Source organism: Dermacentor albipictus, chromosome 5 (genome assembly GCF_038994185.2).
Source record: "Dermacentor albipictus isolate Rhodes 1998 colony chromosome 5, USDA_Dalb.pri_finalv2, whole genome shotgun sequence".
Lineage (NCBI taxonomy): Eukaryota > Metazoa > Arthropoda > Arachnida > Ixodida > Ixodidae > Dermacentor > Dermacentor albipictus.
The window spans coordinates 33,929,132-34,067,521 of NC_091825.1; the positions used below are offsets into that span (position 1 = coordinate 33,929,132).

A 138,390-nucleotide genomic window follows, 5' to 3' on the forward strand; every position below is an offset into this window, starting at 1 on the left:
GTTGTATCTCAAACATCGGTCGTGGCGTGCGCCGCATTTAATCTGGCGTCCCTCTAGTTGCGTCCTTGTTTATCGACACACGTGAGGCGGCCAAGGCTGACTTTACTCGCATTTTTCTAATACTTATGCCGGCTTTTTCTCTCTGTTTATGTTTCTAACATGAAGGACGAGGAAACCGAAGCAATGCGCGACGTATTTGTGGCTCTGACAAGCCCTCTGTTACAGAATTACGTGATTATCCACTCAAGGCTACTCTACTCGTTCCACATCGTGTGCTATCGCGTTTTCATTTAATATTCGGCTAACGGAGTGGTCACCTCGTTTCAATCAGTAGCATTCGTCGGTGTACTGAAGTTAGCAAGTAAATCTTATTTCCTCCGCTCAATGTAAACATCCTGCCTCAAGCAATTTGTTGCGTCAAACGTTTAGGGTAAACATTTCTTCGGATGCTACGATGCTAAACACCAGAACGTCAGCTTCTTTGACAAAACACTCCTTATACTTATTATTATAAAACGGGGTATAGAAGTTTATAAAAACCGGGGGAGAACAAATATTAATAATAAACAGAAGAAGGTTTTCTTGAGCACCACTGCACCACCCGTCATTATATTACTTCACTTATGCTCAAGGGAGGCCCACGTCTTGCAAATGACAGATCCGGCCACTCAGTAGATTGACTTTATTATCCTTGCTGAACTTACCAGAAGCCGTACACACTTATTTACACACTAGCGCAGAAGCACTACTAGAAATAGGCAAGAATCAGATGTACGTGTTAAGCGCCGGCAATATCATTACTAATATGGATGAGATAGTTCAAGTGGCTGTTTGCTTGATTTCAACTAAGATGTCATTAGCTCGTGTTTGTTACCGCACCCAATCTGATCTTTTCTTATCCCTTAACGTTATATCCATCATTCTTCTTTCCATAGCTCGTTGCGTTGTCCTCAATTTATTAGAACTCTTTTCGTAAGCCCCTTACGGTCACCTAAGGGGTTTCTGCCCCGTAGGTGAGTACTGGTAAGACACAGCTGTTATACGCTTTTCTCTTGAGGAATAATGGCGACCTGCTGTTCATGATCTGAGAATGCCTGTGAAATGCTCCCCAGCCCATTCTTATTCTTCTGATTATTTTAGTCGCATGATCCGTATCCGCGGTCACTACCTGCCCTAAGTAGATGTATTCCTTTACCCCTTCCAGCACCTCGCTACCTGTCGTAAAGTGCTGTTCTTTTCCGAGACTGTTGAACATTGCTTTAGTTTTCTGCAGAATAATATTTAAACCATCTCTTCTGTTATGCCTCTCGAGGTCAGTCAGCATGAATTTGGTGTCCTGAGTTATGAAGCAAGACAATATCATCGGCGAATCGCAAGTTACTAAGGTATTCTCCATTAACTCTTATCCCCAATTCTTCCCAATCCAGGTGTCTAAATACCTCCTGTAAACACGCGGTGAATAGCATTGGAGAGATCGTATCTCCCTGCCTGACGCCTTTCTTTATTGGGATTTTGTTGCGTTCTTTATGGAGGATTACGGTGGCTGTCGAGCCGCTATAGATATCTTCCAGTATCTTTACATACGGCTCGTCAATACCCTGATCCCTTAATGCCTCTATGACTGCTGAGGTTGCGACTGAATCAAACGCTTTCTCGTAATCAGTGAAAGCTATTATAAGGGTCGGTTATATCCTGCACATTTCTCTATCACCTGACTGATAGTGTGAATATGGTCTATTGTTGAGTAGCCTTTACCGAATCCTGCCTGGTCCTTTGCTTGACAGAAATCTAAGGTGTTCCTGATTCTATTTGCGATTACCTTAGTAAATAGTTTGTAGGTAAGGGACAGTAAGCTGATCGGTCTGTAATTTTTGAAGTCTTTGGTGTCCCCTTTTTTATGGATTAGAATTATGTTTGCGTTCTTCCAAGATTCCGGTACGCTCGAGGTCATGAGGCATTGCGTATACAGGGTGGCCAGTTTTTCTAGAACAATCTGCTCACCATCCTTCAACAAATCTGCTGATAGCTGATCCTCCCCAGCTGCCTTCCTCCTTTGCATAGCTCCAAAGGCTTTATTTACTTCTTCCGGCGTTACTTGTGGGATTTGAACTTCCTCTAGACTATTCTCGCTTCCATTATCGTCGTGAGTGCCACTGGTACTGTATGTATCTCTTTGGAACTGTTTAGCCACTGGAACTATCTCATGCATATTAGTAATGATATTGCCGGCTTTGTCTCTTACCGCATACGTATTATTCTTGCCAATTCCTAATTTCTTCTTCACTGCTTTTAGCCTTCCACCGGTTTAGGCTTCCTCCGACATCTTGGTTTGTTCTATGCCAAGTTTTCTTCTCGCTGATTTCAGGCTGCGTCCATATTTTACGGCTTCCCCAGTCTTTCTCATGGTATAATTTCAAATATGACCTATTTTCGCCTTGTTTATCAGTTCTCACAGTTCGGCGAATTCTATCTGATCTCTTGAGGAAAAGAAGGGGGATGGGAGTCACAAACAAATTAACCCAGCAAAATCTTCTGACACAGGCGGCTAACGCAACAAAAAGAGCAGTCGTTTCTCCTGTGAGGAGCCTGACGGCCAGCTAACACAGCCACTATTCCTAATCTCTGGAGCTTCTACTATTTCTGTCGTTTAAATGGTCACGATGTCTGGCCATCAACTGAGTGCGATAAAGCAGAAGCTTCCAACCCCAGCGTGCGCAAAGTGCGGCAAAGTGGCCAGAGATGGCTAGTTTTTCGACGTTGTTCCTGTGCTTACATAATCGCTCGTTGATGCAAATTCCTGTCTGTCCCACATACGTTTTGCCCCAGTATAACGGGATGTTGTAAACCACCCCTTCTATACACGAAACGAACGGTTTTCGGTTGGTCTAGTCGCATCCACGTGGCTTGCGCGTATCCGCGTTACCCTCGTGCACTAACTAGACGGCTTCAAAGGAGCAGATAATGCGATATCTGCACCGACACGTTTCCCCATCTTTTTCTGATTCTGAGTAATCTTATGCAGGTATGGCAAGAGGAGAACTTCCTTTCTTTACTTCGTCACCTGGTCAGTGGCATTGCGAATTTCGTTCTTGCTTTTCATTAGAATGCTGCGTGCCCCGGTAGAAAGTATTTGCAGCATCTAACCGGCGTCCAACAGATGTGAGACTGGGTGCTCAAAACTTCTGTGAACCATTTGTAGGCGGTGCGTTTATGAAGCGTAAATTGGCATTTATGAAGCACAAATTGACAATACATCGCTCCACTAGCTTTCAATGAGCTGATGAGCATGCAAGGATGGGTTCTTTTGCGTATCGCCTTCTAAAACCAACTCAACTGTTTGCTAACAAATACGAGGGTGAGGTCCACGAGCTCGAAAATTTCGCTAACGGGTGCTCGAGTGGTTAAAAAGGTGGCCTTAGGCGTTGATTAAAAGTAGCGCAAACAGCGGACATTGAGGCGGAAGTTAAACTTGTGTTACAGTCTAATAACACTAAGTGGTCGTCAAGATACTGGGATATTCTTCCTACTCCTTATCCTTCCAAACGAGAGCACACTTTCCTGACCTAAAGCAGAGAAACACGCACTCAAACAAGCCACAATGCAGAAATCTATGAAAAAACCTGTCTGTTCTATGAAGGTTGAACCGCGGTAACAGGTGAAAGTCACGGAAAGAGAAAAGTCAACAAGTTTTAAAAATTTTCCGGAGGCAAACCTTGGACACTTAGCTTGTTTCCAGCTTAATAACGAATACTTCTAGCATGCGTCTGCGAGGACCATGCCAGTGTGACCTCAGAAGCTGCTCTCCCAATTTACTACGTGAAGTCGGACTCGCGCACAAGCCAATAATGTGCCCAAATATTCCAAAAAGCAGGAGTAACGACGAAGCGACTGGTGTCCTCTGCAGCGGAGCAGTTCATATCACTTGGCTGACTTTCTCTTCATGGCGTTTCCCCAGTCAACCACAAGTGGAACCCAACGTGCGAGTTTCCCCTTCATCACAATGCTTCACTGACAACATACGTGTACTGAGCTAAAATTACACGCGTTATTTTTGAAATCATCGAGCCTAAACCTGGGGAAGCACTTTCATTCGCACACGAGATCTTTCCTGTCAGACAGAGAAGCCACCCTTAAGATCGGGTGAAATGAAGATTGTACAGGTCTACGCCCCTACATCCAGTCATGATGACCAGGAAGTCGAAAGCTTCTATGAAGACGTGGAATCGGCGATGGGTAGAGTTAAAACTAAATACACTATACTAATGGGTGACTTTAATGCCAAGGTAGGCAAAAAGCAGGCTGGAGACAAGGCAGTGGGGGAATATGGCATAGGCACTAGGAATATCAGGGGCGAGTTATTAGTAGAGTTTGCGGAACAGAATAATATGAGGATAATCAATACCTTCTTCCGCAAGCGGGATACCCGAAAGTGGACGTGGAGGGGCCCGAACGGCGAGACTAGAAATGAAATAGACTTCATACTCTGCGCTAACCCTGGCATCATACAAGATGTGGACGTGCTCGGCAAGGTGCGCTGCAGTGACCACAGGATGGTAAGAACTCGAATTAGCCTAGACCTGAGAAGGGAACGGAAGAAACTGGTACATAAGAAGCCGATCAATGAGTTAGCGGTAAGAGGGAAAATAGAGGAATTCCAGATCAAGCTTCAGAACAGGTATTCGGCTTTAACTCAGGAAGAGGACCTTAGTGTTGAAGCAATGAACGACAATCTTGTGGACATCATTAAGGAGTGTGCAATGGAAGTCGGTGGTAACTCCGTTAGGCAGGATACCAGTAAACTATCGCAGGAGACGAAAGATCTCATCAAGAAACGCCAATGTATGAAAGCCTTTAACCCTACAGCTAGAATAGAACTGGCAGAACTTTCGAAGTTAATCAACAAGCGTAGGACAGCTGACATAAGGAAGTATAATATGGATAGAATTGAACATCCTCTCAGGAACGGAGGAAGCCTAAAAACAGTGAAGAAGAAACTAGGAATTGGCAAGAATCAGATGTATGCGTTAAGAGACAAAGCCGGCAATATCATTACTAATATGGATGAGATAGTACAAGTGGCTGAGGAGTTCTATAGAGATTTATACAGTACCAGTGCCACCCACGACAATAATGAAAGAGAAAATAGTCTAGAGGAATTCGAAATCCCACAGGTAACGCCGGAAGAAGTAAAGAAAGCCTTGGGAGATATGCAAAGGGGGAAGGCAGCTGGGGAGGATCAGATAACAGCAAATTTACTGAAGGGTGGTGGGCAGATTGTTCTAGAGAAACTGGCCACCCTGTATACGCAATGCCTCATAACGTCGAGCGTACCGGAATCTTGGAAAAACGCTAACATAATCCTAATCCATAAGAAAGGGGACGCCAAAGACTTGAAAAATTATAGACCGATCAGCTTACTGTCCGTTGCCTACAAACTATTCACTAAGGTAATCGCAAATAAAATCAGGAACACCTTAGACTTCTGTCAAGCTAAGGACCAGGCAGGATTCCGTAAAGGCTACTCAACAATAGATCATATTCACACTATCAATCAGGTGATAGAGAAATGTGCGGAATACAACCAACCGTTATATATAGCTTTCATTGATTACGAGAAAGCATTTGATTCTGTCGAAACCTCAGCAGTCATGGAGGCATTACGGAATCAGGGTGTAGACGAGCCATATGTAAAAATACTGAAAAATATCTATAGTGGCTCCACAGCCACCGTAGTCCTCCATAAAGAAAGCAACAAAATCCCAATAAAGAAAGGCGTCAGGCAGGGAGATACGATCTCTCCAATGCTATTCACAGCGTGTTTACAGGAGGTATTCAGAGACCTGGATTGGGAAGAAATGGGGATAAAAGTTAATGGAGAATACCTTAGTAACTTGCGATTCGCTGATGTTATTGCCTTGCTTAGTAACTCAGGGGACCAACTGCAATGCATGCTCACTGACCTGGAGAGACAAAGCAGAAGAGTGGGTCTAAAAATTAATCTGCAGAAAACTAAAGTAATGTTTAACACTCTCGGAAGAGAACAGCAGTTTACAATAGGCAGTGAGGCACTGGAAGTCGTAAGGGAATACATCTACTTAGGGCAGGTAGTGACTGCGGATCCGGATCATGAGACAGAAATAATCAGAAGAATAAGAATGGGCTGGGGTGCGTTTGGCAGGCATTCTCAGATCATGAACATCAGGTTGCCATTATCCCTCAAAAGAAAAGTGTATACTAGCTGTGTCTTACCAGTACTCACCTACGGGGCAGAAACCTGGAGGCTTACGAAAAGGGTTCTACTCAAATTGAGGACGACGCAACGAGCTATGGAAAGAAGAATGATAGGTGTAACGTTAAGGGATAAGTAAAGAGCAGATTGGGTGAGGGAAGAAACGCGAGTTAATGACATCTTAGTTGAAATCAAGAAAAAGAAATGGGCATGGGCAGGACATGTAATGAGGAGGGAAGATAACCGATGGTCATTAAGGGTTACGGACTGGAACCCAAGGGAAGGTAAGCGTAGCAGGGGACGGCAGAAAGTTAGGTGGGCGGATGAGATTAAGAAATTTGCAGGGACGGCATGGCCACAATTAGTACATGACTGGGGTTGTTGGATGAATATGGGAGAGGCCTTTGCCCTGCAGTGGGTGTAACCAGGCTCATGATGATGATGATGATGATAAGATCGGGGACCTGACTTCAGACGTGATCAAGCTGGGGTCTAAGGGGACGCCACAAGGGGCAATCATATCCCCAACCCTCTTTAACCTCGTCAGGATTGGTCTATCCAGGACACTCTCTGCTATTGACGGTATCGGTCATACCATATACGCAGACGACGTTACCATCTTGTGTACGGGAGGTAGTGACGGACAGGTAGAAATGGCCCTGCAAGAGGCGATTGATGCTACCGAGAGATACCTTTAGTCCACGGGCCTTCGGTGCTCACCGCACAAGTCGGAACTGCTACTTTATCGACCCAAGCGCCGAGGCCCGAAACCAAATTGATGGAAGCCTCTCGTCGAACGCGACATAAAATTGCGCACAAAAGACGGAGGCTATATTCCGAGGGTGGATGCTATCCGGATTCTCGGCATGATGGTAGAGTCGAGTGGTTCAAACAACCAGACAGTGCTGCGATTCACTAAGAAGACGGACAATGCCATCAGACTAAACAGAAGAGTGGCCAACCGGCAGCAAGGCCTCAAAGAATATAACCCCTTGAGATTGGTGCATGCGTTCGTAATGTGTTATTTCACTTACGTCGCGGCCATGCACAACTGGCAAAGATCGGAGAGGCATGAGCTCAATGCATTAATCAGGAAGGCAATCAAAAGAGCTCTCGGCCTCCCCATATACACTCCCACGGAACGCTTACTTCAACTTGGCATGCATAACACGCTACAGGAAATAGAGGAAGCACAGGAGAGGGCCCAGTTCATCAGGCTGTCTACCACACAAGCTGGAAGACACATCTTGCAGGAGCTGGGCGTTCCCCCCAGAGTAATCAAAACAACGTTCTGCAGCATCCCTCGAGAGCAGCGGGACCGCATCACCCCGATACCCCGAAACGTTCATCCAGAACACAACGTGGGAAGACGTCGGGCGCGCGCGAAGGCTCTCCTCGAAAAGGCTCGTGAACGGGCTTCGGAGAACAGTTTCGTAGACGCAGCGCGCTACGCCGACGGACAGGCCTTTGCTCTAGTTAGCGTAAATCATGAAAGGCAAATAACGAACGCAATCTCGATTCGGACGACGTCCTCTGAAATCGCAGAGCAGGCTGCAATAGCGATGGCCTTATTGGACGACAAGAGGAAATCAATCTACAGTGACTCGCTATCAGCTGTTAGGGCATTTGGCAAAGGAACCATATCCGAGCTGGCTCTAGGGATATTAGGAAGCAAAGAGTTCAAGCCACACACATTTATCTGGTTTCCAGTCCACATGGGACAGATCGAGGGTGCCCCGCCCAACCTCAATGAGCTGGCACACGGAGCTGTGCGAGGGATCATCAGCCGCGTAGCTACCGGGCAGCGTGACGCCGGGTTTCCAGACATTCGGGATTCTCCTTCCTCGTACACCGAAATTACTAAGTACTTTTACTTGGCTCGGAGGATCTACCCCCTCCCACACTGCAAACTAAGTAGACCTCAGGCTTTGACACTAAGGCCTCTACAGACGGGGGCCTACCCAAACCCCCGACTTCTTCACAAGATGTATCCCGAAATTCAGACGATAAATGCATGTGGACTATGCAATCACTTAGCGAACTTACCTCACATGCTCTGGAGATGCCCAGCTTTACGCAGTGATGAAAGTAACACTTCTTCACGCTGGGATGCTGTCCTACACAGCCCCAACCTTGAAGAACAGTTATGGGCTGTCCAACGGGCCCGCGACGCAGCGGAGAGGCTCGGCCTCTCTCTCCCGACGTGGGAGTGGCCCGCTGCGCTCGGGCAAGCCCTAAAGGACCCTAATGAAGTTTTTCATCCATCCATCCATCCATCGCTTCAGCCATGCAGAAGCATATTATGCTGCTCCGCAAAATGCCGTAGTTCGCATGCGTGAGAGTCTCGCCTGCTGACCAAGGCTACATATTTCGGAATGCCAACTTGGTTTGGCCTACGAACGATGTTTAAGGGGATATGTCAAGAACGTTAGTGGGTTTGGTTGCTTCAAGTTGTTGCGAAACACCTAATGGCCGTCTATGGCAGTTTTTACAATGTAGTGGAAATATATTTTCTGGCCTAAATCGTGGTCAGTTTGCCCGAATGCCCCTAGGCAGCAGTCAGCATTAGCATTTACTTCATAAACTTCGACTGCACCGCACCGGCGCTAGGAGACAAAACCAGCGCATCTGACTGGAAAGAAAAATTAATAAAGGCAACTCTACAATGCAGCCTTTGGTCATCAGAAATAGCTGAAGAGAACAAACTGGAGGATGCCTAAGCTTGGACTTTAAGAGTGGAACGCGATAGATTTCAAAGATCCCCGACTGCTTGTCACGCTTCCCGGCAACCGCAGCTTACTTCCAGTTGTGCGCAGGCGACTGCTATGACGTTGCAAGGAACTGAGCGAGCCACGCCGCCCAGAAAAGGGGCTTGTGTTTGAGTTTGTGCGTAACGGAATTCTGTTTTCTGGTATGCTCGGATTAAACTCTGACGATATCATGTCTGTAGGTTGTGTTTAGGTAGTGTTTAACACTTTTTCTGAGGTATTTTACTTTGACGAGTTAAATAATTTCAGTAATTTACCTGCGCCACGTGGGGGGCCTGCGCGGTTGTGGTTCGGAATGATTTTAAACCAATTGACATTCGACTTCAGCATAGAATTTTTTTGCGACACGGCGTCCTTACCACTATCGAGTTTATACCGTGGCCCTAGCAGAGTACTTTAGACAAGCTAGCTGGGTCCAGTTTTCACAACATTGCAACTCCGGCATCCGATCCGGCAAGAACCTCAGTACCTTGAGCACTGCACTAAACGCTGTTGAACCCCACAGCGCTGCAGGTAGCGCTGTTTGGACGACCCCCCTTCCCCCCCCCCCCCCACTGCAACCAGCATCGACAAAGTAAGCTTATAGTTCAAATGTAAATAGAACACAAAGATAGAAAGTGATGAGGACGTCTGAAAGTCGCATAACATAAGTAGCAGGTAGCAGGTACATAAGAACATGTAAGTAAACTATTGCCGCAATGTTACTACAGGGCTTAAATACTTCTGTTGGTTGACGGTTACTAGAATGTTTACAGACCGTCTATGAACATGCTTCAACTGAAGTGCGGTGGCCAATTCTTGACAGGATGTTATCAGGGTCTATAAAGGCAAGTTTTAATAGGTGATTGGTAATGGACTGTTCGTAGGTTGTAGTAACGAAAGTCTGAAAACATAATAAAAAATGTTCCTTGAAATTTTTATAGGGGAAGACTGTAAGAATGTGACATCACTGTAGCCTACAAGTCCGAGCGAAAACACTCTGATGCCGATTGCTTATCACGCGCCCTCATTGACCCGCCACCGCAAGATAACGAGGCTGACGTCTTTCTTGAAATAATAAGCGCGGAAGACTTATTTGGAATGCAACGAGCAGACCCAGAGCAGAAAAGCCTCGTCGAGTATTTGGAAGGGCACACTGACGTTGTCCCTAGGGCATTCAGGCAAATATTGTCTCCGTTTTCACTTGAAAACAACCTATGGACTCGTAAAGAAGAACTTCACATCAGTCCGCGCCAACTACCGTCTTGATGTTCCCTCAATACTGCATCCTGAGGTACTGCACGCCTTACATGGCGATTCGACCGCTGAGCACGTCGGATTCTTCCGAACGCTATTCAGGATACAGTAAAAGCAATATGGCCGCGCCTAACCACCGGCGTCATCCGTTACGTAATTCAAGACATGCCGAAACGGCCAGCGACGCAAGACACCACCGACAAGGCCAGCGGGATTACTACGGCTGATCCAGCCTCCTTGCCGACCATTTGAGCAGATTGGGATGGACGTTAAGAACCGGAAATAAGTGGATCGTCGTGGCGACGGACTACCTCAGTCGCTTCGCTGAAGCGAAAGCTCTGCCGAAAGGTGGCGCAGCCGAAGTGGTGAAACTATTCTTCGAGAACATCCTGCTGCGACATGGCGCCCCAGAAGTCCCCATCACCGACAGAGGAACGGTCTTTACAGCGAAGCTCACCCAAACCATTCTGCAGAACAATCAGACAAGCCACAGGAGGGCAACGGCCTACCACCCGCAGACGAAGGGTCTTGCGGAGGGACTGAATAATACCCTCGCCGACCTGCTAGCAATCTACGTCGACGTCGAACACAAGACCTCCGATGCCGTCCTACCGTACGTAACCTTCGCTTACAACACGGTGGTGCAAGAAACAACACAGGTAACGCCGTTCAAGCTGGCTTGCGGAAGGAACCCGACGACGACTCTCGACGCCATGCTGCCCCATGTCACCGACCAAGAGAATCTTGATGTCGCCACCTATCTCATATTTCTTTCCTTGTTTCTCGAGTCTAGTCCGGAGTTCAAGTTCTCCCTACCAGCCCTTGTATGTTTTTGAACTGCTGTGTGGTAATAGATAGCGACTAAATTATACTTTTCAATCCTTTTTGCCTTCGAATGCCTAACGGTGTTGAAACCAGCGGCTTCTTCTCTGACATTTACAAACGAAAGTTGCAAAACACCTGTGGCACATTGTCAGACACTTGGCAGCGTTCACAGTTCACGCAGCCCTTACGGCCGAAATGATGGGCATACCGTCGTGTGAAGTCTAGGCGAATTATACTTGCTTGGCTTCGATTGGTGCGATACGGCAGGGGCAAAGTCCTGCTGTAGTGTACTTTCCGCAGGCGCTTGAATCGATGATCTGTTAGAGCCCAGAAACTTACTGTGCAGTCTGGAATGAGCGCACCAATCAAAGAGTTTATATGGATTTGTAATCACGGTATCTGTGCATCAACAACTTCGGAAACCGCAGCTAAGGTTGCCACATCAGCTAGCTGGTTGCCTAGAAGTCCCCATGTCCAGGTAGCTTTTAGAAGGCAATTTTCTGACCAGTCCTCTGCGCTATATTAATTACACGTGGAACGTCTAAAGGCCAAACTATACGTACGCTTGTCGGCACGCGAGAGCCCACGTGCCTCACGCATGCGCAGACGGTGCCGGACAGATCGTACGCGTCGAAGCTCGGCACGAGCCCAGATATCCTTTCCGGACAAATATACACTGCATCCCACAAGCACCTTACAGCAATGTCAAATGTATGAGACGTACATACGCAATGTATTCGCGCAGTGCTATATCATTCCGGGCGTAAATGGCTTACTGGCTGCACTAGAGCGCTTTATTTTTGCTCGCTGCAAGATACGGTACAGTGGTGGGTATTGCTTTCGGGCTTGCACGTCGCATACTGAAAATTCCTGTGGCGATTACTGCCGGTTACTGTATTAGCCACCCTATCTGTGATCACCTACAGCAACATGGCAGCGCCCATGCAGCGCCGACCACCCACTTTGATCCGGATTCGAGCTTGTTTCTAGCTCTCTGTCAGCAAGAAACAAGTGGCAAAATCCGTCATCCCTAAGCTTGGTCTCAAGCTGAGGTGAAAGCATTGTGTATGTTTTGCCGTAATCATTCAGGTCGGCTGTTTGATTTCACGCTGCCAGGGCAAGAGACACGGCGCCGAGCCATAAAACAGGTTTGATTTCTAGTTACCAAATGGCGCTAGAGTATTAAGCGCTGGTGATGCGTTGACAATGCAGAACGCTATAAATGCCTAATTGCTCACTGCGTAAATAATTTACTAGCCCGCTTAAGCAAGGGACGTAGTGAGGGTGGCGAGCATTCGCCAAGTAGGCGCCGAACAGGCATCATTGAAGAAGGAATTAGTTAAGATGGAACATTTCGTCACGCAGCCACCCTACGCAAGCGGGCACTCCATGGCGCCACTTGTTTTCCTCACTGACAGCAAAACGCTTGACGTTTTGCCTCTTAATCATTGAACAAGAATCCAAATTTTATCGAGACGTTTGGTGCCCCACGATGTTTTTATAAATGCGCGCATGATCGAGGGCTTGCTGCAGCGCTTCTTGCGGAGCGGGAGTCATAAAATTTACGACTCCCACTATGCGCCGAGCCACGCGCTTTATTTCATCTGGCGCCCGTCCAACCGCGTCCTTGTTTATCGGCACACATGAGGCGGCCAAGGCTGGCTTTTACTCGTTTCCTTTTGAATACATCTGCTGTTATTTTTCTTTCTCTTTTTATGTTTCTACCACGCCGAACGAGGAAACCGAACCCATGTGGGACGTATTTGTGGTGACGCATATCATTTTCATCTAGATTTATGATATCCGCTAAAGGCAGCACGACTCGTTGAACCTCACGTGCTCTGTCGTTTGATTTTAATCTTTAACTAACGAACTGATCACTTGGGTTTGATGAGTAGCAGTCGTCGTTGTTGCCCAGTTAATAAGCAATTGTCATTTTTGCCGCGCAAAGTAAAGAGGCTGCTTCAAGCAATCGGTTGCATCAAACGATTCAGTCAAATATTTTTTATCTTTGAATGGTACGATGCTAATAACCAGATAGTAACTTCTTTGACAAAAGATTCTTTATATTTATTATTAAAAAATTTGATAATGAAGTTTAACAAATCCCGTGGACAAAAGGACTTGTATATAGTAATTTATGAATTTATTCAGTTGCCTATTGTTATTGTGGACTTAGTATCAGTACGCATGCAGGAGTGAGCATACAGGACTTCTTTTGAGGAAAAGAATCACAGTATTTGGCGCGAATACAATTGTTTGTTTCCTTGTCTCTGTACTTTTTTTTCGTGAATGCGGTCACCCTTTTATCGCTACCTTTATAGTTCTGTGTGCCTTTGGACCAGTGCTATTATAATTTTAGTTCTCTAGGAGATGCCAGAGAACGTTTATCTTGTGTGTCGGAACATAGGTTCATTTAATTAGGATGAGAATTAGGGCGCGCATATCGGCCGGCGTAACAAGCGCGCTCAACCGTCACCGTGCAGCCAGCGTCGCCAGGGGCGCTCGGCGCGCGTTGGCGTGGCCAGCGCTGGGAAGAGAGCGCGCCCTGTTTCACGCCAGACCGGCTTGACCAGTCAGTGTTGGCTCGCCGGCAGCATGCACACCGGGTTCGCTGAAGAGAATGCGCTGTTTGCGCCTTTGCGACTTTGGCGATGACAGACACTAACGTCCCGGCATCTACTATAACTATAGTGATGTTTACTTTTCTCAGAATTCAACAACGGTCCCTTTAGCAATACTTTCAACTTCAACGGAAGCGCTGCTTCTGTTCAATATTGTTTTGTTTGCAAAAGCTTCTGTAAAAAAAGGCAAGCGTTCATAGGCTATCGTGGTATTTAGGATGCCTAACAAGCTTGGAGGAAAAGTGCAAACCATTCGTGCACTTCATTTATAGTACATGAAACACGCTAGTAAACAGGATATTTCCTGTCATCATTTAAGCAGATATGACCGGATTGAGTTATACAGTACGGAAACATATGACAAGATTACCGGGCTACTTACTCTGCATTAGCATAATTTATTGTCGGAAACATAATTGGTGTTAAACGTCGATAGGAAATACCTTACGTGCTTTGTATTCGCCCTGTCGCTTCAATGAGGATAAAACAACAACAAAAAAAACTTGTCAGCGCTTTTCCCCGAGCCATGCGTCCTCCGAGAGAGAGAAAAAGAAAGTTTTCTGTACATTATTTTGCTTTGCGGAATTCAAAGCACATGCACATCAATTTGGGCACCTTATTTGAACCTTTATTATTTTGGAATTGCCTACTTCGTCAATATCCTTCTTAACAAGCTTGGATTGGCCGCGTTGAAACGACAATGGGGTTTTCTTTGTCTTCAGATTGTAAGATCGACAGATGTGTTTAGCGGCGAAATCAAGTTTTACGTCCAAGAACTGTAGGCAGTTATCACTGGCCAACTGATGGGTGAAGGTGAGACCTCCAGAGGCGTATTCAACCATTTGTAGAATGGAATTAGTGGCATCATCAAGGTTATTCTGTGCGGACAAGAGAAGTATGACTAGGTGATTGTCTACATATCGGAAAATGCGCGATGCTTGTTTACCAAAAATTCGTTGTTCGACCTGCTTATCGAACACCGATAAAGATATGTCGCAGAGAATACCTACAACTGAAGAACCAATACAAATTCCAGCCTTCTACACGTAATATTTTTCATTAAATTCGATGGCAGTGGAGTTCAGACAGAAGTTTACCTGTTGAAGGAAGTTCTATTTGCTCACTCCTGCCATGCTCTGAAAGCCGACGTCACCAATTTCTTGTATTTGCTGCCTTACTGCGGCAAACAAACCCTCATGTGGTATCAAAGAGCTTCGATGTCGATGGAAAACCCTGAAGTGGCCGTTGGAAGGCCTATATTCAAGTACTTAAAAACTTTATTTGAACTGCGTAGGAGAAACAGGTCATTTTGCCAACTAATTTTAGCATATTCCTCTGTGTGTTGCTCCCAATTTTTCGCCGCCATGTTTCTTTCTCTGGGGGCAGTGCGGTTTATGGGTTTTTCCCCTGAAGAAGATTTACAGGTTACTAGTCACTTTTTTCTCGACTACCTTGCTTAAGCGCTCAAGGTGCGTGCTCTTCTGTAACTTGTCTGCAAAACGTTTCTTTCCTTTTTTTCAAGGAAGTGAGTCTGCTTGAAATTCTTATTTACAGCTTCGGTGGCCTTTCTGCCGAAGGCGGCGACAGTTATGATGACACAGCCAGAATGTTTGTCTGCCTGTTATATGAGAGAATTTCCCTTGAAGTATTTCGCCACTTTTCTTAAAGGTTGTTTTACTGGCGGACCACTTACGCTGCGTTGCACACAGTCCACTCCGTCCCCGATGGCCTAGACTGCCAATTGTTTCAAATAAAAACATTTGGCAGTCTGCGTTCTTGGTGTGTTGTGTGTTTCTTTCGCTTGTCCTCGTTTTTTCACATCGTTTTAACCTCCGTTCAAGGCCGAAACAACTCGCGCTGAAGAACGTCCTACTAATGTATGTTTCTTTTCATCTGGGCTCTATTTTGTGTTCGCAATCAAAGTAAGATGCAATGATTTTAAGCGTGAACCTCATCGCAGTGGCCACCATGGGCGTAGCCAGTAGGGCGAGGGGGGGGGGGGCTTAAGGGGCTTCAGCCCCCCCCTACGAAATATTTTCGCGCTGTCCATGCACCGCCGACCAAAGCAACCCTCGGCGTCGGAAATCATTCTGATTTTTGTCTAGTTTTGTGTAGAATGTCTTTTCTACGTTCGAAAAGACATTTCACCGCGAGAATAGCGAACTCAGGCTGGATTTTGTGGCAACACCCATGTACTGGGAGTCACATAACGCAAGCAGCCGCATCCGTACACAAAGTTTCAAAGGCATTTTGATGGCGAACGAGCTCGCCGCGGTATTAAGCTGAGGAAATTGAATCTAGGGAGCGCATGGATTTCAATTCTGAAACTTTATGGGTATAAATCTAATAAATATTTGATGTGAAAGGTCCATTGACATTTCCTGTGTTGGGCTTTAGATTTTCAATTACGGTATTTTGTGGGTTTAATGCTGTTATAAGCATTTGACACCAAATGTGCACTGATTCTCTAAAGTCTAACATCAGAACATACAAGGAGAAAAGCCAAATCAACACACTATCAGACAAGTTGACAAAGCACGCAGCGAGGTCCGATAAGACGAAGCGTTGTGATGGTTCGTTTATGCCGTCATGACACAAAAAATATCAACCTATTTTTTTTTCACGCACGCCAAAACATCCATGCCAAGGTACTAAAGCCATCCAAGGTAACTACGTTCTCATTTCTTTCTACTTTGAATTTTATTCGCGAGGACACATTGATCCTCTTTAATTTTTTTGTTCTTGCTGCCCTACCCGCGGGCTTCCAGAGGCAGCCAGAACACAAACGTTTTTCTCGTGTGGCCTCGACCCCGACGCGGCGCGCTTCGGTGCGTGTTTCGTTTGCTCTGGCGTGTGTATTTTCACCTGGCAGAGTTTTGGACGCTTTCTGGCTAGCAGACGAGAAAAAGAAACAATGGTCGCTTGCCGCCATCACTGCGGGGACTCAACGGGTTGCACCGCGTTCGCTTGAGCGCAGCCTCTCCGGAAATCTGGTCTCGCCGTTGTAGGATACCGAGCACTATGTGTATGGTTCTCGGTGGACCGAGTGTATGGCGTTTTCTTCGATATACCTTCGGTAGCCATATTACGTGCCGAAAGTAGGCATTCGGCTACAGCCAACATAATTTCCTTTGCGTTTTTTTTTTCATTTTGGTGCCCCCGCCCACAAAAGGGGAAAAAAATAAATTGTCGTGGGGCAGTGAATTGTCGGATAGTGAAGGTTCGATTTCGTTACTTCTTTTGCGGAAAGTCATGGGCCACTGGACGCATCAGTCACCACTATTATTATATACTCTCATTACACAATACAGCGTCTGTGTTGTGTTCTTCCTTTAGCCCTCGTCTTTTGCGCTGTGCAAACATGTCGATATTGAAATTCACGCCCAAAGACAGCAAAGGCCGTCATTTCCGCCGTAAAGGTGTTGTTGACGTTTTTTTTTTCGGTTGTCAGGCGCCATTACTGATAGAATTTGCTAAATCTTGAGTGTCTGTCAATTGTTTCCGATATAGTGAAACGCCGGAATGGCTACGTGTCGCAATCAAGAACAAACGACGTGGAAAATTGAGTAATCGGGTCATCGTGCTCCACGACAATGCCCGTCCCGACGTCGCTGCTGTGGTTAACACAAAATTGGCAAAGTTCAAGTGGGAAACGCTGCAACATCCTTCATACAGCTCAGACCTGTCACCTTGCGACTATCACATTTTGGGGCAACTGAAGAAACAGCTCAAAGGAACCAAATTCGTGTCGGACGGTGACGTGAAAGAGTCACTTCCAGACTTTTTGAAGCAGCAACCCAAGGAGTTTTATGAATCAAGCGACTCATTAGTCAATGGGACAAATGTCCAAATGCTCATGGAGACTACATTTAAATACAGTACCCCGTTTGTCATATTGTAACGTAGATTGAAGACGGAGTCTTACAAAATAGATGTTTCTCCTTATTGACGGGCCAGAAGAAGAGCGCGCAGCTTACGCGCTTCGTCGTCTTTCATGGCGCCGGCGTTTGCGCGCGCTGTCCCGCGGCGCGGGAGGCCCACATCATTGCGTCAATATATTCGCATTGGCTCACTTTCATTTGACTCACACTCGTATATTTTGTAGAACTCGTGCTTTTTATACGTGCTCGCTGTTGCGACTACAATTTTGGTGCAATTAATCACGATACACGACCGGTGACAGCTGCCCCTGCGTAATACATTGGAGCATATGACAGCGTCATTGAGATTTTTCATTGGCCATTGATGTGTACAAAAATGTAAACACGTTTCATGATTGACAAAGTTTCATTAATATATTTCCCCTCAACTTGTTCATTTCATGGCCATTACATTTTTCATATCAGCGGCATGAACTGCTTTGCTGGTTTCGAACTGATATCGTTCTAAACTTCTTGTGATATCGTCTTTGCTTATTAAATAGGAGAAAAAAAAGCATGCAATAATTGATATAGGTTATTTTGGGCGCAATTATTGGCACATACGAGTATATTCTTTTATGAAAAAATGCACATTTTACTTGTTCTGAGAGTGCGTAGAGTTCAAGAATTTGTTTGCAGGATCTTTGGCAATGGCAATGCAATTATTATTCGTGAATTTGATCGCTCGATAAATTGTTGAAGAGGAAGCTTAAGCTCGGGCCCAACTCTGACGCGGCCTATTCAAGTACATGCAAAACGCAGAAACGCTTTTCTGAGATATATACTGGATCGCTTTTAATTAAATTTGCTGCATTTGAGAGAGAAAGTGAAATTGTAGTGTCTGTTCAAAGCGGAATTTTGATTTAGGGCCTCAATTTCGTTTAAATAATTTCAAAAACCTAAAATTCGTAAAGAATACAAGCACGACGTTTACAATCTGATAGCTCTGCATTAAGAACAGATATCGTGGTTCTGTAAACGGCATGTATTATAGCAGTCAATGTGGACAAATTTGGTGAAAAAGGAACCAGAAACGCTTTACAGACAAGTTACAGAAGAGCATGCGCCTTGTGGCCTTAAGCCAGGTAGTCGAGAAAAAATTTACAAGTCACTTGGAAATCTTCTTCAGGGAAACAACCCATGAACCAGACTGCCCCCTGAGAAAGAAACTTCTTGGTGGACAGTTGGGGGCTACTTACAGTAGAACATGCAAAAATTAGTTGGCAAGGACCCGCTCTTCTGCACAGTTCAAATAAAGTTAATTACTTAAATGAAGGCCTTCCGACAGCCACCACAGGGTTTTCCTTCGACATCGAAGTTCTCTTATACCGCATGAGAATTTGTTTGGCGCAGTAAGGCAACAAATACAAGAAATTGGTGACGTCGGCTTTCAGAGCATGGCAGGGGTGAGCACATAGAACTTCCTTCAACAGGTAAACTTCTGTCTGAACTCCACTGCCATCGAATTTAATGAAAAATATTACGTGTAGAAGGCTGGAATCTGTATTGGTTCTTCGGTTGTACCTAGTCTCTGCGACATATCTTTATCGGTGTTCGATAAGCGGGTCGAATAACAAATTTTTGGTAAACAACCGTCGCGCATTTTTCGATATGTAGAAAATCACCTAGTCATACTTCTCCTGTCCGCACAGAATAACCTTGATGATGCCACTAATTCATTCTAGAAATGTTTTGAATCCGCCTCTGGAGGTCTCACCTTCACCCATCAGTTGGCCAGTGATAACTGCCTACAGTTCTTGGACGTAAAACTTCATTTCGCCGCTAAACACATCGGTTGATCTTACAATCTGAAGACAAAGAAAACCCCGTTTTCGTTTGAACACAGCCAATCCAAGCTTGTTAAGCAGGCTATGATGACCTAGCCTGTATGACTGCCCTGAAAAAATCCTGCGAACATAACATAGAAGCTAGTTTCAATCAGCAATAGCAGCGCTTGCTTTCGGCGGGCTACCCGGATAGTTTATTCACGAGCACATGTGAAAGTCTCTTGCAGAAACTGAACGGCTGCAGAAAAATAAAGAGACGTACAACAAAGATAAACTGCAGGCTATGCCCTACACTCATCGCGTTTTTCAGATTAAAAAAGTGGCGAGCCGTTACGGGGTCAAAGTGTTCTCGGCTGCATGTACACTCGGCAGAGTGTGCCCGCTCGTGATGCAAGAAAATAAGCGTAGGCCTCAGCGCACAACGAAGCGCGATAAGCAGTTCACTGAGTGTATTCGTTGGGTTGCTCATGTAAGCCCCCAGTAGAACCTGTGACAGGTTCTACATCAGACAAACGGGTTGGTGTTTCAACGAAGGGCACGTGAACATAACTGTAACTGTTCTAAACAGGTATTGTTATGTTGTAAACATTTCCATTACTGTAACTGCATGTAAAGATAAATGTTAGGGTACGCAAGAGACTACATGCATGCCAGTCTTGGAAAACGCGACCTTATTGCTCAGATCAAGAAACCCGACAGAAAAGGACATTGTGGAAGCATTTCACCTTATCAAATCTAGCTACAAGTGAGTCAGCAGGCCATCTGTTTCTCTTTTACACGAAGAAATTGCTTTTTTGGGAAGCTACTTGTGAACAAAAAAAAAAGGAAAAGTAGCCTTTACGCGTCGTTTGTTTGGTTTTTTCCATGCGTGTATTTACTCTGGAGTTCAGGCTGAGCTTCATCAAATATTACCGTGTTTTATAGCTCTTGCCTCAGGCCATTTTCACGAGTGTTCAGGTTTTTAAAAGTGTCACCTTCGCCTTTACTTCGGTTGGTTGTTCTCTTTTCATTCTTTTGTCTTCATATGATTTCATCCCTCTTAACCTCACTAGTGTTGACCTTGCTTTAATCACGATTTATAGGTATCATCACTGCTTTTTTATTCCCTCACTTGTCGCCTACACTTCGGTTACTGCTACGTGTTCCGTCTTCGTTTTTTGACAGATAAATATTTGCACGTAGAACAGTTTGGTTCGGTTTTTTTGTTCATGTTTATTCGATACGGGCAGTGTTACAGTTTGGGTCCAAAATTCTCCTACGTTAGCTGCACAAGTGTGAGTGACGATGTGGTATTGGGGTGGGGATCCTGCTTGAAATAGGCTATGCTTTGATAAACAGATGGCCGTCTGGGCTCGAGGCTTTTTGTGTGTATCTTTCACTTCTCCTGGTCTTTTTAGCGCATTTTTAACATCCCGTCACAAAGACATCGATCGGAAAATCTAGCCCGCAAGAATGAAACGATGAGCTCCGCAGTGGGAGGACGTGATCATAGCAGGACACAAAAGTGTGGTGAGTGCAACGTGAACCATCACATTCAGTTTGTTTCTTGGAAGTGCGCACTACTGTATATTCTGCTGATTTCTTCAGACAAGTGGATGTTGGCGGATTGGCAGCAATGCTGTACTTTCGACTGGCAAATTGGAAATCCACATTTCAAATCCCGTGGGAGCCAGTGATCACTTCGTTTCTTTTTTCGTTTTATAAACGCCTCAGCAAGTATATTGGGATCACTTTGGTACACACGGAGAAGACTGTGCTAATAATTGAATTAGATATATCGCTATAAAGAGAGAGCTTAGTGCACATGTCACCAAAGCACTCCCAGCAAAAACATCTCATAAAACGTATATAAAACAGATGAAAAAATTTTGGATAATTATATGAGACCACACCCGCCGTGGCTGCTTAGTGGGTAGGTTGTTGGGCTGCTAAGCACAAGGTTGTGGAATTGAATCCCGACCACTAGGGCGGATTTCGATGGGCGCGACATGCGAAAACACCCGTGAATTTACATTTAGGTGCACGTTAAAGCGCCGCATGTTGTCCGAATTTCTAGACACCCGCTAGAGTGACTCTGGAAATTGCCTCATAATGCCTCATAATCAGATTGTGGTTTTGGTGCGTAAAACCCCATTACTAAATTTTCAAGCGCAGCTTCTATTGCTTCGCAAATAGCGTTGTATTGGTCGTGTAAAAATCTAGTTGCCATCTGAGCACACCAGCTGCGGGAAAGGGCGGTCTGATGAGTTTACAGCTGCGCTGACGCATCAGGGTGAGCCATTAGCAAAGATTCAGCAATCATGGAGAGCCGTTTGACTTCCACCGGGGTGCGGAAGGGCAAGAAAAGGTCTCGCGCGCCCTCCTCTGGCATCGTTTCCGCTCTGTTCATTCTCGGAAAATGGTTGGGATGGCCACGAGTGTTGCGTTCCCTCGAGTAAAAGGCAGGTTTCGACGAGTGGCAGCGACAACTCCCCCGTGAATGGGCTCGACGCCGGCTTGCCGATCCAGTCGTTAAGGCTTAAATATATAGCCCAACTTAGCGTAAACGCGGGCATATGTTTGTCACGTTGGTGTGAATACCAGCGTCTATAGTTCAACTATAGATGGTTAGATGGTTTGAGGCACTGGCGCTGCCAACATAACCAGACGCGGCCAACGCACTTCCACGCGCCTAGCGTCTACAAGGCTCACCCATGCTCCGATATCATCGTACTATAAACGCGCATTTAGAGCCGCGCGACCCAGGCAATCGGACAGCAACGAGAAGATCCCGAGATTAAGGAGAGAGAGGCCGAAGCAATCCGGCACATTTACCTGTGGGTTATATAACGGTGACGAAGGTCAAATGCACGCCGGACAAGCTTCGCTTACCCCCATTATTCAGTAGGCGAAGCGTTAGTCATTTCATTATGAGAACAAAATGTTTCACATTTTTCTCATACGCACATGCGGGATTACTGCATATGTTCCAGTGCGTTATAGGAAACTGTTTGATTGAGACTAATTGGGGAAAGCCATGCGAGTGCAACAAATTATGTATTCGTAGAGATTTATTCACTCAGACGCCCTTTAAAAAACTTCATGGAAGTGCATTATAGGCACAAAAAAACACCTTCAAAAGTGCAATCTTTCCCTGTCTGTAGCTCGTAGATTCGTGCTGCACACTTCCACATATTTCTATACTGCAGAAACTAGTCACGTACTTATCCTAAGTAATTGCTTCCATGCTTTTCCAACACGAGCATGAGCTAATATGGTAACTGCTTAAGCGTGCAATTCTTAAATATAAAAAAGTGTGTACATGTAATAGCAAGACTTGAGTGTCTCTATGAAAAGCAACTTCACTTAATAGGGGCTTGGCATAGGCTAGTTTTGTTTGGGCCCACATTCACTGTTGTTTGGCATCGCCCGTAATCACAAACAGCAGTTTCAGTTCTTAATTCTCTGTTTTTGGCCTTCGCATAGTATAACGATAACTAGTTCAGCTCACAAGCAATGCAGTTTTATCTGAACAAATGCCGGTGTCTTGCCAGTCATGACATTCATGAGCCTGGTTTTTGCTTTTCAATGAATTCTGGGCTGAGTAGCCAGCGCTACTAGCATCAATTACACTCTTTTGAAGAGAAACGCTGGCGTAAAATGTGCGGATAGTGAAGATCTACCCTTCCAAGAAAAAAGGTAAGCTGACCTAAAACTATGTTGGAGTACCGCTCACGTTTTCTGTTGCCGGTTTCAGTTTTCGCTCGTGTTCATCAACGTCCTTCAACACAACCGGCTTTCTACTCGGCTACAATTACAGAAACACGCATGTGCTTGGGCATTGGTCGATTTGTCATGCACGTATTTTGTCAATGATTCAAGCCAAGTACAGTGACAATATCCGTACTGAAGATATGCACAAAATCAATGGCATCTCTGCTTTCCTTTCTGACAATGTCAGGCACGGCCGTTATCGAAATATTGCGTTTCATGAACAGTTAACAACGTCCGTGAAAATAAGCCAGGCTAGCTCCGGCAATGCCTTAATTTCCTTATTGCTCTTGAGGCTCAAGGACGGCAGGTGAGAGAAGGTCAGATATATACCTTAATCACTGCTGACGAGCAAGTATTTATTGCGCCACTGTATGCGTTGCAACCACTGAGCCGCCGGGACCACCGATGAGCGCACGCCGCATCCTTATCACTCGAACGACATCTTCGGAAAGGTAAGCAAATCCTGCCTTCATTTGTGCGTCATTTTGATGTTAACCAATACAAACAATTATGCACAAAACGAGACATGTGCACAAAACGAGACACAAAACCCATTTCTTTGTTGTGCCTTCAACGCGTCAGTCACCTCTCCCGTACGGACTCAGGCTGAGACAACCTGAGAGTCTAAGTGCGGTATGAGTTAAGCTGAATAGAACGTAAACTGGCTGTCTGGGTCGCTATTTTGTAGCGATGCCTTATGCCTTATTCTATGCTATTCTTATCATCCACCACACACGGCCGCCTGATCCCGTTGATAATGTGGGTAGACTGTCGCTCAGACCACTAGCCAAGCGCGAAAAGCCTGAAAAAGCATAGAATCGGAAAAGGCATCGCTACAATATACCGGCCCAGATCAGCTGTTGCACTCGGACTAGCAAGACCCGCCAGATTGACAAGCCTGAATATGACCGCGCCTCAGTGGGTGAGTAGTTGAGTCACTGAGGCTGAGTTAGTTTTCGTGAACTTGACTTCGGTCGAGTTACTCTGAGTCACGTGTCGAGCATTAATTTCCCGGTTTTAGTCCTCGGGCAAGCAAGCCAGTATTCAAAAACGATATTTCGATTGCAGTGCGGTAAGTTATATTGACATCAGTTCGAATTTCGAAGCTGTTCACGTAAGCGTTTTGCTGTTTTAGGATGTGTTAAAGCCTCAAAAGTCTGTTAAATTGTCTTTTTTGGTGAAGCCGACGCAGGCATCCTTTAATGAGAGTGTCAATCTCCGCTGCTGCAGACAAGGTGTACCTCGGCACACTAATACAGCACATCATTTGCAGCCACATAGCACCGGCCGTGAGTGGATGTTTGTCCGGCGTAATGAAGAAAGAAATCATTATTATTAAATATATTGGCTTAGCCGACAGTGAAATTCTTGCCATTATGCTCGCATATGATATTTATCGCCGGGAGTGCTCCGATAGAAGAGGTGGTGGCACCCTTCTGGGTAATAAAAAACCATCACATGATATGTTATTGACACATCTTCAGGTGTGGAGACTCTCTGGGCCTTATGCCACTGCCATTTTGCAGAAGTTCTGATATGCGTTTGTTACCCCCTCCGAGATTATAGTCATTGCTTGGTTGATGAACTGCACAGCAGCATTGCTAAAGCCACCAGCTTTGTCCAGCCGAGTCCACACACAATATTGGCGACCTTATTCTCCCTCTCTTTGCTTACTAGTAGTCATCTGATGATGACTCATCTACTAGTCATCTTGATGACTAGTAGTCATCCTGCAATTTTTCTTGAAGTAACATACTACAAACCTGTGCTTGCGCACAAAAAGTTTTAAGATCCTCTACAACATAACGAAAAGCACTTAGCCCTAAAGTGAAAATTAACAATTTTGCATAATTCATCTTAGCTGATGATCTAATATAGCAGAACATAACGAAATTCCCTAAGGAGCGCCTCATAGTGACGAAGCATAAGCCGTTGGTTTCATTCAGCTGGCGCTAAGCACCTCTATTATATCCTTCGCATAAGTTACATGAAACACCCTGTATATAGAATGTAAAACGCCTTGTCAAATCTTTCCGCTATGTTTTCAAATGTCTACGCTCCTTCTCTTGTTATTGCTGTAACCAGTTGCGTTCTTTTGGCCACCGTTCAGGTGTCAGCTGCTGCTGCCAGAAAGTTCTGTGAGCAGCAATGTCCTTCCCCATTTTGATACCACGTGTTTCACGCCATTAGAAAAAGAACTTCATCGTCATCATCATCAGCCTGGTTACGCCCACTGCAGGGCAAAATCCTCTCCCATACTTCTCACACTACCCCGGTCATGTACTAATTGTGGCCATGTTGTCCCTGCAAGCGTTTTAATCTCATCTGCCTACATAACATTCTCCCGTCCCCTCCTACGCTTCCCTTCCCTTGCAATCCAGTTCGGAACCCTTAATGACCATCGGTTACCTTCCCTCCTCATTACATGCCCTGCCCATGCCCATTTCTTTTTCTTGATTTCAACAAAGATGTCATTAACTCGCCTTTGTTCCCTCACTCAATCTGCTCTTTTCTTATCACTTAACATTACACCTATCATTCTTCTTTTCATAACGCGTTGCGTAGTCCTCAATTTAAGTAGAACCCTTTCGTAAGCCTCCAGGTTTCTGCCCCGTACGTGAGTACTGGCAACACACAGCAGTTATACACTCTTCCTATGAGGGATAATGGCAACCTGCTGTTCATGATCTGAGAATGCCTGCCAAACGCTCCCCAGCCCATTCTTATTCTTCTGATTAATTCAGTCTCATGATCCGGATCTGCGATCACTACCTGTCCTAAGTAGATGTATTCCCTTACCACTTCCAGTGCCTCGCTACTTATCGTAAACCGCTGTTCTCTTCCGAGATTATTAAACATTACTTTAGATTTCTGCAGATTAATTTTTAGACTCACCCTTTTGCTTTGCCTCTCCAGGTCTGTGAGCATGCATTGCAATTGGTCACCTGAGTTACTAAGCAAGGCAATATCATCAGCGAATCGCAAGTAACTAAGGTATTCTGCATTAAGTTTTATCCCAAATTCCTCCCAATCTAGGTCTCTGAATACCTCCTGTAAACACGCTGTGAATAGCATTGGAGAGATCGTATCTCCCTACCTGACACATTTCTTTATTGTGATTTTGTTGCTTTATTTATGGAGGACTACGGTGGCTGTGGAGTCGCTATAGAAATGTTTCAGTATTTTGCATACGGCTCGTCTACACCCTGATTCCGTAATGCCTCGACTGCTGAGGTTTCGACTCAATCAAATGCTTTCTCATAATCGATCGAAGCTATATATAAGTGTTGGTTATATTCCGCACATTTCTCTATCACCTGATTGATAGTGTCAATGTGGTCTAATGGTGAGTAGCCTTTACGGAATCCTGCCTGGTCCTTTTGTTGACAGAAGTCTAAGGTGTTTCTGGTTCTATTTGCGATTACCATAGTAAATACTTTGTAAGCAACGGACGGTAAGCTGATCGGTCTATAATTTTTCAGGTCCTTGGCGTCCCCTTTCCTATGGATTAGGATTATGTTAGGGTTCTTCCAGTATTCCGGCACGCTCGAGGTCATGAGGCATTGCGTATATAGGGTGGCCAGTTTTTCTAGAACAATCTGCCCACCATCCTTCAACAAATCTGCTGTCACCTGATCCTCCCCAGTTGCCTTCCCCCTTTACATAGCTCCAAAGGTTTTCTTTACTTCATCCGGTGTTATTTGTGTGATTTCGAATTCCTCCAGAATATTTTCTCTTCCATTATCGTCGTGGGTGTCAGTAGTAATGTACAGATCTCTATAGAACTCCTCAGCCACTTGGACTATCTCATCAATATTAGTAATGATATTGGCGGCTTTGTCTCTTAACACATACATCTGATTCTGGCCTATCCCTAGTTCCTTCTTCACAGCTTTCAGGCTTCCTCCGTTCCTGAGAGCAAGTTTAATTCTATCTGTAATATACGTCCTTATGTCAGCTGTCTTAAGCTTGTTGATTACCCGCCGCGGTTGCTCAATGGCTATGGTGCTGGGCTGCTAGGCACAAAGTCGCGGGATCGAATCCCGGCCACGGCGGCCGCATTTCGATGGGGGCGCAATGCGAAAACGCCCGTGTACTTAGATTTAGGTGCACGTTAAAGAACCCCAGGTGGTAGAAATTTCCGGAGTCCTGCACTACGGCGTGCCTCATAATCAGAAAGTGGTTTTGGCACGTAAAACCACACAATTAAATTAATTAGGCTTGTTGATTAACTTGGAAAGTTCTGCCAGTTCTATTCTAGCTGTAGGGTTAGGGGCTTTGACACATTGGCTTACTGGCATCCTGTCTAACGGAGTTACCACCGACTTCTATTGCACATTCCCTAATGATGCCCATAAGATTGTTGTTCATATCTTCAACACTAAGGTCCTCTTCCTGAGTTAAAGCCCAATACCTATCCTGTAGCTTGATCCAGAATTTCTCTATTTTACCTCTTACCGCTAACTCATTTATCCGCTTTTTATGTACCTGTTTCTTCCGTCCCCTCCTCAAGTCTAGCCTAATTCGAGTTCTTACCATCCTATGGTCTCTGCAGAGCATTTTGCCGAGCACGTCCACATCTTGTATGATGCCAGGGTCAGCACAGAGTATGAAGTCTATTTCATGTCTAGTCTCGCCGTTTGGGACTCTCCACGTCCAGTTTCGGCTATCCCGCTTGCGGAAGAAGGTATTCATTATCAGCATATTATTCTGTTCCGCAAACTCTACTATCTCTCTCCTGCTATTCCTAGTGCCTATGCCATATTCCCCCACTGCCTTGTCTCCAGCCTGCTTCTTGCCTACTTTGGCATTGAAGTCGCCCATGAGTATAGTGTATTTTGTTTTCACTCTACCATCGCCGACTCCACGTCTTCATACAAGCTTTCGACTTCCTGGTCATCATGACTGGATGTAGGGGCGTAGACCTCTACAACCTTCATTCTGTACTCCTTATTAAGTTTCACAACAAGACCTGCCGCCCTCTCGGTAATGCTATAGAATTCCTGTATGTTAGCAACTATATTCTAATTAATCAGGAATCCGACTCCTAGTTCTCGTCTCTCCGCTAAGCCCCAGTAGCTCAGGACGTGCCCGCTTTTCAGCACTGCATATGCTTCTTTTGTCATCCTAACCTCACTGAGCCCTATTATATCCTTTTTACTCCCCTCTAATTCCTCAAATAGCGCTGGTAGACTCGCCTCAGTATATAACGTTCTAGCGTTAAACGTTGCCAGGTTCAGATTGCAATGGCGGCCTGTCCGGAACGAGGGATTCTTAGCATCCTCTGCTACGTCGCAAGTCTGACCACCATCGTGGTCAGTTGCTTCGCAGCTGCTGGGGACTGAGGGCCGCGGTTTGATTGTTGTATTCATATAGGAGGTTACTTTAAGCATATTTTGAAGTGCAATTAGCGAATTAGGTATGTTTATTTATCATAAGTTTTAAATAAGTGCTTTAGGGGTTGGTCAGTGGAAATATTGTAGAGTATGCGATGGAAGATCCAATAAAGTTGCTTCAATGTTAGGTTTCAGAAGCTACCTTATACACATCTTGGAAACCTATTCGGGAAACCTAATATGTGAATAGATGTTGGCCCTACACAGTCGATAACACAACAAATGTTCAAGAACTTATCCACAGCAACTTACTAGGCGCGCTGCCAAAAGGGGCTTTCTTGAGGATGCAACATTTTCACAAAAGAGGTACTGAGAAAAATGACAGCAAGGTTTTTGTTTACAGGATTGCCGCAAAAAATAAACGAAAGCAAATCGCAACAACAACTAGCTGTAAAGTTTACACACAGATTTTAAGCACGGCAGAACGATCGTATATTATGTGTTCATTCTTTTCGTCTCCATCTGCAGTTATTCCTTCTTGATTATTTCCGTTTCCGGTGAGGGCAAAGCCTGGAACAGGGTTAATAGTATCAGAAGGCGAACAACATATTCACTCCCTTTGGTAAACAAACAGGGCGACACCCTGCAAGATAATGCAGACTCACTTGGGATCACTTTGAGGGAGTGTCAAGTTCAGCCCATTATTCACAATCCTTTCTCAAATATAAACGAATAGAATAATGTAAGCCATTCATAAGAAAATGTCGACAGAATGAACCGTACAACCGTTCTTTTGGTATTGCCGTGTTGAGAGCTGCCTTGAACGCATGCAAGAGCTCTGCACCGGCATCTGACAGAATTATGTATGAAATTATCAAAAACTTGCACAATGACACGCAAGTTACACTACTCACACTTCACAACACTATTTGGGCTCTAGAATACCTTCCAACCACATGAAAAGAAGCCATTGTGGTCCCTGTTTTGAAACAAGGCAAAGACCCTTTCTCTGCAGCAAGATACCGCCCAATAGCCCTCACAAGTTGCCTTTGTTAGGTATTTAAAAAAGTGAATGATCGGCGACTCATCCATTTCCTTGAACTCAGCAAAATGCTTGATCCCTATCACTGTTGCTTCAGACAAGGGTGGTCCACAACCGATCATCTTGTACGTACTGCTATCATGGATCATCTTGTACGCACTAATATCTGTGACGCATTTCTACACAAACAGTTTTTTCTTATCCATATTCTTCGATATGGAGAAAGCGTACGACACAACGTAACGCTGCGGAATCTTGAGAGACTTGTCAGAAATGGGCATTCATGGTAATGTGCTAAACCTAATAGAAAGCTATCTGTCCAATAGAACCTTCCAGGTAAAAGCCGGCTATCTGCTGTCACGTCCACTTATGCAGGAAACTGGTTTAACCCAGGGAAGCGTGCTCAGCTGCACACTCCTTATTGTTAAAATGACAACACTTCGTGCTTAATAACCACCGGCCATCTTTATTCCGTCTATGTGGACGACATGCAAATAGATTTCAAATCCTGTAACCTCGCAGTGTGCGAGAGACAGGTAGAGCATGGCTTAAACAAAGTGTCAAAGTGGGCAGAGAAAAACGGCTTCAAAATCAATCCTCACCGAAGTTCTTGTGTTCTTTTTACAAGAAAGAGAGGCCTGGTTCTGGATCCTTGCTTAGGACTGCGTGGACCACAAGTGCCTATCAACAAAGAACACATATTTCTAGGTGTTATACTTGACTATAGGCTAACTTTCATTGCACACATTAAATACCTTAAAGAAAAGTGTCTAAAAACAGTGAACTCATTGAAACTTCTATACCAGACTACATGGGGTAGTGACAGAAAGTGTTTAATGAATCTTACAAGAGCGTAATTTGGTCACGATTGGATTATGGTGCCGTAGTATACAACTCTGCCGCCCCGAGCACGCTAACGATGTTACATCCTGTTCCCCATCTAGGTATCCGCTTAACCACTGGCGCTATCAGAACAACCCCGATTGAAAGCTTATATGCCGAATCAAATGAATGGTCTTTCCACATATAGAGAACATACATCAGCTTGACATATTTTTTCAGAATACATTCTAATCATGAGCATCCATGCTTCAATACCGTTAACGACATGACATATGCTACACTCTTTCGTAATCGTCCCTCTGTAAGACAGCCCTTTTCACTGCGCGTGAGGGAGCTCAGCATTGAAATGGATGTCCCACTCCTCGAGCATCGCTTAACGCATCCAACCAAGCTGTTACCCCTTGGGACTGTCAGGTGGTAGAATGTGACGTATACTTTCCAAAAGTTACCAAGCACGCTCCAGAGGTTGAAATCCGAATGCATTTCCTAGAACTCAGTATAACCACTCCTGCACAGAGTTGTGCACAGACGCTTCCACGTCACATGCTGGAGTGTCCTACGCAGACGTCAGTCCATCCTTCTCGGAATCCGATGTTCTGAATCCGGAAACAAGTATCTTGCAATACGCAATACTGTCGGCTGTGATGTATATAAGGAAATCAAAACTCCAAGAAGCAGTTACATATACAGACTCCCTAAGTGTCGTGAAGGCGTTGATGTGACTCTATAAGCACAAAAATCCAGTCCTTACTGAAATTTATTCCTACCAGTGTAAAGCTTATCTATCTAATCAGCATATCATTATATGCTGGGTGCGTCGCCATAGGGGCATCGAGGGCAGCGTTCTGGCGGATTACATGGACACGTCAATTGAATCGCACGCTGTTAATCTTACCGCTCCTGTTCCTGTCACAGATCTGAAGCTTCTGTTACGAAAGAAACCTCGAAACCACTGGCAACGTATGTGGGACGCAGAAACAAATAATAAGCTGCGCGTGATAAAGCCACAATTAGGTTTTTGGCCCTCCGCAACGAAATCACGGCGAATAGATGTACTATTCTGCCATCTGAGAATAGGACACATATTTGGCACTCATAATTTTCTACTGACTGGAAATGAACCTCCAACCTGCGATAGATGTGGTGAAAGGCTGACCGGCCTTTACATCATCCTGGAGTGTCGGCAGGCCGAAGCTGAGAGAAAGAAACATTTTCTTCTAGCATACCGCTGCTCTGTCCCTCTTTATCCGGCTATGTTTCTTGGCCAAGAACCGCTTTTTACCACTGAAGCGTTCCTCGGTTTTTTTAATGATGTTATCCTACATGTTTTAAGTCCTTTACATTCGTAGCGCATCCTCTTTTCAGAAGATGCCACTGTGATAATTTTTATTACATAGCGCATGCCTCCAGGCCCTTGTGTTTCAAGGGCCCTTAAGAGGCAGTAGTGCTCTAGCCAATTCAAGCATCTGATATGTTTTGTGCATTGTATCGTTCTTTCGAAATGGATTTTAATGTGCATAGTACACGTCATTTGCCATCAACATAATCTTATTTTCAGATAGGTTTACTCACTTTAGAGCGGCTATTTTTTAGGCCCCTCTACGGTCACGTTACGTCAACGTCATAGAACTCATAAGTACACTGCGAACTCATCACCATGGACGTGGCGCTCTTTGGCCATACCTGCCCCTTGCGCCAATAAACACCACACATTCATTCATTCATTCATTCATTCATTCATTCATTCATTCATTCATTCATTCATTCATTCATTCATTCATTCATTCATTCATTCATTCATTATTTTCGTTTGTATTCTAGCCGTAAATTTCTTAGAAGCGCGAAATGTTCAAACCATGTCTGACTGATTGAAAAAGGCAGCACTGTATGCTAAATGAGGAACACAATTCCCATTTCCCTAGCGCCTCGGCCCGCCGCGTTCCGAGAAATACTACGGGATCAGTTACCCTCCCCCCATTTCCTCCTTCTCAGTAGCTCTAGTATAACCGCTGTCTAAAGCTGTAGAAAGGATGAAGACACCACTGGAAGCTGTGAAGATCGCCTGCTTTGTGCGAGACTCAGAGCTGTATTGAGACAGCAGCGCGACTGACCATGCTGAATAGCTACCCGGGAGCGCTAGTTTTCGGGCACCAAGGGACAAGCAGCCGCTGCGAGCGGATCATACGCGAATCGGGGCATCTCGGCAAGCGCTGGAAACTTTTCCCTTTTTATGTTTACGCACAAGTGTTAAGTGCTGTTCAAGTACGGCGAAAATATATCATGTACCAAGGCGCTCTCAAGACCGCCTGCATGCGTGAGATTCGGGAAACAAGAGGTTAGGGCCACCGAAAATTGACACTATATCGGGCAACATGAAATCTCTAAGAAAAGGGCTTCGCAAACACTACCCACATACCTTGCGCATGCTTTCTCGTGACAACAAAAGAAAATATAACGCAGACAAATTCCGAACATCTGCAGCTGCCACGATTCGCACTTCATAAGCCTACAATAAATAGAAGCTACCTTATACAGATCATGGAAATGTATTCGGGGACCCTAATACGGGAATAGATGTTGGCACTAGACACTCGATAACACTAGAAATGTTCAAGAACTTGTGCACAGCCACTTACGAGGCGCATTGCCAAAACGCGCTTCCTTTGAGGATCCCTTAACCCGCAAAGGATGGACAAATTAGCGAATATCTTACGCATCTAGGGCGCTCTGGGCCGTACTTATCCGCCACAAGGTAGTCTTGCTGCCTGCGAGATTATCTTACTGAGCTATGCCGAATTCTTGGTTGCAGTAGCAGGAAGTTCAAATCCCCCCCCTCGTTTTTTTTATGTGTTAAATTTGACGTTCTCCAGTGCACTAAATCTGCAGGGTTGGAGTGACGTCTGACACCAGTGAAACATGCCGAGAGTGAGTGGGCCTATACAAATCCAGGTACAACGGAATTAGAAAGGCCCAATAAGCTTGAACAAAGACATTCCCTCACAAGAACAGGAATTGGCCTGCCTGATGCAGTATTCGGCCACAACCTTCCTGATGATATGCACATTTAGCCAATGCCCATCAGTCACCAGCAGCTACGAATCACCTGACCAAGGTGGCGGTCAGAGCTGTAACGCAGCAGAGGGGGCTAAGAATCTCTGGGTCCGGACAGGCCGCCAATGGTAACTGACCCTTGCAATGTTCAACACCCGAACCCTCTCGGGTGAGGCTAGCTTAGCAGGAGTCTTTGAGGAATTATCAGACATTGTTTGGGACATTATCGACCTCAGTGAGATTAGAAGAACTGGTCAGGCTTATACATTGCTAAATAACGTCCATGACGTCTCCTATAGAGGTCTCCCTGATAAGGAGCAATACGGAGTAGGATTTCTGATACATAAGGATACGGCTGGCAACATTGATGAATTCTACAGCGTGAGTGACAGGGTAGCAGTAGTCGTAATCAAACTTAATAAGAGGTATGCAATAAAGGTAGTACAAGACTACGCTCCAACATCGAGCGATGACAATGAGGAATCAGATCAGCTTTATGAAGATGTTTAATTACAGATGAGTAAAGTGAACACTCGGCATACAGTAGTAACGGGTGACTTCAATGCAGAAGGGGGGGAAAAGCAGGCGGGTGAAAAAGTAATTGGCAACTACGGCGTCGATTCAAGAAATGCGAGAAGAGGCATGCTGGTAGAATTCGCTGAAAGGAATAAGCTGAGAATAATGAACACCTTTTCAGCAAACGCAGCAACAGAAAGTGGTCCAGGAAAATCCCTAATGGTGAAACAAGAAATGAAATTGATTTCACACTTTCTACCGATTCCAGCATAGTGCAGGATGTAAAAGTGATAGGTAGCGTAAAGTGCAGTGATCAAAGGTTAGTGAGGGCTAGGATTCACCTCTATTTGAACAGCGGGAGAGTAAAATTGCTTAAGAAAAGACAGGTCAACTTGGAAGCAGTAAGGGTAGAAGCATACAAATTTAGGCTGGTACTTTCATACAAATATGCAGCCTTAGAACAGAGAGATGATGATGATGACATAGAGGTAATGAATGAAGCCGTAATGAGGTGGGCTTCAGAGGCAGCAATTGAAGTGGGAGGCAAGGCACCAAGTCGAACAGTAGGCAAGCTCTCCCAAGTAACAAAGGACCCAATAAAGAAACGACAAAGAATGAAAGTGTCCAATTCAAGAGATAAGGTCGAATTCTCAGAACTGCCAAAACTGGCCAACAAAGCGAAAATAAGTAATATTAGAAATTATAACGTGAGAAAGACTGAAGAAGACGTAAAAAACGGACGCAGCCTGAAATCAGTGAGAAGAAAACTTGTCATTGGACAAACCAAGATTTATGCACTGAAAGACAAGCAGGGATTATCATCAGCAATCTCGAAGGCATAATAAAAACAGTGGAATAATTCTATGCTTACCTGTACAATAGCCAGAGGAGTCATGAGTACTCTATTCGAAACAATAATGAACAGTATACAGAAACTCCTCCTATAACTACAGATGAGGTCAGAAGGGCCTTGCAAGGCATTAAACGGGGAACAGTGGCAGGAGAGAATGAAATACCAGTCGATCTAATCAAAGATGGAGGAGACATAATGTTAGGAAAGCTGGCGGCTCTCTTTGCGAAGTGTCCTATCGACCTGCTAGGGTCCCAGAGAACTGGATAAATGCAAACATTAAACTAATCCTCAAAAAGGGTGATGTTAAGGAACTTAAATATTTGAAGCCCATTACCTTGCTCCCAGTATTATATTAAATATGCACCAATATATATATATATATATATATATATATATATATATATATATATATATATATATATATATATATATATATGTATATATATATGTAGGCTCACTCCAGAGTCTCCATCTAGCTATGGTAAGAAATTGTATGAACACAGTGACATAATTGCTTTTACTTTTTTTCATATGGCACGAACTTTCTTCGGCGCTAGGAAAAAAGCGCCTAACGCCTAATATCACAATCATCATCCTGTTTATGTCCACTGCAGGACAAAGGCTTCTCCCTGCGATCTCTAATTACCCCTGTACTGCGCCAACCGATTCCAACTATAGCACCCGAAATTTCTTTGCACCACCTAGTCTTCTGCCGTCCTCTACAGCACTTCCCTTCTATTTGTACCCATTCTGTCACCCTAATGGTCCAACGGTTACCTAATCTGCGCATTACATTACCTGCCCAGCGCCATTTTTTTCACTTAATGTCTATTAGAATATCGTCTATACCCATTTGCTCTCTGATCCAAACCGCTATCTTTCTGTCTCTTATAGTTACTCCTAGCATTCTTCGTTCCATCGCTCATTGCGTGGTCTTTAACTTGTTCTCAAGCTTCTTTGTCAGTCAATATATATATATATATATATATATATATATATATATATATATATATATATATATATATATATATGTATAGTGGTGGTGCAAGCTGGGTGGGTACACCTAGCATGGGAATTAGAGGTAGTACATATATTCACCTACACTTCGTCGTTATGGCTTCAAACGGCTTCGTCATGCTGCAAATTGCTCTTTTCAATAAATTACGGTGTTGATAATGATGGATGAACAATATTAGGATTTTTCGATGGCAGGATACATGACTTCTAGCGCAGAAGCCCGATAATAAAACCATGAATTTAATTGCGTAGTTTTTAATCCGTAAAGTAATCTATTACGCTACAGACGCATGGACAAGCGTAATCGCTGTATTTTGTAAGTATTATGGGAGCTCACAAGATCTGTCTTCTGAATTTTAAGACAGCATACATTACTTTGATATTTGCTCCAATGAAGGCTGATAAATCATAATAAGCGATTCAGAAGAACGCCTGAAGCCGGAATCGCGAAGAGCAGGCGAATCTACGCACTAATCATCATTGCCACGATGGCTAAACGATCGCGGTGCCACCGTTCCCTTTAGTAACTGTTCTGGGAAACTATATTGCTGCGCTCCTGTGGGCTTGTGGATGGAAGCGCTCTCAGCAGTGTCTCGAAAAAAGTAAAGCTCGCGGGCTCACTGCGAAAAAGAAGAAAATAATCAGTCTAGGCGTCTAGCGTACGCCGGCACCTAATCTGTGAATGAGTTCGGATATAGACTCAACGTGCCTGCGCGAAAGCCTCCAAGTGTGCCTCGCCTGCGCACATCTGACTATCATCCGTGCCCCTTGCAGCTCAACGTCGACGCGTGTTGTCATCCTATTCCTGGCCGAGCGCTTAAAATGTCCGGCCACACCCCGGCCGTGACCACATTCGAGTGAATGATGTGACGTTGTGGGCCTTTCGGACTGCCTCCTTATCTGTGTATTTTCCTGCTACAGGTAATTCATAAAATTTATGCCATCTTCGACTGGCCGTTTCTGAGCGCTCTGGAGCGCTTTCGCGAGCGGCGTTGTCTTCGGCTGGTTGAAAGAGGGTGCCCGCCCTGCGTTCGGCTGGTTCTTCTCGATTGCTCTCCTCCACCTTCGAGCGCTCTGAGGCGCTCCGAGCCCTGTCGTCAGAGCAGTCGTCGAAATTGAAACGTCATCGCAAAGCCGCGCTGCTGCTGTTGGCGACGGCCCACCGTAACCTAGGCAACCTAGGCCACTGCGACGAACGCTCGTTCCGCAGGCGCGTCCGCCGGTTTTCCCGGCAGCGCCGAGAGCTTTCGATAAGCGAAACATCGGACGTTGCTAGTAGTCACGTGGTTTAGCATCTGCCATTGCCTCCTCCGAGAGCGAGTCGCACGTTTGGCTTGCGCGCTCGTCCTCTACCTCTGATCTCGGGGAACGCCGGATCTGCCCGACTCTGCTTCGGGGGATGGAAGCGACCAGCCGAAGATAGCATTACTCTTCGTGTTCCTTAACCCTACTGGGCCGTCACACTCAGATCGCTCGTTCATGGCTCCCACGGTTGCTGCGCTATCCTGGGAGTTCGACGAGTTTAACTTCTGTGTTAAAAATATATTGCTCGAGCATTCGAAGAAGCTTGATTCGGTTACATGTGCTTCGACTATCGGCAGCCGTTGTGAAGCCAAAAAGCTACAGCAAGAACTGGCTGATATTAGGAATTCCATGAATTTCATGTGTAGTCAACTAGAGGCTGTTTAAGCTGAAAACACTGCCCTGGCTACTAGGAACAAAACCCCTGCTGAGTGCAATGATCGACTCTCACCTAACGTGTCTCAACTTCAGCAATACTCAAGCTTGAATAATGTTGAGATCAGGGGTGTTCCCGTGACCTAGGGTGAGGTCTGCTACAATATTATCGAGCTCCTGGGTAAGAAAACCGGTAGTCCTGTGTCTGTAAACGATTTTGACACTGTTCATAGAGTTCCTACTCCGGTAGCAAGTCAAAAGAACATCATTGTTCGATTTTATTCAAGGCAAAAGCGAGATGCTTTTGTTTCTAAGGCTCGCAAGGCTCTCCCTATAACCTCTTCTCTTGGGTTCTCTGGCTGTGGTGAAAATGCTATTTTTATTAATGACCACCTAACACCTGAGAACAAAAAGCTGCTTTCTAAGGCGCACGCAGTAAAGAATCAGCAGGAATGGATGTTTGTATGAATTGACAATCGTGTCATAAAGGCTAAAAAACAATGACGAGCCGCGTCTTTTGGAATAATTGCGAACCTGATAGGAAAATATTTGACATGTTAGGGCTAATATAAGGTTGACATAACAATTCCTATATTGACCGTTGACGTTCTTTCCCCGAGTGAATTTGATGATTCCTTACCTAATCATGAATATTTTTCCGTCATTCCTTTTAATTCGCGCAGCCTTAAAATGAATTTTTATGATATTCACTCCCTTCTTCATCGCCTTAAGCATCACGTTTCCGTTCCATATTTTTTTGAGGCGTCACTTTCCTCGGACGATAAGAATTTACGCAATTTCGATGATTACCATTGTAAATTCGCTCACCATACCAGCGACGCCCATGGAGGCCCTACAATCTTCATTTTGGAACAACCGTCATACACCAGGTGCACAAACTATAACATCAATGTTGTGAAATGCGTATCCGTTCTGATTGAACTTGAGCCGGTCAGCAGTATTATTAACAAAAAATCCATATTTGCCTCCATTTACCTTTCCCCGTCTTCTAACGCCACTGATTTTTGTAACTGCTTTGCTGAGCTACTTGATAAATTAAGCTTCGAAAAGAAGAACATATTTGTAATGGGCGATATTATAATTATTAACCTACTTGACGCTTTGAACCACGTCTGTATTGATTATATCAGCTGTATCTCTAAGTTTTATTTACAATCATTTATATATGTGCCTACTGGTTGCGTTAACTATTCGATTTCCTTACCTGATCACTTACTCTCAAATGTCGATGAACATGTTTATTCTGGTGCACTCGATTGCAATATCAGCGATCACTTAGCAGTGTTTTTTATCTGCCTAATCTGCAGTTCCCGTCCATCTGCCTCACCTTCCTATATGCTTTTATGGCAATGAAGTTGTCCGTACTATTTCGAACGCTGACTGGTCCCATTTCCTTAACTTCACTGATCTTGGCGCTGCTCTGCGTGGACTTTATTCTGTCATTACTGAGGTGATATAGAGCTGTACAGGAACTATGTCTTCCAATAAACGATATCGGTCTCCATGCGCCCCTTGGATTACAATATCTCTTCTTTCTTCTTTACGGAAGAAGAATAATTTATACAAGAAAACAAAACGACATGTCCATTCAACGGCAAACTAAAATCAAGTTATGAAAAGTATTCGACTGTATTAGTCCCTCTTCGCAAAGCAGCCAAGCGGCAATATTACAGCTTCAGGATTGTGGAAGTGACTCAAGAAAAAAATGGAAACTGCTTGTTCAATTTTTTATTAACAAAGTAAAACCACATAAGCAAATGGCTTTGGTTTTTGAGGATGGCCTATATATTGATGACGCTTCAGGGATTGCAAGCGCTTTTTCTGAGCACTTCTCCTTTGCTTGCTTTGATACCTCTACCTCTCCTTACTCCTGTACTATTGCCCGTTATCCTCTTTCCTTTCTTTTTATACACTACTCACCTTGAAGAAGTGCAATCGGTTATTACCAGCTGCTCACCACAGGCCGGGGCTTAGATAATTGGTTTAACGGTGCTGCCAGGAAATTAGATTTCTAATCGCTCCTGTGCATTCTGATATCTTTAACTTGGTATTTATGACTGGGCTGTTTCCGCAACAGCTCAATGAGGCAAAGATACTGTCTGTCTTTAAAAAAGCTCACTGTATGCTTTCCGAAAATTTCGGGCCAATTTCTGTGCTTCCTTCCCTACAAACGTTTAGAAAAAACTAATTGAAATCCGCCTTATTAAATATCTTGCAATTTCAAATTTTCTCCAATTGTGAGTTTGATTTTCTAGAGGGGCTTTCTATGAATATAGCTATTGGAAACTTCACTGACATAATTAAAACATACATTGATAGCGAAACTGATGCTGCAACTGTTTTAGTTCACTTTGCAAGGGCTTTTACTCTATTGACCAAAACATACTTATAAAACTCCAGCGTTATGGCTTGACTGGACCACCTTCAAACCTATTATGGAGTTTTCATAAAAGGAAACAACGTATTTCTAATAATGGTGTTAACTCGGACCGAATTACTATAAAATGTGGTGTTCCTGAAGGCTCTACATTGCACCCGATTCTCTTCTTCACCCTTAATAAGGACATTCCCCAGTGTTTACAGATTTAAACTCGCTTCAGAACTGCTCCACTATAAGTAAACTAAATTAACGTAAACAAAACGCATTTTATCATTTTTATGTCCCCTCTGAAAAAACTTCAATTGCTCGTTCTTTATGTATTCAATCCCAAGATATCAAAATTAACCGTAGCACTAAGTTTGTATGTGTTGTTGTCGACTCTAATGTAAAATTTTGTGACTGTATTATGTCGGTTATTAGGAAAATTGCACTGCGACTTCGGGCACTCATTTGCACTCGAGGCCTTTTTTTTGGTATATCGCAACTCTTGTCACTTTACGCTTTTATTCGCAGTCATATCAACTATCGCATGGAATCCTGGGGCGGCACCTCCTCCTGAGACCCCGCTATGGGGATTTGTCCAATATATTGGACATTCAGATATGAGACAGTGCTCCTGTGACAAGGCTTTCATCCTCATAAAACCGCACTGAACAGCTTATTGGACATCTGCTTGCGCCATCTATGCAGCATTGATGAAAATACATCGTTCAAATTACCGCCGAAACAGTTCCACAATGGCGGAATTAAGCGGCGCGGCGTTTTACGGCAACTGCCAGAGAAGTAAGCACTGTTCCTCGTATTTCTACCTGCTTTTAGGGCATATCTTTGATATTGTATTAAAGTTAACACAACAGCGTACGCGCAGAAAAAAAATTTTAACTGTTCGCGCGCTTACTTTTTTTTCACTCCTCCTTTGATTTCGCGTGTCCATTACGTTGGACGCTGGGACTCAACCTGGTTATTTTGACCACGCTTTTGCGATGGCCTTGTTATGAACAGCAGGCGAGTACTGTTGGCGTTTAGCGGCTTGTGGACGAAATCGCGTCTCTTTTTTTCTTCGGGGGACCGGCCTCGCGTGTCTCATGAATTAAGCCGATAACGTTTCTTTATTCAATCCATGGCTTGGACAAGCAACACACCTACTGTCGCAGGTGGTCTCGTAAGGGAAAAACATATTAATATCCCTCTACCAGATATTGTTCGCTAGTACAACGTCAACATGGCACACCGAATAAGTTACTACAAGATAAAAGCAGGCGTCAACAAGTAGACAATCAGGGCCATCTTTCACCTCTTCGACATTGCCCTCAACAACTCCTGGGTGAGAACACGCGGGACATACGCTCCCTAAACAAACAGCGGAAAGAAATACTGAAATATATGCAGTTCCGCCAATCTGTTGCTGAGACTCTCGTGGCTCAAGGGAAGAAACAGGATGAAACGGAGAGTGATAACGAAGCCGAGTGGCATCCGCCATCAAAGCAGGTTCGGCTGTCTCCTCGAGAACCCCAAGAAAAGAGCACTACCCACTACTCAATACTGGCAGACACTGCAAACACTGCCCGTTGCAGACTACAGGGCTGCGACATGAAAACAAAGTTCTTTTGCACCAAATGTCGGGTCTTCTTCTGCATTACCAAGGACAAACAGGTGTTTTGAAATTGCCCACGAGAAGTGAACACAAGAGCAAAAATTTTTTTGGAGCAGAGGAATGCTCTTCTTATGTACTTTATTGACTACTTTGCCTTTTGAGTTATTAAAATATTTTAGCACACGAGTTTTGCGTAATGTCTGCGGTACGTCATTACGTGCGCACTGGGTGAAGAAAGACCGGGTAGCATCCCAGTGTCCAATATATTGGACATCGCGCTGAGCTGAAATTATCACGGCTATTGAAAAAACATTTAACACTTTTCACCTTCATAACCATACTGATTTATTCTGAAAGTTTGGGGAAAATCTGTGCACCCAAATGCATCTCGGGTCTCAGGAGGATAATATCCATATATCACCTCTCCTAAACCTTCCAAAACAGGCTATTCGCATTATTTCTGTTGCACCTCGACAATCCCGTTCACTGGCATTCTTTATTGCGTCGTCTTCTGTCACGTCCGTGTCGTTTTTTAGTGTCGCGCAATATCATTTAAGTAATGGATTACCAACTTGGCCGGAATGCTGCTCTCATTTAGGCCATACTACCTTTATCCCTATTTTATTACTATAATCTTGCTCTCTCATTTTTCAAGGTTTTTCATCGCTATCTCTACATCGATATAATCCCATAATGCAGGTTGGTTAACGCTAATTGCACCCGCTTTTCTTTTAAGGGCAATCTTCTTTTTCCTCACGTACACACTAATCATGGAAAACAAGCCATTGTTTTTTCTGCTATATCACTATGTAACTCCCTGCCTAGTGCCTTAAAACAATGTAACTACCTTTCCATCTTTAAATCTCAAATAAAGACTACCTATTTGAATAAAGAAATGACTGTACTAATTAAGTTAGCATTGTGTTTCGATGTCTGCACCTACTTTAAATTTATCGCGAAGACATGTTTTGCCAGGGCACTAACTTTTGTTATTTTGTGTTGGCTTCTTGTATTTTTTCATTTTATTTTGTAAGTTCTTTTTAATATAGTATCATGCACGAGATCCGTGAAATTATTTCGCCTTTCATCTCCTTATTAGTTTTTCACGTATGCATTGTTAGGTTCGCTTTTTTTGTTCAATTTATGATTCATTGTAAGGGGTTGCACCTGAGTACAACGAGAGTGTAGTATCTTCTAACAACATATGCATCAAGGAACTATATCAAATGATTAGTGCTGCGTTAAAGGAAGTCAAGGATAGGCGGTGAAGCCCCACGACAGGACGAAATCGTTTTTCATCCGCCCGGCAGAGAGCACATTTACTTAATGTAGCGCCCAATCCAGACCGTATAGCGGTTTATTACGGTCGGCATTGGCACTGTAATGGCACAGGGAGCGTTATACAATCTTTTTGCACGCGGAAGTTTGTGAGAGACAGCCGGGACAGAGAGAGAGGGATTATGCGTGTGCACGTCTTGAGTGCGTGCGTGTATAATTGTATGCACGTGTATGTGCGCGTATGTGTGTGCCTGCTTGTGCCTCCGTATTTGCATTTGTATGCGCACGAGTGAGTGTATGCGTGTGTGAGCGTCCTCGGCGTGTATGTATGCATGAATTTGCATGTGCGTGGGCGAGCACGTGTACGCGCGTGTTAGTGCATGTGTGCGTGCTCGCGGTGCATTGGGTTTGCACGTCTGCGAATGAGGTTGTTCGTGTTTCAGCATGCATACTTGCGAACAAATGTGTGCATGCGCATGAAGATCTGTGCGTGTGTATTGTGTGCATGCAAGAGAGAGTTAGAGTGTGTGCGTTCGCGATCGAGAGAGAGAGAAAGAGAGAGAGAGAGTGCGTGTGTGTGTGTGTGTGTGTGTGTGCGCGCGCGCGTGTGCGTGTGCGTAATGGCAGTGTAATGCCACTATAATGCTTTAATGCCACTGTAATGGCAGAAGTGTATGGTTGGGCAAGGGAGTTTATGCCCATGAATTTGAATTGCGCCAAGAAACCCGGACCCAAGCTTTCACACTTGCTTTATAATACGCGTACTACACCATCAATATGCCGGCTGTTAATAACTGCACTAAATAACAAATTAAATCGTTATAAATTTTGCCGACATCATTTTATCATTTGAGTGTTAAAATTGGTAACCTCTAGATAAGGAGTAAGTTGAGCAGTTGTTTGCACAATAAAGGAAACAATGGTAGTGAACTTGTCAGTAATTGATCTGCTGGCAAAAGGAAATGCGTAGTTTAGAGCTAGTTCTAGAGATTAGCGAGCTGAGCGCATAAATGTTTGTTAAACCTGCTTCTGTAAGAGTCACGTGAAGAAGTACTTTGCAAATAAGCTCTTTTAAAGCAGAACTGACGCAGAAAAAGAACATCTGAAACAGCGAACACGCCACGCCGTGAAATTTGTGATAAGATATGGCTACGTGAGCATGTTCCTTGCGGTCAGCCCGCTTTTGACATACGAGGTGTCCCTACTATCATGTGCCGAGATTTTAATACATCCAAACGCCCCGTAGCGACAGCACCAAGGTAATGTCGTTTGCCGTTACTTGGAGACACTCACGCGCATGTTTTTATATTCCAGCTAAAAACAAATTAGTCGTTAATTCATCAACTTATCACATATTATAGTTAGGTGTAAAGTGCCAATGAGAAAATTGTAGTGTAACAAGAAAAACTCCCGAAACAGCTTTTTGATGCTCAATGCGTGCTACGTAAACGCGCTTTTTTTCTGAGCGTGAAATTTTTTCTTAGCCTGAATTGCCGCGCGACTGGCCACTCGAGGCACTTTACGTGGGTTCGCGGCCTTCACAGCAAACGGGTTTTCTGTGAAGTTGTTGAACATCGATGCTGCAACGGAAGCACATGTGGTCGTGCATGTGCGTCCGTTCACAACGACGGCAATGAGAACAAGACGCAAAATAATACAGGGAAGCAACAAGGCATTTAACACTACGAGCTAAAGCGTGTCTGGAGTACGTGCTTTGTAAAGGACATACACAACTGACTCCGTTAGCATATTCGAGAATATGAGCAGCAAAAAGGAACACGCGAAGCTGAGGCTGAGAAACAGGATGCGCATGTCGAAGCGGGATGCGATCATCCCTTGGCGCCTGCCGTTCGCTCGGCAGGCAGACACCCATGTTTGACGGTGGCATCTACTTTTGATGCGAAAGCATTTCATGTCCAATCAGGGAGAAAAGACATGCGCGTCCGTCACGAGTGGTAACGAAAATATTCATCGGTTACGTCATCAGCGTATTGTCTGACGTCACTGGTAACAAAGAAATAAAGTTGGATTAAGTTCACTTAAGGTGGAGTAAAGTTAATTAAAGTGAATTATACTGAATGCATGTGACTGAAAGTGGAAAAAGGTGAATAAAGTGGACTGGGGTTGTTACAAATTCTAGCAAAGTGGATTGAGGTTGGTAGAAATTACAGCAAGGAGGATAAAGGTTAGTACAAATTAGAGTTAAGTGGGTGAAGGTGGATTACGGTAGACTTGTGAAGGACACGTGACAATGTGTGACCTCACGTATCCTGGACGTTACCAATTATTAGAGAAGTCATCTTGCTTTCGCATTTAAATCACGTAAGAATACTTGAGTGACTGTCAATTTATTCCACCTAGGGAAGCTAAGTGAAGGCCTTCCTGAGCATGCTCCGAGTTTCGCCATGCGATTATCAGTGTCATATAATTGTCACTTCATACATGGCCCTTGCACCATTAAGCACCAAACCTTAATTCATTCACCATTGTCATTTATGTAAAGATGTATATAAGATACATGTGTCCCTTTGGCACTCGCCGTAATATTTCTGATGTAGTTTTGGGCCGACGTTAAGCCACATCCTCCCTATTTATTTTCTCAATGGGATATCCACGATAGTCACACGGTGACATCACACACTCGCTGCCTGAACCGTTGGCTAAAGCCCCCGCTACAAAAGCATGAACGTTAAAAGACACTCAGGCGTTAACTTCTTCTAGACCTTGACACGACGCCAGCAGTTAGCGCAGCTTCTGCTGCCAACGCTGAGCTCGACTCTCTGGCGTAACATCGCGAATAAATTTCAACACCAACAGCCCCTCAAGAACGACACAGAAGCGGTCTAGGTAGTCTGCGACAAACTTTCTTGAGTATTTTTTTTTTAGGAAACTACGTGGGCAAAAACATCATGTCCTTTTCATGGCATATAACGACGAATTCGTATTCCCGAGAGCGATAGCGGAAAGTGAGAGAGAAAGCTTAATTGGCCGTCATGGAGCGAGAGGAAGCGGCGTGCATTTTTGGCGTGCATTTCTGGCACGCGGGCATCTTCGATAATAGGTCGTCCACAGGACCACGGACTGACAGACGATAGGATCAACGCTACGCCACAAAGGCCTCCTTCCTCTTGAAAGACCACACGTGCGCAACAAAATCTCGCCTTTCAGTCTTTCCTCGCCGCTCCTCCGCAGCCTTCGCGGAGGGGACACAAGGGCGGAGCTTTGCTTTGAAATCGAAGACCAGACAGGATCGTGCGGTGCTTCAGGTAACTCTGCAAGATCGTCTCAATTATTATTTCTTGATTTCCTTCGCGAACACTGTCTGCGTTTTATGCTGAGTATTTCTTTCACTGCACACAGTTATTCAAGTGAAACTGAACGATGGAACTGTAAACAAAACGAGCAGAAACGACGGGGCCCTGTTTTGCTCAACAACAGTAGCCATGAGGGTTTCTTGCCGTATCATGAACGAAGTGTGTGCGTTGTATTTTGACATGTGCCTTCCTTTATGTGCCTTCTTGTGTCCGAATTACGTTTCGCGCTGCATCAACATTATTTCGCTGTTCACGTTGGATTTCGCAATGCCACATGCAGTTACTGGACCGATACATTTTCTTTATTGCTGCATATTTTGTAATTGCAAGGATGTATATGTTTTGTTGGTCGTTTTCTTCTTAGGCATGTAATAAGCATGAGATAAGCAGTATCGTGCCATTATTAAGTGCATATTTATCAAATCACCCTACACGTTCAGCCATTGCACGCTGAAAAACTAATTCTCGCTTACAGTTAAAAACATTGTCATCTAGCTTCAGTGCGACATCTGTGCGGAAGTAATATTACTGTTCATCCGCAATGTCAAAAGTTCTACCTGATTTTAGAGTCGCACACTTGTCGAAAGCTTATCTAGTTTTTACTGGATCTCGAACGTAAAGCTTGTTTCTGTATGCTGCACTTTATTTATCATATACTCACGAATGTGTGCTAAATATATTAGTATCAACCAACACTGACACGTTAGAACGATGCAGCGCTGAAAACTATAGTAACCGACAAAAAAGCATAAAACTGAGCAGTTAGTTTAGGAAAAGGACAAAAACAAGACATGCTACCCACTTAACGTACACATCAAGAAAACAACTTTTTAAGGAAGGTTTGTCTAACGTCGAAATAGGGGGATTTTCTCATTCATGGACCCTTCAATGAATGTTCTGCTTGACAAGTGTTCCGGGAAATGACGAACTTCTCCCGGTTCTGGTCATGAGCTGTGACAAAGTATGCAGCCTAAGTTTCTCGCACATATTTCACTTTCATTCTCCATATATGGATGTGCTTGTATACGCGCTCGCATGTGGGTTTGTGTGTGTGTGTGCTTGCATGTGTGTGCGCTGGCGTGCATACAGGGTGTTCTTTTAGCTGTATTAAATTTTTAAAATTATAAAAATATACAAAACGGTAAAATTATGTTTACCATTTGAGTGTACAGATGGTCAGCCTCTAGATACAGTGCAGATTCCGCACTTACGTACGTAATTAGAGAAGTTACGGTAATAAACTTTCTGATTATCAACCGTAGGTGGCTACAGCGAATGAGCACTTTGGGGCCCGTCCTTGACATTATACCCCTCCTACCGATCAAATTTTAAATAGCGGACTTCATGTGGGAGCTACGCGAACAATTCGTTCCTCTTGGCAGGCTCCCTGAATCCGAAACTGGCTGGAAAAATAGCGTGTGTGCTGTCGATGTCGCCGCCCCCAGTCTTTCGTCACATCTCCGAGGTCACCGCCAGTCTGGCCCCGCGAGGAGCTTGCGTTATCTCCTTGCTGTCTGCGGCGTAGGCCCAGCGTTTCAATGCTGGCGGGCCGCCACATTTTCTGTTAATCTGTTGGGCGCCGCATAGGCGTTGTAGCTCCAACTCCTCACTTTAGGCCTTTGTTTACTGCAGGTACAGCGTCATATCAGTCTGTATCGTCGACTACGAACGACACAGCTCAGAAAGGCATCACTGGTCGACACTAGGCTGTCAGTCCAAGAAAAAAATATTGACATAGCGATCGTTTATTTGGCTATGAACGGAAACGCTTGTGTGGCGTTCCGGACGGGCCCCAAAATAACCATTTGTTGTAGCTACCTATTGTTGATAATTAAAAGGTAATTACCGCAAGGTCGCAAATTACGCACGTAAAAGCGGAAATTGCACTGTGTCTAGAGGCTGCCCATCCGTACGCTTGAATGGTAAACATAACGTTACCGTGATGTATATGTTTTTAAATTTAAAATTTGTTGCGCCCTAACAAACTCATTGTATATTTGGGTTTAGTCGTAGGCAATACGACAGAGAACAATTTTCTTTATTTGTGGTGTCTGTATTTGAGCAGAATGTGTTTGTGTTACAAGTGGCTTTTCTATCGAATATATAGTCGCATGAAGAACTTTAGTGCGAGAATTTCGTGTTAGCCATTACGGTATTCTGAAAGCAATTAAGGTGTTCTATGTTATACGGCATCTTGGGATATGTATGTATGTATGTATGTATGTATGTATGTATGTATGTATGTATGTATGTATGTATGTATGTATGTATGTATGTATGTATGTATGTATGTATGTATGTATGTATGTATGTGCTCCTTGAAATCTTGCGCTGCTGCTTTATATAGGCTCGTAATCCACGGTGAAACAGGTATCTTTGTAAGCGTTTGTTGGTTTTATTAAAATATAATTTGTCTTTCTCTCATTACTCCTACGCTAACCTTTATCGCTAAGTCAGCTTTTGTAAAAAATAATAATGTTCAATATTGCGCTGTCCCAGCGCTCATTTCCCAGTTTAACGCTAACAGGACCAATAATTACGCATAGTGCATGTCTTTGAGCTTGAAAGCATATGCTGATTGTAGTAGCAAGTGCGAATGTAGTATGCAAGGTGATCAATTCTAGGTGTTATAGAATTTTAAAAAATCACCTGTGGCAAATAGCATACCTCCTTTCGTTGAGCTCAATTATACAAAGAGGTGGACAATCGAAAAACATACTCAACAAACTACAAAAAATCCCTAATTAACTTATCAATCGTAAACTTACTGCACATATTGCGCTTACGAGATGTAGCCGGAGATCTTGCAAGACGCATCCATTCGAAATAAATTTCCAAAATGACACCACGTTATAAATATGATTTTCCAAAGCAGGGTACGAAATGCATGGGCGTTCCTGACACGTTTGTGCTTCTATGAAAAAAAAAATGGTGCATTCAGGGTGCGTTTGATGGCGCATACCTCCAAACTGGCGTGATCCTGGAAATTCATTTGCAATAGATACGTCTTGCAAACTCACCGGCTACAATTCGTAAATTGCGGGTGCTTTAACGCAAGCAAAGGCCAATCTTTGCTCAAAATATTGTAGCTTAGCTACAAATAGATACTCAGAGAATTCAATCAGGCACAGGTAACGCAGGTAGCACAAGGCTTGACATTCAAGCAAATATGACCTGTTCGTTTTGTGCATTGGATGATCTTATAGGTGCGATTGATGTTTAGTGCAGCTATGCAGTTGCATGATGTAGCACATAAATTGTTTTAGCGCTTTTCAAAAGCATGTTCTGGTGAAACCTGATTCTCTTGGTGGTTAACTGCTGCATACAAAACAGCGACAGTCGCTCAACCTCATTGTTTAAAGGCGATAAGTTGTTCTGGCACGTGACTAGCACGCGTGAATAATGTTTTCTACAATGGTGCTTTCTAAACAAAAGTTTTAACATTCTTTGAAGAAAATGAGGGTTTCTTCAACGTACTGCTACTGCCACGCACAAACAAAAGGGAAGCGCTAAATGATTGAAGAGTAAGTGAAAAATGTAATACATTATTGGGCGGGTATGCAGGAGTCTTTACATAATCCTTGAGCCTTATTTTATTCAATGGCGCACTGACGTGTCTAAGATTTTCATTCTTCCAACTTTAGCTATACAGGGTGTCCTAACGATCACGCACCCAGGTTTAAATATATTCAAATGCCACGTGGCTGGACAGAACCAACGTAATGTTGTTTGCCCTCGCTTTGAGATACTCAGGTTACTTTTTTTTTGCATTCCGGCTGATTAGATAATTTGTCTTCATTATACTTATTCAACTGCTGAAATATTGTAATTTGATGAAAACTGAATCGGAAAATTGTAGAGCAATATGAAAAACTACTGACACAGTTTTCTTTTGCTCGGTACTTGTTATTTAAGGGTGTTTTTTGGAGCGTGAAAGATTACAAATACACGAAAAACTGCCGCGCGACTGGACTCTCCAGGCACATTGCGATTACCCGCGGGTTTTTTTCAGGCTCAGAAAAACACTTTTATGTAGCACGTATTGAGCAACACAAACCAAAATGGGGAGTTATTCATGTTGCTCCAAAATTTTCATCCCATTGTTTCTCATCTATCTAGAACATTTCGCCTCTGTCGCAAAAAAGCATGCAAGTAGAGCTCTTCATCGACATATTTAAAGCTTAGAGATTCTCGTGGTCACCTGTAATTGCAAAATACGGCATCCATTAAACACTCATGTAGAGTTACTTTGGTAAAGGACTTGTAGTGGTTTACAAGGATTTTTTCTTCTTTCTTTCCTGTTTCAGGGGCGCCTACGTTGTCGTCACTGCTCAAGGCCTTCACTTCTGTTCTTAAAATTTTTTCATGAAGTGCTCATTCGAGCTTTTAAGCGATACTGCACGATGCGCATGTGACTCCCTAATAATGTAACCTCTGCCATTACGAGCTTGAGGAAACAACAATTATGAACGGCAAGAAGGGTGTCCAATTGGCCAAGCAGCGGCAACATCTGTGCCCAGGTATCGCAGTTAAGTATGCCATTGATAAATGGCTATACGCATTTTTGGGGCACGCTTTCATCATCTTAGGAGGCCTTGTCGGTCTTTTGCTCCTGCCTGCGCTGCTGGTCAGCCACCACTTGCATCAGGCCTTCTTCGCCTCAATCTACAGAATGGGTCAGTGGATCTGGGGGCACAGCTTTGCTGAAGTTCGACGCACTCTACTGACGCAGCTTGACGGCTTAGTGTCGCACAGCGAGTCGCTCAAGGCTCGAGGAGCTGTTCGTGTGCTTGAGGTAGGCGCAGCCTTCGGACCCAACCTAGAATTCATGTGTCGACCTGTCGAGTACTGGAAGATGGAGCCAAATACTCAGTTCGACGCAGCGTTCCAGAATAACCTCCAGGCGAATCCAAAGGTATTTACTTTTTATTCTAGTTCCAAAGTGTTGACGCAGGCCACAATGTGCGGCGTTTACGGACGGCGATTTCACCCCATGTGCGCTTTATTCAGCTAGAAATTGTATGGAGACTCCAGGTGCATTTTTGCCATCGCCGCGATGTTCCGTACAAAATCCGAGCGCGATAGCGCCGTAGGCTCATCAAATGCAGTATGTGCGAGTGAAGGCACGCGAGGGAAGCCTGCAATCGCGTCCCAATATGGCGCGCACGAGGGAGGAAAGCGTTGAGGAAACGCGCCGTCTTCCGTCACGCGAAAGGCTGGGACGGAGAGAATTGGCGCTATGCTCCCGGAGCAACTGCGTTTTAACGCGATAGCATTAAGGAGCTCGTGTCGCAGAAAATCCGGTGTCGTCGGCGTCGGGTGTCGGCGTCGGCGTCCGCGGCGTTGACCATGAGCGATAAATAACTGCAGGCACTTCATAAATAAAAAGCAACTTCCAAGATGGGCTGGGTGGGAATCGAACCAGGGTCTCCGGAGTGTGAGACGGAGACGCTACCACTCAGCCACCAGTTTGATGCTTCCAAGCGGTACAAACGCGCCTCTAGTGAATGCGGTGTTGCCTTCGAAACGAGCCGTGGAAAGTTATACTGCAGTGTATATAGGTAATTATGAACATGTAACACTCAGAAGTCGCAATTACACGAGTAGCGAAGTGCGTTTCCGCACACGCAGAGCCATCTTGCGGCAAACACAGAAGACCCCCTCCTCTCCATGTAGGGCGCTGCCTCGACAGATGGCGCGCCACGCGCGCATTGGAGCTGTGGAAGGACCGGTGCGAGGGGGGCCGTTGCCCGGACTCTCTCTCCCCCGACAATGCTTCGCCTTGCTCCTTTTGCAAAATCAAGCGTCTTTCCTTTCTTTAGATCACTATCTGTCTATCTCTCTGCCCGTGCCGATCACGACGTTTGGCTGGCGTGCATCATTTCCCCCTCCGAGATACCGAGTTCTTTGGTTCGTTCCGCTTGCTCAGGCGCACGTTTCGTTGCTGCGCCGAACGCCGCGTTGCTCGACCATATGGCTCGGCGCTCACCGCGTCCGATGCGGGGCGCCTCGTAAGTGATGGCTGCCCTGTAGCCCACTGTCTTACACCCCTTGGCGGGTCGACGGGAACGCTGTCGCGTTCCACTCTTGAAGGCGAAGCTTAAGCGTCCTCCAATTTTTCGTCACCGGCCAAAAGAGTAACTGACGATCGCGGCACAACCTCGCGCACGACAGCGAAGGCGGAGGGAGAGGGGGGTGGGGGGTTCTTCTACCCCACCAGCAACCGCGTACTTTGCGTGGCCGCGCGCCGGCAGGCGCGCCATATCTTAAAAGCGATCTGCAGAAGAATCATGCTTTTGTGCGTGCTGTGTTCTCGCCGCTCAGTTTGCCTTGAAGCGATAGAAAGCACGAAGGTCGCTCCAAACGTAGATATTGCCGCGGTTGCTCACGCCAGCCACTTCACAACGAGCGTCCGCGGTCTTTGAGTGTGATGTGTTATGTTTTCCTTTGTGCACTGGCACCAGGGTTGGTAATTCAGTTAGTAAGCGTGTGTTTTCAAGTTTACACAGCCGATAAAACCACTTTTCTTAGTTTATTCTTAATAAATTGCTATCGCAATCGATGCTTCATCTTTCGGTCGAAGCCGCCACCTGCCACAATGGCTTAGCTGCTATGGTGCTGTGCTGCTGAGCACAAAGACCAGGGATTGAATTCTGGCCGTGGCGCCCACATTTAGATGGGGTCGAAATGCAAGAACTCTCGTGTTCCGTGCATTGGGGGTCCGTTCAAGATCCCCTGCTGGTCAAAATTAACTCGGAGTCCCGCCCCCCCCCCCCCCCCCCCGTATATGGCGTGTCTCATGATCCAATCGTGGTTTTGGAACGGAACAACGCAGAATTCATTCATTAATTCCTTGGAAACTGCGACATCATTTCATAAATTGCACCTACTTTTAGTTCACTACAAGCATTCAATTTCTACAATGTGGTTATCTGCACAAACGCAATTTCGCGCACTGCTAATCGTAGACCTTGACTATTATTTTGCTACCAGCTGTACTCACACTAAACTTCCAAATTTTGTCTCGCACATTGTAACAGCATATAGTCTAAGAGAATTTATTGTGGATTGATGTGCGTTAAACGTCTTTATAGGGGAACATTAGGCGACTATTTGTTTCGGTTCTGGTATAAAATTTTCCAATGAGTTCAACGCCAAAGTCAACACAACAATTGTTTTTGTTTATATCTAGCTTCGTTTTATAAATAACATTGTTTTACAACTAAGTGCTTGTTAAACCACACACCATCATTTTTCTAGTTAAAGGAAGAGACAAAAGCATATATGCTGATGCCATACACTGTGGGAATCGGATGTAAAATAAAAAGATGCTGCGATACACTAATTAGGGGGTTTACAACGTTATACCCATGTGCCCCACCACTTGTCAAGTAAATCCTGTGATTTCACTGGTTACTGCACTATTTCTCACACTGATCGGAGTATTGTCATGCCTTCCTCGGTATTTATTCTGATGAGATGTTTTTTTCTATATGTAACTTGGGTTTTGTGTGCATTTTTATTTTGCCACTCTACTAATTTGTTGCTCCGCAATTTTTATTGTGCGTTTATGCTTGTGTGTATATCTGCGTGGTTCCGCTGCCTGTCGGGCACTGCCACTCAAGCTCAATGAGACTTTGGCAAGCCGGATTTTTTTACATTTCTTTATTACTTGGCGCAATAAAGTATTGTTATTATTATTATTATTATTATTATTATTATTATTATTATTATTATTATTATTATTATTATGTAGGCGAACCTTGCTATGCAGTTTGCTTTGATTGACCATAATTAGCGCGGATGTTGGCGGCTAATGTGTAACTTCTAGAGCGTTTAGACTAAAACAAGTGCGGCTAGTTGATGGTAAAGGTAACCTTGTGTGCACCACTGCTGTTTGACTGCCTAATCCAGAGGACACACGGTGAGCGTGTTTGCTTGAGGGGTCGTTTTGCATTATTGCTCACAATCTCTGAAAGGGTTGAGCATTACTATTGCCGCACATGCAACATCGCACTGTGGCCGCAATATCAAATTTTGATTGAATTAATTGAGTGGCTGTATATAATTCAATTAGTTCTTATAATTGTACATATACATTGTATACATACAACCGAAGACGCCCCTTGCCTGCGCGATCCCGCTTTCGGTACTGGGTGTCGTGGACGCTGAGTACACCCTTTGGAGCGATTTTTCGGCACGTCTTTACGAGCTCCTTCTGTATGTGTGGCCAGCGCGCTGTTGACACGCCAGCTGAAACATTTCAGGCGCCAAGGATAGTCCGAATAACGTGACATTGAACTCAGTGGCCGTCTGGCGTGACAAAGGCGATGCTTTCGCGATCTCTCTTGTCAACTTCTATTAGCCAGTAGCCAGACTTGAGATCCATCTAGAAATATTTAGCGTTGCAGAGCCGATCCAATGCTTTTGCTATCCATGGAAGGGGTCCACGTCCTTGTTCGCCATCTTGTTCAGTCGTTCATCTTGTTCATCTTGTTCAGAAGCGTTGGGTGCCGTCATTTTTCTTCACTAAGACTACAGGAGATGCCCAGAGGCTTTTCGACGGCTGGATGATGTTGTGGCGCAGCATTTCGTCCACTCTGCCGTATAGCGTCCCGTTCTCGCGTCAAACCTCGGTAAGGGCTCTAGGGGAGTGGTAGAGCGCACTCTTCGGTTATTATGCGGTGTTTTAAAACTGGTGTCTGGCATCCTAGATGACGTTAAAAACAAGTCATTCTTTAGCCGGAGAAGACTTCTGAGCTCTTCCTGCTTACTCATGGGAAGACTTGGATTTTTGTCGAAGTCTAGTTCGGGAACTGTCGTCGTCGGGGTAGATACGGCAGACACCGAGAGGTCGAACGCATTGCTGGTTTCTTCAATTGCCTCCATGTATGAGATCGTCGTGCACTTGCTGGCACGACGATCTCACAAACTCCTGACAAACTCCTGAAAAACTCCTGGCTGAAGTTTGTCAGCATCATTTGCGCTTTCCCTCCGGGCAGTCGAGCAATTACTCTTGCGACGCAAATTTCTCGGTCAAGCTGTACAATTTGGTTGCCCTCGGTGACGCCTTCTATGTTTCGCTGTCGACGGAAACGATAATGCCGGAGCGAGGCGCGACGCTGACTTGGTCCTCAGTTACACTCAAGGAACACTTACTGAAAGGCCTCACTTGGTCAGTGGACAGTGTTATCCACTTCGTCCTCAGGTCGACGATGGGGCCATGTTGGTTCAGCAAATCCATGCCGAGAATCACGTCTCGCGAGCACTGTTGGAGGATAACGAGCGTTGCAGCATAGGTCCGGTCATGAACTGTGATTCTTGCCGCACAGATTCTCGTCGGCGTTATGAGGTGTCCTCCAGCTTTACGAATTTGAGGGCCGAACCATGCAGTTCTGACTTTCCTCACATCGCTGCGAACACTCCACAATTGATGGAGTAGTCGGCTCCTGTGTCAACTAAGATTGTGATGGCGTGGCCGTCACCAAGCACGTCGACGTTGGTCATTCCTTGTCTTGCATTGAAGTTAGCTCTTAGCGTCGGACCACGGCTGCATCGCGTTGAGGTGTGGCTGGTACGTAGCGTCGTCAGGTCTATGGTCGGTGCACTGTTTCCTTGCAGGTTTCGTCGGGATGGCGACGTTTCGTTGTTATGTCGTCGAAAGAGTCTCTTCGGCGTCTTCGTCGGCGGCGAGGGATCTTCGTTAGTTCGACGAACAGCAACCACACTTCAATCGGTTGCTGCTTTTATTTTTCCGAATATGGGCTGACGCACCGGTTCCGGGCTGGGCCAGTGTATAGACGGCGCTGCCGTGACAGGGAGAACGCATGGTCACGGCGAATGAAATGGTCATCAAGGGCTCCACTGAGTAGAGGCAAGGTAGTCGGAGATATCACGAGGGCATCGCTTTCCTGAGTCTCGCGCAGGTCGGCGGTGGCCAGTGATTGAACTCCGGTATAGTTCCTAGAGTTGGTGCGGCGGTTGAATTGTCGGCTCCGCATTTACAGTGCCTTCTCGATGCGGCCTCGCGAAGAGACTCGTCGATGGTCTTCGGTGCATTTCGTATAATTCCGGCGAAAAGTGCCTCTTTTGCACCACGTATGAGTGGGCGGACTTTCTTTTCCTCCAAATTTCCGGCTTGGTCTGGCGGAAACCACGGGCCATATTGTCCGTGAAAATTGTGATGCTCACATTGAGCAGCTGCCCTAGGGTTTCTAGTAGAGCTTGGGCTCGCTTTTTTCGCACAACGCTTATAAATCTCTGCAGGAAGACATCATCCGGCCACCGGCAAGCGCGTGGGAATCTCCTATAGTCTTGGTGAACAGAAAGATGGGACTCTACTGCGCCAATTATCGTCGATTGAACAAGATCACGACAAGTACGTATAACACCTCCCACGGAAAGACGACGCAGTGGACCGGCTCTCCAACTCTAAATACTTCTAATCGATGGATCTCAAGACTTGCTTCTGGCAAGTAATTTTGCCAACCAACACAAGGCATGGTAGTAGCTTACGTTTGGAAGGGACTGCCTTATAGGTAAGGGCGGATCTATGCGGCAGTACAAATGAAAGCAAAGTACTCGTTCTCTTACTTCGAATAATTAGCTTTTGCATTCAATAGCGACCATCTAGAGAAAGCAATGACCTTTTAAAATCTAAGTTTTTCTCACTAGGATGGCGCCGACGCCTGAACTGCTTGTGTTGGCGTGGATTTCGGTCTCGGTGTCTTGGCCCAAATGCGCAAGCACCGCTGGTGATTGCATGCGTCGTTGGAGTCTTTGAAATGCATCCGCGTGCGGCGTTTTCTACTCGAACTAGCTATCACATTTAGTTAGATGGGTCAACGGCTCAGCGATGTGTGAATAAGTGAATAAGAACATGATCAAATAAGTAACGATGAAATTATTCCCCCTGGCTATCATGTTTTTAGAAGGGATTGTGGTTCAACGGGTGGGTGTGTCGCAGTTATTGTGAAGTCGGTTGTTCAGGTCACTGTTCTTGACGAAATTCCAGAGCACGAAAGCCTGTTTCTAAATGTGTCATGTTGGGGCTTGACCTTCCTATTATGCGCGGTATATCGTGCTCCTGATTCTCCATTAACATTCCTTGAAAGCTTATATGACCACTTCTTAACCAAGCGTGAAAACAATCTGGTTATGACGGGGGATTTCAATCTACCAGGCTTCGACGGGAGGAGTTTAGCTTACGGTAGCTGTGCCTCTGGTGATGTAATTATGGACATCATATTAGCTTTAAACCTTAACCAAATTGTGCGTGACTGTACCCGCAAAAATGCTGTTAGTTTTGTTCTTTGTCAGTGAATTGTTCTCTAATGGTGAACTCAGAGTTGAGCGTGGTATTTCTGATCATCATTTGCTTTCTTTGTCTTGTCGTACTAATTGCGTTGATAATACTCGAAATTTGTCTATTGCCTACGTCCATGATTTTGACCGCACTGACGACGCTTCTATCACTGATTATTCGGATGATGTACTGCTGCGTACTAATGAGGGTTATGTACACAGCCTATGGGAACGCCCCAAGGAAGGCAGATTATTTTCTATCAGAATTTTTGTACCTCAACGAAGAGCGAAAAATAAGTGTCGAAACCCTTGGGTGAGTCGTGATCTTATTCATTTGAAGCGGAGACTTCAACGTCTTAGGCGACATCATTCTACATCTCCTCAGTATTTACAGAACCTAAAACATGAATTAGCACAGAAACTGTCCACTTCAAGACCACATTATTTTAAGGTTACTCTTCCTTCATTCATAAAAACAGAACCCTGCAAGTTTTGGAATTACCTTGGCCATCAAAAAGAGGTCACAAAATAAATGAAAAGTGTTGATGGGAACCTCGTTACCAAGGAGAAAGAAATAGCTCAGCTCTTTAACGGATACTTTCAAACTGATTTGGGGGGCCTTTCAGATATGGTTTTTGATGCAACGAAACGATCCATCGATCCTAGCGAGGTTCCTGTCATTACCACAGAGGGGGTTTTGTCGTTGCTTCGTAAAATAAATATTCGGAAAAGTCGTGGTCTTGACGGCATTCCAAATGCTTTTTTAAAGCGTTAGGCTGACCAGATCTCGGAGCATCTTGCTAAAATTTTCACTTTATCTCTGCAAACCAGTGAGTTGCCTAAGAATTGGAGGAAGGCTCGTGTTGTACCGATCTATAAAAAAGAGGATAATTTACTCGTGTCTAATTACCGACCGGTATTAATGATTTCTACATCCTGCAAACTCCTACAGCGCAACGTGGCCCGCTTTATAAATGACTTTTTAAAAGAGAAGGACGTCGTATCACCTTTTCAGCATGGTTTCAGGAAGGGCATGTTAACCACTACTCAACTAATTACGACGGTTCATCACTTTGGAGAACTTGGGACAGATCGATGTTTTTTTCTGGATATGGCGAAAGCTTTTGACAAGGTACCGCATTCAAAGCTTCTTTATAAATTGCAGTTGGTCTTCCACTGTATTTTGTAGAACGGGTCAGAGCTTACTTAAGTGGTAGAACGCAGTCTGTTGATGTGAATGGCACCCTTTCTGAATCACTTGCTCTTACTTCCGGTGTTCCTCAAGGTAGTTTGTTTGGACCTTTGCTGTCTTTAATATATATAAATAATTTAGTAAATGTAGTTCCACGGTCAGTGTCAGTAAAATTGTTCGCAGATGACTGCGTTGCATATAAAAAAGTACCATCAATAGAAGACCATAAATTGCACCAAGAATATTTGCTTAAAGTATGTCACTGGTGTGAAGAATGGAATATGGATTTAAACATTGATAAAAGTGTACTTCTCCGAGTTACGCGAAAAAGAAATATTAGCTGTTACCAATATTGCCTCCACGACAGTCACATTAGCGAGGTCTCACAATATAAATACCAAGAAATAACTCTTAACAACCGATTAACCTGGGGCACTCATATTTCTGAGATCTGTTCAATTGCAGTCTCGAAGCTCTGTTTCTTGAGAAGAAAATTAAAACATACTCCTAGTCATATTAAGCTCTTGGCTTATAAAACTTTCATCATTTCCAAACTTGAATACTCGTTCGTAATTTGGGACCCCACAGTAAGAAAGACATCTATCAATTAGAGCGCGTTCAGAGAAAGGCAGTACGTTTCGTTTTTCATAAATACAGAAGGTCAGACTCCCCAACAGAACTTATGAAGGACAATAATATCCCGTTGCTTTGTACAAATAGAAAACTGAACCGCATTTCCTTTCCTTCATAAAAATTTTGGGAGAAAAGCTTAGCAATGCTCCCCGGTCATTCCTCAGGCACTTCACTACTCGAAGGACCCGACATTATAGCGAACACTCATTACAGCCTACATTTGCTAAAACAAACACATTTAAGCTCAGTTTTTCACCTCAAACAATAGCTGATTGGAACGCGCTTTCTGAATCGATTTTTCGCTCTCCTAACGTGGAGCAGGCCCTTCACACTTTGTTTCTTCAGTAGAAACTAAGCAATTTCAATGTTCATTGTTTTCGTTTCTGCTCTGTCATATCTTAATTTTTGATTCGCTTGTATGTCACTTGCAATGTAATGTATTTTTTTTATGTGCTTGCTGTTATGATTTGTGATTTCATGCCCATCCTGCTTGGGCGAATTTATGCCTGCAGTATTGTGAAATAAATAAAATAAAACAAACTGCTTGATAAATCGTCGGTAGTAGGGAGACGTGCCAAGGAATCTACGCACTGCCTTCTTTTCGATGGACTGCTGGAACATTGCGACGGGAGCTGTCTTCTGCGGATCGGGGCGCACTCCAGATTTGTGATCGCGCAGCCGGCAACAGATGCTCATCGTAAGCAAAGCGTCACTTTTCCGGCTTTAGAGTGAGCACCGCTGACTTGATGTCCTCTAGTACAGTCGCAAGTCGCGTAAGCTCTTTGTCGAAATTTTGGGAGAAGACGACGACGTCATCTAAGTAAACAAGACAGGTCCTCCACTTCAGTCCTGCTAACACCATGTCTATCACATGCTGGAACGATGCATGCGACGAGCACCGTCCGAATGACATGACCCTTGAAATCAGAGGATGTCTGGCGTGATGAGGGTGGTATATTTGGAGACCTTGGTCGAAAAGTGAGGCTTCTGATAACTTCCGAAATGCGGAATTTAAGATAGGTCAGTTTCTGACGGCCAGCTCTAGTTTTGCAAAGTGGCACGTGCCTGGCACTCCCGCTATCGGCAGGTTCGGGAACAGTGCCACGTGTCGCAATTTTGCCGCTGCCGCCACCAGTCACTTGTGCTAATCTTTCTCCGCTGGGACTGTACACGATGTACAACACACAAGTTATTTGTTTAAAATTTCAATAGTGTTCCCAGTGTCGTGCTGCACTCGTGTTTCTGATGCGTCGGATTCTTATAGTTTAACACTTGGACTAAGACTTCCCCTTCGTGTCGGGGCATGCGAATGAAACCGAGTTTTGGGAGTTTTGTGGTTATCAGGCAAGTTTGTAGGGAGTATCCTAGAGGTGTGAGAAAGATGCGTGCCGTGTTCAAACTTGCAGGTGTCGAAACGACCGTGGTCGAAAACACTCCAAGCCGGCACATGCGTATATACATCCAAGGCTCGGTCACCGCGAGCCCACTTTCGAAAGTGGGAGACAGGTTGGCATGGCGTCGCGGCGATGCCCTCGCCCCTCAAGCAACACCTGGCGAGCTATCGACGCAGACGGTGTTTCCTTTCGCCGAATCTGCTCCATCGAGGGGCACTTATGACATGGCGTCGCAGCCCATGGGACTTTAGGTGCCATTTCACTGCTGCAGGCTACAGAGGCCGGCTTCCTCATTCAGTGTGTCATTTGCCGCTGTCGCATCGAAAGTGTCTCGAGCTCAGCAAGAAAGATTTGCTTTTAAAAAAAGTTGAATATCCTGCCCACCTTAAGAATCGGCGCACATGAAGTTTTCAGGAATCAGCAAGCTAAACTGTAACGTATTGGCTGCAGTAGTGCAGTATGACTGCTTAGCTGTGGCCCCAGAAAAAGGATTTGTACTTTTCAGCGGTCACGCCCTGGACGTCTGGGCTATGATAATTGCACGTGAATTCCTGCGCAAGAGCACTGCAGACACTTTCTCTCCTCGTCCGTGTCCAAATGTGCGCTGGAACTATGTTTCATAATGAGAGTCAAAAGACGTGATTATTGCTCTCCCTGACGAAAGCATCTGTACGTTGCGTGTGGTGTGTGCAGCGTTAGATGTACGGGGTGATCAAGTTTTCCCGAAATTTCTAGAAATCGCTTCTCGCATATCGCATAATTCTAGTCCTTAAGCTGTATTATACAGAGAGCTGGAGACTACATTCAAGCGAAATAAAAACACATATTCAGCTAATTATAAACATGAACTAATCATCTGTTTTAATATATTACTTTAAGGCACATTTTATAATTTACAAATCGCACCCAGTGAGATTGTAAGGCGTATCCACTTGAAATGAATCGTTTCAATCGTTGCCTCAGTAATACTTGGCCGGTTTCGTCTTGACATGAATGTCGCCCAGATGAACGGGCTGGTGAAGTTTTCTCGGCGGAAATTTTGTAGCGATGTCTTTACGGGTAATATTACTATCGAAGCTTTTCGCCAATTGTTAGGGATAAGAGCGACCACCTGCCCGCGGTAGCTACGAAAACCGCTGGATGTGAACGGTGGAGAAAAAGAGTTGCATATAATCAAGCGGAAGGTATCGCTACAAAATTGTGCGGCACAGACGGTCCTCCAGCGTCGAACCATAGAGAAAGAAATGCAGCGAGAGCGGACACTCCTGTAGAGCGCAGCGGCCGAATTGACTAGCGCACCAAGCGGCTGGCATTAATACGTGAACCAAACTTGCAGTTTCGGGCGCACGCCTTTTGAGATCTCGCTGGCACGCGTTAGGCCTGCTGCGCGGAATGTCTTTATTACTTTGTAAAAAATTGTTGCCAACAACTATAACGAGTGTCCATTGAATCTGCGCCACGTAAAACTTAATCAGTTATACGCAAGACACCTTGTGCAATGACGAAATGTTCATTTCACGTCATAATAATGCTTGTTCCGGCCTGTTTGTGCATTCATCGAACGTTGTGGAACCAGGTAGGCAGCAGCAGTTCCCGTACGAAGGTCCACCGGGGAGCATCAGCCGAAAAAAAAAGTCAATTACAAGCGTGTGTAGTTTTGATATATACACTTTACATGAATACTGCGTGTGGAGGCGAAACGTGCGAAAGTGGTGAATGGGCGGCGTTACAAACAAAAGGAATTCGCTCTTGCATGCAAGGCGCGCAGGAAATACCGAACTAATCGCAAACAATACTACAAAATATGAAGAAAACACTATTTCCTAGCATTCCCCCATTTTCGCACAATATTTCTTGCACTAAAGAGCACAAATACTCCTGCGACTGCGCGTTTCAAAACAACTTGGCCTTAGCCGACGCGATAGTACGCTACGTACACAGGGCTGGCCACAACAAAGACTCTCAGCCAGATCATGCTAGACGTTCTAAGAATGCCTTCTACTCGAAGTCAAGGCAACTGCGTAGGGGCAAAGCCTGTTTTCAGTTGTTCAGAATATGGTATTTTCAAGTGCTTGGTTTTTCAGCTCCTCGGCGTTATCTTTTGCGCATTCTGCTGGCGTATGCAACATACTCTCGTGTTATCACTCTTGGCAATCGCTCGTCGCATTTTCGACCAGCGTAAGTACGGAAAGCAGGTATCTGTTGATGCGGGGCCATAAAAGGCATTAACAAAGTGGTCGCACTAAGATTCACTACACGCCAAACTTTGTCACCAAGGCCGAGCTGCTTTTGGCTAACTGCGCCAGAACGTCAGACGCGGTAAGCGTGCGTCGCAAGTATCCCAAAAACTAAGGGAGTTAATTTCAAAATAAAAACTCAGTGCTCTACCACTCTGTGAAGAGGAAGAAGAAGAAGAAGCCGAGGTGCGGACGTCCCTCACACCGGCTCTGTCGTTTTTGAATGTTTGTGCAGCCGTCTTTGCCACCATCACGGATTCAAGCGCATCACTGGATTTGTGAAGTGACCGGGAATTCGGGGACACCTTTCTTTAAGGTGGGACTTCCATTTTTGGACTTTTACTGGCCTTTCTTGGCGCAAGACCTAAGTAGGCCTACTGGCCCCGCCGGGCCGCGATGGCGGGCACGCGCATGGAAGATGAAGACGCTACCGGATTAGAAGAGAATGAAGAAGATCTAGGGTGGCAAATTGTGACAAGCCGAAAATTTCGCTCCACCACAAGGATTGCTGGAGATGGGAAAACATCGCCGCAGAGCCAGCAAGAGCAAGGCAACAGCAGCAAGAACAAGGGACCTACAACCACTATGTTCAGAAATCGGATTGTCAAGGCATCAAGGATGCCCCAATTGCCCGAGGAGCACAGCAAGATCGTCATCCGTCCACGAGGAGGTCTCAACTTGAGCAAAGTGAGCACCACAGCGATAGGCATGGCGATTATTGAAGCATCGGGCTTCACTCCGCAACAAGCCCGAGAGGATGTCGTTTGCCCTAACTTCACGCAAAACATCGTGGTGGTTAGTACACCAGACCCCAGTCATGCTGCCAGGTATGTGCGAATCAGGTCAATAGTTATAGTGGAAACCGAATATGAAGTGAACGCCTACGAGACAGCTCCGCATACCACGTGTAAAGGGGTGATTCGGAGAGTTGACCTCAGAGACAATCAGGCCACGATAACGCAGAACATTGTGCATGACTTTAACCCACTGGCATTGGCAGCCAAACGTATTAAATCCACGGGCTCGGTCATTGTTCTGTTTGATGGGCTCAAGGTGCCCAATTATGTCAGATACGGGTCGACCCTTGTAAGGTGCTACCTGTATAGGAAGCAGTTTGATGTCTGCAATGCTCGCGGAAAGATTGGACATCGATCAGATGTATGTCCAACACCGGACATGGTACAGTGCAGAGGATGTGGAACTCAAAACCCGGAGGACAATCACATGTGTGTGCCTAACTGCAAATTCTGTGGAGGGGACCACCCAACTGGGGACAAGACTTGCCGACAGCGGTATCAAATTCCATACGTGGTGCGAATTCGACGACGAGAACGCAACAGATCTGCATCGGGGGCGACACCACCTCAGCTGCAATGGGATGCCCAAACGGGCACCAGGGGGCGCACGCGCTCAAGGAGCCCCACAAGGTCAAGACGCCGCTCGCCGTCGAAGGGCAGAAGCCGCTCCAGATCACGTGAAGTGCAGGTGCGCTTCGAAGGAGGAGGGCAGACGCCTGGCGACAAGACGACATCTGGAACAACCTGGGCCGACAAAGTGAAAGGTACTGTGAGGACCGCGGAGAGCGGTGCGGGGCGGCCGGTCGGAGATAATGATGCCAGGGTAGAACAGCTAATTAAAGAAGTAACGTATCTGAGAAAGGCAAATGAAGAACTTACTAAGCAGGTTGTAGAACTTCGCAAGAACTCGCAGACTAGCTCCACAGAAGTAGCAATAGCCAAACCGGTGAATAATGACAACAGTCAGGATGAAGAAAACACACCAGCTCCAAAGAAGCGGGCGATAAGTCCAGTAGAAACGACAGTGTGCTCTGCTTTGGAAGAGATCAAGGAGGCGATTAAACAACTTAGAGATGCCATAGACAAAACTACCTTCAAAGTTGATAAGTTATGGAAATGGAGACTGACGGCTGAAAAGAGGCTTACCAAAGTAGAAGCGCTAGGTGAGGACGACGAATACTTACCCTCAGAAGCAGAAAGCGTCAGATCACTCCCTGGCGCGTCGGGGGGTTCTACGAAGCGTACTCTAGCGGGTAGCAGTAAGGCGGGTTCTATAAGCAATGGCTAGCAGGGGGAGCTTTACCGTGTGGCAATGGAATTGCCGAGGATTTTATCACAAAAAAGCACCTCTCATGCAGTTTATAAAAAACTCTGCAGACAAACCGAAAATAATTATGCTGCAGGAAACCTTGGCGGATGACATTAGCCTCTCCGGATACAAAGCGACATGCAGGGGCAAAGAGCCGGGTAGGGGGCTAGCCACGCTCGTAGATAAGAAAATACCTTACATAGAACATGATTTGCACCTTGGACTAAACAAATTAGAATACTTACTTGTGGAAATAATTTTGAAAAGGTATAGAAGCAAACCGCAAAGCCTCTTTTGTCTTAATGTTTATAGCAGCCCCAGCGACATGAAACAGAGTTTCAGGGCACTTCTTAATAAGACTATGGCTATTACTAAGCACGCTCCACTCATTATTGGAGGAGATTTCAACGCCCCACATCAAACATGGGGATATCGCTGGAATACTAAGAAAGGGGATGGACTCTGGCACCTAGCTACAGATCTTAATCTCTCCCTCATCACAAACCCAGCTTATCCCACTAGGTGTGGTACATCTACATGCAGGGACTCCACCCCAGACCTTACTTTTGTATCAAATTTAGCGAACGCTGGCTGGAATAACTCCAATATTGACCTGGGTAGCGATCATTACATATTGCAAATACTATTGGAAACACCAAGTAATGAGATAAAGCATTTTACCTACATTGACTGGGATCTTTTCCGGAAAGCAAGGAAAAGCAGAGCTGAGACAGAGACAGGAGAAAAGAAAACACTCCAAACTTGGACCACTCAGCTCAGGGAAGATGTAAAGGCGGCAACGAAGAATATTACCACAGATGAGGATATCGAAATCATGGACAGTAGGATGGCGCACTTGATTGAAGCCAAACAATCTATGTTAAAAAGATGGAAAACACAACGTCTGAACAGGAGACTCAGGAAGCGCATATCATTGTTGAATAGGGAGATTGAAGAACACTCCAGAAATTTACAGAAACAACAATGGGATGAGCTTTGCAATTCCATAGATGGTCGAATCAGACGTGGTGGAAATTGGAATTTACTTAGACATTTGCTTCATGAGAATGACACGAAATCTAATAGGAGAACCGCAGTAGCACGACTCGTCCATCGTGAGAGTCAGGACACAGCGGAGGAGGCCATTCTGGATCGGCTTGCAGCTAAGTACTTACCGCTTAAGGATAGCAATGAGAGTACAGACCCGCCTGAATATACAGGGGAAGACTGTAAGCCTATGGATCAAGACTTCACAGAAAGCGAAGTTCGCGCAGCCCTGTACGACCTCAACAGTAGATCTGCTGCCGGTCCAGATGGCATTTCCAATAGGCTGTTGAAAAATGTGGACGATGAATCTGTAACATATTTAACAGAGTATTTCAACGAACTCTGGAAAAATGGTGATTATCCAAAGGAATGGAGAATTGCTAACACAATTCTTATTCCCAAACCAGGCAAGCAACTAAATCTAGATAACCTAAGACCCATATCGTTAACATCATGTCTGGGCAAAACCATGGAGCATGTCATACTCAATAGACTTACTAAGTATGTAGAAAACAGAAATCTTCTTCCGCATAACCTGATCGGTTTCCGTCCTGGACTTTCGACTCAAGATGCAATGCTTTTAATCAAACATCATCTTATTCTTGCTAGCCCGCTGCATACTAGAGCTCTTCTAGGCCTCGATGTAGAAAAGGCCTTTGATCGCATCAAGCACAGGGCCATATTGGACATCCTCTCGGAGATGGGATTGGGTAAACGATTGCACAATATAGTTAAAGCCTTTCTCGGTGGCCGTTCTGCTTGTCTCAGGTTAGGCGAACTCCAATCGACAACTCTGGAACTTGGGAATCGTGGGACACCACAAGGGTCCGTCCTATCTCCCATGTTATTTAATTTGGCAATGTCAAAAGTGGCTCGAGGTCTCGCGCAGATTGAGGGTATTCACTTTGCTATATATGCAGATGATGTAACAATCTGGAGTGCCGAAGGTAATATGGGACAAACAGAGACCAAACTACAGGAAAGCATTTATGTGGTAGAAACAACACTTGAGGGTATGGGACTGAACTGCTCTGCTAAGAAATCAGAACTATTGGTACTACGGAGCAGTAAGCGTGGGCGCAAACCGAACGGATATATCCCAGAGGAAGAACCCCGCATTGACATATATGCCAAGAATGGAGAACCAATCAGGCAGGTGGAGACTATTAGAATGCTAGGCCTTCTCCTGCAAGCGAATGGATCTAATTGCAGGATGATACAACACATCTCTAACAAGTCAGAAGAAGTCATTAGGCTTCTTCGTAGAGTTACCAACAAGCATAAGGGGCTAGGAGAACACAGTGCCATAAGATTGGTACATGCATTCGCCTTTTGCCACTTCTCGTACGTGGCTGGCATGCTACAGTGGACACAGGCTGACAAGAACAAGCTAAACGCTTTAATCAGACCACTTATAAAGACTGCACTAGGACTTCCCATCAGCACGGCTAACGATAGCTTATTGCGCCTAGGGCTGCATAACACACTAGAAGAGATAGCTGAGGCTCAGCAGGTGGCCCACCAGGAGAGACTAATGGGGACACGACCTGGGAGGGCGCTACTTGAAGAAATTGGCGTAGAAATTAACAATCACACCAACGAAGGAGAATTATTAACACAATTGCAAGCGGGACTACGAGAAACAATAAAAACGACCCCGTTCCCTAGGAACATGCACCCGACACATAACCTTGAGAGACGGAAGGCAAGGGCGAAGGCACTCCTTCAAGATATAGATCAAAATAAGCAGCAGGCGGTGTTCGTTGACGCTGCCTGGGTTAAAAATAAGTATGAGTATACCTCCGTTGTTGTAGACACTCAAGGTAACATACGGGATGCCATCACCGTCTATACCAAGGACCCAACAGTAGCAGAACAAGTAGCAATCGCCTTAGCCATTCGGGCTAATCGGTGGACACATATTTACAGCGACTCTAGAACAGCCATACGCAACTTTACCAACGGATATGTGACACGGATAGCAACAAAATTTCTAGAGAAGGTCAACAGTGAGAGGATTGAAATCCGCTGGTTTCCTGCACATCTGGCGGTTGTGGACGGAGCTCGGAGAAACCTCAATGAGGTGGCAAATGAAGCAGCACGAGGACTTTCTAGCCGTGCTCTTCAAGACCGAGCAACTTACACTTCACCCGGGGAACACAGGGATCGATTATTAACATACAACGAAATCACGAAGCATTATTATTTAAGCAGAAGGGAGTACCCATTGCCACACGGTAAGCTTTGCAGAGCCCAAGCTGTCACACTACGTTTGCTACAGACTAGAACATACCCAAGTCCAGATTTTATTAACAGGAGCTATCCTGAGAGGGAAATTCAAATCAACTGTAATAAGTGCAATGGCATCATTACTCTTGACCACATGCTTTGGCAGTGCCCCGCGGTCTTCACAGACTGTGACAAGGAAGAAGAATGGTGGCGGCAAATGCTGCACAGCGAATCACTCTCTGACCAATTACGGGCAGTCCAGAAGGCCCGCGATGTGGCTGAAGGGCTCGGCCTGACAGTCCCAACGTGGGAGCGGCCCGCGTCAACCTATGGTTGACCTTCAGGACCAAATAAAGTTCTTCATACCATACCACTCTGTGAAGAAGGATGACCAGCGAAGCTGTGTATGTGGGCTCCTTAATGGCGAACTGCACCTCCGCCGCGGGCCGGGCCGGTATTGCACTATCTTAAATATCGGGCCCCGTATGTGGAGTGTTTAACGCCTGCTTTACAACTCCGGCGCGCGTCGGCCCGGCATTGCACTATCTTCGGGATCAGCCCACGTATGGGGAGTACTTAATGCCCGCTTCACGTGAACTCCGCTGAGGGTCGGCCTATCATTACACTATCTCTGGAAACGGCCCACGTATTGGGAGCGCTTAACGCCTGCTTCACCTTCGCCAGGGGTCGGGCCGGCATTAGACTATCTTCGGGATTGGCCCACGTATGGGGAGTACTTAATGCTTGCTTCACGTGAACTCCGCTGAGGGTCGGCCGGTCGTGTTGGAACCACCGCTGCTGGAACCGGTGGCGGCGCACCTTTGGGTGGTCGCGCTGCTCCGCGGACGGCTTTGGTGCTCTCTATGGTTGTATGCCTTGGCCTCTTTTGCGTCAAGGCAATCCGAGGGTCAGTCAGGTCTGTGTGCTGTAACACCGACATGGCTGTTTGTGTGCTGAGTGCAGTAACTCATTGTTGCTGCACAACAACAGCCCCCTTTTCCGAGAAGGACCATTGGCCCGAGGAAAAGCCCCACGCCTCGTCAACCCTGTTTGAGGGGGGGGGGGGGGGGGGGGAAACCGGGGACAATGTATCGAGTGATGCTGGGTTGATGAGTACATGTAAGCTTATGGACGCGGCGCCTTCAAAGGTGCCAAGTCCTCTTCCCACCTGACAACGGTTCCGTTCACGCGCCCATCGGAAAAAAAAAGTATGAAACGGTTTATTTATTTTTATTCTTACCCGCTAAAGTTAAATAGTTTTGCGTATAAATGAACATATACTTCGCGAACAATTTTATTGCGTAACCTAGCAACAAGCTAGCGGCACGCCGGACGCGCCATATGCATGCGTCATTCGCCAGAGATGCCACCGAAGCGAGCGAGGCCGGCTGCGCATGTGAAGCTCGCCTGTTCGGTCTGCGACGCACTTCAAGCACACTTACTGCACAAAACTGAACCTATATAGCGACGCAGTTATCGAAAACAGCTTCGCCGTCCAGGCCTAGTTAATTTGAGTTAGTTACTCGTACTGGGAGGTGTGTTCGACGCTTTCTATGAGCCGAACCATTATTATAACTTATTTCCGTATTTTTTTGGCACGCTCGCCGCACCTGGCCTTGTGATGAAAAGCACTTCGGCCGCGTGACGCAGTTTGGCATTTACTGAATCTTGCCGGGAGAGGTTCTGGCGTGTTCTGACCTCGGACATTATTGTAACTAATTTCGTTATTTTATGGGGTACTTTTCAAGCGCAGTGGCGGCTCTCGGTGTAGTGGCGCAATTAGCGAAAAGCTGCTCGGCTGTGTGCCGCAGTTAGTTTCGTGTGTACTCAATCTTACTGGGAGAAGTTCGTGACGCGTTCTATGACCCCAGAAATTATTGTAATTCGTTTTGTAACTTTTTCGGATACTTTTGAGGCATGCTCGCAGCGTCTGGGGCTGTGCAGCTGTTATCAAAAAAGCAAGCCGGCCGTGCTGAGTTAGTTTTGCGTGTACTGAATTTTAGTGGGACAAGTCTGTGGCGCTTTTTTTTTTTGCCCTGCAACAACGTATACCTTATTTCGGTACTCACACTTGTCGAAAACGCGGCGAGCGTTTTCGACAACACTGATAACACGGGAGTGTGTTGCTTGCGCCGGCAGGACGCGTAAAAGATAACGCCGAAGGGCTCAAGAACTTGACATTTCTGCCTTCTGAACGACTGAAAACAGGCTTTGCACCCACGAATTTGTCTTGAGTGCGACGAGAAGGCAGTCTGCGAGCGTGTAACATGGTCTGGCTGAGAGCTTGTGTTGTAGTCAGATTTGTGTACTTGGCGCACCATCGCGTAGACTGAGGCCAAGTTGTTTGGAAACGCGCAGTCACCCGTGTATTTTTGCTCTTAAAGTGCAGGAAATAATGCCCGGTGAGGGAGGGATGCTAGAAAATTGGATGTTTTCGTCAAAGTTTATGGCATTGTTTGGGAGGTGTCTATTTGCTACGAAATGTATGTAAAAGTGAATTTATCTGTAATGACGCTCATTCACCACTTACTCACGTTTCGCCTCTACACGCAGTATTCCTGTTTGGTCAATATACCAAAATGATACATGCTTGTAATTTACTTTTCTTCAGCTGACGGCATCGAGTGGAGCTTCGTACGCAACGACTGCTGCTGACCTGGTGCCACAACTTTAGACACATGCACAAGAAGCGCGGAACGAGCATTTATATAGAGCAAAATAAACATTTCATCATGAAATGTTTACTTATGAAATGTTTACTTTATGAAATTTCACGTGACACAGATTCGGTAGAGGCTTGTAAAGACCGTTCACAATCATTTTTATTAAATAATAAAACGATTCGGCGCCGAGGTCGCGAGTGGTTCAGCAGTAAGAGCGAAAGAAAAAATGCCACGCCGATCAGCGGAGCCGGCGTGGCGTGTGCCAACTGGCGTAGAAAACGCGCGCGCCCATAACCGAAACCGGAAGTTGTTAATCCCATCCGCGTGGTGCGCTGCAGCCAATTCGGTCACTGGGCTCTACGGCAGTGTCCGCTCGTGTTGACTTTTTTTATATGGTCTGACGCTGAACGGCGACGCAAGATTTTCTGCGACAGGGGGCCCTTACCGTGATCGCGTTAATATTATCGAGGCTCAGAGAAAGCGTCCCTAACTTGTCCCCCGAAGATACAGTTCACACGAAACTAATGGCTTCACACGGCAGAGCTGCTTTTCACTTACTACGTCACAAAGTAAGGTGCGGTGAGCGTGCCCAAAAACTACCGAAAGCAGTTTCAGTAATGTTGGAGCCTATGCAAAGCGTCGCGAAGATCTCCCCGTACGAGTCATTAACTCAAAAGTTGCGCCAGGACGGCTGAGCTGTGTTTCACTAACTGCATCTTAAGTCTCGCTACGTGCCGTAAGCCTAATTTCCATGAAATGCATCGCAGAGTATCAAACAAAATTTTCCAGCTTCCCATAGTTCAATAGTAAATTTGTGCCACGTGAAATTGCTGAGGGGCCGCAAGGATACGCCTGGAGCTCAGCAAACCGGGCTATATCCAACAATGAGATGGGACGCTGAACAGGCGAACCTCATATACGCAGCCGGTCTCGTTAGCTACGGTGGCGTGTCTGGAGCATGACGCACCCATTAGGTGCATCTGGTGCGCCTATAGCTTGTTGCTAGTTGCCACAATAAAAATAATTTCGAGAGTATAACTTCCGTTATACGCAATAATTTTTAATTTAGCAAGAAAGAATAAAATAGATTACTGTACGAAGTACGGATGGCAGTTTTGTTGGTCGTATAAACTTGTATTTGCTTGCTAACTAAATTAACAATGATAATATGTATAAGCGCGACTCAGCGAGGCCGCAGAAAGAAACAGACACACTGAGACAACGCTTTCTTTGTGTGTCTGCTTCTTCCTACGTCCTTCTTCAGTCGTACTTACACATCCTAGCATAGTTCGAAACCAACTAGCCCGCCAACGAGTTTTACCTAAATTACCCACCGCGATGTCACGAGCGCACACTTAAAGATGCTCGATGATATCGCTCGATGACCGCGATAACTCGCTCTCAAAATTCTGGAGTGAGGAATTGCTGCCTCAGTAGCGAGCCAATTGACTTACGTGCATCTGTCGCTTCAAGGCGAACGAAACTTCGAAAAAAACTGGCTGTGGCTTAGCTAAGGTTAAGCCCAGGATGCGAAGCATACTAGCCTTTATTTTAACGCGACAGCGTTAAGGAGCTCGTGTCGCAGAAAAGCCGGTGTCGTCGGCGTCGGCTCAGGCGTGCGTGGCTTGCTCAGGCGCACATTTCGTTGTCGCGCCGAACGCTGCGTTGCTCGACGCTCACCGCGTCCGATGCGGGGCGCGTAGTCGCTGCGCCGTAGCAAAACCACCTAGAAACAGTCTCTGTAGCACGCCGCAACCTTCGCTTCTCATTCCAACGAGCAGCTCTGTCTCCAGGAGGCATCTCACCTCGTGAGTGTCTAGCAGAGGCAAGCGCAGCTGCTTATATTGGCCTCGAGCTCCACCACTGGAAAAGCTGGCGCCACCGTCGGCGTGACGTGCTAGGAGGGATCACGTGGACATAGCGGCCGGGTCGGCTGCTTCGGGCGCGCCGAAGCGAGCTGAAAACGAGCTTAAATTCCCTCGTACGCTGCGGTTTTCATTTAGTGGCGAAATTTTCACGCTTCGAGTGTCTCCTTTAGAACGCTTGAAAGCACTACGATAGGTACTGGCTGCCTTTGAAGGCGCGCGACATGGTAGGCTACTGCTCGGTGCCGCATGGCCGGACGCACGTAACGGAGGCCGGTGTCAGCCTTATTCGCACGTAGCCGCAGGACAATAAGCTGTGTGAAGCTTGGCTCGCGAAACATAAAACCGGCAAACAGTCATCGGCTACAACTCGGGTATGCAGCAAGCACAGACGCAAGGAAGATTTCTGCTACGGCGCCCGGTCTGCGATGTTCTGAAAACGCGCACTGAGACGCTCGCCCGAGACCGCTGCCCGACTAATGTCATGACGGTTTAGTCTATGAACTTGTCGATACTATAGATACTGGCAAGTTCAGTGGAGTGGAAAGGCAGCGGTAAGAAGCACATTTAAAGAAAGCATGGCATATGGCCATGTTTGTGTTATGAATTAATGCACTGGATTACAAAAAAGGAGCAGCGGGAAATTGCACGCTGAGAACGCCGATAAACATACAGTGCGACGCAACTCGAGAAATAGTATTGAAAGGTCAAAGAATTTAGAAGAAAAAAAGATTTAATCGTCGCGACGGCACATCACAGTCCCGTAGGCGTCGAAGTCTCTACAATGAAATTATTTTGGAACAGCTCTGATAGCGCCCACGCAACAATGGTTGCTTGTATACTGTCAAATGCTCATATTCTGCGGCCTTAAGCTCACGGCACGTCGCGAAAACGCGCCCGCGCGGAAAGCGAAACAGTGCGCGGACAAGCATGCAGACGCGCAGTCGGTCGCTGCGAATCTGCGCGATCGCTGCATTGAGGCTTCATTCTATTACGCTCCATTTAGTTATACAAACACTATAAGAACATATTTCACATAGTTTGCTCTCAGCGTTTACCTACCTTTCACGCAACAAGCCGGTTCAGGAGACTCCTTCGCGGCGACCGAGCGCAGTGGCGTTCACTGTACGTATTCGGTAAAGAGATAGCGACTGTAAACGATTGTGTGCTTTCAGTTTGCCCACGATTATTATTTAGACAGTACGAAACTTCTCTCGTTTCGAAAGTACTTACAGAAATGTCCGGGAGAGCTCGCGCGTGGTGTTTTCAGTGAGCGCTGACAGCAAAACCTATGAGGAGCGCGCCACGTGATCCCTCATACTACGCCAGCGAGGCGCTTCCGATAGAGGGCGACTCCGTAACTCCTCGCCGCCAATACCGCCGCGACGCCGCGAGCGACGGCGCGAGTTGGAGCCCCGTTTCTCGTCTGTCGTGACGTCACGGTGTCACGTGGTATTGAAGGGGACACCGCCGCGCCTGAGGAGCTGGGTTGAGCTCTAGTAATATGCTTCGCATAAAACACAGCGCATACGAAGATACCGACACTACGCGCACTCTGCAAACATCGCAGATCTCTTTCAAGATACATACACGAGCGCCGGCAACGCATCCCCATGGCGTCCGCCAAAGGCGTCTACTACATCGCCCACGATTTCCGTGACCAACACCCTAGAAGACGCCGCGGTTGTCTCCATTATGCACGGAGTGGCGGGCGAGGAGGACATCGACGTAGCCCAGGAGCCACCGGAGAAGCACGCCCCTCCTGCCCCGCCTGACCACCTTGCCTCGTGTGCGACAGGGGAGGGCACGCATCCGGGCCGCGTTTATCGCTCGCGCACGCGAGATTGAACCGCGTTCGCCGGCTCACCCTCGAACACTTTTACTCATACGCAAGATCACGGCAATGCCGATGTCACATAATTGCTGGCATACAACTATGATCGCTAACATTATTTCGCATTCTTTTTTTCCGATGCTCCCGGCAGCTAACGGTCGGCATCAATACTATAACGTTACGTATTTCATGTTGCAATTTTTCGCCAAGTGTCCCCTCCTGTAGTCCAACTGGTAAAACTGGACCATTCTCTTTATGGTCCAACTGACGAGGGATGCTGATATAGCTGCACGAACGCTTGAGCGCCGTCTCACGCTTCACTCGAAAAACATCATATTTTCACATTATAGTGCCGATGAAGAACTCAGCTATAAAACTTGTGGGGTCTTTGGGTCTCAAAGGAGTACCGACCACCGCGGGTTCGAGCTTAGCGAACCACCGGGCCGCGTCAGCCGTCAGCCTCCAGCGCCGCTGCGCGCGAGCTCAGGCCACAAGGGGCTACCGAGCGACGCACGCAAAACACAGTATTGCCCTAAAATGAAGGAAGCCGTTTATTGTTTCCAACGGCACCCAACACTGCACAAACGCCCGGTCCCGGGACGGCGGGGAACCAAAGGGGTCCCGCACCAAGGGCGAAAAATACAGCTAGGGGCGCCTGTAGCACGTCGCTGCGAGAGCACAGGCTCAAGCTGGGACGCGCCGCTAGGAAAAGTCCCGGCGGCTATGCTACTTGCTCTGGCGATAACCAATGGGCCAACTCGCGAGAGCTCGGGCAATCTCCTTCGGCTTGGGCCTTCGATGAGTGCGGCTCGGCGTAGTACGACCTCGCGCGAGCACTAGGCACCCGTTCTTCGGCTTAGCGTCGGGATAGGAAACAACACGAGGTACGCGCTCCCCGCACGGGCAAAGGCGCCGTGCGTGAGCTCAATCCTAGTCACAAAGGTGTCGGCGGACGAGAGAGAGCATCGTACGTACCGGGTGCTGTCCCAAGGAGAAGAGAGAGCCCGTACCGTCACGGCAGTAGCCACCAGGGACCGCTGCGTGACGTCACTAGCTCCGCCCCCACTACGAACCATGGCGAGTGGAACGCCACCGCTAAAAACCGGTTCGGAGCAAGGGCGACGTGGCTGGGATTACAGACATGGGTGAAATGCGCCCGCACAATGGCGCGTCGCATTCCCCAAATCCCCACAAACTGTGAATCCGGAAAGTAAATTTTATTGAACCAACCTGTGCCCACAACAGCAACTCCAGACCTGAGGCACAGCGATACCGGTGAGCACAGTGCGCAGTCATTGAAATCTGATGTGCGCGACAAATGCGCCGGCTTTTATACGTCACTCGTTGAAGGTTCCGGAATAATTGCTGCTGTCCGTGTGCCTTCCAGAAATTACTGAACAATTCGCGTCATGAATATAATTAGATAACACAAATTTTGATGACAACACCCAGCTGATAGAATCAGCTATAACACACGAGAAATTTCATGTAAAGAAAGGTGCGCCTTGCGCTGAGCGATCACTTTGAACATTTGTTAGCCGGTGAAAGGTCACCTTAAAAGGTAATAGGTACACGTGCCAATATTCTTAGATGTCTTCGTGAACGCCGATCAATGGTATAGTGACTATAGACATGCGAGTTCCAATGCAACAGATTGTTCGCCTCTTTGCGGAACATTGCAGTAGGTTTCTGTGTCGCCTTGTATGGGGCCTCTTATACATTAGTAGTATTAGAACTTTATACAGTAGTAGTAGTAGTATTAGAACTAGCATATGTTAGCTCATATCCGGACGCTCTACCAATAGGGTTACATGCGCGGTCATATAATGGGCCAATGACTGTCAATGCTTTGCACAGCACTGATTCTTGTTGTTAGTGGATTCTGCTTAATTTTCTTTCTCTATTTAATGGTAACGCCTAATATTCACTTTATAGCGATTATAATACAATGATGGGCTCCTTATACACTGCCCGCAAGCACCCATGTAATTCTCACGCCAATATTGTTTCAGTCGCTACAAGTACTAATGTCGTCGCTTTGCTGCTGCAAAATTATTGACGGCGTCATGATGTGGCAGCGGAAGGTTTCTACGCAAGGGCCGCAATAATAAACCTACGACTGAGACCTTCTCTATGACAGGTGAACCGAAGATAATCAGCGCAGAAGTACAGTCTAGCGGTCGCACTCACTTCTATGTTTAAGTCTTCCTTTCCCTTTGCACTTTCAATATAGGTATGCAGTACTGCGCGTTTGTTCAGAACTGCTAACTTATACAACTCAGTTCGTGGTGAGAAACTCTTCTATTTGGACGAACATTCCTTTTTGTTTATTCATCATGTATCGACAATTAGCAAAAGGCTGAGCAGCATAATTAGTACGTTGCCAAGAATACTCAGTATACTCAGGATACAGGGTGCTCGCCTTATTTTGTTTTGCGTTGGGTCCTGCATATTGTGCTATTTTCTCGGGGATAATGTTTGCTTTTCAAGAGTCTCCAGAAAAGATGACTCGTCTGTGATGGAATACTGGCTTATTTGAATAGCGAAATTTCATGATTTATGCAATCGAATGCCTTACTGATATCAATGAATAGTTCCAATGTGAAGAGATTTTTTTCTATGATTTTAGTACATGTTCCTTGAGAGTGGGCAAAGCAGTGTCTGTTGACCTGCCTTTATGAAAGCCGAACAGAGCATTAGATAGAATGTTTTGTCTGTCGAAAAAGTTTGATAAGCGAGAAAAAATAATCTTCTCTAATCCTTTCAAAAATACTGGAATGATTGAGATGCGTCTGTAATTTGACGCTTTGTTTCTGTTGCCTTCTTTAAAAAGCACAATTACCCCACTCATTTTCATCATTTCTGGAAACACCCCAGACTGCAAAGCTAGATTAAATATATGCGTTAAAGGGCGGATGGCGTATTCTAAAACATACTTAATAGGTTTTGTTTGGATATCTTCATTGTCACGAGTTTTACTATTTTTAAGGTTCATGATAGTGCTAAATACTTCAAATTCACTAGTGGTATTAAAAAATAGGCTGTTCGAAATGGAAAGAAACGATGAGGTGTCAAGCCGAGTTTGCTGTGGCATGATTATACTTGCAAAGTACTTATTGAAATGGTTTGCGAGTGCTAAACCTAAAATTTAATTGTTATTATATAGATTATCTTGTCTGGTGAGGTAGAATGCTTTTCGCGGCCAAGAACCTCATTGATAATTCTCCACAAGGTTTCAGGATGTTTATCAGGGGCGATTGAAAACAGATGCTCATGATAAGCATTCTTAGCGCGTCTAAGTTTCGTATTTAGTTTCTTTCTCTGCTTTTTAAACAGTGTCAGCATTTCAGACGAGTGTGTGGTAAGAAATCTATGGTACAGTTTAACTTTGTGTGTTATCATTTTAAAAAGTTCCTGTGTAATCCAGGGTTTTCTTACCTTTTTGGTTTGTTTACTCTTTTTGAAAGGAAAATGTGTGCTGTAGATTTGTATAAACGCTGAAATAAACTTGCAATACGCGACATTTACATCACTTATTTCATATAGGAAAGAGCAGTCATAATTGCAAACTGTGCGATTAAAAAAATCCACACTTCTTTCAGTTATATCTTGTATAGTAAACACATTTTACTCTGAACAACTTTTTCTCACATTTACACGGCATGTCATAAACACGGGACAATGATCACTGACGTCCGGCGTTTCCAGTATGCTTTACGACAGTGTCAATATTCGTAATAAGAATGTCAAGACATGTTGACGACGACAACGTAACATGAGTTGGTGTGGCAATTAGGTTTACAAATCCCTCACAGCTAAGTCTGTTAGCAAAATCCAGTGTAGCAGCAGTATTTTCCAGAAAATATATGTTAGTGTCTCCCCCGCAGACAAGTCGAAATTCGTTAGCAGATACATATTCTAGTAAATTTTCAAAGAAACCTAGAAAGCCAAAAATATTTCCACTTGGCGGGCGATAGGCGACAGAAATTATATCGGATTTAATGTTTAAGCGTTAAAATTTCATAGTCGTTTGTTGTTTTACAAAATTCTGATACTTATTCACAGTTCCATCCCGACGAGACAGATTGCTTCACCCCCTCCTCGCCGATCAGTTCGATTTAAAACGCAATCATCATAGCCATCAAGGTACGGCCGAGCACTACTGTGATGATACCATGTTTCGGTTAGCATAATGATATCGAACTTGAAAGAAAATAAATTTTAAAAACACTAATAATTTCTTGTTTGTTAACTGCAGATCGAGCATTCAAGTGTGGAACGGAAATGCTAGAATTAGATTGCAATTGTAAACGATGCGGTAAGATGAAATCCTGATATTCCATGGCAATTTTTATTGAGCGTTCGCAGTCACGTCAGAAACAGCTGACGTAATTCTAGGAAGATCACGTTCTTCCGATATTTGCACAGCATCAGAGGTATCACTTTCTCTTGCATAGATTTTCACCTTGCTGGTCCAAACCGATTTCCATTTATGCTCATATTTCCTTGTCACTGCCATGCCAAGCAGGCTCTTTAGCGCCGGGCAGAAATGTTCGTTAGCGTAAACGGGGCATGTAGATTCCAATCGTAGGTCTCTGTGCGGTATTCTTGTCTTCGTTACTTTTTTCAAGGTGGCGTCACCTTTAGCTCTAGATTTAAACTGAACGACAATGTTTGTTTTATTCAGGTTGCGTGTTGGAACACGGTGACAACACTCAGCATCAGATGAACTGATTGGCTCTTGGATTACAGTGCCTATACCAGAGAAAATAGTAGCAAGGCCCTCATTTTCTTTCGTTAAAACTCTCTGTATTTCTAGCCTTTCGTGAGCACTGCTACGAATGCGTGAGTCGCCTTTCAAGTTCACCTGCTTTTTTTTTTTCCAGAGCAGCGCATTTAGCGCGCAGTTCGTCATATTCCTTTGCCTGACTTGCATTCTTTGACAGCTCAGAATCAAGCTTTTTTCTCATTTCCTCGTTCGACTCATGCAAAGAGTCAATACTCTTACTCATTTGGCGTTGCTCATCGCGCACCTCTTGCATCTTTGAAAGCTTTGAATTCTTGTTTAATTTCTTTGAGCAATTCAGCTCTTATCTCTTCCTTCAGCATTGTGAGTTCCTTAGCCATATCGGCAATCGTAACATACAGCAATTGATGCGCGAAACAAGCAAATACACACTCAAACTTGGCAGTGGCGACAACACTGTATGAATATAAATGCCAATGTAAATGTACAATGGGCGCCAACCTGTAGTAAGAAAAAGCAGTAACTTTAGCTTAGCGCCAAGCAGCGGGGTCACCACTGCCAAGTGAAAGGACGGGTGGCTGGCATTGTGCTTTTTTAGCAAGGGAGGTGTAGCAAGATGCCGAGATATTCCCTTGAGCTGATCATAGGCACCGCGCCTCCTGGTGGTAGCCAGTCCAAAAGCTACGTCATCCGGGCTTTCGCTGTCCACGGCGATGCACGTGACGAAGACTGCTTCGTTGCAAAACGTCGGAATGCAGCCCCAGCAGAAACGGCGATCTGTAGTAAGAACAAGGAGTAACCTTTAGCTGAGCGCCAAGCAGCGTGGTCACCACTGCCATGTCCGATTAAAGGTCCAATTAAAGGCCTTCTAGAGTGTGAATTAGTGCCGTCCGGATTTTACTCGTGAGGCTTTCTAAGGCTGTATCTGTAGTTTAGGGACCCCTGCTTTAGAACATAACATCTTTAAAATAGGGGAAAACTTACAATTGGGAAAGCCGTGCATTTTTGTTCTCCTTTGTCACGTTCATTGTACAGCGGTCGACACTGGGCTCCTCGCTTTGCCATCTCGGCCTGCCTGCTGCCTCTTGCGTGAAGTTGCGTTTCGCAAAGCGTCGCCGTAGCATTGGGCACAGGCCTACGCTAGAGTACCAGGAGGCAACCGGGCTGTTGCGATCACTCTGGGGGCCCGCCATATCACTACAGTACGTCTCTTTCCTCGCTTTCTCATCGCCTTATAGGAGCATAATTACTCTACGTACATGTAAACTGAAATATCGCCTCCTTTTTCCACGTAACTTATATCTCTCTCCTATACGTTAGGAGAGTTTTACAGTCGAGGAGGGGCTGAACAACACCGTTGTCGGGCAGATGCGTCCAAGTCTCGCGCTATTGCTCATAGATCCCGACCAAAGCGTGGCACGCTTGACAATGATTCCTGAATGTTTTCCGCAGATTTCCGGAAAGTGAACTGATTGCGAACTGGACCAGTTGGCAGGGTATCGCAGTTGAAAAAGGTGCTTCACTGGACGCAAAGATAAGACCAGCAGTAGGGTAGGATTAAGAACGCGATGCGCTCGTTCCGGCGTCTTTTTTCTTGTGCGCCCGTTCCGCTAGCGCACATTTTCCGTTATAAAGGCTACACGTGTCTTCTCAGTGCTGAAAAAGCAGGAAGATCCGTGCTGCCGAAGTGCCCCTGGCATAGTCTCTGCGAAAAAAGAACAGCTGGAAATGATGCGAACATAGACACATTTACTGTGATAGTAAAGCTGGGAGGTCGGCCTCAATTAATTTGCAGACCTGCTACTCGTCATTGGAGAAATGAAATGGCGCTAAAGAGAGATATAGAAGCAGGCGTTCATAATGCATATGAAAAGCGCTGTGATTGAACTTGAACACTGAGGATGGTTTCGCAGTCTTAAATCCAGACGTTTCTATAGCAAGATTTTGATCAGACCTTTTGGAACATCACGCCGTTAAATACAGCCAGGCCAATGCACTAATAGTACCATTTCAGAATAAGGTCCATCGATCAGCTTGAACAAATGCTGTGCCAATTATTGTCAGCCCAGAGCATATCTCATGCAGATGCCCTTCACCCGTTCCGTAGACTGGAGTGTATTCCACTTTTACTTACACGCATGGTAAACTGTAGGTAGCGCCGAGCGAGCGCTACGTCTACTTGTGACTTGCGCAACAAGTTTGTGTTGCGTCTGGTTATGGTGGGCGGTAACTTCACTTGAATATCTGCAGAGAGTCCATGAATCTGGTGAGGATGTCAAAATGAAGACGGTATGTCATTGCACTCTAGGAACGGAGATGAAGCCGTGACGAACGGAGCTTCCATTCGAGCATTTACATATCGTTTGACTGCTCACCGTCACTAATACCGATAGCAGATTTTTATTTATTTATTTATTTATTTATTTATTTATTTATTTATTTATTTATTTATTTATTTATTGACATACCTACATCGCCCATTGGGCAAGACAGTAGGGAGGACAGATAGTCAATATATGATACAAGATTGCACACTCTTAAAAAGGTTAAACACTTCAGACCATGGGTACAATACTAATCATACATGTGTTACATTCTAACGGAGCGCATGAGACAGCACTAAGAACAGGTTTCGCCCAGGTAGCAAGATACACTCATTAACACAGCACGCTGGCTAACATTGCAAAACATAAACATCAAAGACAGTTTCAAATGGAGGATGCATTTTTATCTACAAACATATGCTTGGAGAGCAGTGGGAAATGTGACATCAGAAGCAACTTGAATTAGTTCAGGAGGCAGCAGGTTCCATTCGTGTATTGTACGGGGAAAAAGGAGTTTTGGTATGTTGTTGTGCGCGCGCATATTTCTTTTATCTTAAGTGGTCACGGCGCCTGGATAAGTATGTTGGTGGTTGTAGATAAGTCTTTTTCTTTAGTGGTGTGCGATTGAAGACGGTACCTCGAAGAGAGGCGGGAAACAACACGGCGTATTGAAAGATCTTCCAAACATATGTGCCGTTTTATTTCTGTGATGCTGCTTGGAAATGAGTAAATGCCAGTTGTGAAACGGGCCGCCCGTTTCTGTATCGCTTCTAAGCTATTGACAAGAATTTGTGTATGCGGGTCCCACACAACAGACGCGTATTCGAGAATCGGGCGAGCGTTGCTTAGGTAAAGTGCTCTCTTGATATCGAGTGGTGGGTGCCTAAAGTTCCGTTTAATAAGATAAAGTACTCGCCCTGCTTTTAAAGTGATGTTTTGAATGTGACGATTCCATGTCAGATCGGCGGAAAATGTGACACCTAAGTATTTAGCTTCACTTGTTTCTGATAAAGCGGAGCCGTTCAAGTAATACTGTGTACGGATTGGTTGCCGCTTGTGGGTGAAACAAATATGCTTACATTTTGAGATGTTTAGGGACATAAGGCACTTGTCACACCATGAAGAAATTTTATTTTGGTCTGTCTGTAATAGTACTCGGTCCGAATCATTCATTTCTCTGTAAAGGACGCAATCATCTGCGTACAGCCGGATTTTCGAGGTGACTCATGTGCCAATGCCATTTATATATATAAGAAATAAAAGAGGACCTAAGACGGAACCCTGCGGAACGCCAGAAGATATGCATGCGTATTCTGATTGTGTGCCATTAATTACCGCTCTTCGTAAACAATCTGTCAAGTAGTTTTTGAGCCAATAAAGGATTTTTTCTAGTAAACCAAGAAGTGAAAGCTTATGAAGTAAGAGAACATGGGACACTTTGTCAAACGCTTTCTGGAACTCTAATAGTATGCAGTCTGTTTGTAAACCTTTGTCAAATGATGTGAATATGTCATGGGTAAATTCCACTGACTGAGTTACGCATGAGTGACCAGCTCTAAACCCAGGTTGCTAAGGAACAAAGAAACTCTTGTTTTGAAGGTAGGCAAAGATCAGCCGTGGACTAGAGGCATAACACGAGAGGTGACAGAGGAAAACCACTTCCAAGTTAAAATAAAGGAAAATTATGCGACAGATCATAAAAAACAGAACACATAAAACGACAAGAACTGTTCTCTAAAGGCGAGGGGTGAGGAAGCAGCAATATAGCACGATGCCCACAAGAACGCCCACCAAGTGAGGATTTACGAGATACGAAATGCGAAAAAGGTACACCAGCCATATATATACATATATATATATATATATATATATATATATATATATATATATATATATATATATATATATATATATATATATATATATATATATATGTTGGCTGAAATAATGCTGGCCGTAAGTACATACGACTACGGCGACTATGCAGTCGGTACGATTTATCTAGAACTCTTGGGTATTTTTTAAGTATTGATCCAAGTTCACTTCGACACCATGTATATATTGTTACTGTCTCCGCGGAGGGTTCACGCGCCGCTTTATTGCTCACCAAAGCACAAATAACCGTCCAAATCGTAGGAGCGCCGTAGTCCTCCTCTTTCTCCACTCTCGCTTTCCCCGTATTTTACTTGCAGAGACTCTTTGAAACATTCCTCCTCTCCCAGACGAAGCCCTCCGGGTGAGTCACTTGTGCTTCCTGCATGTGAACGGCTTCAGGCGGGCAACATGCGTCACCTCAGTCTTGCGTGAACAGCGGCCATTGGAAGTGTGGAGTCCAATCGTTTATTTTACCTCGATTAGACGATCGCTTTTGCAGCTTTTGGCACTTTTTGGCTCAAGCCACATCTGCGTATTGGAGTCCACAGCCACACGAGGTCAACAGGAACATAGGTAACATGTTGGTGGTGACTGTCGTAGGTTGTTTTAAAGTGGTCTTGCGTGGCCAATGTTCGTAAGCCAGCAAGTCTACGAGCCTCTTCTGCACGACACAAAGACTCTGCCATAGACAAATTCTGATGAATGACAAAAAGACAAAAGATGTCCAGCGTATGACGAGTTGGTCGTGCGTAAGGAAAGAAGGGGCAGAAACCGGTCGTTTCGTGTTTCGCGGAATGGAAAGCATACGTTACGAACGGTAATGCTTCATCGCAGTTCTAGTGGTCCGAAGCGACGTACATTGATAGCACGTTTATCAATGTTCAATTAAGGCGCTCGGTGAGCCCATTAGTTTGTGGATAACAAGCTGTTGAGTGTCAAAACGTGGAGGCACACGAAGCCAGTAATTCTTCCACAACGTCGACCATAAATTGGCGACCACGGTCACTTATTATCGCGCGAGGCAGCCCTTGTCGGAGTATGGTTGAATGTAGCAAAAACTGGAAAACCTGGGCTGTAGTGACGGAGAATAGAGCTGCCGTCTCATAATACCGCCTCAGGTAGTCCGCGCACACAATAATCCACCGTTTGCCTCTTGAAGAACGTAGAAATGGTCCGATCAAGTCTGTGCCGCATTTTTATGAAAGGGAACTGGGGGGCTTTACAGGCTGCAGGGAACTGACTGGAGCTGAGGTAGGTCGCTTGTGGCTCTGGCACTGTGAACAACTGTTGACATTGGTGTCAATTCTTTTGTGCATTTGAGGCCAGTAGAATCTTTCTTTTGTACGAGTAAGTGTTGACGCGGTCCCTAAGTAACCTGAGGTCGGGTGATCGTGCGTAACGTGCAGAACAGATGTGTACTGAGACTCCGGAACGACGAGCAGAAAGCGGGCGCGTGTCCATAAGAAATTTCTCCTGTTAAGAAGACCAGTTCGGGCACAAAATCCACCTGAAGTGACCTGAAGTGGCCTTTGTGTGAGAGAGAAAAGAGCCTCCAAGCTTGGGTCTTCGCCCTGCTCTGTGGCGAATGTCAAGGCATCGGGAAAATCAGCGAAAGGGAAGCGATAAGATGATCAAAGTTCTCGGCTTCACAATCCGTTGTATGTTGTGGCCTCCTAGAAAAGCAATCAGCGTCAGCGTGTCGACGGCCACGCCTGTACGAAATAGTTAACACATATGCCTGTAGACGAAGGGCCCATCGCGGGAGGCGACCGGACGGGTCACAGAGGGTGACCAGCCAGCACAGAGAACGGTGATCTGTGATGATGGTGAACGGGCGACCATAGACGTACGAGCGAAGCCACAATACGGCTAATACTACTGCTAGGCATTCTTGTTCCGTCACAGTGTAGTTACGTTCACCCTTGCTTAAAGAACGGCGTGCGCATGCGACGGCATGTTCGTTGTTCCTAGAGCGCTGAACGAGGACGGTACCGATGCCGACGCCACTTGCGTCTGTATGAATCTCTGTTGGCGACGAAGGATCGAAGTGCCGCACGATTGGCTGTAAAGTTACCAGAAATTTCAGTTGGCGAAAAGCGGCTTCACCCTCACGGCTCCAATCAAACGGAGTGTTCTTACGCACAAGATTCGTCAATAGGTGAACATCCGCGAAACCGAGTATGAACCAACGGAAATACGAGCACAGCCCGCGAAGCTGTTTGACAGATTTAGGTTGCTCGAATGATTTAACGGCTGCCGTCTTCTGTGGGTCGGGTCTAATGCCATCCTTATCGGCGAGATGTCCTACCACCATAGTTTGGCGCTCGCCAAAATGGCATTTTTTGGAATCCAGCTCAAGACCAGCCTTTTCGATACAGTCGAGTACAATAGCGAGACGAGCGTTGTGCTGCTGAAGTATGCGTCTAAAGATTACGACATCATCAAGGTTACACATACAAATCTACCATTTCGAACCACGCAGAACAGTATCCCTGGATCTTTTAAATGTCACCGGTGCATTGCACAAACCGAACTGCATGATGTTGAATTCGTACAACCCGTCAGGCATAACGAATGCCATTTTTTTTCTCAGCTGGGTGCATCGGAATGTGTCAACAACCTACTCTCAGGTCGATGGAAGAAAAGTAGGAAGCGGAATGCGGACAGTCGATGAGGTCATCAATACGGGACATCGAACAGGCCTTTTTCTTTCAAACGAAATTAACTCGGCGGTAATCAACGCAGAATCTCCATGCAGTGTCTTTCTTCTTCACAAGAATGACGGGAGCGGCCCAGGGACTTGCTGATTCTTGAATTACTCCCTTTCCTAGCATTTCTTGCACTTGTTCATTGATGATGCTATGCTCTGTGCTCTGACGGTGCCACTCTGTAAGGTTTCGGCTGTATGGGATGCGCCGAAGTAGTGTTTATCCGATGACGTATTTGAGACGCTGGAATTAAAGGCATTTTGGTGTTTTTCGAAAAGTCGAACACTTTCGAGTTCTTGAGAACGCCCAGGAGTCTATGACGTTCGCTTTGACTAAGTGACTTGCTGATCATTTGTAGAAGTTGCGAATCTTCTGAACCTTCAGGATCTAGATGTTCATTGTCGCCTGTAGCAGCAGCAAGTGCAACCAGCGTAGTAGAGGATTCGGGTTCGAATACAGCGAGTTTCATGCCACGAGGCAACACTGCAGGCTCCATTGAACTGTTAATGATCCACACACTTGCGCGTGCGTCCTTCGACTACGGACACCAGGCAATGGGGAGCTAAAACATTTTTTTCACATAAGTCAATTGAATCGGTTCCAGCGCGGCATCAAACATGGCAAGGTCGTTACTAGAATAGGATCCTCGAACGCACACAGCAGAAAATGCAGGAACGGCCGTGTTGTCGGAGGCGACAAAGACGCATTCATCCCGTGATGAATTATCCAAGAGCGCAGCTGGGAAACTACCCCGCATTGAAAGGTGCCCACTTCTACCGTCAACAGTTGCCCCACACTCCCACAAGAAATTGATTCCCAAAATAACGTCATGTGTGGATCGTGTAATAACCACGTATTCTGTGGTAAACACCTTCCCACACAAAGACATGTCCGCAGTACAGAATCCCACAGGACGCAACGCATCACCGTTCACACCGCGGAATATCGCACCACGGCTTAAGGAAAACATTACTTTCAGTTCAAGAAGCTTCTTAAACTTGACACTCATGACAGATATTGTCGCGCCTGCATCCGCAAGGTAGGTCATCAACAGGTACATGAACTTTGTTCTTGAGCTGACTATGCGTGTGCTGCTATGTGCTCTTTCTCCTCTCCATCGTTCATCCCCCCATCACGCTCCCATGTGTAGGGTAGCAAAGCGGTTAAGCTAAACTGATTAACCTCCCTGCCTTTCCTTCTTCGCTTTTTTCTTCTTTCCATGTTCTTGAGCTAAGCACTGATAGGGGTATATCTGTTGATAGTGCGTGGTATTTGGCGGCCTCACCCCCATTGGCCACGCCGACTAGTTTTCCGACCGAGGTGACTGCGTGAGTCGCCGCGGCGACGGGAATCGTGGAGCACGGGGAGCTCGTGGTGGCGTTGAGCTTCAATCAGAGGGTGGCGAGGCGTAGCGTAAACCGGGAGGTGTGCGTGGTAGCCATGGCGTACAGAACGGGCAGTCGGAAGATTGGGAGGACATGTGCTGGTAGGGGCTCTCACTGGTATGAAGGGTGGTAGTTGCAAAAACGCGAGATGTGACCCGCCACGCCACAGCTGTAAAACACCGGAAGGGGTCGAGACACCTGCGGCAGCTCGGAGTAAGCAGTCCTCTCAGAAGGAATTGAATGGTAGCATCGCTCTTCATTGGGTTGGTAGCCAGCCGATGTTCGTTGAGAGAAACGCGACGAGCGATAACGGCGTTCCTAATTGGAAGGTGGTCAATATGACTGCCCAGATTTCAGTGTTCCTGGGCATTCATCGACGTCATCTGCTGCATTAATTGATGGCTGCCATGGCGCCGGAGCGCCGGCGTTCGCGTGTGTTCTCTTCCAGTTGCATAGCCGTCCTGAAAGCCACCGGGGCAATGAGAGATTTATTGACATCGAAGCAATTCTTCTCTTACAATCTGCCGTATTGTCGACGAGAGGTCAGTAGGCGGCATTGTATTGACACTGACCGTTGTTAGACGTTCGAGAGGCTGCTAAATTTCGGAGCTATCTGTTGCATCTTCAGTGTTTCGAATGTGCGACAGTGCAGCATTACCTCCAACACTGAGTTCAGGTTCTCTTTGCAAATCAGGAAATTGTACACGTCTTCGGTTATCCCCTTAAGAACGTGTCCAAGCTTGTCCTCGTCAGGCACCCTAGGATTCAATATCTTGCACAACTTCAAAACTTCTTCTATATATCTGGTACATGTCTCCCCTGGAAGCTGTGCCCTCTGAGCCAATGTCTGCTCCACTCATTTTCCTTCGCGTTAGAATCGCCGAAGCACTTCTGCACTTCCTCAATAAAACGATACTAAGTTGTGAACATGCCCTCGTGGTTTTCATACCTCATGAGAGCAATACCACCGAAAACAAACGATTGAGCTGCACGGCCGAGTCCCAGCCCTTGCTTCTGCTTACCCAATTGTAGTTCTCGAGCCACTCATCGACGCCTTCTCCTGAGGTCCCACCGAAGTACGGCGGCACTCTATAGTATGGCAAGGAACCGCTAGGAGTTGCCCCCACCGCATCAGTGGTCTGGCCTTTGGACATCACTTCGATCAGCGAAGGCGGAATCCCGGCAAGGCGGCGGCTGGGGCGAAGTCTAGGGAGTAGAGCTTCCGTCGTTGGGTTCGTCTTCCTGTTACCCTGCACCTCCACCAATCTGTTACGGTTTCCGAAGAGGATTGGGGCCGCTTTATTGATCTCCAAGACACAAATAACCATCAAAATCGTAGGAGGAACTTCGTCCTCCTCTTTCTCCACTCACGCTTTCCGCGTATTTACTTGCAGAGACCCTTTGTAACAATGTATATATACCTGAACCACCCCTATATGCAGCGCACATTGTCATCACAGAATGTGAAACAAAATACTAGGCGATAATTCCCTAAAATGAGCGATTAAAACAATAAATTAAAGTCCCGATGGAAGTTCTGAAAGCCATTGGACACATGGGCTCGTCTGCGGAGTGTCGATTCGAACATCTAAGTCTCAGAAATACTGAGCTTCCGTGTCGTGGTTGCGTGAGGCAGACGCGCGCAGGCTTGGGCCTTGTGTACGCGGTCCGCAGCTCTGAGCGCTTAGCCTGCCGGCCACGACTTCACCTCAGAGGCAGGTGCTCTTCTCTTGCATGGTTCAAGAAACTGTGCCCGCACACCGCGGCACATCCGGTACGCTCTCTCTCTCTCGCCGCGCGTTGTCTTTCACGTGATGAACCAGACGGGCAAATGGCGGCATTAAAGGAGACTTCGCTCCCTACAAGTGGGCAGGTAGTGGTGGGCCTCTGGGTGTACAGGAGGTCACGCCGAGTGGCACATAGCCATAAACTGCATGGGCACGTCTGTGGCATCATTGTAATCTATCTTTGCCTACTCGTCGGCGACTTCATTTTTGTGTAAGCAAGAAATAAAGGCGTAGAAAAGAAACTACTAAAAAACGTGCGACGCATTAGTGCGTGCACAAATCAGCAAATCAAACAATGGGTAAAGATCACAAAGCTGCCTCTGTGGGTACCAGAGCGTGACTATGCAGCACTCAAGTGCGCGGCAAGCACAATCTATTGTATTTTGTTAATGTGATGCTATGTAATAATCTACCAGGACAAGTCATAAGATGCCAAATTACCAGGAAAAATAACACAGTATTACACGAAGGAGTCACAGCTATAGAGTTCACAAGAAGGACACATATATTCTCTATTATCGGCCAGAGAAGGTTCGTATGAGAAGCCGCCGCCCCTCATTTTCTAGCACAAGTGATTTTTCTCAAGGTCTCCCGAAGGCTTCTGTTTAAAGCAAACTACAACAAACAGCACACATATAACCTGATGACCCCCGTGTACATTGTTTTCATGTGTACTACCGCTACAGATGAGCCGGATTCCAAGCTTTATACCCAGCCAAATTTAGCAATGAAACAAGCAGCAATATTTTACATGATCACTGCAGTAACCGTGAACTTCGAAACGCATAATTGCTTTATTAAACAAGAGTTTCTTTTTTTTTGCTGTTTCATGATTTTTCGTATTCGGAATTTCTTCGCTAAGTGCTACGGCTCCGGCAATCGAGTTGAAGAGCGCGTTCATCGCCGAACGCGGACTCCTCTTTGAGATGCACGTGGGGGTGAAGGAGGGAGAGGGGGGCGCTGGCAAGCGAGAGCGTATCTGAAGGTTCACACGGTCATTAGTAGCGACGTAATTCATTCCTCCGTCACCTGGAGGCACGAAATGCTTTCGTACCCAATGTACGCTGCGCGTGCCTTGTGCAGTTGCACCGATTGCTTTCGCTGGCTCACCCCAGCTTCAGTTGAACCGGCTCCAATGGTGCCTGTCCAATGCGTGGTGTTAAACCGAACAGTGAAGGAGAATATTTTCTTGCCTTCTTTTCCGTACTGTGGAAATGCACTCTCCTTCCATGGGTAATGAACATTTCAAAGTCACGTAGTGGCCAACACATTTGTGACTACTTTCTCTGTTAATATGGTACTCAGCCCACGCAGCCTGTGCGGTAAGGAAGTTTGGTTATAAAATTGAGTAGTGCTCAGTGTATATTTTGTGTATTAATACATTCTGTAGATTTTGGTAGTTGTTTATTTTTCTTTTTTGGTTACTCTGTGTGCCTTAAAAAGGCATTTTTGTGGTAAATAACTGCTGTCCCGATTGACACTCGTCAAATACGTAAGGCAAGACCATTTGCTGGCGGAAAACTTGATGAAAGGGCTGGTGTGGCCGAGCTGTAATATAAAAAAACTGGAGTTGGCCATCCCGTGGAGCTAAAGATTGCACTGAAGCTAACGGCTTTTTCTCTTCACGCGTAACCAGCGAACTTAGTTAAACTGCCAATAAGTGTTCACAAATAGTCATCGTGCCTTCGGCATCACCTGTAACCTAAGTGTGAAAATATATCTAATCTGAGGGCACCAGCGTTACCCTCTTTTTACGTCACACTTTGCACGTTGACAATATTGCAATAAAAACTGTGCCGCTGCCAGTGCACTGTTCCATCACTTGGTTGCTTATGCTTTCAGTAGACATTCTTATGTACGTAGTGCTCATTCATTCATATTTCCCTGAAACCTGCAGGGAATGCTTCAGCATACTTGGGTTGAGACGTGTGGTATCATTGTCACGTGGAGTGCGCACTGATCTACAGCGCCAATATATACACGACTTGTGCGCCTAAGGACGGGGCACGGTAATTACAAGGGCCTGGGATGACGGCCACCTGTTTGCGTGCGAAGGCGCCGCGTTGGTTATTAGTTACCTTCTGCAAGTTTTATAAACAGGTTCTTTTTTGTCCATGCAGCGTTAATTTCGGTCCCGCGTAAATGACGGGCGCGTAGCTGTGAGGACAAATTCGCAACAAACCTTGCAATTAGCCGGTTTCACGTGTTTTGCTTATTAAGGAGAAAATGAGCCCACATGCGTCTGCATCTAATGCGTACATATCTTTCCGAAAACTGCGACAACTATTCAGTTAGAACCTGCTTTGTGATTCAGCTCCCTATTACAACTGTTATAGTTTGATGGGAACCTCTGAACTAAATTTTAAACAAAAACCATACTCACGCGATCTTATAACAATTCTGAGAGCTAACGGAAATGACTTTACGCAGGTGCAGCTGGAACGTTCAATATGTGGCTATGGTGAGAACATGGACATGATAACGGACGGCTTCTTTGATGCTGTGCTGATGACCTACGTACTCTGCTCAGCGCAAGACGGCCGCAAACTTCTGGATGAGTGCAAGCGTGTTCTGAGAAAGGTGACAGTGTTTGATCCTTACTAGGCTAATAAAACATAAGTGTAGCTATCTTGTCCACTTCTTATTTTTGTAAGGCTTTATTAGCAATTATAGCCCGTTAAAAATACTGATAGCAACGCTTATCCTAATCCCACTGTTTGTATATGGCATCATGCGTTCCTTTTTATTAGGTCGCATAACATGAAGAATACCAATAAGAGCATAAGAAACATGTGGCTTTGTTTCATAAGGCTATATTTAAAAGCCTGATATTTTCTCGTGGTAGAAAGAGGGTCAGTTTTGGCACGACAAAGCTTCTCTAGCTTGATTTTCACCACAACAGTTTCTTAGTGCGATACGAGGTGGCAACAGGCAAAAGCTATCAGTTAATAACCGTGAGCTAATGCTATGCCAAAGCTCATTTTAACATGTAGAAGAACCACAGAAAAAAAAGGAATTTCGGAGACTTTACCTAATAATCGACATTTAGTGTCCCAATTAACTGCTCTTGGCCGTGACGGACAGAATAGTGGGATGATCAGGAATACGACCTGCAACATTTGCTTAACACTGGCACACTTTAACATGCGCCAAGGTAGCCGCTGAACCTTGACTTTCATCACGCAGCTCATCCGACTGTGGATGCAGTTTCCAATAAGCTATTTCCCTCTGTATTCACTGCAGTATTGTATGCCGTCAAATATGCCTGATATTAAGGAAAGTTTATAACGACACAGTCATAGTGCTAAACCCTCCACCAATAATTGCCAGTAAAACGCAACTACGTTTACAATATCGTCATCTCTTAAAGTTCAGCCCTATATTTATTCACAATTTACGCTAGCACCCGAAGATAAGCCAACAAACACGTGATACTTGTGTCACTGCAATAAGTTTTGTAATGTACACTTGCACTGTCGAAGTGTGACGCCTCAAATCTGTCAGCCAATCGTGGTGACCTTTATCAGCAGACCCGGAGACGTGCTTTACATGTGGACTCTTATCACCGACGCTTATGTTACGAGAGAGAAACACGTTACTATTGTGAAAATACTTGAGCAAGTGCTAGAGGCAGCCACCCCTTTGCGCTTCGAGAAAGCAACTATGATCTCGTTTTCTTTGACGTAAACGCAGCTTTAAAATTCAATAGCATTCACTGAATATTCCGCTTGTTTTCGTGGTGGTCAGTGGTCGTACTTTCAATGACCATACACAGGCACCGATGCAAAACACACATGATTTTACGCAACTGAACTGAGGGGAACGTATGTCGCTAATCTTCTGTGCTGTAGTGCGAGAGTTTCAGCGCGTCTGTGGATTTGATGTTCTGGTGGAGCGCTTTGTATTTACTATCGCTCTAGATGTGATTGTTAACAGTCGTTTTCTATACATAATTATGAAGTGAATTAACAAGGGAAAGTATTAAGGCCCACATCAATGAACAATTCTCTGTCTACAATGACCGCCATAGTCAACGATTTCTGCCTATTTATTTTTTGTGTTCATAGAGGCGAATGTGGAGCACCAAATAATCTCCTGACAAGGGGTCGTTATTGGCGGCTCTATTCTCGGCTGCCTTTCTCACGACAGAACGGTCGAGACCAAAATGGTGTCAATTTTCACAAAAGCTGAATACAGTAATTTACCTGAACTACTATCGCACAGTTCTGGGAACATGCCAATGGCCTGTATCACTTCCGAATTATCTTGAAAATAATTAAAGAGAAGGGTTTGAATTGCATACCAAAACAATGAAGATGTTCTTGCACTGCATATCGCATTAGATTCCGATATCGCCTACTTGTTCACTGCATATCCCATTTCCCATACTCAATCGACAAAATGGCCAGGGGGTGAGGGGGGCTGCTGAAAGTAGGATTGCAATTCGGGTAGCATATAAGGATAGAGCTGTTCTGACCAGAGATAAGAACGCAAAGAGAGGCTCTAATGTTTGTACGCGAGAGCTTCTTTTGAAACCATCCTAATTCTTGGCAAGAGATTTTTCAAAGTGTGAATGAGGCACATCTGTACCTCGGGAAAACAAGAGCCGACTCGTATAATTGGGCAGAAGTAATCTTATCCCTCTCTCCCGGTGCAAATGCCTGCGTTTACAGTACGATGAGCGAAACGTGAATAAGGTCAATGCTGGAGCCAACGTTTTGACAAGTGGACTTGTCTTCTTCAAGGCGACGTATGCTTTCGTCACCACAGTATATATTGGTGGGGTTCTTCTAAAGGGGAGAGGGTGTCAGGCGGCAGGATGCGGAAACGAGGGAAAATGTGTTGGCGAGTCAAATTGAGTTAGCGTGTCGAACTCTCAATTCGACACGCTAACACATTTTTCCTCGTTTTCGCATCCTCCCGCCTCACACACTCTCCCCTTTAGAAGAACCCCACCTATACATACTGTGGAGAGGAAGGCATACGTCGCCTTGAAGATAAGTCCACTTGTCGAAACGTTGGCTCCAGCATTCACCTTGGTCACGTTTTGCTCATCGTCTTGAATTTCCATCTCCCGCATTCCCCGTCTTTTCTCTGCGTTTACAATAGGAACTTTAAGTTCTTGCAAGTTGTGATCTGGTAGGTTAAAGTGTTCCTCGAGCACTTTGTGAGGGCTGCGCCCGTATGATTCCCGCGTATTGAAGATTACTTGGTTCCTCTGTTCCTAGGATAATTCTCCCGCTAGAATCAGTCAGAATATCAAAACGTCGAAGTGCCTCACTGACTTCAAAAGTAAAATTAAATTGTGGGGTTTGCGGTGGAGAAGCACGCTATGAATATGAGGCAAACGATAGCAAGGGGCTCCGAATTAATTTTTACCATCTGAGATTCTGTACCATGCGTCCAATCTGCGGTACACGGGCGTTTTTTGCATTCCGCATCCATCAAAATGCAGCTTCCGTGGCCGGGATTTGATCCAGCAAGCTCGTGCTTTGCGGCAGAACGCCAAAACTACTAAGCAACCGCGGCGGGTCTCAGTGACTCTGGCGCTGCGCTGCCGAACACGAGGTCACGAATTTCATCGCCTCCGCGACGATCGCATTGAAATGAAGGGGGGGATGTAAAAGTACCCTTTTGTTGCTTTTGCGGAAGGCAGAAGAACCCCAGGTGGTCAAATGTATTCGGGAGCCCCCTACTCCAGCCCCCCTCATAACCTAATGTGGATTTTGTGGCGTGAAAACAGACACTTCAGTTCACGTGACCTCATACAGAGAACACATTAGTATTTGCTATCATCTATTTAGACTGAACGTAAAAAAGGCTGTAGGACCCTTAGAGTATCATACAATAATTACCAGAGGGAACTCTGGCGCTAGTGTCTACGGGAGCTGCAATGAGAGCGGTTTACAAGCATGGGAATTGTGGGAAGTGCATGGATTTGCCTAAACGTTGTCTTTTTGTCTTCAAACGGCTTTGTGACTTTGTAAACTCGTCATTTTCCCGAAGGTACTGCGTAAGAAAAAAATTATTAAACATCATTAAAATTGTCCGACAGCATTATTCGAACACAGGAACTCATGCGCAGAAGCGTGTAACTGAAACCATTAAGCCACGGAGGCATGTGTCGACAAGCGAACGAAACGCCCTTATGAATTTATTGTGGGCATGCCAGTGCATTGATACGCTTCACGCGTTTCGATTTGCCTAACTGGACAAGCTCAATCGTTGTAATTATTAGAAACTGTGCGTGTTCGAGGCATCTTCTGGACTCGGAAGAGAGCAGAATCGATTGCGCTGGAAGTTATGACATTAAGATTTCTATAGCGTAATATGCAGAGCCGCAAGAACGTCTGAACCCACAAGCACGAAGACCAGACAAATCCATGTACTTCCTATCATTCCCATGGTGGTAGAACGACTGCAGTACCAGAGTTCCCTCTAGTAATTATTGTATGAAACTCTATAGTAGGACCTATCCTTGACGTACACTTGATGTTGCTTCAATAAAAGACTGCGCGCCATTTAAAACAAACTATAGACTACGTTTTCTCCGTAAACTTGCATGATAAATAAGGCACATCCACTGAAATTACGTTATAGCTATGCACTTTGCTGTAAGAAATTGCAGAGTGCTCCACCAGAAGTTATTAGAACCTAATGTACACAATTTGCTATCTCCCGATTCTGTAGTGTCACAAAGAAGTCGCGTGCAAAGCTTTTTGAGAAGACAATTCTAGAATTTCAATGTCGGCCGTTATTTGTCTCCCTGCAATCATAATCGTTTCAAAAAACCGATACACGACGTATATCAACATCAGCTTCACAACAGGAAGTCCTTTAGAAATACAGGTATTTTCCCCTTTGTGGAAAACCAAGCGGTCTTTATGTTGTGTACCTATGAGCAAATTATTGGTGTCTGTCATGACTGACGTCGTAACAGCCCTTTTAATTCTTGTGAATTCGGACCAGAAATAACAAGATTAGTGGCATCGGCATACACGATAAATTTTACAGTTGTATCAATATTAGTAATGTCGTTAATGCTAAGGTTAAAAAGCGTAAGACCTAGTACGCTCTGTTGTGCCACGCCATTTAGTAAAGGAACAAAACGTGACCTCTCGTGTTTTATGCATACTGATTGTTTTCGATTAGTAAGGTGAGACTCAAATAATGCTAAAGGAGTACCTCTAATGCCATTCTGTGATAATTTTCATAGCAAAATTTTATGATTTCTGCAACCGAATGCCTTACTCAAATCTATGTATAGTGTCAATGTGAAGAGATTTTTTTCTGTTTTTAATACATGTTCCTTGAGTGTGAGCAAAGCAGTTCCTGTTCACCTGCCTCTACTAAAGTCGAACAGGGCACTAGATATAATGTTTTGTCTGTCGAGAAAGTTTGATAAGCGAGAAAAAATAATATTTTCTAATCCTTTGAAAAATACTGGAATGATAGAGATGCGTCTGTATTTTGACGCGTCGTTTCTGTTGCCCCCTTTAAAAAGTACAGTTACCCTACTCATTTTCATCTTTTCTGGAAACACCCCAGACTGTAAAGCTAGATCAAAAATATGCGTACAAGCGTGAGTGATGTATTCTAAAGCATACTTTATAGGCTTAATTTTGATATCATAAATGTCAAGAGCTTTACTATATTTAAGGTTCATGATAGTGCTAAGTATCTCAGATTCACTTGTGGGGTTTAAAAATAAGCTGTTGGAAACGGAAAGAAACGATGACGTATCAGGCCGAGTTTGCTGTGCCCCGGTTATACTTGCAAAGTAATTATTGAAATGGTTTGCTAGCGCTAAACCCGAAATTTCATTGTTATTATATGTTATCTTGTCTGGTGAGGTAAAATGCTTTTCGAGGCCAAGAACCTTATTGATAATGCTCCACAAGGTTTCATGATGTTTACCAGTGGCGTTTGCAAACAGATGCTCATCATAAGCATTCTTAGCGCATCTAAGCTCCGTATTTAGTTTCTTTCCCTATTTTTTAAACAGTATCAACGTTTCAGGCGAGCGTGTTGTGAGAAATCTATGGTGCAGTTTATCTTTGTGTTTTATCATTTTAACAGGTTCCTGTGTAATTCAGAGTTTTCTTATCTTTTTGGATTGCTTAATCTTTTTGAAAGGAAAATGTGTTGCTCTAGATTTTTACAAACGCTAAAATTCACTTGGAATACGCGACATTTACATTTAGTATAGGAACGACCAGTCATAGTTGCAAACTGTGCGATTAAGAAGATCCATATTTCTATCAGCTATATCTTGTATAGTAAACACATTTGACCCTGAACAACTTTTTCTCACATTGACAGGATATGTCATAAACATAGGACAATAATCACTGACGTCCGACGTTACTGTTCCAGTATGCTCTACGACAGTGTCAATATTCGTGATAAGAATGTCGAGACATGTAGACGAAGACAACGTAACACGAGTTGGTGTGCTAATTAGGTTTACAACTCCCGCACATCTAAGTCTATTAGCAAAATCCAGTGTGACAGCAGTATATTCAAGAAAATTTATGTTAGTGTCTCACACGCAAACAAGTGGAATTCATTAGCAAAAAACATTTCCAGTAAATTATCAAAGAAATTTAGAAAGCCAAAAATATTTTTCTTTGGCGGGCGATATACGACCGAAATTATATCGGAGTAATGTTTAAGCGTTAAATTTCATACTCGTTTGTTGTTTTACCAAATATTGATACTTCGCAGTTCCATCCAGACGAGAGATACATTGCGACACTCCCTCCTCGCCTATCAGTTCGATTTAAAACGCAATCATCATAGCCATCAAGGTACAGCCGAGCACTGCAGTCATGATACCATGTTTCGGTTAGCAAATGATATCGAACTTGAAAGAAAATATATTTTAAAAGTTACTAATAATTTCTTGTTTGTTGACTGCGGATCGAGCATTCAGGTGTAGAACAGAAATGCTAGAGTTAAATTGTAATTATAAAGGATACGGCACGATGAAATCGTGATAATCCATGGCAATTTTTAGTGAACGTTCCCAGTCACATCAGAAACAGCAGACTAATTCCTAGCAAGATCACGTTCTTCCGATATTTGCACAACATCAGAGGTATCACTTTCCCTTACATAGATTTTTCCGAAGCTGGTCTCCACAGATTTCCATTTATGCTCTTATTTCCTTTCACTGCCATGCCAAGCAGCCTCTTTAGCGCTGGGCACAAATGTTCGTTCAAGTAAAAGGGCATTTAGATTCTAATCGTAGGTCTCTGCTCGTGATTCTTGCCTTCTTTGCTGTTTTCAAGATGACATCCCGTTTAGCTCTAGATTTAAACTGAACGGCAATGTTTGTTTTATTGGGGTTGCGTTTTGTAACACGGTGACAACCCTCAACGTCAGATGAACTGATTAGCTCATGGATTGCAGAGCCTATATCAGACAAAATTTTAGCAGGGTCCTCATTGTCTTTCTTTACAACGCCCTGTATTTCCAGATTAGCGTTTCGTGAGTACTTCTCCGAATGCGTGAGTCGCCTTTCAAGTTCAGCTGCATTCTTTTCCAGAGCAGCACAATTAGCGCGCAGTTCGTCATTTTCCTTTTTGACTTGCATTCTTTGAGAGCTCAGAATCAAGCTTTTGTCTCGTTTCCTCGTTCCACTCATGCAAACAGTTAATACTCTTACTCATTTGGCATTCTCATTGCGCACCTCCTGGATCACGTTATTGAGGTCACGTTCTGATGAAGCATTGGAAGTTCTGAATTTTTGCTTAAGTTCTTTGAGCAATTCAGCTCCTATCTCTTCGTTCAGCTTTGCGAGTTCCTTAGCCCTATCGGCAATCCTAACATACAGCAACTCATGTGCGAAACAAGCAAATACACACTCAAATTTGGCCGTGGCGATGACACTTTATGAGTAGTGTTAGGATCGGCCTACAGGGGTACTGCTTTGCAAAGCTATTGCAGCCCGCTGCACGTGCTTCGATCGACCCACGGTGGTGGCGCCCTTGAGAGAACCAGCGAGGACGAAAGCGCTAACCGACCATGAACTTCCTTCAGAGAACTGCGGAATACGGCAGCGTTAATCCACCATGCGCCTCGTTCGGAGAATCGGTGACGGTAGCAGGGCGGGCCACCTTTGGTGCCCAACGTATTGTTGTTTGATTTGCCGGGTCTTCATGGTCTCTCTCGGCAGCAAGAAGAGCTTCCCTAACAAAGGGGTGCTTTGCGGTATGTGGGCCCCTGAATTCATCACAGTCTGCTGACACTCGTGGCGACTACAGGAGAAAGGCAACTCTGGAATTTAGATGCTCAAGACTATGGGCAACCGGCGGCTGCGTTGCGGGGGTCAGCTCAGGGAACCGACGCACCTTTGAAGACTCAAGATAATGGACAACCGGCGGGTCGACTGCGTTGACGTTTGACGCTGCGAATCGGTGGTGAACTGCCGTTTCCCTCACCTAGGGATCTAGGGAACACGAACTGTTTATAAGCAGCCGTTTGTCGGTGCTAGGGTGTTCTCGTGCTCGTCGTCGTGCTCTGTGCTCGGGCTCGTCAATGTGCTCGTCAGTGTGCTCGTGATCATGCTCGTGAGCTGTGTGCTCGAGCTCCTATGCTGTCTACTTCGCTTTACGGACTCCATTTGGGAGTCATGCTAGACTGTCGAATGTATCTTGTTCTAATGTAAAATACTGTAAATAAATCGTTCTCGCCCAAGTGCTGTCCCTACAAGTTCCTCTTTACGACCTTCAACCCTTTCAACTGGTGACAGCGGTGAGATCGTCCGACAACTCTGACAAATGGATGCCTGTGGTGGGATCGTCCTCAAATCCTACAATAGAAATGCAAATGTATATGTACAATAGGCACTAAGCTGTAGTAAGAACAAGTAGTAACCTTTAGTTTAGCGCCAAGCAGCGTGGTCACCACTGCCAAGTGAATGGACAGGTGGCTGGCAGTCTGCTTTTATAGCAAAGGTGGTATCGCCGGATGCCGAGATATTCCCTAGAGCTGATGATAGGCACCACGCCTCATGTTGGCAGCCAGTCTAAAAGCTACGTCTGCCGTGCTTTCGCTGACCACGGCGATGCCCGTGAAGAAGACCGCTTCTTTCCAAAGCATCGGAATGCAGCTCCAGCAGAAACGGCGATCTGTAGTAAGAAGAAGCAGTAACTTTTAGTTCAGCGCCAACCAGCGTCGTCACCACTGCCAAGTCTCATATTCCTCAAGTCGCAACTCGATTCAAGTCTTAAGTCACATAGTGTTTCCGGTGCAGTTGCGTCCTGTACAAATGGTAAGTTATTGGGCATGCACAGTGCACGATACGATTAAGTATAAATGTAGACCACACAATAGACCATCGTTCTTCGTATTACTGGAGCTCTGCTGCCACACCGTCTTTTAGCAGTTCGCTACACCTGTACACATGTTGCAACTTCACCAAATTTTGTATTTAATTTCGTAAACAAGTATCGCTCAGTATATGACCAACTTTGGCATGCTTTTAAGTGAACTGAATAACTTAATGAGTAGACTTCTAAAAGGATTACTTTCTAGCTATGACATCACTTTGATATAACCTTTCGTATGTAACTCTGGAAATGGGCTTCTGCTTATAGGGAATCACGCCACAAACGCACATGTTTCAGTGCATATGCTCCTGTTTCTTGGGTTTCTACTCAAAGCAACTTCAGTCTTCGGCAGCCTACCTTGACATGTGAGACCCTATATCATTCTTGTCCACCAGAGATTAGCCCTAGCACATATAAGCTGAGGTTGTGTCAGCGCACTTTGGCGGAGGCGTAAACAAATGCAATGAAGCAGAATGTTTCTAGTTGTACCCTGAGTGATTTGAAGTAGAAGCTCGTTTCCTTCGTAGAATGATCATGCAATCCTTTAAAAAATACACTGAGCACCCGCAGCACTTTCCTCTGCACAAAATTTGCAGTTAACCAGTATTCTAGTTGAGTGAAAGTTCACCTGTCCTGACAATGTGCTAAATGTAAACACCAGTGAACACAGTACACGGTGCTTTCACATGGCAAAAGCAGTCAACAGGGGACGTGTTCCCGCGGGGCATACTAGTTAGATAGTAACTATTTGAATAATGAGTGAAACGTGTTAATCCTCCTTTGTAAGGAATTTTAAAGCAGGTAGCGGAACGTATCAGAAGACTTTTGTTTACGTGCTAACCCCGCGTCCATTATTTACTACATATATCTCTCTATATATATATGCATATATAAATATATCTATATCTATATATCTATATATATATATATATATATATATATATATATATATATATATATATATATATATATATATATATATATATATATATATATATATATGCAGCATTCTTGGAAAACTTGGGTTTAATTCTCTTTTGTTGTGTACTAATTGCTCAGATGAAAATTCATGCTGAACTTGGAGGAATATTTCACGAGTCTAACAAGAAAGGGCAGTAATACCTCAAGAGAGATGCGACATTTTGAAAGCTTTGGTCAACTGAGTAACATCAAAATTGTCAGCGAATTGGTACATTGCACGGGACTGAGCAGGACACACTTATCAATATGTTTATCATGCGCTCCAAATTCTCGTAAGAACTTACTTGGGGATGAGCGTGGATGATATCGCGACGCTTGTCAATTATGTTACTTTTAAAAAGATAATAAATAATACACATATGCGGGTGAAGTGAGACAGGATAACAGTTTCTTAGCTTGGTTTGCAATGCGGCATAACTTAGAATGAATTTAAATATAAGCTTGTAATCCCAATTATTGCAGATACCTTAAAAGTGACAATTACTGGAGTTTCATGTTCAAGTTCAAGTTTCAAGTTCAAGTTTATTCATCAATGATGTCAGATTTACAAGAATTGTATGCAAAATGAGCACTACACAGGGAGTCCCAAAGTTAAAAACTGTCAGGGGGACTCCCATACATGAAAAAATAAAAAAGACAATACAGATCAAACATTGGTTACGGTGGCATTACAGACTAAATAAGAAACAGCGCGAAAAAAGAAGAACTCAAAACTGTTTAGTAAAGCAAAAAATTGCGAAGACTTCTTTAGTGAACAAGCAATGCAAATGTAAAATACAATAAAAATATGAGTAATAAACGTGTAGTACAATAGCTAAGTCAATTATGATTACAATCACAGAGGCAGTGGTTAGGATGAAGAGAGTTGCTGCATAAAGTATTAACCTGATTCTTGAATATGTGCTCTGTGGGGGATGATTTTATGGTATGTGGAATAGAATTCCATAGTTTTATTCCCGCAAATGTGGTAGTGAACTTACCATAGTTTGTGCGCACTTTAGGCAAAAGACGATTATCGAGTTCAGAGAACCTAGTAGTGTTAGTATTCACAAAAGTTTCAGTAACAAAGCCATCTATGTGTGCAATATTACGAAATAACTTATAGATCACGATTGTTAACTTTAACTGAAAGAGCTGATGGAGAGGATGAATGTTTAAACTGCAATAAAGTGGCGTTGCATTCGATAGGAAATGGCTGAACGTCATGAGGCGAATCGCCTGATTCTGCATGCGTTGAAGTTGGCTGAGGTGAGCGAGGTATGTGTTTCCCCAGGCTGATATGCAGTAAGATAAATTGCTGTGAATGTGTGCATGATAAAGGGAATGGATAATGTGTGGCTGAAAGTACGAGCGGGTTTTGATTATGGCGCGTATTCCAAACGATATCTTACGGACAAGTGACTGCGCATGAAGATTGAATTTCAGATGCCTGTCTAAAACTACGCCAAGAAACTTAGTGCTAACAGATATTGGTATTAAGTTGTTTTCAAGACGCACCGATATAGAGTTCGAAATTAGTGTCGGGGAGGAATGAAAAACCATAAAAACCGTTTTTAGAGGATTGATGCACAACATGTTCTTTTGACACCAGGAAGTTATGTTATGCAGATCAACGTTAACATTTTGCTGTAGCTCGTCGACATCGTTAGCACAAGTAAAAATAGTGGTGTCGTCTGCATATAATATACAGTCTGTAGTGGTTAGAACATTAGGTAGGTCGTTGATAAATAGCAGAAACAGCAGCGGGCCAAGGATCGAGCCCTGAGGAACGCCTTGATATATGTTCTTAGCAGATGAGAGTTTGCCGTCAATCTGAACAACTTGAGTACGATTAGTTAGGTAGCTAGAAATAAGCTGAAGTGCTGGGCCAGTTATGCCGTAAGATTCAAGTTTATGTATTAGAATTTTGTGATTAATGGTGTCAAAGGCTTTTGTTAAATCTATGAATACACTTCCAACCAGCAGGCCTTGGTCGATTGCCTTCTTGACTTTGTCGGCAAAGGTTAGAAGCGCAAGCTCAGTTGAGCAACCCTGCCGAAAGCCATACTGTTTAGGTGATAGTAGATTAAATTTTGCTAGGTAGGATGATAAACGTGTATGAACTAGTCGTTCAATGATTTTACTGAAAAATGAAAGAATACAAATAGGCCTGTAGTTATTCAGAAGTTCACGATTGCCTTTTTTGTGAACAGGTGTTATTTTACCAACTTTCAGAGAACTGGGAAATTTGCCTGCTTTAAACATTTTGTTAACAATATCGGCTATGAGAGGAGACAGTTCATTAGAAACTAACTTGATACGTGATGGGTGAACAGAGTCTAGGCCAGGTCCAGTAGACCTAAGCAAAGATATAACATGAAGAACTTCCTTTGCATTCGTAGGTCGCAAGTAAAAAGAATGAAGATGACGAGGCAATGTCGGTAATGGGGGATCTGTTTGAGAATCGCAAGTACTGCTAAAATACTCGCTGAAGGCATTCGCAATATCAGCTGGGTGGCAGTATGTATGTGTCTCAGTTTTTATTTTTGTTACATGCTCACGGCATTTATTATTTAAGAATTCGTTAATGACCTGCCAGTTGCGCCTCGTATTATTGGCATTATTCAAAATCTTGTTCTGAAAGTAATCTCGTTTAGCACATTTAAGTGCTGCTGCAAGCGTGTTAGAATATTTTTTGAAACGAGATTTAAGTTCACAGTTAAATGGTTGACAAATTACCTTTTTGTGGAGCAATTTTTCTTCAATATACATCGAAGTAGCGCTTTCGTGACCCAAGGTTGTCGAGGGGAACTGAAGAAACGAGTTAGGATAGATGTAGTAGTGCATTCATGAATGCAGCGTGTAACTTCAGCCAAGAACAACTGATAAGCCTCTTCCGCGGAAGATTCACAGAGTACTGCGGTCCAGTCATTTGACTGTATCATAGAAATACATTTTTGAGAGTGGAAATGTACTTTCTCTTTCTTTTCAGTCGCTTTAGAATTTTCTCCAGCTAAAGTCAAAAATACAGGGTAGTGGTCGGTTATGCTGTGCTCGATGACTCCTGCCGTATGATCTGTAGTAAAGTTGGTTAGTATGTGATCAATTAACGTATTAGATCCTGTCATGTCACATCTAGTTGGAGAAGTGATTAGAGAAGCAAGGCCATAGCTAAGAAAAGACGCAAGATAATCAGAACATGATGGACTATTAGGGTCGATAATGTTTATGTTGATGTCTCCGCAGATAATGACATTTTTGTTTTCGTTCGCAACTGTGTGCAACAATTTTTCAAACTGCAGACAAAACTCAGAGTATGACGATGATGGTGAACGATAAATGCACGCTAACACTGTGTTCCGGCCATCAATTGAAAAAACACTCTGATCAAATTCTAACCATATAGATTCGCAGATTATATTAGGAAAGGCAAGATCATTGCGGCGTTTGTATGGCAATGATGATTTAATAAATATGGCAGATCCGCCGCCACGTGGCGTAGCACGATAGCAGTACTCTGCATTGTACTCTGGTAGCGCATATAAATTTCTATCGTCCGGTGACAACCATGTCTCAGATAGACAGATAAAAGAGAAGTTGTGATTAATTATGGAAAGAAATGCTATGAGGCTGTCATAGTTTTTTCGTAGACTACGAATATTGAAATGTATTAGCGATAACTTGGAAGTTTCATCACTGAAATGTTTTTTAAGATCCTGACAAGAAAACATTCTTGCGCAGGTTTAAGATATGCAGCCGCAAACACTAGTAAGCTAGGTGAAAACAGTAAGATCACCCGCACTAGAGATCCGGTACACACGGCTGTCATCTGTCTTTCGCGCCTTGATTACGCAGTGGTCTGTCCAGAGGTGTTTCCAGCCTCTTGCCTTTTTCAGCTCAAGAGCTTGTGCAAACAGCCGCTTTCTTTCTTGCGTAAGATGTTCATTTACGTATAAAGGCTTCTGATCCTTTTGTGGAAACCCAAGGTTCACAGTGGTCAAGCGAGCCTTGCGTGCCTTTTTCACGAACTCAGTTTTTTTTTCTCGGGAGCAAAAGCGTGCAATAATATTTGTTTCCTTTTTAGCTGGTACACGATATGCAGTATCGACATCCTCAGGAGCGATTTTGCATCCTATAGCATCACCCATAGACTGAACAACCGCAAGACAGCTTTCACCTTTAGTTGCAGGGACACCTTTTATTTCTACGTTATTTAGTCGGGAGTACTGTTCCAGTTCAGAAACCCTGCGCGCCAAGTCGACATTTTCATCTTTCAAAGCCCTGTTTTCAACAGCAAGATCTATATTCTGCTTCTTAACCGTCTCGAAAAGTTCATTAAACATGTTCAGGCTGTCACGCATCACAGCAACCTCAGCCCGTAAAGCGTCCATTTCTTTTGACAACTCAGCATTGGTCGGCATTGTGTAAACAGCACGAAATTTGGCAGCAGCGGCAGCGGTATGCAGAGAAAAATATGGTTGGAAAGCAAAGGAAAAAAAAAGACCAACCTGTGGCAAAAGTAGAAGTAGATTAGCGACTTGCTCGCGACCGCAACCACCGCTGCCAAAAGTGAGCGACAGCGTCAACGATGCCTCCTTATATGTGGGAGCTTGGCCGGTAGAGGGCAGACGCAGCAGACCAGTCACTGTCGTGACGAGGTGGTCAGCTGGGCACCGCACGTGTAGAGGTGATAGCCTTTCCTTGCTTCGGCTCGTGGATTGTTCCGCATATGCTGTGGCAAAAGTAGAAGTAGATTAGCGACTTGCTCGCGACCGCAACCGCCGCTGCCAAAAGTGAGCGACAGCGTCAACCATGCCTCCTTATATGTGGGAGCTGTGTCCATGCATTAGAATTACGAAGGAAAATGCAATGATATATATGTGGCCTAAACAGCAAATCTGCAATGTATAAGACTCAACCAAATATTAATTCCATCGAATAGGCACATAGATATGTCCATGGGTTTTCTATATATTGAGGGAAGAAAAAGGCAGGCGATATCATTTACTTTCCGTTGAAAACTACCATCGTTTCTTACCCTTGCGACTTGCCTTACCAAGTCGTTTCATTCTCTAATAGCCGGGTAGGGCGAAAAGAGAGTGGTTGGTTAACAATACACACAGTGGCTGGATACGTTTCTTCTACAATTATAGAAAAACGAATGGGAAGCCGGTATAGAATTTTCTATCTAACTTTATTACGGTAGATGTCAGAGCATCTTGGAAGGGCTCTAGATTACATGTGAGGATCTTAGGATCTATTCAAAAGTAAGATGCCTGCTTTCCTTGTTAGCTGCCTTAACCATACATGGACATATGGGCTTATATGAGAACATAAGTGTTTACATTGTAGACGCTTTTTAATTGTACGGAATTATCGGTGTAGGGTAAAGGGAAAGAAGTAATTTTTCGATAGTTCAGGTAACTATAAGGCTCATTAACCTCATAAGAAAGCTCATAGGCTTTGTAGAGGCGTTCCTTGCGTATTGTAAACAGCGCCGGTAGGTTCGTTAAGGTGTTTCCTGGAGGCTCTTATCCGGGATGTCTGGGCCGGCAACTGCATCGTTTGTGCGCATATCTGGCAGTTCAGCAATTTGATTAAACGTCTGGGCGAGCCTCCGGTTCTCCACATATGCAAGATGAAGGCGCGAGACCAGGCACGATATCCTGAACCAATAAGGAAATACCTGTTCCACGCACGCACGTGGAAAGGTTGTTTGCAAGTGGTCCAGTGTATTCATCTTTTCCACATACAGGGATCAAATAAGGTGTTCCACATTGCCAGTCTCTTGGAAATTTCTGCATAACCGTAAGGTTGCTAGGGAAGGTATTAATGCCAACGCTGAAGTGCAGGCTGATCTCTTAGTTTATTGCTGGTGTTACTGATTTTGACAAGATAGTGCATAGTAGACTTTGTATTCTACCTCTTGAGTAAAGTAAAGTTGGCGCAATCATTAAGAAGAATCAATTAAAGAAAAACGAAACAGTCGTCAGTCAGGAGCACAAATTTAGATCTCAGACATGCATAATTACGATTCAAATATGGTTAAGCATATTATCTCTGTATATTTATGGGTAATGCTTCTAATGTTAAAGCCTCGAGACATTTCACAATTCAAATGCTCATATTATTATAGAAAATTGTAACCGGTTAGACAAGTGTTACATATGTTCAACAACCTTGCAACACAAACGTACAAACGGTCGTGCTCGGTGATTAGTTACTGCGCTGTGTTAGGTTTTAGAAAAGGGAATGACAAATGTTATTGTTGAATTACTTCGGCAGCATGTTTTCGGACCATCAATTTTTTATCAACGAGAAAGTTCTTTATGCGGACCTCCGAAGGAAATATTTCACGCTTCCACGTATATCCAGCAATCATCGTTACGATAGTGTCATGACACCCGCACAAGATGGTGCTATTTTCATTTGTGAGCTGGAAGTGAGGCAGTCGGAGAGCGCCACCAGAGAGCTTTGCCGTCTGCGCATCTCCGCGGAACATGTGTGGCAGGCAGTTGGGACAGCACCCCGCATGCCCTTTTGGTACCACGATAAAAAAAAAACAATGCGAAGATCGATCAAGCACAAAGATGCACGATCAGTCTGCACCGTATTTTCGTTTCTTTTGTGCGCGTACTCTCGCGTCCTCGGCAGCGCGAGCTTATGGCGGGCATCACATCTTCATTCGCTAAACGAGCGGCATGTGGTAACGACGCCATTTCACCTCAAACAGAACCACCGTCGCGTCTCATATACCTATGACGCTGTCAGCCTGCCAAGTGCTGGCTCAAGGCCGACTGCAACGGTAATTCACTAGTGCGAAATTGTCAAATTATCTATAAATTCTTAGCATATACTATCAATGTAATCTTGGCTAAGCCGCAACGCTTACAAGCAGTCTTTAATTGCGCATAAGTTGACAACCCGTGCACCTGGCGGCGAGCGGTAGTGGTGCAGATTTGCGAAAGCTTCAGAACCGTATACGACTGCTGGTCTCTCAGCTGCACCTTCGCTCCCACGCACGTTGCTCGCTCAGCATCTGCAATTCGACGGTTGTCTCTCGGCGTGCCATCTTATTGTGCACGTGATTTGAACTGTTGCAAGAATGCCTACGCATTGCGTGGTTGATCACGTACTCGAACCCGAGCGAAGGCGGAGCACGAGCGTGCACCGCGCTGCAGCAGGCAAGTGCGACGCAGACCACCGCGGACCTCGCGTGCTCGCCGTCCATGTCATTGCTTCGCCGATCGAGGGAAGCTGTACACGTTAATGAACTTTTATCTGTGACTATGCAACTAAATGTTACTGCTTCTTTGAATGCGCGTTACAGTATCGTTGAACGACCAAGTACTAGAGAAGGCGGAGAAAAACTTTTTTGAGAAGGAACCTTCATATTTTAAGGCATTCACCGTAAGCAACCGTTAAGCTTGGCTACAGATGTGGTGTGCGTACGTATAGCTCTTGAATAATTTATTCTCTTTAACACAACCTGAATCCCATGGACCTGAAGAATTCCCACGGACGTTTTATACAGAGCATTCGTTTCCGCTTGTCACTTTATTGGAGCATTCGTAAACAGCGCTTACTTCCACCACGGATTCGCAGGTGTACACTTTAAGCCGATTAGCAACCATAAGTGTTCTATCAGTTTATGGCTCACACGCTTACGCAAGTGTTACTCATACTTCGCGATTTCTACACATAAAGGCCCTTGATGGTTTAAATCGATTTACAGTGTACCGAGCACTCTGGACAAAACGAACCAATCAGATTTATTTTGCACTAGCTAGCTATAGTGCATAATCAAATTAGTATGCGTGAAATCTCAAGCAGCGCCTGAAAATTCTTCTTTGTTGCCGGCCAACCGTTTTCCAAGTTTGTAATTTACATCCCGCTTGCGCTGCTAACTTAAGTGTTTTATGATGAGTTCTATATACGGTCGTCGTTACGTATAGTTGCATCAAGACAATGTTGAGACCTGGAAGCTATTGAATACGTAGGTTAAGTCAGCTCCCACCTCGGCAACAGACGCACATCCCTTTACAGCTTGCTGTGGCTAGTTTCGCGGGCTATTCTTGAAAACAGCAAGCAATACTATCAATTTCTGATTACAATGTTTTCTCATCTATGGCGTGTGGAATTCTTTGGCAATCAACCTAACAAACAGCCTATATGTTTATCTGGGAGGGAATGAGACTTGGCGCATTACTTATACATGAATGAGTAAATCCGATGAATACATAATCAAGACCACTGCGTATTTAAAAACATAAGTTACTGTTCCAGAAACCAGGCTTGTTGATACCCATCAAAACAAGTATATCAGGTAAGTTTTTATAAAGAAACAATCTACACAATTCATGAAATATGTGTGTGATCCACGTAAAATATAGGAGTATGGGGTAGGCATGTCACTGTTTCCTTAAGATTTGTTCCCATTTATCCGATAGCCCTGCTCTATCTCATTTCTGCTATACTATGCAGGGTGGACTTCTCCTCTTTAGCGAGCACGTGGGCCATCCGAAGGGCAGCCTGGCCAGAGCTTTCGAAGAATTCTTCACCCCGTTGGCCAAGAATGTAGCCTGCGGATGCCACTTGAATCGTGATAGCGGAGATTTGATAAGAAGTTCTGGATTTGCCAGCCTTGAAATGTACGAATTAAACCTGGACATCCCGTTTGTGGTAAGCCGCCAAATATATGGTGTTGCCACAGCATAAACAAGCCAATGTAAGCACGATTTGCATAATTTTTTTATACTGCTCTTCTAATAAACATTTCGTTCTTGGGAAGAAATACGGACCAATTTTACTTGTTTTCATCGCGTAAAACTTGAATGATTTTATCTTGCTGATTGCACCAGTCAGGCTGAATACACTGTGGTATGACACTCCGCAGCATTCTTATGCGGTTTGTATACAAATAAAATCTCTATGCTTATTCTTTCTGAAAACATTATCGCAAGCAGATGCACAAAACCGTTGCCTTACGCTTTCCATGGCACCTACACCATCAAAATGTTTATGCGTACTAAGCCTTTCAAAACATGCCTTATTTGGAGCGCCTCTACCAACTGACATTTCCAAATTCCCCGAGTTTTCCAAGTTTACCCTGAGTGCCTTTGCGAAATTCCCCGAGTGACAGCACTTTGCTTTATGACAAGATGGGCTGATACCATGTTGCGCGATGCTGTCACTCTCTAGTAAGCATGTAAAAAAATAAACACAACCTAATACATTTTGAAAAGTATGGACTAGTGTTTCATCATCATCATCATCATCATCATCATCATCATCATCATCATCATCATCATCAGCTTGTTTTAGGTCCACTGCAGTACGAAGGCCTCTCTGCGATCTCCAATGCCCCTCTCCTGCGCCTACCGATTCCAGCTAGCGCCCGCAAATTTCTTAATTTCATCTCCCCACCTTGTCTTCTGCCGTCCTCGACGGCGTTTCCCTTCTCTTGGTACCCGTTTCGTAACCCTAATCGTTCAACGGCTATCTGACCGGCGCATTACATGATCGGTCCAGCTTCATTTTTTCCCCATAATCTCAATTAGAATATCGGCTATACCCACTTGCTCTCCGATCCAAACCACTCTCTTGCTGTCTCTTAACGTTATGCCTAGCAATCTTCGATCCATCGCTCTTTGTCCTTAACTTGTTCTCAAGCTTCTTTGTCAATCTCCAAGTCTCTGCCCGATGTGTCAGAACTGGTAAAACGCACTGATTGTACACTTTCGTTTTCAATGATAATGGCAAGCTTCCAGTCAGGAGCTGACAATGTCTGCCGTATGCAATCCAACCCATTTTTATTTTTCTATGAATTTTCTTCTCATCATCATGGTTCCCTGTGATTAATTGATCTAGGTAAACGTACTGCTTCATAGACTCTAGAGGCTGGCTCGCTATCTTGAATTCTTGTTTTCTCGCCCGGCTATTCATCAGTATCTTTTGTCTTCTGCATATTAATCTTCAGCCCCACTCTCACACTCTCTGTTAACGTCCTCAATCATTTGTTATAATTCGTCTACATTGTTTCTGAATAGAACAATGTCATCGGCAAACCGAAGGTTGCTGATATATTCGCTGTCGATCCTTATTCCGAAGCTCTCCCAGTTTAATAGCTTCAATACTTCTTCCAAGCACGCAGTGAATAAATAGCATCGGAGAGATTGTGTCTTCCTGTCTGACCCCTTTCTTTATCTTCCTGTTTTTTTTTGTAGGATTAAGGTAGCTGTGGAACCTCTAGATATTTTCCAAGTTATTTACGTAAGCGATCTGTAGTCCTTGATTAGGTAATGCCTCTATGACTCCTGATATCTCTGCTGAATTAAATGCCTTTTTTCTAATCTATGAAAGTCAGATAGAGGGCTTATTGTACTGTGCGGATTTTTCGATAACCTTATTAATGACATGGAAGTGATCCATTGTAGAGTATCCTTTCCTGAAGCGCACCTGTTCTCTGGGGTGTCTAAAGTCCAGTGTTCCTTATTCTACAGGAGATTGTTTGGTAAATATTTTATATAATACAGGGAGTAAGCTAATGGGCTTATAATTTTTAATTATTTAACGTCTCCCTTTTAGTTAATTAGTGTAATGTTTGCATTCTTCCAGTTTTCTGGGACCGTTGCAGTCGATAGACCCTTCGTGTAACGAGCCGCCAGTTTTCCAAGCATGATGTTGCCTTCATCTTTGAATAAATCGGCTGTTACTCCATCTTCTCCTGCTGTTTTTCCCCGTTTTATGTCTTGCAAGGCCCTTCTGACCTCATCTCTAGTTATAGGAGGAGTTTCTGTATGCTGTTCATTACTGCTTGTAATTGAGGTATCCTGACTCCTCTGGGTACTGTACAGGTCAGTATAAAATTCTTGCGCGGCTTTTACTGTATCTTCGAGATTGCTGACGATATTGCCCTGCTTATCTTTCACTGCATACATCTGGGTTTGTCCTATGCCAAGCTTCCTTCTGACTGATGCCAGGCTGCATACATTTTTTAGGGCTTCTTCAGTCTTTCTCACGTTATAGTTTCGAATATCACTTATTTTCGCCTTGTTGATCACTTTTGACAGTTCCGCAAATTTTATCTTATCTCTTGAGTTGGACCCTGTGATTCTTTTTTGTTTCTTTATTATTAGTCTCCTTAGTTACTTGGGAGAGCTTCCCTACAGGCTTCTTTGGTGCCCTGCCTCCCACTTCATTGCTGTCTCTGAAGCCAGCCTAGTTACGGTTTCCTTCATTACCTCTATGTCATCTTCATCTGTCTGTTCTAAGGCTGTATATTTGTTTCAAGTACCAGCCTAAATTTGTCTGCGTTGACCCTTACTGCTTCTATGTTGACGTGTGTCTTCTTGACCAATTTTACTCTTTCTCTCTACAAATTGAGGTGAATTATAGCGCTCACTAACCTATGATGACTGCACTTTACCCTCCCCATCACTTCTACGTCCTGCACTATGCTGGGATCAGCAAAAAGTATTGAGTAGTGTTTATGTTATTCAAACACTTATGAGTGGGTTTAGCAAAAATGGACTTCGCATAATATCTAATCTTAAAATATTATAAAGCCAATTGCAAATTACGTAGAACAATTTCGAATACAGATAAATAGAGATGCAGACAGAAGCAAATATTTTCGAATATATTAGCTATTTCTGTCAATTGATAGCATGCTCACTGGTATTAGGCCCGAACTTTGTCAAAACTGAGACTCTCGGCAGCTGGAAAGTCCATCTCTACTAGCCTGACATGCCCTGAGCCCACGCAGAACGCCTCAGTGTTGCAATTCACTCCTTCAAAGAGTTTACTTTGGTTTGGACTAAGGAAGCTTGCAACTCGACGTCAGCTACCACGTTTTTCTAGCTCAAGCTGCTTCAAAGAAGTGGCGGCACACTTCCTTTCCCCTTCATTCCTCAATGCGTTGGTCCTTTCTGTTCTCGTCCTCCTGCCACCACGCGTTCGCCCCATGGACAATTTGAGGCATTCTCTTGGTCAGTTGTACAGTCAACGTTTTATTTTTCGGATTCCCTAGGTGTCGCGAAAGCGTCCGACAAATTGGGCAGTCCGAAAAAATGAATGCATGCTTTTTATTGCCATTCAGGGCTCAAACCGCCAATGACATTTTTGAAAAAGCTCTGAAGGTCAGCCAACACATTTATTAGGCATATCGGGGCTCGTACTGTGACAGGAGACAGCAGGGTGCACGCGTGTACAATTACGGAATACATACTGGGTTTCACGACAAATGTCTCTTCCCACACTTGCTAAGCTCGCCACAATACTTCGAGTATGCTTCACAGCAGAACACTTCTCGATGGAGGCGACGCTTACTTTCGGAAACCAGCATACTGCAACACTTTGCTTTCCAAGCTTCGAAGCCGTTGGTGACGATTACAAAGCCTGAGTCGGGGCCATTGCTAACACTAGCGAACGTCGCAGTAGCCTTGAGTTGCCGCGGTGGTGGCTGTGGCTGCCAGCGGATCTGCGTGTGAGAGCGTCGCATGGAGGCTGTGAGATCACCAAAATGGCGGTGGTGGTTGTTTTGTTTAATCGGACTTGCGGTTGCGACAAAAGTCGAAAAAAATCTGACGGCAAAGGATTCTTGCGTCCGAAATTTCATATGTTCTTATGCAGTGACTCTATGGGGTACGTGGCGGTGCCGCGTAGCAGTGCGAATAATCAGACATGTCCCAAAAATTGGGCGTCCGGAAAATCGGCCCCTGACTGTGCACTGGCAACTTCTGCAGCTGACAACACAGCGTCAATGTTGTTTCGTTACGATTCTTCTGTGATAATTAAGCCAGCATTAGGGCGACTTTTGCTTCCTTTCAATAAAATCAGAGCTAACTTTCCCTGATAGAAGCGCAAATTCCTTGAGTCTTCCCTGAGTATTTGCACACTATTCAAAATGCTGGCTAATTTGCGGATTTCCCGGTTTGTAGACACCCTGATTCGGTATTGGATTGGTTTTTCTTATTCACTTTCCGAATTTTCATCATAGAAGGACAAGACGTTAAGGACTGCATCTTATTGATGAACAAGCACACATGAAGAAATGGACAACCTACCTTACGGTAAGGGGGTTGAATTTTTATTTTCAGAGTGAAGACTCCGTGTTTAGGCAATGCATTCTCAATAATTCTTACTGAATTTGCGTACTCACAATTTTACGTTCTCATTTTATGTGATTCACATTAATTGTGACTCATTTTTTGAGTGGAATTCATTCCCACATGCGAGCTCACCTTTGGGATGATGTTTTCATGTGAGCGAGTAAGCCTTATTAATGCTCATTTTCAGGCCGTTGTTAACAAACCGCATTTTCCTAAACTTCACTTCTCAAATGCGAGCGACACGATGTCACACACATTATTTTCACTTAAAATGTATAGGCCTAATACCAACGCTAATGATCCGCGCTGGATTGAATAGTTTCCCTCTGAGCATTTTCAATAAGCGTTTACTGATTTTCCTTTTTCCTCATGTTGCCCCCATATCGGTCTTTGCAAAGTGTAGTGCTGCACGACCTTTATAATTTTATCACGCGTTGCGCTTTCGGATCATTTCTACTAATAGGTGTTCTTATAATCATTGTATTTTGTGCGGGTGATTAGGAATCCATCTGAGGCTTCGCTGCTGCAGTCTGACATTGACAAAATAATGTCTTTGTGTGGCACCTAATTACCAAAACGAAACATTTCTAAATGTGAAGAGGGTGTGTCCTCTTTCCAGCATTGTTTACGTTCCGGCTTATACAATGAATAACATGGTACTAACCACTGTGTATTCGTACAAATATCTAGCGGTCCATGTAATGCAGAATGTTTCTTTGAACTGGCATAGAAATAAAGTTTTTATAGCACTTGCTACAGGTTTTAATGCCTGCGCCGAAATGTTTTCTCGCATCTTTACAGCCTTCATGTTAGGCTTTACATACCTATTGTCCGTGAGAAGATATAGTGTGCGTCCTCTCTTTGGCTTCGTAACAGTAGTTCATTAAGCTGACCGTAAAACCATTTTGACGATGTCCGACGACGAAGCGTCCTGAGTCGTTAGGGTAGCTCTTTCTAATTATCAGGGGACACATTCAAGCGCTCCGCGTAAAACGTGTCATTTATTATATGGTCTTAAAAATTTGCATCGCTACCGATCACAGCGGCACAGCTCCCTTTAGTTTTCAGCCACTCCGCCACCATCAACGTATCAGGCGCGCGTGGCATCATTCGGGTGAACCACCCGACTAACTGCCCACGTTGCAACAACAATAATTTTTCCGACTTCATAGTGAACATATGTATTTCGTAATAGTTGCGATGTGGGTAATTTGTTTCTATTAAGAAGTTACTGAAAGTGAATAAAGAACAACCATGTACCACTACACTTAAGCACTTCCGGCACACATTAGGTGGCATTGGCTTGTGTTATAAAGTGATCCGTGTTTGCGCGAGGTACGCGCATAGTGTTGGTCTCTATGTTTCTGTTCGCGTGAACCATGAGTCGCCCGTGTTGCATTGTTACATGTCAAGCAGCGACATCGTGCTCTCTCAAAGGAAAACGCAAATGGAGCGGCTGCTGCGCAACGGGTATTCGGCATCTCAATGGCGCCAGCAACTATGCGTTTGGAACCGTCGCTTCCCTCTGAAGGGTTACTACCACAATATTGAGTTTAGCGAGTCCGGTATTCGAGTAAAAGCAAGCGCAAGCGGACGGAGCTTTCAGGGGTCGAGCGGAGGCGCGAACATGAACGGCTCGCACGGTGCAGGCAGCTGGTGCACAGAGCTCAAGCAGCACCTGCCCTTATTTAAAAGGGGCTGTAACCTCCGTACTTACATACTTATTCACTTGCTTGCCTCGTTACTTAATTACCTGCTTACCTACCAGATAAACAGTGACCTAACATAGCAGTAACCAAGTGTATTCTACTTTGGTGTCAAAAGAGCTCTTGACATTTTTCTCGTGATGAGAGCGCTCGTAACAGAGGGCAGAAGGAGTGCGAATGACTATGGAGACGGAGAGTACAGAAAGATGACGACGTTCAGGAGGCCGCCATTGCACCAGTCCCGAAAAACGCCAACCATTCCGATTTATCTGCCTTTTATTTTTAAGTAAGCGCTTTGCGCGAAACATTTGCTGCAGCTGAGAAGCGTAACTCCCACGACCGTCAACGAAGCCGTCAGTACAAGACTTTCGTAGAAGCCACCACCTTGCGCGACTTTTGCCATCGGCCACCATTGCCTCGAGACGAAGGCGCTCCGCGTACTGCGCCGGCAGGATCAGCCCCGATTCAGCCCCACCGAGAGCCACGCACGTTCTCCGCAAAGGCAAGAGATCATTTTGACAGCTGCCTCATCCACTAGGAGTGGTAAGCTAGTACAATCACTGGAACGCTGCCTCCCAATTGAGGAACTTTGTTTTCTTCTTGGCCGACATGGCGATGGTTTGGCATGACACCGATCCCGACGCATTAACTACCTGGGTCTTTTTTATTAAGGTGATCAGGAAGTGTTTTGGTGATTCGGATGCTAAGAAGAAACGAGCGGGTTAACCTTAACTCAGAGGGCTCGTCTCTCCGCGGAGACATGCACCCCAGTCATCGAGGAAGTTCTAAAACTGCGCGAAGCCGTAAATACTCGAGTGTCACACGATGGGATACCTTTTAAAGGGAGTCGTGGAAGACGTGTATAACTTCATGATTGGAAAAGAAAACTTGGAAACCATATCAGACGTGATACGGCACTGCCATACCTTCGAAAGAGTCAAGAATCATGGAACTGCACCAAAATTTCGACGGCTAGCTAAGGCGAGAACTGTGGCCAGTGTGGGCACAAGTTCTCCAACAGAGTTATCGTCTACCATTCCTCAGATTGTCCGTAAGGAGCTCCTTGGACCCGTAGAAGAAGCACGTTGTGTGGCGCCACTATATAGGTCCTCCGCTTTCCGAGACGCCATTTGTTCAACCCTATCGACTGCTTGGCAGCTATTGAGACGGCCCGTGTTATGACCTGAACGAACCAACCTATAACGATTCCTTTGACCGAAACTTTGAACGGTGCCCACGCAACGTTCCTTCTCGAAGACCAGACGCTGCCTATGACTTACAAAGAGAGATTATTCGTTACTCATCACGCAACGCCGCTGCTGCACATGGTCATCAGCATTCCGAAGTTCACCCTATGCCAGTGTGCCACAGGCGTGGCAAAATCGGTAGCATAGCTAGGTACTGTAACCAACGCCGACCGCCGGACTATGGACAATAGATGCCGCCTACATGGCACAGTGGTCGCATCATCGACACAGAGTGGCCAGGGAATTCCGCTCTAGGAGGCCACTTCCGAGAAGACAGGTCACATAACTCCACCTTAGAAAGCTACTTTGGAGCAGCAAGAACCCGCAACCGTTCGCCTTCTTCCGATTGGACTCTGACAGCACCACCAGCATTCCGAGCATACCGATCACCATATCACCGGCGACGCATCAGGTCATCGTCTCCACGGTGCCGCTTCACGTCACCCAAGCCGAAAAGTAGCTAACGCGGCCGATAGGGGTGAGGTCGATGGAAAAAGTTTGCTGCTGACTGCGACACCTCAAATTTATGTATGCTGAAGAATAGGTTTCGTGTACTTATTGACGCTCTCCCACCATGGTTTAGGTCGACACAAGTGCAACTGTTTCTATCATGAGTGTTCTGTTTGAAAGCCTTCTGAGACTCAATGTTTGTTTCGTTAGGACCAGAGAACTATTTTTCGTGGGGTGAGTGTTGACTCACTATACCCGGTTGGTGCTTGCAATGTGAATGTGTCCTTGGACTGCCGAGTTTTTAACACCGAGTTTACCTTTCTTTCTCCTTCAGCCAACGACGTGTTTTAGGAATCGACCTTTTACAATTATGTGGTGCCAATGTTGACTGCCGAGCGGGCGATCTCAGTGTGCGCGGGAGTATTTCATCCGTGATTTTGGAAGAGTCGTCCAGCCACGAAAGTATGTTTTGTGTTTCCGAGGATACCGCTGTGCCCTCTTTATTCGCGATCAGGGTTTCTGTTTCTTCAACTCGCAAGCCGCTTAATGCTGCAGTGGATCCTGCACATGTCAACTGCCTCAAGAAAAATGCATTGGTTCCGCATTTCATGATATCGCTGCTAAATGAATCTACAGGGCTGTGGGTGACAAATTGTTTTACTGATGCGGTGGTGCTGCCTCAAGGCTTAATGTTTGCAACATTTCAAGAAGGCTCGCCGAGACCCATAGTGATGCTTACAGAACTTCCGGACACAGGAGAAGCCAGTAGCATGCTCTCTGTTGACTCAGATATCCTTTGCATGGTCACAAAGTCACTGTGACCATAAGCGTGAGGCATTGGCGGCCCTCCTTGAGAAACACTGCTCAGTATTAGACCTGGCACAGAATGACAACTGGCCGTCGATCCCTGCGTCTATAACTCGTCACTCGCAAAGCGCAAGGTAATCAACGAACAAGTCGAAGAAAAACTGAGAAAAGGATTCATTCAAGAATCATCTAGCCCTTAAGCAGCATAATTGACATCGATCAAAAAGAAAGATGCTATGTGGCGATGCTGTGTTGATTGTCGACGCCTAAACGCCATGGCTAAAAAAAGACGCGTACCCGTTTCCCCGAATTGACCACGCGATCGATTGCCTTTTTTCTGCCTCTTACTTCCGTTGGTCTGCGATCAGGTTACTGGCCATTTCCTATCTACGGTGACGATAAGTAGAAAACAGCATTTCTAACGCCTGACGGATTTTTTCAACTTAACGTCATGTTTTTCGGGCTGTGCAATGCGCCCGCAACGTTAGAACAGTTCGTGGACAATATACTCTGGGGATTTAAATGGGAAGTTTGCATGTGCTACCTGAGCGACATTGTGAGCTGCGGCAGAATACTAAGTGAGCATAACAAGCGCCTGGAGTTCGTATTGCACTGCTTGGAGAAAGCGGGCCTTGTCCTCAATTTTAAGAAGTGCCTGATTAATGAACGGCAAGCTCTTATATTGGGACATGAGGTCTTTAAAGACGGCATACGACTGCATGCACAAAAGACTGCGGCTGTAAATGCATTTAGGAAACCTCACGGTGTCGAGCTGTCACCAAAATTTTAGGCTTATGTTTCTACTTTATCCAATTCATTCCCAGATTTGCTGATGCGGCCCATCATATTACGCGCCTTCTCGAGAAAGGCGTTCCTTTTGAGTGGACCACACAGTGGGACTCATCGTTTCGTCAATTAAAGTTTGTCTTTACGTCGCAACGTATTCTGCGCCACTTCGATCCTTCAGCACCGACAGAGGTTCACACCGACGCGAATGGCGTTGGCATCGGCGCTGTGCTTGTTCATCGCGTCGGGGAAAGTGAGCACGTGATACCGTACGCTAGCCGCTCCTTGAGTTCCTCCGAGCCCAATTAAACAGTGATCGAGCAAGAGCGCTTGGTGGTCGTCTACTGGGTGCAACTGTTTCGTTCTTATCTCTACGTGCCCCCTTTCACGGTGATCACATATCATCATTCACTGTGCTGGCTCGTGAATCATTCTGGTCAACTTGCGCGTTGGGCTCTACGTCTACAAAAGTACGATTTTGTTGTTTCCTACAACAGCGGTCGACGCCACGCTGATGCTAATTGCCCTTCTGAGATGACTCTTCCAAGGACTGAATGCGACGCTGATAACTTCGATCACTACATCGCCATTGTATCTCCGGAATTTCCTGGTTTGGGTGCCTTCATATCCGAACAGCGGAAGGACGAGAGCTTGCAACCGCTCTTCACGATAGCACATGAGCCTTCAGGAAATAGTCCCTTTCACTAACGCGACGCGGTCCTCTATAAGAGCTACGCGAGCACTGGCGCGCCCTCCCATTTATTTGTGCCCAAGAGCCTCCACATTGAACTACTATGTGCTGTGCACGATGATACAACTTCTGGCCATCTTGGCTTGGTAGACAAGAACGGTCTACCGTGCTCAAGAGCGCTTTTTCTCGCCCAAGATGCGTCACGATCCCAAGCGGTACGTCACCAGCTGCACTGATTGCCAGTGTTACAAGTGACCGCCATTACACCGCACGGTCAACTTTAGCCAGTTGTGCCTTCAAGCTTCCCTTTTGAACAAGTTGGTATAGATCTCCAGGGCTTCTTCCCGCGATCGTCCAACGGCAATCGCCGGATTGTTGTTTGTGTGGGCCACTTGACCCGTTATTGTGAGATTCTAGCACTGCCATTGGCAACAGCAACAAAAGTCTCTCTTTTCGTGTTATATTCCATCATTCTCCGGCATGGGCCCCTACGCATTATCATTAGCGCTTGTGAGAGAAAATTTACCGTAGACGTTGTTAAAGAAACTATTCGTCTGTGTTCAGCTAGCTTTCAGCATTCGACGCCATACCATCTACGAAATAACGATCTGGTTGGACGTACTGTTACTACAGGAGACCAACGCCTTGCCTGCCATTCCGGGCTTCAGTGGATACGTGTCTCCTTCGATGAGTGACCGTTGCGTGCACACAGCTGCCCATCCAGGAAAGGCGGCAGTGTATGTTGATACGTGCTATTCTCAGATCTGCCTTTCTCTAGAAAACTGGGGTAGCTCATATCAGGAGGTAGTGGCAGTAGCTGTGAAGGTACCCAAAGCAACTGTTGTGGTAGTGTCATACTACGTAAGACCAGCTGGCGGCTCTTTTTCAAGGATTAATCTGGGGTGGTATTGAATGTCCGTCGACAATACTCAGCCGGTCCTATATTAGTTGGTGGTGATTTCAACGCCCCTTACCCCGATTGGGGGTACTCTACTTCAAGCCCGCGAGGTAGGCGTGTGCGCGACACCTTCGCGGACGCGTTGTTTGTACTACTGAACCATCCCGAATGAGCAACGCGGGCGGTACCTCAAGCTCAACGTACAACATGCGGAACGGATCTTACGTGGTAGTCGGGTCCCGGCACTCCCGCTTGGCAGCTGGAGCCCGATTGATGAGGTAGTGACCACCACCCCATCATCATCGGCCTTCATCCGTCGCAGGCCCGCCGATTGCGCCGCAAGTGTACTGTGGTCAACTGGGATACCTTTCCCCCCCATTCTCCAAGGCACCTCTGTGAACTCGTCACCACTACTTGCGGACTGCATACAAAGCGCGCTCAATGAAGCTACAACATTCAGCTGGGTAGACATCGATCGACCGGCACCGGATATCGGCCTGCTCAACTTGTGGGCTGCTCGCAGACAAGCTGAGCTGGCAGCATCACGAGACCCCACTTCTGCACAAGCACGTACAAGACTGAATTTTCTTACTGCTAAGGCCCGAAGATATGAACGCGACCTCTCGTGGTGGCACTGGCCGACGTGGTGTGAGCCGTTTTCATCCAAGATATCAAATGCTTCTCTCTGGCGAACGTTCCGTGCCATGGAACACGGTTGCCACCGTCCAGACGCGGCGACCACAGCCTGCTTCGCTGCTGGCTTGTCACCGGATGATTTCGCCAGAGAAGCTGCCCGGAAGGTTTTCGCTCAGTACGACGCATTGCCTCAAACAGCCCATAGTGCTTTTTTGGCAGGCATTCCGGCACATATCGACAAGTTAACATCTACAACAGACTCCGGGGGGATTGCAAGCTCTTTCACCATACCTGAGTTGCTTGCAGCGATAGATGGTACCAGTCGCAAGACAGCCCCCGGTCCAGACTCTATTACTTATGAGGCTTACAAGAACGTGAGTTGCGCTGCGCTGCCTCAACTCCACGACACCATTAACACGGTATGGCTAGATGGCGTTGTCCCTCCAGGCTGGAAGTCGGCTATTGTTATCCATATTCGGAAACCAGCCAAGCCGCCGACCAGCCTTGGCAACTTCCGCCTCCTTCCCCTAACGTCAACGTTGTGCAAGCTTGCCGAGAAAATGCTAGCCATACGACTGTCGTGGTGGCTAGAGCAACACGGTTTCTACCACCCGGCCCAAATTGGCTTCCGTCCATCCATAGGTACTGAAGATGGGCTGGCTGTCTTGGAATCATCAGATTTATTGTCAACTTGTAGCCACAGTGTGCGTACTGTGTTCACTATGGACGTCGAAAAGGCGTGTGATAACATCAGTCATGCTGTTATCTTGGCTTCAATTGACATGCTGCATTTTCACCCTAGAGTACTGAATTTCGTCAAATCTTTCCTTGAACACAGACATTTTGCAATTCACCTCAGTGGTGACGCCGTTGGCTCATTTGTCCCTCTTCGCCGCGTACCCCACGGATCAGTATTCTCAACCACATTGTTTAATATCGCTTACATCCCGCTTGCATGGTGCTTACACGATGTACCCGACATAAAGTTATTGTTGTACGCTGATGACATCACGGTTTGGAGCACTCATCATGACTTGCAGATTCAAGCCACTACACTTTTATCAGCTTGAGATATGACGCCGATTTACGCTTGCTCGGTCGGCCTTAGGTTTCCGTCAGCGAATCTGCTTACATGTCAGTCGCTAATCCCTGGGGCAAGTGTAAACTCTCTGCGACACCCATTCCTCTTCATCTATCCGGAACCCGACTTCAACAATGCTCAACAATAGAAATTCTCGGACTTATGGTCCATGAGTCGGGAACCGGAACTGCTTGGATCGCCAGCGCTAAAAAGCAGGCGATTCAGACGTTGGGTCTGATTAGGCGCACTGCTCCTAAAACAGGCGGCGTCCGCTCATATGTCGCGCGACAGTTGCAGAAGGCGGTAGTGCAACCACGCCTTGCTTATCAAGCCCAATTTCAGCATTTGACGAGGATACAATGGGATCGCCTTGAAGCTGTTCATCACGAGGCAATGAGGGTCATCGCTTGACTGGAATCGGCGTGGAAGACGTGGAATCGGCGATGGGTAGCGTGAAAACTAAATACACTATACTAATGGGCGACTTTAATGCCAAGGTAGGCAAGAAGCAGGCTGGAGACGAGGCAGTGGGGGAATATGGCATAGGCACTAGGAATAGCAGGGGAGAGTTATTAGTAGAATTTGCGGAGCAGACAAATATGAGGATAATGAATACCTTCTTCCGCAAGCGGGATAGCCGAAAGTGGACGTGGAGGAGCCCGAACGGCGAGACTAGAAATGAAATAGACTTCAAACTCTGCGCTAACCCTGGCATCATACAAGATGTCGACGTGCTCGGCAATGTGCGCTGCAGTGACCACAGCATGGTAAGAACTCGAATTAGCCTAGACCTGAGGAGGGAACGGAAGAAACTGGTACATAAGAAGCCGATTAATGAGTTAGCGGCAAGAGGGAAAATAGAGGAATTCCAGATCAAGCTACAGAACAGGTATTCGACCTTAACTCAGGAAGAGGACCTCAGTGTTGAAGCAATGAACGACAATCTTGTGGGCATCATTAAGGAGTCTGCAATGGAAGTCGGTGGTAACTCCGTTAGGCAGGATACCAGCAAACTATCGCAGGAGACGAAAGATCTGATCAAGAAACGCCAATGTATGAAAGCCTCTGACCCTACAGCTAGAATAAAACTGGCAGAACTTTCGAAGTTAATCAACAAGCGTAAGACACCTGACATAAGGAAGTATAATATGGATAAAATTGAACATGCTCTCAGGAACGGAGGAAACCTAAATACAGTGAAGAAGAAACTAGGAATTGGCAAGAATCAGATGTATGCGCTAAGAGACAAAGCCGGCAATATCATTACTAGTATGGATGAGATAGTTCAAGTGGCTGAGGAGTTCTATAGAGATTTATACAGTACCAGTGGCACCCACGATGATAATGGAAGAGAAAAAAGTCTAGAGGAATTCGAAATCCCAAAGGTAACGCCGGAAGAAGTAAAGAAAGCCTTAGGAGATAGGCAAAGGGGGAAGGCAGCTGGGGAGGATCAGGTAACAGCAGATTTGTTGAAGGATGGTGGACAGATTGATCTAGAGAAACTGGCCACCCTGTATACGCAATGCCTCATGACATCGAGCGTACCGGAATCTTGGAAGAACGCTAACATAATCCTAATCCATAAAAAAGGGGACGCCAAGGACTTGAAAAATTATAGACCGATCAGCTTACTGTCCGTTGCCTACAAACTATTTACTAAGGCAATCGCAAATAGAATCAGGAAGAGCTTAGACTTCTGTCAAGCAAAGGACCAGGCAGGATTCCGTAAAGGCTACTCAACAATAGATCATATTCACACTATCAATCAGGTGATAGAGAAATGTGCGGAATATAACCAACCCTTATATATAGCTTTCATTGATTACGAGAAAGCGTTTGATTCTGTCGAAACCTCAGCAGTCATGGAGGCATTACGGAATCAGGGTGCAGACGAGCCGTATGTGAAAATACTGAAAGATATCTTTAGCGGCTCCACAGCCACCGTAGTCCTCCATAAAGCAAGCAACAAAATCCCAATAAAGAAGGGCGTCAGGCAGGGAGATACGATTTCTCCAATGCTATTCACAGCGTGTTTACAGGAGGTAATTAGAGACCTGGATTGGGCAGAATTGGGGATAAAAGTGAATGGAGAATACCTTAGTAACTTGCGATTCGCTGATGATATTGCCTTGCTTAGTAACTCAAGGGACCAATTGCAATGCATGCTCACTGACCTGGAGAGGCAAAGCAGAAGAGTTGGTCTAAAAATTAATCTGCAGAAAACTAAAGTGATGTTTAACAGCCTCGGAAGAGAACAGCAATTTACAATAGGCAGCGAGGCACTGGAAATCGTAAGGGAATACATCTACTTAGGGCAGGTAGTTACGGCGGATACGGATCATAAGACGGAAATAATCAGAAGAAAAACAATGGGCTGGGGTGCACTTGGCACGCATTGTCAGATCATGAACAGCAGGTTGCCATTATCCCCCAAGAGAAAAGTATATAATAGCTGTGTCTTACCAGTACTTACCTACGGGGCAGAAACGTGGAGGCTTACGAAAAGGGTTCTACTCAAATTGAGGACGACGCAACGAGCTATGGAAAGAAGAATGATAGGTGTAACCTTAAGGAATAAGAAAAGAGCAGATTGGGTTAGGGAACAAACGCGAGTTAATGACATCCTAGTTGAAATCAAGAAAAAGAAATGGGCATGGGCAGGACATGTAATGAGGAGGGAAGATAACCGATTGTCATTAAGGGTTACGGAGTGGATCGCAAGGGAAGGGAAGCGTAGCAGGGGGCGGCAGAGAGTTAGGTGGGCGGATGAGATTAAGAAGTTTGCAGTGACGGCATGGCCACAATTAGTACATGACCGGGGTTGTTGGAGAAGTATGGGAGAGGCCTTTGCCTTGCAGTGGGCGTAACCAGGCTGATGATGATGATGATGACTTGACTTCACCGCATCACCCCGATCGTGGCTCTCCAAGAAAATGAACAGCTGAACACTAGATGAGCTGGTGCAGCAGCGACGTGGTGCTCGCAGGGTTAAGGCCAGCCTTTCACACGCAACGTGTGCTCTCAGGGCTTACGCATTCTCGTGTTCCCTCCTACTACCACCATCGCCAGTTCTTCGTCCCTGGAGTTTTGTACAGCTGGTCGAGAACAAGGCAACTGATGTGCGTCACCGGACATACACTCACACGGCGGCGTCACTTCGTGACTGAATTATAGCTCAAGATGGCCACCTTCCGCTTGGCTCTATCGTGCTTTACGTTGATGCAAGCATTCAGGGCTGTGAAACGACCACTGCAATTTATTGCCGTTGCGCACCTGCCGTTAATAAGACGACCCAGTTTCAAATCCAAGAGCCCCCTTCCTCTTTTCGTGTTGAACTCCTTGCTGTTCGAGAAGCGTTGTGTTCTATGGCCGCCTCTCCCATGGTCCCCGCAGCCCGCATCGTTCCGCACTGATGCAAGCGGCGATACCAAATCCCTTACGCCGTGCGGCACAGGAGGCGCCGACGCAGAAACACGAACAAATCGTAGCTGCCAAGCCAGATGTAACAGCTGGAGAGTAGATCACGCGATTCCAGCGTGGCAAGCGCCAGCAGATGGGGACGTTCGATAACGCCGACACGACGACAGCGCAGCCGATCGAGAGGCCGCTGCCGCCCCTGGGGGCCCTCCCGCTCCCAAGTGTGCAATCAAGAGAGCCCGACCTGGGCGGACCGGGCCCTCTTTGTGCTTTATCAAATAATGCAGGATCAATTTAAGATTGATAAGCTCAAATATCTACAAGTTCCACGCAAAAGAAACCCGCGAACTAACCACGACTACGTCATAAAGCCGTACCGTACCAACAGTGATACATATCGATACTCATTTTTCCCGGATGCGATAGAAATGTGGAACCAATTGCCAAATGCTATTGTTAGCCTAAAGGATGTCACCGACTTTGAAAATGCTGCAGAGGCATATTTATGGGAGTTTTCGATTTACTTTTGAAGTGCCAAGTGATATGTGAGACTTGATATTCATTGTACGTATTTTGATAAATGTCAGAAGTGTGCTGAACAGCATTCCAGTGAACATCTTATTAACTGTGAATTGACAAGTCTTGAGCAACTTTACGTACATTGACATTGTCCATATTTGATTTATGTAATTGTATTGCCCTCTCTCTTACGACCCTCTGTGAGGGTGGACAGTATAAATAAACAAATAAATAAATAAATAAATAAATAAATAAATAAATAAATAAATAAATAAATAGACAATGAGGAATGTGGGTAGGAACACTTTATTTTCAGCACATATTTTTATTGAATGAACTGCTGTTATGCTGCTAAAATCTGCACATTTAATAAACGTACACTGCTCTGCTTCATCACTCCATGCTAAGTGCAAGTATCCTGCACCAGGAAGTCAAACGAAGACGTGGTATGTTCAGTCTGTGAAAATAAAAATGAGTTTGAAACATTAACATGCAAAAACTAAAGCGCACTCAAGAAAATAAACACAGCGCAGTAACATATTTAATGAATCATAATTACCTTTGAGAGCAAACATATAGTTTCTATGGCACAGTGAAGAAACCTTATTCCTCCAGCTTTCCTTGTGCGCGAGAAAATATGGAAGTGCATGTGTTCTCCCCATTTTGTGTATCTGTCACCTTTGCACACACAACAAAGATGTTGTCTCAATGCGCCCAACTGTCTTTGCATATCGAGTTCTCTTTTCTCATACCATGATACCTACAGTTAAAGGCTGTAGTAATGCTTAGCTTGAATGAGCCAACACCAACAACATGCACTATGCTGTTGAACATGGGATTGTTAGTTAGATTCATGCACAGCACATTCATGTGGTATAAACATTTGATTGTGATTGTAGGCGAGATAAATAGAAAGAAGGTTGGTAACTAAGACTGTTCCCTAATACGCTATGCAGAGGTGCTTTCCCGTCGTTTGGACAGAAGCCGAGAACAACTGCAATCAACAAGAAGCCAACTTACACACAATCTAAAATCTAGCTTCTATATGCGCTACAGAATTTTCTGAATTCATGGTCGAAAATCTAGGTGTTAAAGGTAACAAACATTTAAACAGGTCTCTGTTCGGACTGGTAATGCTTTGTGTTGCCTAGTTTGATACAATATGCCATATCACTGGTCTCCCAAGCTAAGGCTGCTGTCCAATTGCAAGTGCAAATGCCTCAATTATGTACAGGAAAATTTAATAATGGCAGAGTGACAGGTACACAATAAAGTAATAGGGATAAAACATCACACAGGCTGCCCATCAGTGTTCATATCTCCATTTCAATGTGGATGTTTTTAGCACTGAATACATGTTCTGATTAAACTGAGTCATAATATCACAAAGCGAAGGGCAAGGGTCTTTACATTCTAAACTGAGAAATGTGCTTTATTACAATTCACCGCAATACAGGATGTGTTTTGCAGTGAACGGTCACGTAAGGTTTTGGCTAACTACGGCGAGCGTGTCCTGCAGCGAGGCCTCTTGCGTATTGCGGTAAAGCTTATTATTGTGACAATAGCCAACCTGGCATGTATGGCTTTAGCCAACAAAAGTCCTCAAGACATCATGCATCCTGCCACGAAATTCTTTGTTGAGAGTAGAACATTAGGTTCGTCGCTGACAGAAACCATACATTCCAGATTCACGTAAATCTTTCCCAATATCAGCATGCTCCACCGCAACACACAAATATATTGCGGTGATAATGGTGGTCAAACAGGCTGGTGCAAAGTTTCGACAGGGGAGCGTGCCTTCATCAGGGCAACTGCTTTCCTTGGCAGTTTTCATATACGTGAGTCTCCCCCACTCCCAACAGGGGACATTTAGCTGGACCTTTGCCAAGAGATATACCGACAAGCGTTTGGTAGTGGCTGGTAAAGATGTGTAAAAAGCGTCGCGAAATAAGGTTTCTTAAGGTTAGCTTCACTGCAATATAGATATGTGTAAGCGGTTAGACATACAAAATGTTTTGCGGTGAAGCATAGCAAGGGTACCTGGCCTTTGATGCAAAGCAGCTTCCCAAGAAGCACGCTAACCCCATGGCTAGCTATGCAGTTCCCCGCGTGCGAGTGAGTTCCTCGCGTTCGGTGGTTTCCCAGTGACATACAAAATGACATTGATTGACTGTGTTGTGAATGGGCGATGGTACTATATGCTGATGCAAAAGCGTAGTTTCGCTTTCGAAAACTGCGCTCGGCTAAAGAGAACACCTTGACTCGATAACACCCAAGGCAGTTGGACAGGAAACTACGAAATTACGTAGCTATTATGGAAGAAATCAACAGTTCAGAAAAAAAAAATGACCGTGTACACATTAACTGGCTTACGAGGTCGACAAACCAATGGTTCAAAGCATCACAGCCACGTCCGAAATAGGGCTGAAGGCCAGCCAGTACACTTATTAGGCGCCTCGGCACGCGTAATGTAACAGGAAACGACAGGTTCACGCGTACATCATTAAGGAACATATATTATATATGTCGATGAAAGCGGTCACTCTTCACGTCTGACATGCTTCACCGCGTAACACTAGTCTGTTGCGGCGAAGCTGACTTCAGGACGCCGATTTATTCAACTCGTGTAGCGAGGCAGGTCCGTTTATCATGCTTGGCAAGGTTTGACATTTCCTGCATAAATTTCGTTTGTTCATTTCAATTTTATTATCATAGTGACCCTGTATCACGCAGTAGCAGAGCTGGTGCTGCGTCTTCGCTGCGTTAGAAATGGTAAGCGTGTATGCAGCAGGCACGTAAGCAATGGCTATTGTTTGGAAACTTTAAGAGACGCATCGCTGCGCTTCTTCCGCGCATCGATGCCGTTCGTATTATTAAAAGAATGCAGGTGATGATTAAATGAGCCACAGCAAAGCTGTAAAAAAGCAGTAGTAATGCTTTTCTAAGATCCTCTCACTCGAGCGAGATGGTCTTAGAAAAAAAGCGCGATGTAACACGATCTGACGGAACAGCTCGTCATGTCAGTGATTTCTTACGTCTTCGTTCTTTCGCGAATCCTCCCCTGAACCAGACTACTGAATGATTCTGCGCACGCACTGACGATCCTGACGGAGGCAATACCACTCGCATAGCAGCTCTATATAAGATGCCACGGCCCATTCCACATGCCGGACGTGGCCAGGTGGCAAAATATGCGCACAAGGTACCTAATGGTAACGCATCAAACAGCTCAGCCCCAAGCTTTTATTACACGCATATAGCATGGAAAGATGAATTACTCACCCTGTAAGTGGGCACGCACTACGGACCGCTTCGCAGCGCAACCAGTCCCGTAAAAGACAGACGCCAGGGAATTGAACGGATGTGACATCATGGGTTATAGCGGACGTGACGTCATGGGTGAACGTAGACATTTCGGGCACCTTTCGGCTGCTGTGCCCCGGTCACAGCAGACACGGCCGGCGAAGAATCAACCGCGGCGCGTTCCAGCGTAAACGCGCAAGTGGAGCTTCTGTAATTTGATCGAATACTTAAGTTTGTAGATTTTCTGCTAGGGGCGCTCAACGCTGCTAAATAATGGATCTGTAGATGTGCATATCATGACCGTCAAACATACTTAACGTTCGATTTTTTGCAAAATAAACAGACAATTGTTTTTGGTAATCCTATGTTATTAAAACCTGTGCTTTATTAGTTGAATAAAGGTTTTGAGACCTCACTGACATTTGATAAGCAGCAGCCCACTGGTATCGATTGCAGTCCGTCCGGTTTATCGATTCAAATTCTACGGCGGCTATATTTGCGAACGGGGTGGTCGTTTCCTTCGTGCAGCGTCACGCAGGTTCGCTTTAATTGGACAACAATAATATCTCAGCCAGTTTGTGCGTCGGACATTCTATAGCCGCTACCAGGCGCACGTGTTTAAAGACGGTGAATTTCATCAGCTGTGGGGTTTCCCTCGCGTAAAGGCTTCTACGCGGCTTCCATCGTCAGTGATCTGCCGCCTTTGGCCGCGTAATAACGGGTTGCTTGAAAAAAAAAAGTACTAGCTAGCGTGAAAACTCGCCGCTGGAACCGAGCACAGTCTGTCTGGAAACTACCCAAGAAAGCGGATTAACCTTGCAGCCTCTGGGTGTGTGCACCGGTGAGTAAAAAACACTGCTTCGAATTTCAACTTTCAATTTCGTCGGGTGCGAGGCGGAGAAAACAGTTTCTTGTAGTCCATTTTTTTTTTGTTCAAAGTGGAAAATCATAATATTGTTGTTACTTTTCAAAGACAATTCAAACAAGGCTCCCGTTATTTTGTCACGTAGCTAAAGTTCCTAACACGGAGTACAGTATAAAAATAAATAGTTTTAGCTGTATCCGCATGAATGATACGCTGCGATAAATTCACAGCACATCAGTGAAAGGGTACTTCCGTTGATGCAGTTCGATTATTATCATTTCATAAATAAGAAAATTACTGTGTTTATCACCTAGTAGCTGGCAAACAATTTAATCGAGGCTTCACAAGCACAGCCCACAGAAGGACACCATTGAAAGAAATGTACACTCAAAAGAGTGTTGTGTGTGCGCGTGAGTTTCCGAAACTGAGCGTTTTGTGGACTGTTCTTAGCCATACATGAATCCCAAACTCACCCACACTTCCACCATATCAACTGACACTTTCTTCTTTGGCCTCCTGCCTCCAAGATGCTGCTCATATTAGATCACCTCTTTGGACTCTATTGCCTCTGGACGTACAAGTCAACAGAGGATCTGTCATCACAGAGTCAGAATACTGCCAAGGTATGTTTCTGAACACTTCAACTAGGACTGGTATTTGTTCATTAATTGGACAAACTTTTGTTTCACCATTCATTGCTTGCGTGTTCATCATGGCTTCATGATTTCTCTTCCAGGAAAGACAAAAGAGAGATTATTGGTTTATTGGTTTACAAGGTGTCCACGCCAAGCCATAAGCTCAACAGTCACCATAATGACAACAAGTCATCTTGAACTACGTGCCTCACCATGAAATGTTTGCAAGTTTACCAGATAGAGGGCTGTGAGTGCTAGCGGGAAAGCAGCAGTCTACAGTTTTGTATCGTACCGAGCGGGAATGCTAAAATTTGACATACGAGGTTACTTGACTTTAAGGGCGTTTTATGACAATCGGAGAAGTAACATGTTCAGTCCCAGCTTGTTTCTTTTCTCGTCATGTAGCAAGCTCCTACTTGGTAATGCGAAAACTCGGTCATCTGCTATTCGCAAATCAGATTGATGGGCATTACCACCAAGTATCATATGTTCGCTCATAGTGTTAATTTGTTACATTAAACCGCAAAAATTTTAAAGTCTTCAAAACCACTCAGTGTAATATTGAGGAAATGATGCTCCATATTCACTGAAACTCTCGCAGTCACTCTTCCCTTTATGATATTTTTTATTTAAAGTACGCTCAAAGCCATATGCCATTAAAGAGGGGAGTGGGTACAAAGCAGCAGAGTAAAACAAACGAACAAGAGCAGTGAGTTCTGGTAATACAATGATTCTCCTGATTATAGAATGTTAGCTAATGTTCTGAAAAATAAGTTTGTTATCGGTGATGGCTACGATGCTTGAGGGAAGGTGGTTACATTGCTGAGATGTGCGGGGGATGAAAGATTGAAAGAAAGACTTCGTGTAGCAAGAATCAATCCCTGTATTACTGGGATGATTGATGCAGTTTTAAATTTACTTGAGGCCACAGTATGAAGTCGTCGTGAAGTGCGGTATGACGGAATATTTTATGAAATACCGAAACAACGCGACTGCGGCATATTAGCTAGAGGAATAAGTGCTGGTTAGTTTCATGAAGGTCATGCTCGTGGTACGGTTATAACTAAAAATTATGAAAGGAGCAGAGTTATGTTGTACTAGTTCAAGTGAAATAATGAGACTAAAGTGACTGAGATTGCATATTGCAGATGCATATTCAAGTTTTGAGCCTATTAGCGTCTTGTGAATATGTAGTTTTAAAATAGACAGTGCTTTGGAAAAGTTGCACTGTAAGGACCCGAGCAGGTGAACACAATTAGTAATGACATACTCCATATTGGTCCAATTTCATTTATTTGTAATGTGTACGCCAATATATTTATAGGACATGACGAACTCTAAGGGAACATTGTTAATATGGTAAGTGATAGGATTAGAATTTGATCTGGATATTGAATTTTTCGTTTGTTTGCTACAAAAGGCTCATGAACAGTTTGCATGAAATCAGTAGCTAGGCCCTGCACCTAAGAGATGGCTAGAACAGGCAACGTCACACAACTAGCCTACTCCACACTTCTCAAACATGACAAACCAATAAAATCAATTTTTCTTTCTCTTCAAGCAGCAGATGACATACCTGAGGACAGTGTGTTCAAAAAAGTTTTTGAAGTATACTCAAAGTTTGCCTTAACATTCAGCCAATCAACAGTTGACGAGCAAGGGAAGCTTCAGCATGGGAACTTCGTCACGGCCCTCACAAATATGTTCGATTGTTGAAACGTTGTCTATAGGCTGAGGCTTGCCTTGCTCACCTCTGTTACTCAACTGAAGCGTTCAGTTCCATGCAGCCTTTTCGCATTGTTTGAACACGCACACCGAGATGTTTTTTCAACATGAAACCGTAAATTGCATTTTACAAGGATCCGTGAGCATTAGTTGGGCATAGTTATATGCTTAATTAGTGTCCTTGTTTATATATAATATTTGCAGAGGTCCTTGTAAGCACTGTCGTCTCCATAACATTCGTCGCCTTCCTACGAGCACTCCACTTGGGTCAATTCCTTTACTACTGTACCTGAACACTAAATGTGCAGCAGAAATATCAAGAACACACAAAAACTGACCTAAAATTTAGCATAACGGCTTTTTTTCCCTCTACACTTCGTGCCTATCGCCAATGTGTTATGAAAACAATGCGACATTGCAGCTCGAGCTTACCTTACACACAGTACATCTTTGCCCAGCACTTATTATGTTTTTTTGATCTAGCTGAAATCGTCAAAGGCAGACGAAATACGTATAGTATGAAACACGTCAAACAGCCCTGTACACAACACAAGTACGAGTGTAGCCGAGCACAATATCGTTGTAATTGCTTTATCGGCACGCCAAACACGATAAAAAAACTTCGCTCTATGTCAGTTTTCAATTCCGTTAAATAGATTACTGTCTGTATTTCTATATATTGTAAACTTATTGATTGACAGCATTAACTCCACCTGACCTGTGCGAAAATTGTGGACATGTACTGCTTCATCCACGATTGACAATAAACAATGTAAGCTTACTTGTCTGACGCGCTTGTTTTTGCCATTTGAGGCCTCTCGGTCACCTGGCGATATAATAAAGGTACAGGTAGTAATTTTAGAATTTTGAACACACGAACACCGCTCCCAAAGCGGTAGCAAAACGCCCAAAACCAGCGAGCGAGCAGCGCAACGAACCCCACCAGCTGCTACCGTAGAGCCCATATTGCTCACTACGTAATGATGATGACATTAGTTTTGATTTTGCCAGCGCCATCTGTCGGTCGCATACTTTAGTTCCCAACGCCACCGCTACTCTTATTTCCGTTGCACTGTGGAAGGTACAGTTTCCCTTCTCTAAGTCTGTATAGGTGTTCTGTGTTTGAAACTCGTCCGCCGGCTCACCCTCACATGCGTTCACTCATACGGAACCTCACGGCGACGCCGACGGTGACGGTGAAGGATGAAATGCGCTTGAGTATCCGTATAATTGTTATCGCAATAAAATATGTTTCTCCATGCGATAAGGAAGGCAACTGCACATCTTAATAGACCAGAATGAAACTGTCCTTTTCGCATTATTATAAGATGTTTTGGTAAGCAAAAATATAATCAAGAAAGCGAGCAAGTAAAATAGTCGGGAAGGAATTCAAGGGAATGAAGTTGGGCGCGAACACTTGAAAAAAAGCTGTCCACTTACGCTTAGTGGAAATAACAGTGGTCCAAAGTATTTCTTTCCTTATTCACAAACATTAATCCTATTTTCTCTAGCACTTTCCGAAATATTTGCAAGAGTGCGGATTTGTAGCTGTCGAGCAGATGATATAGGGGACTGGTAGCAACTCCCGTAAGCAACAACGCGATAATAAATACGGCTTTGAATTATTGCGTGATGAACGAGAGCAGACGGGGAGTGAATTGTAAATGTCTAGTTTTCATCAGGGCTATATTTTCAAAACAAGCTTCTTTTCTTTAAGTTTTGAGATGCCCGGATATATTGCGTTGATCGAGGACGACACCATGAACTGAAACACAGTCACCGGTGGAAATGCAGTGCGAGTCAAGGTAAAGCAGCTTTTAATCCTTAAATACCACCCAGCTTTCGTCAAACCAGAGCTTTGAGCTGGAACTTGAATTCGAGGTTGTTATTTCGACAATTAGCCCTTAAGCTTTTATAAACTTTCACAAACTTCACGTAGCAGTTTCGACACTATTCTGCACTCACTTGCCCACCAGTTTATTGCACACGGCAAGGGGCTTATTTTGGGTGTTGGCACAGTGTCAGCCCATTTTTTCTTCATTTCTTGGGCTATGAACCTGCAAAATGTTTATACATAAGGTACTGAGCAGGAATTTTTCAGGATAACCTTCAATTTTCTCCTTGTCACTTTTACGCTGATTATATCGACTAGTTGAATAAAGAATAGTAACTGTTAATTAGGGGAAGTACAAAAAATGCTCGAACTTGCTGCAACCAAAGGCAAACAGCATTACCTTGCTAGGTAGCCATTGTATACTTTTACTTTTGGCGCAATATACATAGGATACATGGTACGTTGTCTGTAAATATATCCCATTTAATATCTCGGGAGAATATATAGTCGACCAATTATTTAACAGTACCGTGCGAGTGTCGACTGGCCAACCGTTCACCGACTTGTAACGGCGCCAAGCAACGAGATCAGCTTGAGTAGCGCATGCGCATCAACTCGAAGCGCAGGTTTCGTCTGCTTCCCACCAGCACGGCACACAACCTGGCACGAATAATTTGGCGCAAGCTTCCCGGCTTATTGGAGACGCCAGGAGCTTGTGCCTCTGGTTTGCGGCCTTTTTATTGCAATAGCAATTAAATGGACACACCAGGCGCATTTTTGCCGTCGCCTACGCCATCGAACTCGTCATCGGGGTCGCCGTGATGTTCTGTATAAAGTGCAAGGGCGATAACACCGTCGCCGCCACACGCCGTATGCTGCATGTGCGCGTGAAAGTACGCGAGGGGACTCGGGTGTCGATGATCGTGGCTCAAGCTGGCGCGCCCGAGGTAGGAAAGCGGAGAGCAAGCGTGCCGTCTTCTGCCGCGCGAGAACCCGTCGGGGGATAGGAGGGAAAGGTGGAAGGGGTGGCGCTCAGCCCTGGCGGCAGCTGCGTATTTCCCGACGATTCTCGCGCGCGCAAAACTGGATAGTCGGGAGGCCGAACGAAAGGGAGGGATGGGATAATTCTGTACTCTTAAAAAATCGATCAACCGTACATTGGGAGACAAGCTGATATCCAGTGCTTGTCACTTTAGAAATAGAAAGAATAAACCGGCAGGAACAATACAAGAACCATGAAAATACTACACAAAGCCCACAAAGCAGCGATGTAACAGTATAGCCTAAACGACGTCGCATCGTTTAGACAAATATTTCGCACCTGCAGCGCCAACTGCGCGGGCAGCAATACCCTCACGACGTACAATCAGAACCAGAGGCGGTTGCAGGCGCCACACTCCGCGCCAAATTATCACCCAAGTGCGCTTGAAAGTGCGTGTCGGCGTCCTGTAAAGTGTGGCCCTCGAATCGGCGCCGATTGGTCTCGGCGGCCTGTTGCACTCTCGTTCACTTAAGAGTGCCACAGCTCTACGGGCACGTGCGGCCGCTTCAAGGCCGCGCGTACATAGCTCGTCGCTTCCAGCCTCACCGATTCGGTACGCGTCCCATATCTCTGTAATCTGTGCAGAGGCTTCGCCATCCTACGCTCCTCTTTGGCTTGATGCTTTCGAGGGCACATTGTTGTATCTGCTAGCAGAGGCCTAAGTGCAACATAGTGTAGCCCGCCTAAGCGAGCCACACCTTTTTGTGGCTCGCCCACCCATACCGCCAAGTGAACCAAGGACGCTCCAAACAAGCGGAGGCGTGTGAGCGGGTGAACGGGCCCGTCGGAGACCACGCGCATGCCCGCGCAGCGAGAAGGGTCGGAACCAATAGCGGCAAGCGAACGGGCACATGGGGGTGCTCGAGTATCGCGGACAAGCTCTGTGACCTTGGACGGCCTCGTATTTGACCTTGACTCCGACTAGGCAAAGGAATATATTGCATTTAAGTGACGAGAACGAAGTACGAATAATGAATGCATATGTGATGAGGTTAGTGATTCAAAAAATAGTTCTTTATTAATTTTTAAACATAAATATGGAAGTTGTTTGGATGAAGTAGGGAAAGCAATTCCACATCTTAGTATAGCAGAATGAAGCCGTTATTTTTCCGTAATGAGTAGGTGTTTTGGCGAATAACAAGATATTCACTTCAAGAAAGCGAGTGGGTAGAACAATCGTCAAGGAATTCAAGAGAATCGTGTTGCGCGTGAACTCTTCTTTGAAAAACCTGAAAATCATTGCAGTTATGTTTAGTCCACGTAACCTATTCTTTGACGAAGATAGGTCCACCTATCGAAACGTTGGCCAGCCTGTCTGAGGCACTTCAACCCTGTTTTTAAAAAAGTTTATACCACACTATTCTTTGAGAGTATTTCAACCTCTGTACAGAGGCATTATTCTCATTATCTCGACTACAGATAATAGGAATAGCTTACCATTCTGTAGTGGCGTGACCTTCAGTGACCGGTCCTACCGTGTGTGATCTGTGGTGTGTGTTCTACTTCATTCCTTTAGATTTGTCCTGTTGCTCTTGCTTTCCTCTTTCCTCCCCTTATTTCCCTCTTCCATTTCTGTGTTGCTGTCACCTGCCTTCTGAAGAATAGGCAGGCGTTGAGCCCCTTCCGGTGGCAGTTGCCAGCCTGCTCCTCGCTTTCCCTTTCCTGTTAAATGTACATAAGCTTTCAGAACAAATAATAATAATAATAATAATAATAATAATAATAATAATAATAATAATACTGCTTCACATACTGCATAGATTTTAGGTTTGTATGTGTTGAACAGATGATTTAGGAGACTGGTAGGAGATCCCGTAAGCAACAATACGATAATGAATGCGGCTATGTATTATTGCGGGATAAGCGAGAGGAGACCGGGAGTGGATTGTAAAGGTCTAGCTTTCATCAGCGCCCAAATTTCCTAAAGAAGTTTCCTTTGTTTAAGC

At 45.1% G+C, this 138,390-nt stretch overlaps 1 protein-coding gene across 3 annotated transcripts; it reads left to right on the forward strand.

Annotated features, from left to right (window-relative positions):
* The first annotated feature begins 23,534 nt into the window (after positions 1 to 23,534).
* On the forward strand, positions 23,535 to 110,495 carry LOC135908106 (thiol S-methyltransferase TMT1B-like). Of its 3 annotated transcripts, none has more exons than XM_065439864.1 (4): positions 23,535 to 23,594; positions 50,372 to 50,979; positions 91,825 to 91,974; positions 110,175 to 110,495. In XM_065439864.1, the coding sequence occupies exons 2-4, from the start codon at positions 50,530 to 50,532 to the stop codon at positions 110,406 to 110,408; spliced, it is 834 nt and encodes a 277-aa protein (XP_065295936.1). In that variant the 5' UTR covers positions 23,535 to 23,594; positions 50,372 to 50,529; the 3' UTR covers positions 110,409 to 110,495. The 3 variants fall into 3 exon arrangements, with proteins under 3 accessions (XP_065295936.1, XP_070395646.1, XP_070395647.1); XM_070539545.1 differs by lacking the exon at positions 23,535 to 23,594 and adding an exon at positions 40,541 to 40,661; XM_070539546.1 differs by lacking the exon at positions 23,535 to 23,594 and adding an exon at positions 45,948 to 46,016.
* The last annotated feature ends 27,895 nt before the right edge of the window (positions 110,496 to 138,390 follow it).

Coding starts and splice junctions, on each gene's coding strand:
- LOC135908106 (XM_065439864.1), top strand. CDS start 50,530: ATGAACGGCAAGAAGGGTGTCCAATTGGCCAAGCAGCGGCAACATCTG. Junction 50,980..91,824: donor ACCTCCAGGCGAATCCAAAG/GTATTTACTTTT, acceptor GACTTTACGCAG/GTGCAGCTGGAACGTTCAAT. Junction 91,975..110,174: donor GCAAGCGTGTTCTGAGAAAG/GTGACAGTGTTT, acceptor TATACTATGCAG/GGTGGACTTCTCCTCTTTAG.